The sequence below is a fragment of the Sparus aurata genome, chromosome 7, assembly GCF_900880675.1.
Source record: "Sparus aurata chromosome 7, fSpaAur1.1, whole genome shotgun sequence".
Lineage (NCBI taxonomy): Eukaryota > Metazoa > Chordata > Actinopteri > Spariformes > Sparidae > Sparus > Sparus aurata.
In genome coordinates this window covers 17,652,134-17,796,312 of record NC_044193.1, presented here as the reverse complement: position 1 = coordinate 17,796,312, position 144,179 = coordinate 17,652,134, and the positions used below count along the sequence as shown (strand labels likewise).

The window sequence follows — 144,179 nt, the reverse complement described above, 5'->3', positions numbered from 1 at the left end:
CATTGTTTGGTTGTGCTTTGCTTTATGACGCAGTTTATACAGCAGTGATGATTTTTTTGCTCCCCCCAGCGTGGCCTTCTGCTTTGTCTGCCTGGAATCAGGAACGGTAAATAAGTGGTAATGGGAGTGAATGGTAGGGGAAGTCAGCCAACATCTTTCTGTCATCACTTTAGAAGGTTGCGACCCTAAAGCACGGTGGCACAGAGCTGCTAAATTATTCAGGCTGTGTCTCAAGCCCCGATCTCTGGAGAAGACGGGCCTGTGATTGCTGGGAGCGGACTGACTGACATTTGCACATGAAAATCGCTTCTGTTTCCCCCAAACACCCGTTCTGCTAAAAGAAAACAGCAGAGGGACCCTGGTTCTGTGTGATGGGGACTGCGGAGAGAGTCGGTGGCACTGGAAGCATTGTTTTTTAGAGCAGAGAAACGTTCAGACGCGGAAAAGTTCGTGAGGTGAGGTTGCAGTTCAGTTTAAATGAATATCCTAAAAGTGTCAATACGATAAGCATTAACGCAGCTTGGAAAGTGGAGTGGCAGAATGGGACCTAGGGGACCGGCTGACTCATAAATCATCTTTCTGAGTGGGGTCAAGGGCCGTTTGACTGAGACATGAGCAGAAATGTGATTTTGGTTATGGGAATATTTTGTCACCAATAATGCAATAATACCGCGTGCATATCCCGGCATACATATTGATTTAATGTCAGCATCCTGTGTACATAGAAATTCCGGATGGGTGGGATTAATGCAACAAAAAAAAAAAGAAGAATCAATGTGTTCCAAAAGGCCACTGCATGCTATCATAGTGAACGGCTAAACATCTCTATGATGATGCATTACATTGTGAAAGGTTTACATGTGTTCAAGCATAACTATTCTGTAATTGCAAATCAATGTTTGTTTTATTCTAATTTACTGTCATAAATCTTCTTTAGATTGTTACCAAAACAGTCCACACAGTCTCAGTTGTTAAGTATTATTTGGCTAATTAAAGCTGGAGAGCTGTTGATTAATCAGACTGCTTCCAGAGTGCAGTTAAAGTGAGCGAGCAGGGGAGAGAGTGTGTGAGGGAGGAGAGCGAGAACATCCCTCTGTATGCTGGACCATGTCTCTGAGCTGAAGGCGAACGGTGCCGGGGTGAGGGGTGGGAGGAGGTGCAGAGGATAACTGGCCCTGCTGGGAGGGAGGGAGGGAGGAAGAGGAGGAGAAGGAGGAGGAGGAGGAGAACACAGCTAAAGATTGGTAGAGGGGGAGAAGGAGAGGGTGGAGCATCGGACAGATGACAAATTGTGATTAATAAACGTGGTTCAGGACAGCAGTGTGGAGGGTTGTTATTAATAGAGAGAATTAGAGTGGCTGTGCAACTCAATCTGCACACTGTCACTCTGCATCAGGCCCCATAATCAGAGCCTAATGAAACAGCACAGCACCAGGATGTAGACATATCCACACCAGTGCACTCTGCTTACAAATCTACACCGTACAGTAAACACACATGCTCAGGTAAGTCAGGAGAAAAATAATGCATACCATGTCAGAGTGCAGGAACAATATGCCACACGGGCTATTGAGCCTGAATAAACAAACTTCATTTTCATCTTTGAGTCATCTCGCCAAAAATGTGAAATATTCTCTGTGATACAAGACCTCCATTTCTTTTCCTGTTTACCGCATGAGATATCCGACAGCAGCCTTATTTTCAAGGGTCAAACCAAAAACAAGCATGGATGTATCACTGATTTACATTCGCATGATAATGTTCATTTCCAGACATGACTGTAAATGTAGCAGTGAGGATGTCTTCCTCCAGCATCTGTTTTGGTTTAAGACTTGCTCCAAATCACCTCTTTATATCCCTAATGACCTCCAAATTGATTTACAAGAGAGTAATCTACATGGAAAAGAATGGGAGCTTGATAGCTCGATTCCTGTCAGCATTAACTGTGGAAGACGTGAACAGCGGTCCCCGGGGAGTGACGGCCCTCCGGCTGCTACGTGCCTCTTGGGGACGATATGTCATCATCCCTCAAAGCTGATGCTCAGTAGGTTGTGTTGGTCACACTCCCTGCACTGGTGTGGATTGTGTGACGGTGCCACTATCTGAAAACAAAACACAATATGTCACATACAGAAGTATATGTTACGTGACAGATGTCACTGACTGAGATAGCAGAGGTTGTTCCACCAATTACTGCTCTGCTCGCAAGAAACACTTGGTTCCTGTGCTAGCGGTGTAAAAACCAACACTCCCAGCTGCTCGGCTAACTGAGCTAACAAGCAAACAGCAACAACAGCAGTTAGCAGATATTCTGGTGATATGTAGTACCTATTTATCGGGAGTATGAATTCAAGGTGGCAAATTCTTACATATTTCACCTTTAATAATGTAAAAGAAAATACATATACATTTATTTAAAGGGGCACTATGTGGTTTTGGAGATTGAATTTAAACTCAGAATTTTAATACTCACATTATGAATGAGGTTATAATACAAACTCAGAATTATGTATTTTTTCTACAGCTGAATTAACAAGCTGTTCTCAGAGAAAAATAAGGTCCCCAGAACACTGTTTTAAGCTAGGAAGGTGGCAGGGTCCGCCACATATAAACACAATTAAACTGTATGAAATTGTGTTATCTTTTAATGTCAGTTTGTTCATTTTGTTTGTTTTGGCATAAAAATAAAAAAAACAGTCACTGACGCTCTTTCATTTCTGATCAGAATTGTGTTCCCCCGAAACTACATAATGCACCTTTAAATTATGCTGTCAGTGGCTGAACTGGAGAATTAGTTTGTCTTTAAGAATCTATGCAGACCAACCAGCCACAGCGGAAGAGAAACATAACATGAGTAATGCAGCCATAAATAAGTTCCCGCTCCTCTCTCGCTTGTTTACACAGAACAGAGGAGGGAGAAGCTCGAGCTCGAATTATGCAGCTGTGTGCACAAAAGACAGAGATTTATTCTTGGTGTATCATAATATATGAAATTAATTATTAAACAAACTAATAACTCAAACAGCCCAGTACTCTCCTATGGTGACAGATTCTCCCGTGATTCACAGTGAAGTCAGAGCAAGTGACATGATAAAGCAATTATACTGAATAAAAAGACACAGTTCATCAACATAACGCACAAGAGTGGAGTTTAAGTTTAGTGTGAATACTAAGGGGAACAAATCAAGAGGATAATAGGGAGAGAGGGAGACAGACAGCTGAAAGACATGCGCATATTTCAATATTAATCACCTCAGTAATATTTTAACAGGCTTTAAAAATCCAATCCTGAGCATATTGCCTCTGACTGTTGGCAATGATTATCTGCCCCATGCTGCTCAGGACCTCTGAGGTCTGTTCTAGAGGGCCAGACAGACTGACCTGCAAACTGGGACTGACACAGCACTTAAACTCGTCTCCGCCCTGCTCAGCTGCACCAACATCTCCCAACGGAAATATCACAGGCCATCAGCCCCCCGAAACCTCACGCCTCAATTTCCCTCTAAATCCGAGCCATCCTTGGAAAACCACCTTAAAAACGCGGTGATTATCCGTCTCTTTCCGTGTCTGGTCGGACTCAGGTCGGATGATCCCTACATTGCCAGACGGTGGTCATCATATCTGAGGTAGAGAGAGGTCGAGGAGGTGGTGGTTGATGAAAAGAGAGTCATCAATAGTGAATGTAGACCTATTCCCCTTGTTCCCACTGCTTCGGCCATTAAAGTTTAAACACGGCCGATCTGCGATTGTGCCTGTCAGACAGGTGACTCAAAGGAAACGGTGATATGAGCTAAAGATGTTTCTGGAATGGAAGTACGAACGAGTGAATGGGACAGAAATCGGAGCATAATTGAAGCCAGCGTGGCATCACATTATTTCCCCTCTCTCGTTGTGACAGTGAGAGAAAGTTGATCGGAGAATACCAAACATGGCCTCCCATTACCGTGCAACAGCTCATTGTCTATGTACACCTGCATGTGTCTACGCCAGTGCCTGCATGCATGTGTGTAGACCAAGAGTTCAGATCTTGGATGTGTTTTCTGTGCGAGGTTTTTTTTAGGTGGAGGGAAAAAGAGCAAGCGCAATGTGTGGGGCAGGGTGTCTCGCTAATGAGGCTTTATAGCTGTGGGATGCGAGTCACACACACAGACAATGGTCAGGGGAACATTTAGTGTCTCCTCTCCATTCCTCACACATCATGCTGAGGCAGCTTTTACTTAGTCACTCTCCTCTGTCCTCCCTTTCCCCGGCACACAGCCCGAAGATGAAAACATCTGCCTTTCGCTCCGCGGCTCTTTATCAAACATTTTTTGCTTGCAAAGAGTTTGCCTCTAACAACAGGTGAATGTCAGGCTAACAAGACCCAGATGGGAGGCATCAGTGCAGTCTGGCCCTAATTTGTATCAGCTCACAGTGAAAAATGCATCTTCTATTTGATGTAGCTGACACATGTGATAGAATACAAAGTCAGGCGTGGATTTTAGGCTGTCACTGAGTATCAGAATCTATAAATTGAGCTTTGAACTGCAGTTTTTGTTTTTTTTCATTACAGCAAAATAACAGATTAAATAATGCTGGTGTGATGTAAAGGAGAGAGAGAGAGAGGGAGGGAGGGAGAGAGAGAGAGAGAGAGAGAGAGAGAGAGAGAGAGAGCTCTAACAGGTGTCGACTATAGGACTGCCCATGGACCAAACACTGCGCTCAGCGGTACAGTGGACACAGCCGCGCTGAATGGGAGCGTCAGACTGCCGCGCGTCCCTCATTTGGAAGTGCGTCAAAAAAGTGTTCCAGCAGGTATTTTACCAGGCTTCATTTCCTCTGAAGTAAGCGCCGTTCTGAACTCCATTTTCCACCTGGAGAGAGAAAAGAGTGGGGATTACGCGCTGTTTAAGAAAACTCTCATCACTTTTCCTGGCACCTCCCGCTCGCCCGTCGGCTCCCCGTCTCTCCGTTTGGCGCTCCGGCGGTCTAAAGTCCCTCTGTGGCTTTTGTTGGTGGGACGCGGACTGAGCCGATACAGAGAAGAATTTTATCCTCTCAAAAAAAAAAAAATTATTCGGATTAGAAAGAGCCGATGGTGAGTTTTTATTTCACTTTTTCTGTTTCTTGTAACGGATCTGATTTAAGCAGAAACACGCTTTGGGGCGCACTGTAGATACACGTTTTAAATAATTTGCGTGTGTCACCTGTAAAAAAATTTAAATAATTATTTATCTTATTTCTAGAAAAATAAATCATATTATTTATTCGTGTAAATGTTCGTTTGATATGTATCTTTATAATTTCAGTTCAATACATCCTCTTTACCATAACACTACGGTGACATTATGTATATAAGTGATAAATAAGCCAAATCAATAATTGAGTGCCTTGGTTCTCTTTGCTAATCTTTCCAGATATAAAGAGGTGGAGGAATCTATCAGAAGCACATCCAGGTTAACAAAAGTATTCCTGAAAACGGTTCATTTGTATTGTGGACGGTGGAAACAAGATAGAAGTGTGGAGTCATAACATGGTTGTGTCAGGAAAAGATCTCTGATGAACTTTTGTCACTTACAGTCATGGCATTGAGTGAGACGTCCACATGAAGTGAGATCCTGTGCTTCGAAGGGGGGGCGAGAATTTTTTTTTTTCCCTTTGAAAAAGCTGTAAATAACTCTACAAGCAAACAAACAACCCCTCCACTTCCTCCTCAATGAGCTGAATGTGACATCAGCCCTCATTCCAGCACACAGTCCTCTCAGCGCCAGTCATGGTTTCTGTCTGATGCTGAAAATTAAACTGACTGGAGTACAACAGAGGAAGTCGAAAAAGGTGAACTGAGTTTCATCAGATAGATGATGTTTTTTGTAGTGTGTTACCACATCCTTGACAAGGCCAGATTTTTGTGTTAATTTTCTTAAACGCTGTGGTGTGTAAAGGCCTCATTCTAAATCTAGCTCCCGGTCCGTTGGACATCTTTATTGTTTCTCTTGGATCCAGTTATTTCCCTCCTGGCTGCCTTACTGCCATTTTGCGCTCTATCTCATACTTAGCCCAGTGATACACTGTTTTCCCTCCACTCCTCCACACATCCCTCTTCACCTTTTCATACCATACTGGTTCTCTGAGAAGCTTCATCCTGGCCGGCACTATTCCAGCCAAGGGGGAAGAGGACTTCCTGACGCTGGCCGCCTCGCGGCTCAGCCGCAGGAAACGTGTCATTGGAGCTGCTGTAGGTGTGGCCATGGTTCTTATACTGTTGGTCGCCATTCCCCTGCTGGTCCACACAACCAAAGGGAGGAACACCGGAAATGCAGGGAGCCATTACGAAATGCTGGGAACCTGCAGGATGGTATGTGACCCCCACAGTACATCTCAGCCTGGGCAGGAGTTGACAGCTGTATCTCCACTGCCACAGGATCCTTCTGGGAAGAAGATAAAGTCTGGGCTACGTGGGCCTCAAGGGATCCCTGGCCCTCCAGGGGAACAGGGACCTCCTGGCAAACCAGGGCCACAGGGGCCCCCAGGTCCAGGTCCTGGTGGCTATTCTCCCTCGCTTTACACTCCCAAAATCGCCTTTTATGCGGGCCTACGTAAGCAGCACGAGGGAAGTGAAATACTAAAATTTGATGATGTGGTGACCAATGTAGGTAACTACTACGAGCCCAGCACTGGCAAATTCACCTGTCCTCTGCCTGGCATCTACTTCTTCACCTACCATGTTCTAATGAGAGGGGGTGATGGGACCAGCATGTGGGCAGACCTGAAGAAGAACGGACTGGTAAGTAAACGTATGTGTGAGTATGTGCATGCATGCGGGTGTGCTGACAGAGGAGGGTCTGTACTGTATGTATGTGTTTGTATGTATGCACACATTCTGTGCTGCCATTGACTCACACTCACCTCTGTTGCATTGAGCTCTTCAGATTCAGAGCACATTCCACTTAGCATGTGGCAACATGACAGCCAAAGAATGAAATAGCACTCTTTCTCCTCATTAAGGGGAATTCATGCTATACAGCCCAAAATCACAGCTACAGATATTTGCATTTCCACATGTGCTGTCGCTAAATGACAAGTGGCAGAATGCAGCCATCGCCGCAGCCGCCGACACTGCCAGTGCCAGTGCCACCAAAAGGAACAGTCTAATTAGTAAGTATCATACACAGAGCTTGATTATCGCCTAAACACAAGTGCAAAAGAGCACCGGAGAAATGTCTGTCAGTGCGCCGACCAGTCAGTTTACACCTCAGCTAAATAAATAATGAATGTAAAATTGACAGTCCACTCATCCACTCCCTCATTCCCCAGACACTAATTAAAGACAGAGGGGCTGATGGGGGGAAGAGGAAGAGGAGAGGTGGGATAATTCACAGGGATTTCATCAGAGGACTCCAAATTCAGGAAACATTCTTCAAGTTGCTTTTCGCATTCATTCATTCATCAAGGACCTTAAATGCAAATGCTCTCGTCTCAGACCTCACTCTCCAGACATGCAGTGCGCCAAGGACTGTCTAAACAAGTGCACACAGGCTGATGTAGGCTCAGACGCACTGTGCCGGTTCATCAACACGACTGCAAATACGGTTGATTCAGATGGCGAGTTTAGATGAAATGCTTAAAGTCGTCTGTCACTAATTATCATTTGATTGCATATGCCTGGTGAATATGTGTGCGAGGCTGCCAGCCTAATGTCCTATATTGTCATTCAAGTCATCTTAGTCTGCTTAATAATTTACGCACCTTAGATTAGATCCCTGAACACCCGCTTTACTTTCCTCTCCTAACCCCTCCCAAGCTTGTTCATTGATTCTCCATTAATTATCTTTTCACTCAACTCAATCATTTAACTTCACCCGGGTCCGTCTGACGCCTGTCAGGTGGCCCTCCTTAAAGTTGTGGTAGATAGAGCTCTCACCTCACAGGGACCTACCCAAACAGAGCTTATGTTAGATGAACGTGGAGTGTAAATGAAGTGCCGCAGAATGCCTGATCATGTTTGGAGTTATTGAAGCCCTGAGGCAGGTGGGTACTCGATCTGTCAGTCAGTGGCCGGAGTTTACTAAATGGGCAGTGTGTCGTACAAGTTGCATTCCTGATTGTAGAACCAAACGGCCTGTTTTTACCCTCGCTGTAGGTGCTGAGGCTTTATTGGAGGAGTTTCTCTGCCTGTTGGGTTTTTCTTAAGCCACCGCCACAAATTTGCCACTTTCTCTTTTACGCCCGTGTTGTAACTTTTACACCTCAACAGATAAGGTCATTTGTAACCTCGGTTTTGTTAGGCAGCCAGTCCAAAAAGATTCAGGACTCGCAGACAGATTCGGCGAGAATGAATGAAACACAAGAGACTCGACATGACAGGGGCATACCATGACGTCCACTTGGAGAGACGGTGAAAGTGGGGGAGCAAAACAAGACAAGTGAGTTGATGGGGAGATCAGGGGTGGAGCAGAGGAAGATGGATGACTTAATGGAGGTGTGGAGACAGTGGGCTGGTAGACGAGGCATCAGGGAGGCTGGTGGTGAAGGCCAGGATGAGATCAGGCGCGATGACCAATGGACACCTACTCAAAATGTCTCGGCTTGACAAGTGATCAAGGCTGGCCAGAAAGAGAGACAAAACTGGTTTATAGACTGCACCAAACTGCAGAGAGAAACGGTCCGAAAGCAGTAAATGAATTAATCGTGGACACCAGTTGATTTCCTCTGGGAGTTTCCGGTGTGTGAGTCCTTGTTAACACTGCATTGTCTTTTGGATTGTGACTGTGTCGTGTGACGAGTGTGGTGAAAGATCTCGGGAGGATGTGCTGACTGTGACAGGGCTTCCATGGGATTGCTATAGATCCGATACCTATTACCTCCACTAAATCCCCTGTCTGTAAAGCCTACCTGCTCACACCTCAATCTAACTATCACAAATCATTGCCGCATGACAGGGCTCCAGAATCGGGATTTGTGACTGAAGGGGGGTCACACTTCAGTTGCTTCCATGTTTGTAATAAGACTGTAATAGACTTACAGTACAATCACAATGGATGATGCGAATGATTGCTCAACGCTCTACGCCATTTTCTTGTTATGAAACACAAGGCACAGGTTGCCAGATTTGATAAAATTAAGAATCCATATTATATTCTAAAGATACTTAAAGACACAATATGTAATACATACTATGTATTATTATTGATCACGGGGCTTTCCCTCCAGAAACTGGGGCTTGGGTCCTGTTTGTGACCACCAGTGAAGAATAATTTGTTTTTTACTTGTATGTAACATAGGTAACTTACCTAACTGATGTCATAGGTGATGCCACATAACATATGGTACACCACCCTAGTGACCCATTAATCCAAACCAAATAGTTTATTTTGCCAAAGCCCCACCCAATAGTTTTTTCTTCTGCCTTTTGACAATGTAAATAACATTAACAAAGTTATGACATGTCATAATATGCAAACGGTTTTTCAGGACACTTTATATTAAAAGTCTAACCTGACGTTGTATATCATGGATCGTTGCTTACTTGACCACAGAGCTTTTATTTTGAAAGTCTCACTGGACATTGCATAAAAAGTATAAGTGCTTACTTGACCTCGGAGCTTGTCAGGTGCAAAACAGAAGCTCGAGGGGCAGGTCAGTGTCACAGTTTGACACTTGAGGCCGCTGACCAAGCTGCCGAATTTAAAAGTGAGAACATGTTGTTGCACGTTGTGTTTTGTCTCGTTCGCTGACGTTCTTTCTCACACTCTGACTCCCTCCCAGAAGTTAAAGCGAAGGCAACCTTGGGCGAAATAGCTGGCTCATTCTCGCTTTGAACACTGAACTGTGGTAATGTTTACAAATACACATTATAAATCTAAATACACAAGTCAAGAAAATAACAACAAAAGTAATTTTTTAGACATTCTAATGCAGAAATGTAGCATATTACATTGAATATTGATTTCCTTAATTATAAATGATTATAAATGCACTTCTCATCGGTGTCACTGCTCTTATAAATGTGTTTAATTACTCTATCCTTAATTTACTGTCGAGGATATATGAGCTGTGTCCTACTTAATATTCCAGCTTCAAATGTTAATAACACAGTCTGTTAATGGTGGCATGCTTTATGTGTTGAGGGGTGGTAATAAGTCATGCGTATACTCCCCACTGCCGAATTTCCCCCTTTACTCTCATTAAGTAGTATGTGAGCTGTTCACCTGCTCCAACAGTGCACCGCTGTATATGTATATATGTGATCTCAATACAGTGCAGGCAAATAAATCCTGGCTCAGCTCCCATTTCATCTGTCCCGTGTTTTTTCACCTGTCATAGACTATTTTAATAGCTAATTTAAAGGTCGAGCTCTTTCACACTGTAGTGTTAAAATGTCATCACTTGCTGTAATGACCAGTACCTGTATTAACTCCTCCAGTTTGGAGACATAGATATGCTACAGGTGAAATATAATTAGCCTCAGAGCGAGGGGAAAGAAAGAGCCGGATACATGGCAGAATGTGCTCGGTGGAGACGAGTCAAATGTTGTATTTTAAGTCTGTAGGAGATCTAAATAAGATATCATATTGCGGCCTGTGATGAACCAGAAATTAAAACAAGTTCATCCCTTTTGTACTGTGCACACATTTGACCATTACAGTGCCGCAGATGACAGACTGTAATACCAAATGGCAGGTAATAGCAATCTAAGGTACGGTTCAATGCTACAGCCGCTTGTCGCCATGTAATCCCTGGGCTCCCAGAGGAGAGGGGACAGCCTATTCAATAAATATTCTATTTTCACAACATCACCCCCACATCCCCCTCCACTGTCCCCAACCCTCCTGCCATGTGCCGGAGTCCCTTAGGTAAGTTTAACAGCTACTTTTCTATTGTCCCCGCTCTAAGAGGTCAGTATATCACAGTGAATGAATCCTGTCAGTTTTATTACCAGTGGAGCACAGCACCACAGATAAAAACAAGACTTCATATAGCACCACCACATCTCCCTGGTCTCACAAAATAGACTCGCTTGATCAGTCTGTGACTCTACCCCCCCACCCTCTGCTCCTTGTTTTTTTTCTCCCCCCTGCCTTCTCCCGTCTTTTGGTCCATCCTTGTCTGTCTCCTGCGCCGTGGCTCCACTTGTATAGAAAATGACACTGCAGCTGCTCCCCCCACTCTCCTCCGTCCTCCTCGCCTGTGGCCCCCTCTGCTCCCAGGCGTGTTTACTGGAGGCCCTATAATGAAAGGGCTAGGCGGAGACAGAGACAGCCACAGGCAAGCCCTGGGGGCCCCTGCCTCACGGCTCACAACCTCTCCAGCTCCAGGATCAGCACAGTGTGCTGCCTGGTTCACACGGATCAGGCTGTGTCCTTCAGCCGTATCCATCTCCTCTCTTGGCTTCCAGTCCTAATCCCACCACCACGACTCCCTCATGCCTCGCTGTCTGGTATATGTATTAATGGATGGCTTGCATTATACCTCAATGTACAGGAACATCAGCCAAAGCATCAATTCATATATCATACATTGGCAAAATGATCTGTGAGCTGAGTGATGAATATTATTCCGTTGTATAGAATTCCGCTGCGCTTGCATGCATTAAGTCATGAGAATCAGAGAGGGCCTGAGGGGGGAAGATCTCCCCACATCTCCCTCCGTTACACTGTTTGGCCAAAATAATGAGCCAGATGACATATGCCTTGTGTCAATAGGAAGCCACAAGAACAGCATCACTGTCAGCTGTAGCCAAAGATGCAAATGTGATATTGGCTGTCACTACACATGTCAAGCAGAACAACAATATAACCTTTACAGATGACAATGGATTGGTGCCGTTATTTGAGAGATGGTCTTATGAGGGCCTAAGAAAGGGTAAATTTAATTCAGTGTTTAATTACACTAATTGGGCAGTTTGGGTAACAGTGTTTGCAGAAATTGTTTTGGAAAAAAATGTAAAGGCCTGATTTTATAGCAAGGTGCTTAGATTTCTCTAAATGCTAAATATACATGTTGTACTTGCTTTTTTTTTCACTTACACATGTACTGATAACTATTAACATATCCAAGCACGAGCTGTATGGACTGTGGTAAGAGAAAATAATTTTTTCACTTATGAATTTAGATTTTGCCCTCCAGCACATAATATAACATGGATAGATATAATTATAAAGGATATCAAATTATATTAGAATATTTTGTATTAAATAATCTAACTGGTTACACTTGTGATATGTCTGACCCACAGGAAATCATAATATCGTATGGTGTACTGTCCACATCTTTTTAGCCAAATTAGATTTTAGTTTCAATCAAGTTTGTTTTCAAAACATACTTGATCTTGCAATTTTCTAGTGTATGAACATAATGTCTAGGAAATAGAAATGCAATGAGTGTTTCTACAGACACACTGGTTTTAGTCAGTAAAACCAGTGTTCTTTTGTTTGTTTATTGGTTGGTTTGCAGGCTTTTGGAGAAACGGAACACATATAATGGGATCATGGAATTAGGATACAACAAAAAGTAACTGTATACATGTAAAGTGACAGAAAAAAAGATGTAATTAGATTACAGATGTATTCACTACAATGGGGGATTACGGTCAAGATTTAAATAAAGAATGACATTCTAATCTGGTTTTAACTGACACCAAATTCACAGCTAATAAAATTAGATTATAGTTATTTTATTCTTTTCTAGTCTTTATTTGCATATATTTGGTTACGTTGTTACTTTATCAATCAATCAGTCAGTCTTCATTTGTATAGCGCCAGTTCATAACAAACATCATCTCATGACACTTTCCAAATTGAGCAGGTCAAGACCTTTAATATTGTGATACGTGGATTACATCACTGACGACTTAAAAAAAAAAAAAAAAAAAAGTGGTAATGAGTACATTTTAAACAAACATTAACATTTTCTTAAAAATGTTTCTTTTGACATTTTCATTAATTTCTCAGGTAATAATGCACAGATCTTGAAAGAAATCAAGCGTATTTGTGTGGAAGATTTTGAGTATAGTTTGAGCAAATCTTAAAGCTGTCATAGGTGGTTTAAAATTAAGAGTGATACAGGGCTATCAAGTCTGATATTGGATTAGCTTGATTGAATTAAAGGGGACTGTTGGGCTTTGGTGGAGGTATGCACTCTACTGAGAGCCATTCTGGTTCTTTATTGGTGCCTGGGGGGAAATTCACATCTTACAACCACTCGGACAGACAACGTGTACTACAAGAAAATCGATAAAGAACAGAAATCATAGAGGTGACATAAACAATCTAGATACAATATGTACTACACAATACCATATACAGGTGAATTATATACATTTATTCATGTAGTTTATTCATGTACAGTAGGGATGCACAAATTTACGGGCACATTGGCAATTCTAGCATTCAGGAGTTGGAAAGTATCGGCATTTCATATAACAGCTGAAAAAGAGACAATACTGTGCAACTGTAATTATACAGCTTTCTGGTTTCCTGTCCAGATTTTTCACTTCTCCACACTCTAGACAGGTATTACTGCACCTTACTTTTACTTACCTTACTTACCTCACCATTTCTTCCCTGCTGAGCGAGTTTTTTTATTTCTATTTTTGTTTAACCTCTCCTACATAATGTGGCCCATGTACCCTACGCTAAAACGAAAAAAGGCTCACCATCTTTGCTTTGAGAAATACAGCCATTTTAAAAACACCCCTGAGGACTACAGTATCTGAAATCTAATGAAACATGACTGTTGTAGTAGAGCAGCAATAGCTGTGCTCGGTTTCACTGTCTGCTTGTTGAGCTGCGAGGCCTCAGGAGATTTACCTCTCTGCTGCCTTAATCAGTTTGGTTTGGACTGGACAGGGACATGCATTTCACCGATCACAAACATACTGCACTTTGGATGCATCATCCATGACCTGCATTTCATTTAAGGAGACCTACAGATAGTGTCCTGGAAATTGAACACAACTCCAGGGTTGATAGATGGTAGACAATGTGCTCAGGCGGGGGCGGAATGGATCGGTGCAGGGGGAAAAGAGCATATTTCTTTAGTTACAGTAATTCAGGCTCTGTTGCTCGGCGATTGACTGTTTTCAAATTGATGCATGCTCATTGGGGAGAAAAGGGGCCCCAGTGATGGGACTGACATGATGGTAGTTGAGTTGCAGATCATATTCTGTGGCTGTCATGGAGATGTGCGTGGCTCGTCTGGCTGCTGACACAGATTGAGTGCTCCCAGCGTAGATGGACACTGAGCCAGACACAAGGCCACTGATGGCTGACATATGCCTGATGATTGGAGCGGCTACACCAGAATTATTGATATATCCTGCTCAGGAGATTTTTAGGAATGCAATCTAGTGTATGAATAAATTCTTCTGGAATTTTTTTTTGCATTTGATAAAAACATTTGAGACATTTTAATGACATTTAGACAATAATCTTAAACTGTGGGGTTTTCTATATTCTATTTATTATTTACGATAAATAGTTGAAAATAGCTGTTCAATCGCGCTATGTATTTAGGGCCTCTTGAGTCTCTTGTAAGACTGACATACTATCTAAGCCCTTTACATGCACAATCCAGTTTAAAGCCCCCATACTTAGACACTGTACCATCAAAATGATTTTGAAGCTGTTATTTTAAGCCAAATCAGTTGCATAATATTTCTTTAAACATTTTTGAATAAGGCAGTGATATACTGAATACTTTGTTTGTCGCCTCTTAGATTAAAAGCACAATGCACAGACAAATTCAGTTTCCTCCGCAACTGCAACTCAGCCCAGTGTATATATTTAAATGTCTACAATGAGTAAACCCAATTAAATGTGTTAACAAACAAGTAAAGATCCACTGCCGCTAGGTCAATAAGACCAAACTCACATGCGGCATGCAAATTTGAAACTGTCTGGCTTTGGCATAGCCACTCAATATCATGCATATTGAGCTGGGCTGGGATCATAAGCAACAGGTCAATAGCTGGTGGAGATAGTGATGCTGTTTCTCGGCTGAACCAGTTTCCCCATAGACAACCTGTTGTCCCCAGTGAGTCCGCTTATATCCACAACCCAATCAGATCTCCATCCTCGGCATCTTTGGCCTGAGCCACCGGCCACAGCTGATCAATAAAAGGCAGAGTGGCCGCTTTCTCAGTCCACCCCTGGGGTCACAGGTCACAGCCCCATCCATCTGTTTATCTGGCATGTATGTGGAGGTGATGTCGGTTAATAATTAATCAGGAGACATCCTGCAAAAAACGTCCAGCGTGTTAAAGGATATACTGAGATAGTTTTTGTTGCAAAGGGCTGCAGAGTGAGCTGTGGAGCAAGTGGCGCTGACATTTGTGAGTGTTTGTTCGGTTTTGTCCATGTTCTAATTGTCAATGCGTGTGTCCCCTGTGGGTGACAGGTAAGAGCCAGCGCCATCGCTCAGGATGCTGATCAGAATTACGACTACGCCTCCAACAGTGTGATCCTGCATTTGGACGTGGGCGATGAGGTGTGTGTGCAGCTGGACGGGGGGAAGGTCCACGGAGGGAACACAAACAAGTACAGCACCTTCTCCGGCTTCCTCATCTACCCAGACTGAATGCGAACCCCCCCCCCCCCCAGAGAACAGACACCGACACACACATAGGAAATACTCACAGTCATATGTACGTATGCAAATAAATGCGCACACACAGACATGCGTGCACACAATGTCTGCATGTGCACACACGAATATAAACACATACACACACATGCAGACACTCTGAGATTACAACAGCAAAAGTGAAGTGTGGATTGAGTGAAAATCAGAGATAAAGTGGAATTAGGTGGAGTTGTGTGATTTGGAGCCAAGCATCATGAGCAAACTGCATTTACTGGCGCCCTTTATGTGCAAATATGAATTCCAGAAGATGTACAGTATAGGTGCACATAACAATTGCACGTTGTGCTCTGAAATATCTAAAAAAAAATACTTTGATGTGTTCCATATTAACTGACATCGTGAGAATATAACAAACATCATCAGTCTAATTGTTTTTTATTTTTACCGCAATAATGGTGTTAAGGGTACCGTTAATCGAAGATGACTACGCTGAGGTGAACGCACACCTACCGTATTCCAATCTTATAAATCTCTGCTCTCCATTCCAGTGACTGCTGATCAAACGGCCTGCTGTCTATTTTGCAGATCATCATTGTAAAACATTATTATTTTTTTTGCCCTCAAGTGAATTCCGCCACCCTGCATTGGGGCTGATAAAAAAAAAGGCCATCTGAATAAACACAGATGTTTGACCTGTCGTTCCTGTCTCGTTCATGACGCAGGACATCACACAGCACGATACAACAAAACACAGTTGAATGACTCTTGTGTGTGATTAAGTTTTAATTGCCAAGTGCATTACTGACAACATGTTCTGCGTGTGTATGTGTGTGGGTATGTCAGTATGTGCGAGTGGGTACACTGTAAGATAATGAAGCAGCTGCAGTGTTTTATTTACACCAGATGTTGTATAATACCTTACAGGCACATTACTGTAATTACAATGCCATACCTACTTAGTACTTTATTTTTGAGAGATCCTGTCATATGTATAAAGACAGTGACCCCTGGATGGGCTATCTGATATGCTGAATAGGTTGATTAGACAGTTGCTATTAAAATACCCATACCTACCTTGTCTGTGTTCTTGTGTTGGGATGGCGAAGGTCTGCATTGATTCATGTAAGTACACATAAACACAGACTCTTCTTCAGTTTTAATTTGGAGTGAACACTCGCAGAATTGGATGTATGACATGGAAGCGTGGACCTAAAATCCGAGATCGAAGCAACAGTGGTGGACCACAGCCACTGCCTGCTACAACATGGATTTCCAATATGTCTGAAGACACTGTCGAAGACACAAACATTAATACGGCTGTATTGATCTGAGCTTATAATATACCCAGGATCTGCAAAATCCAGCCATTTTAAATGTAACAATATAGTGATCATTTGTACCAACAAACCAAATTGGTGCAGTGTTCGATAAGGCTCGACATTGTTTATCAGGGTTTTGAACCGAGATAATTTGTTGGAAAGCCCACATATAACAAGAACTACATAGTGGATTGGTTAGAATCTTGCATTAAATAATACTCGTACATGTCTCTTAATTTATTGATAATCTTACAGGGATTTTAGTGAAGCCATGCTGTGCTCCAGCCTACATCTCTGAATACATTCTGCATATTTACAGTGCTAAGTGAAATAGAATACCAAAAATAACCATCTCCTTTATTTATCCTTTGATTAGGGCAGCCACTGATGAATATTTTCATTACCAATGCTTCTTAAGATTATTTTCATGACTAATCAACAAATTGTTTGCTCTGTAAAATGTCTGAAAACAGTTAAACCTGGCCTATCGATTTCTCAGGGACCGAGAGGACTTTAAATGCTTTGTTCTGAATAACTAACAGCCTGTAAACCCAAAGGCTTTCAGTTAAAAGGGGCACTACGTAGTGTGGAAAAATAAATTCAGATAGTCAGAAAGGTAGTATCTACAATATTGATAATAAAAACTCAGAAATGTTCAATATCATTTACATAACTGCATGAATAACCTTTCCTCAGAGGAAAATACGGTCTGAAGCTAAAAAGGTGGCAGGGTCCGCAAAATACAAACTAAGTAATGCAGTATGAAATTGTGTTGAAATGAAAACAAGTTTATTTATTTACAGCTTCTTCCAAAAACCTACATAGTGCACCTTTAATACCATACAAGATGAATGAAAGAAGCAGATGATTACATTTGAGAAGCTGTAACCTTTGGAATGGTTGCATATTTTTTGCATGAAATGAAACTTCTGAGTAATAACTCATCAACTATCAAATTTTTCTTTCTATTAATAATTTTCTGTAAATCAAACATACTAGGATGTTTATTTATCTGTGTGCTAATATCAAGTATAGTTAAATGGGGTAGGTGAATAACACTCGTATCAAATTCAAGTTTTCCAGTCAACTAGCTCACTGTTACCTTAAGAACAGAGACGTCTACTGTTTTTTTCTATTCTTTGCCATAAAGGTACTTTGGCATTTCCTAAACCAAAGAGAGACATCATCTCCATGTTAAAAAGAATGAATCTTAGATCACTGGCAAAAAGGGATAGTATCTAATTAAAGTAGAGAGCGGATGGCTTTCTAGACTTAAAGGATTTGGAGAATCTGTTGCTCCTGAGCGGAGAAAGAGGGATGTAGCTGCGCCATGCCTGGGCCCAGCCCCCGGCTCTCTCTCCTGGCAGATTCCAGTTGAAAGTTAATTGGACGGGGAGAGGTCTGAGACAGGCTGCGCTGAGGCCCATTAGTGATTCCCCTGACGAATGCAGAGCCACGAGGATCACAGACTCACAAATAGGAGGATTAAAATAATCAATAGCCTTGACTTCCATCGACCACACACATACACACACACACACCAAGTAATTAGTGGACAACCTATTCAGCAGTGGACTATGACACCCTCCTGAACCTTACCCCACACACACAAGCTCAACACTCCACTAGCTGTGGTGCCTAATGAGGGGAAATAGTTGTGGCTGCTTGTGAGGAAAATGAAGAAAAGGTCAGGAAGCCACCAAACAGCCTTCTACTGCTCATATCATGGTGCTTTGTCACAAAATAATTTCTTGGAAAATTGACCACATGAAGCCAAGTATAAAATATTTTTAGGCTAAAATTTTAGTTTGCAATCCATCAGGAGAAACCAAACATTGTCTTTAACAGCCAATAGTGGATTATTTTAGTGCCAAAACATAGACTTCTTCTTTGGCTCATGACAGCATGAAGAACAGCTCAAGATATTCCTCTTGCATTATACACTGCATATTTTGACAGTTTTAGTGGGCTTTTTAACACAGAAGATTCAAGCAGCAACACTGCCCTCTTGTGTACCAGGGAAAACAGACACTTTGTGTAGAACCCATTAAGACCACGACATTTTTTCAGGAAACACATTTATTTAGCAACAAAATTGGGGTGAATTAAAACAATGGGAACCCATTTGAAATGTCTCTTTCTACCTTATGACAGTATGGCTTTGAATATACTGCTTATCTGCAGAATCTGAGGAGGAACAAGTTCCTCAGTCAAAGCAAGTCTTAGCCAATGATACAGTAAGTCGCTGACAGATTTTACGTATATATATATTAATGTCCCATCAAACTTTAATACATTGGTATTAATAGTTACAGTAGTTCATTATCAATTTATGTCATCTTAAGTGCTGCATCTTGGAATGTTATTGCAAACAATGCGAGCACAATGTAAGACTCCTGAATGCATACAAGTTGGTCATATGTGTGAATGGACCTGACAGCAATAGCCAGAACCGTTTGTGTTTCTTTTAGGAATGTAAAGGCACTTATTAAATTAAAGGTGGAACTAATCCATGGAAAAGGCTGAAGGGGGACTGTAGAAGCTAACTGCAAAAAGAGGGTATGTGTGACAGGATAAAAAAAACAGCGGGATGCACTTGGTCTTCACCCGTTCATCACCATCCTGACGAGTTCTGTAAAAGAGGTGAGAAAGAAACAGATGTTAGAGTCATGGTTGAGATCTTGGCAGAGACCCCCTCCAACTGCAGCATGTGGCATCCAGCTTTGGTAAGGCTGGGTGGGAGGCGCTGCATTTGGAGGCAGATCCCCTATATTCTGCTCATCCATAGGAAAAAGAAGGATTTAGGAGGGTATGAGAGAAAGAGGTGAGGCAATCATCTCTATCTCCTATTACGCCAAAGCATTTGACCATTTCTACAATCCAAGAAGAGCTGGTTAGAGAAGCCATCCTCGCTGTTTGCTTTCCTCTAGTTGAGAAGCAGAGAAAAAGGGAGAAGATCAAGGGGAGCTACAGTCCAGTCAGTGTGGCTAGCTGAAAATTCAGCTTCCACCAGTACAGAAGAAAAAAAAAATCAGCACAAGAGCAACTCATTGCAATTCTCTGGTTAGTAGAAAAAGAGACTGGTCCACTCTCCCAAAGCTGGTGGCTGTACTTGAATGTAAAACATGTCTACAATGTAAGAAACTGTTTTATCTGTCTATGAAAAGAGCAACACCTCTAACACCAACAGAGGAAAAAAGCTTATTTTAATAGCACCAATGACATGCAAATGAGATTAGAAGAGCCGGCTTGTGACCTCCACACCCATCAGATAATTCAGTGGCCACCAGACTTTCTCTGAATGAGACCAGTCACTTCCCTGTGTGTCCACCATATCCCCTCATAAACTGAGGGGAGTCTCAGACACATGCAGAGGGGCATGCTGCAGCCAGGGGCCAAGACAGAGGGCTGCAGGAGAGAGACAGAACAGCAGGGAGGCTAAACATGGGTCAAAGCCTCAGGACTAAAGATGAGAGGAACCGCTAGGCTTTCCCACAGGCACCTACGGGTCAAATCTACTTTGCAACAGCACATTGATCCTGTTTGCCAATTAGAAGGGCACCACTACAGTTGATTAGTGTTAGGGTGGCCTAATGGGAGTGGATTATTTCACAACTAAAATCAGGAAAGCCTGGAGGTGCCATCTCATTGTATACCCAATGCCCGTACCGGCCCTCAGCCCGACATGATGTGGCGGACAAATGCTGCGGAGGAAGAACAGTTAACACACTGTCAGCAGTTGACATTTATACATGGCCTCTTAAAGCAGTCCACAAGTGTAAAGAACACATAATAGACAGACAGTAACGTAAATAGATACCCATCTCATTGCAATACTTAATGAAGTTTAGCAGTTAAGGGGGGCTTTCAATAATTGCCTTTAGATAACCGACTTTAGGGGTGCAACGATTCTCCAAATCCAAGGGTTTTTTGAAACCCTTAGGGTTTATTTTCCTTTGCATGAATTAACTTGACAAATCAAATTAGAAAACAAAATAAATAAAAGACCTAAAACTGGTCTACATTTTAACTTATGCAGCAAAAAGTCTTTGAAAAGTGGGACGTGAATGGGATTGTTTGTACTTTTACAAGCAGCCACTAAATGCACCATGTAGCATGCAGTCAGGCGACAAAAACAGACAGACTGACAGACAAATCTCGACGAGGAGCAGGTTAGTTTGAGGGGAGAAGTGTCTTTTTTCACAGTATTTGCACGACCACAACTTGAGAACTTGGACATTTGTTTTCCTGCTTCAATCTCAGTTTCAGATTTGTCACACCCCTAAAGAACTGAACTCTACACACATAAATAAAAACAGAACACATAAAGTGTAATTCATGACCACGGTTTCCTGGGTATGGTGGTTAAATTGAATACATTGCAGGTTTATGGCAACAACATTGTCACACACCATCAGCCTTATAAAAGCAAGTATCCCATTTTGTTCTTTTTTCTTCTTTGCTCTCACCTTCATAATTGATGCAGCCATTTGCATCTTCGTGGCCTGCCAAGAGCGTCTCCACTTCCTCCTCTGTCATTTTCTCACCTGTGAATGGTACATTTTCACATTACATGGGTGACTTTACCATTATCTTTTGAAGGAAAGGCAAAAAATAGGATTTCACACATACAGAAAAATGAATAATACAGGAAATTCTGATAATCATAAAATAGATATCTCCCAGTGCCGAATGAATTTACAAAACATGCACATCAAGTTTTCAGTAAATTAGTTTAGCACTGATAGTGTCCATTGTGGTGATTACAGTACTCTGCTGGCAGTGAAAAATATAAATGGTGTGTATAAAAGAAACCAACCCAAAAATAGTCCACCTATCCAGATATGTTCATTCACGGGTGATAAAAATGGAACTTGCCTAATGTGGTGAGGACGTGACGAAGCTCTGCTCCCATTACTGTGCCGTTGCCCTCCTTGTCGAAGACACGCAATCCCTCCACAAAATCCTCCATGGAGCCCTGATCTTTATTTTTAGCGATGGCCTGGAACATGGGCAGGAACTGCTCAAAGTCTAGCATCTTGTGGTTCATCTCTGCAAAACGATAAGAAAAACAAATTATATGAGGCAAGTCTGTGGGCAGTACAACATTATCACTGAAAGATTAGGAGATAAAAGTTAGTTTTTTTCAGCACAATTACATGTTTTGTGCAAATAAAAGACATATCTCCCAGTTCTGCTCTCACCCTCAGCCTTGGGGTTGCCCAGGACTTTGAGCACCTCAGCGTTGACAGGGTTCTGTCCCAGGGCCCGCATGACATCCCCACACTGGCTGAAGCTGATCTTCCCATCTCCTGTCCTGTCGAACAGCAGGAATGCCTCCTTAAACTCTGCAGGGTACACAAACACATGACGAATTATAGAACCGGTATAAATTATAGCAGAGGTGAAGAGACAAGCAGACATGTATGGAGGAATGATATGGAGATAAGAAGCGGAATGACAAAAGATGAAACAATAGAGCTAGACAGATGGGAAAGAAAATGAGAACAGACTACAGAAGGCACAGATCAGGACAAGTGATTAAGCGGTTATCTGAGCAGGCAGAGCACAAAGCACCAGAATGACGAACCCAGGTAGATCTTAAAAGCCACTCTATGTGAAGCTGAAAGGCAAATTTTGTAAATCAATGTCATTACTATTTACAATTTAGGGGTTGGTTGGCTGCCGGTTTTGCTGATCTGGACATGTGTATGACCTGTCAACCTGTTTGCCTAAACGGACTGAACTGACATTTTTAGCTGTAAGATGTTGTGGAAAAATACAAATTAATTTTTCACAGTGGGACATAATGAGAGGAAGCCACTGAGTCATGTGCAACACCGATGGGTAAATCTAGTACTAGTGGTTCAAACATGAATTGACTCGATACCAAAATGGTTTGAATTTTTTACATCGGCCCAACCTTAATACATTTGCATGGTAGAGTGGACACACTAAAAACAGTTTGCTCTCTGTACTCTGTGGTTAACATTGCAAACATCCTGCTAAGTTCCCCAATTCAGCAAATACTTTATTTGTGTGAGTCATCTGGTTAGTCTTAGACTTTTTCCACAACAAATCAACACAAACATGGTTAAAAACCTCAGTGCAACACTACATGCTCTGTCATCCTTGTTGTAGTTTGAACATGCAAACACTTATGGATTAAGTTTCCAAAAGTATCAAATAGTGTTGTCATGACCGTGGAACTTCTAATTTTGTTACAAAACATAAAAAGTAGTGATACTCTTACCATGTTTAACCCCACAGGGGGGCACAATATGAGGACATACAATTTAGATTTCTATTTAAAGATAAATCTAACAAGGTGTGTGTACTGTGTGTTTAGTATGACGTGAACAACAGTATCTAAATGAATTTGCTACTGAGCATAGTCAGAAGAGTGGAAGGAGGCAGAACTATGCGGCCACTGCAGCAGTGCATGTGTCAACTTGCTATGGGAGAGAAGAGAGAGCAAGAAAAGCTCAGCTGGTACAGGCCTATTGATACTTTGGAAAATGAGTATTAAAACTTTTTCAAATGTTCAGAATCGATATGTAATGATATTTTGATAGTTCTGACAACACTAGTATCAAATATATTGGAACTACAGGTAAAGGCGTTTAAGTGTAGTAGTAACTATGCATGCCACAGCACAAATAAAGCTTTAGAACAACCAGATATGGATAAAGTAAGTTTTAAAGAATGTTTTTAAAACTCTGAAGATAAGGATAAAGAGATGTGTTATCTTAAAGAAAATGGGACCATCCTAAGGCTGTATGTCTAAACAGAAGTAATCAGATTTTCTACTGAACATCAACAACAGATAAAAATCTTTAAATAGTCAACAGAGGCACTCACTAAAGTGACCTAAAAGTCAACAAGATAAGTTTATTTACAGTTAACTTGTATTTAAAACAATTACATTACAGTAGTGGGGGTATTTTTGACCCTCAAACTATTCCAAAGTTGCCCTCGGTGTTGATGCTTGGAAAACCAAATCGTGAGTGAAATGCCACAACCAGCAAAATGTTCGGTAATTGCACTTGATAAACACCACAAAACGTAACGAATCAAATATTTTTTTCTTTGCTACTGCAACTGTCAGGAAGGCTTTAAACTGAGAAAACTCAAAAACAGGTAATTACTATTATATTGAGATATGATATTCAGTCCATTGCCTGCCAAAGCATAAAAAAAAAGAGACAAAAAAAATCAAATTTGACTTGATTTATACTGTTGTGTGACTTGTCTGTAACAGGTTAATGTCACCTCTAACATAATAACTTCAAACTCATTTCATGATTGCAAACAAAAGATTAGTGTGTCAGAAGATCACCTGGATTAAGTTGATAGTTTTACCAGATTTAGCATCTGGTAGAGTCTATCTGGCAGACTGGTCTTGCAGTAAGCTTGAAAAATGTGCTTTAAAAAACTTAAAAATGCTTAATCTGACATCCCTACGGATTGCCAACACCGCTTTGACATCAATATTTTACAGCACAGCTGAAAAGTCAATAGCTACCTGGGCTTTCTAAGGCACTCACATTACCATATATTGAGTATTGAGGCTTCATCAACTGTCAGCAATGATGCAAGCTTGTCATTGATCAAAAAGTTGATTAATGTAGCTTTGATCTAATGTAAACCATTGTAGTTGTTAGGAACAACAGCCAAACAAAAAAGCTTAGCTAAGACCTTGTTATCAGGGTTGAGTTGGGTTACACAATATCCGGGCAGTGGTCTGTTCCCAATGTTGTGGGACAAGGCTATTCCCAAAAAAGCTCAGGCACTGTTGTGGAGTTTTTCCTGTTCAGAGGAATGCGCCTCTTCCCTTGTAGCCTGTGAGCACTTTTTCCCCAACACCATATTTGGTATTAGAGGAGTGGAGGAAAGTAGGAGGAGAGTGAGAGTAGCTACAGCCTATTATGTCAACGACGATTAAACAAACCAGCCCTAGGACACAAACTATCCACAACTGTATCCAGCACCAAAAAAGGGCACACTCGTGGAGATGGACCGCTTGGAAGATAACAGGCAAAGTTTATGGCAAACGGACACATCCAGGAATGACCACTGTCTTATGAGAACGGGTAAGTACTGCTAATGCATGATTGACCACATAACGTTACAAGAACACTGAAACACACGGTCAAAGCTGGTAAGTACTATAACGTTGTATATGCAACATGTGACTGATTTGGACGTACCAAACAACAGTGCAAAGCGACTCTCATTCACATTTATTACAGTTTAGGTTACTCCAAAACCAACATGCAGATCACACCCTAAACACTCGGAGATAGCCATCAGTTTTTTGTGCTAAGGCGGTCCCCACTTCACTGACTTACCATGAATTTGATCCACGTTAAATTCAATCTGGAAAGGACAAGCAGTTGCAAGTGGAAAGTGGTGAAACAGTACGGAAATAAGGAAGGAAAACCTAGCCTACAACCACGACTGCTATGACAGGCGAGCACAGAGCAGGGTGATAGTGGAGATACAGGGCAAAGTGTCTTCTCAACCAAGCAAAAAGGAAAGCATGCACAACAAGCGAGATCTGGAAAATGTCACAACACAAAATCAAAACTCACCAAGGATTTGATCTTCCGTGAATTCAGACTGTTCAAAGAGAAATTAAGCGACATGAAAATGGTTCCCTTTGCAGCGCAGTGAAAAGCTAACTTGGGTTAACATCAAGCGCTTTAAAACACATTTGTCAGTTAATTAGATCAACTAAAGCCAGACATTACCCAACTACAGCACATACAGCAATTACTGGTGTACTCACAGGTACTATGGAATCATTAGTAAGGTTATATTGGGGTTAACTTTATCTTTCGTGTAAGCTAACGTTAGCTTCTTAAAAGTTGCACTTCCGCTAGCGACCACAGAGCCAATTCAGATATTAAACTCAATTTAACGTCCCTAGGAAGCTAAATGAGAATCTTGAAACAATAATTAGATCACACAAAAACGTGAACAGTGCTAGTTCAGTGGAGTGGAACAAAAAGAAAACCCACCATAGCTGTGTTGGCTGAGGTGTGTCCGAGGCGTCGGCAAGCCAAAGAATGTGTGACGGCTTTCAGAGAAGGGCAGGGTGAGAAAACCCGAGCGGGAGTGCGTCATGACGTCTAGCACGTACGACGTACAACGGCCACGCTCCATATATAGGAATGAGCATCCAGGCATGGTTTGTGATTTACACTACATGACTTATATGTCTTAAAAGTCCTTAAACTGTTTATTTTTTGTTTGATTTGACTGATACACGTAGTAAGTAACTTTAAGCTGAATTCAAGAGCCGAATTTGATTAACTTATTCTGACCAGCTTGCCCTCCTATCAATTATTAAGGGATTTAAATACTCAAAGCTCCTCCTAGAAGCTGTTCTTCTCGTGCTCACCTTAAATCTGAGTTTAAGGCATGTACCTACAAGCATGGTTTTATATCACAACAAGTGTCAGTAGGAAATTTGAAGCCTACAATACACATGCATAAGTTGACCAGAGTCTAGTTGGTATAGAGCAGGGCTGTCCAAAGTGAGGCATGTTGACCAAAGTTGACTCACATGGAGGTTCAATATGGCCTGCCAGTTGTTTCTAGCTTAAAAAAAAGGAAAAGAAAAAAAGAACAAGTATAAAATTATGATATGAAAAAATGTTATTTATTAATTTTGTTTTTTCACAATCTGAGCCAGGCAGACCTAGCAAAATGTTGCACAGGAAGTACAATACCCCAAATTAGTTAGGGATATTGTGATCTTTTCACGTTTCATTTCATTGTTTATTTTGTGACATGTCTACATTTTTATATTGTGAATATTTTTGGTCCCTGAAAATAATGTGACACATTTCATTTGACTTTTATTGCATATCAATATGCAGCCTATATCCTAATATTCCTAATGTAGTCTAAGTCAATTAAGTGAATTTGGAACCCAAGTAAGTTTAAACATCTTTACAATTCAATACCATATAATAGGTGCTTGCTCTTGGACTGTGGACCTCCATTAATCTTTCAGTTTTTGGCCCTCCGATCATAACAGTTTGAGCACCCCTGCTCTAGAGATTTGTAGCTGAAGCTTTACACATATTGTGTCAAGTAGTTCCATTTTTTAAAACTGGTAATATTTGCATTTTAATATATTTGACCTTTTCAACAAGGTATATGAAGGATTTTTCTGACATAAACTATTATTCCAAGCACAGGATTTTATGGCACAATGCATGTTCGGAGGGGGATCTTTAATATAAGATGCGTTTAAGCAGCCTGCACTTATAATGTAATCATCGAGTCGTTGGGTCCTACTGTATGTTAACTGATGTGTGTCATGATTAGGACACACATTTTAAGATGTTTAAAAGGATGTTTGTGTCTTTGTGCTGTGTGTTTGCCTTTGGTAATCTTGACTCCACTTGCATAAATAAACGCATGACTGCAGTGAATGACTTTGCTAGGCTTTGCATTAAGGATGTGTGTGTCTGGCCGTGCAGGAACGATGAATTAATACAGGCCTGTGAGAACATGGACTCATGCCATGTCTCTTAACAGCCTGGCTAAAGTGCTGTCTGCGCTCAGCGGGAGCTCTGGCCCCCCTGTCTTGTCTGTGGTCCCACTGTGAGCAGAAGCGGATATCTTAACATGGCCCACATATCTGTGCAAGCTAAATGGGACAGTCTCATTCTATAAAATCATGCAGGACACACAGTGTGACACTTAAGCACATGAGGATGGCAGCAAAGCTAAAGCAACAACAAAGCCAAAGCACGTTAGGACAAAGTCTAATGTGGGCATCAATGTAGTCATAAGTAATACATTTTTTCAACATTTCTTTACATTAAAGTGTTTTGTGTTATTAGCCTATGCCTGCCTTTGACACGAGAACACTGTAATGGAGTGGACTAATGTAATGTTAGCATGTTTCCATTGATCAAGGTACCTTCTGATTTCTTCTTTGTATCATTTTTGATTTTATTCTTTTCTTAATCTCTTTATTTCTGATTTTGCCTATTTTTATCACCATTATTCATTTTACTTGTATCATTCATATTAAAATGTTGTCGTTTGCATTGAGTGTTTTTGTCTTCTCCTTAGGCAAGGTGTCCTTTTCTAGCTTGAATGCTTATTTTTAAAGGCGCTACATAAATAAAACACATTGTTGTTACTTATCTTTTTTACTAAATAACTATAATAACTGATGTATTATATTTACTAATTGAATCAATTAAAACATTTTTTTATTTCAGTCGGTATTCAGGAAATCTCACATGAATGCCTGATCAGCGTTTGAAATTAGCTGTCTGACTTCTATAATTTCCATGAACATCTTCTATCCATATGATCCAATAGCGTTGACGAAATGGGGTGATTCGAAATCCAGTAGCATTATTTGTTCCTTTATATATATGTATAACAAAAGATGCAGACCAAATTTATTATTGAGCTCCGACAAAGACATGTGTCACAGGAGGCTGAAAAATGAAGCTATAATTCCGAATTCCAGACTCCGCAGCACCATCTACTCTGCCATAACATGCTACTTTCCATAAATACTTGATACAGAATATTGTTAATAATGGAGTACAGCATTTGCTGTTCGACAAGACTATAAAATAATCACACATTTTCCATAAAACCTCAAACTCTTGTTGCCTTAAACGTTTGATCTTTTATAAGCAGACAACATAAGACACAACCAAGACAAAGGTTGCTGTACTGTATCTGTTACATGATGAATCAACGGTGTGCCTCAGGTTTGTTACCTTATATTGAGTACTGAGGCTTAATCAGCTGTCGGCAGCGATGCAATCTTGTCATTGATCAAAAGCTTGATAAATGTAGCTTTGCTCTAACTTTTGTCTCACAAGCTGTCATCCAAATCATCAGACTCTGTGGAGGTCTATTCTCTGTGTAGCCAGTTTTTTGTTTTGAAAAATGGGTCAAGTCAAAGCTCTCTAAATTTTTTACAAGGTGGAAAAAGCTATGTCCTCTCTATGAGTTTTGACTTCGATTTTGTTATTTTTGCCTCTTGAAATGATCACACAATCTGTGTGTAGGTCAGAAGGAGATGAGTATTAATTTGTGGGACCTTCCTGATGAAAGAAATAGCACACGCTGTGACAAGAAACTTTGTCCCTAAGGAGACCACTGATTGACTGACAGCCTCACTTTCAGTGCCCCATTTCTTTCCTTTACATTGTGTTATATTCCAGATTGATGCTGATGTCTTATTAGCATCAAACACTTAGACAGCTACTCAGTAAATCACCAGCACGTTATAGTTTTATGGAACAAATTGTCAAAAACTATTCATGAAATAAGATAGATTAATAGAACAAGATTTGTAAACTTCGTCCTAATTTCTGAATGCCCCACATTAGCTTTGTCTTAAGAGGTAGTGACTCCACTCACCTCCAAAGTACTGGGGTCAAACGGTGTATCCGAGGGGCGCAGCATCCTCGGTTTCTGCTCCGGAGCCAATTTTGGAGCCACAGGAGTTGTAGGGAGGCAGGGGTATGGAGGACCCAGTCTGGGTTGACTCACTGGTGAAGGAGACTTCTTAATGGAGGGTTCTCTTTTAGGAGCCATTCGTGATGTCCTGGACAGCCAGAAGTTAGTGTCAGACGTCTGAGAACAGCTGCCGCTGTGGCTGCTGAGAGGAGATACCAAGTAAAGTGTCTCAGCTGTGCGTAGCCTGTGGAGGTGGGGGTTGCGGGGAGAAGCAGGTTGATGAAGCTGATGATGCTCAGGGACCGGCAGGTGGATGAGGCAGAGGTGGATGTAGGTATGGAGAAGCTTGTGAGTGAATTTGTGAAGCAAGGCGTAGGAGGAGCTGAGATGAAAAGTGGAGTGTGGAATAACAGGGGGGGGGGGGATGGATATAGAAAGAAGCAGGCGCCTCTGTATGACTCCAAGCACATGATTTTATTTGGGTCAGACGTGCATGTGTGTGTGTATGTGGGCGAGCGAAGCAGAAATGTGAAGGGTTCCTTTGTCAAGCACAATAGACAGATTCTAGCCCAAATTACATCATCTTGTGTTTGTGAAGATGTGTTATAAGATGTGTCATAAATACTGTGCCTCATTCATAACCTGCAGTCTCATGCTGCAGCTAATAATAGGCTGTTCTAAAATAAAGAAATGTTCTCTTTGTCTCTGCCCACCAGATATTCTCCTCCTGATTCCTGTGGAGGCGCTGACACTGATACTAAACGCTAAGAACCAGAGGACAGGGAGGACACAATGTGTGAAACAGTTCACTAGGATTAGAGTCAATTTAGACCCTGTACTGTATGTTTTACTGTGTGAAGACTTGACTGTCATTGATTCATACAGAATACATTGCTTGAACGGTGAGCCCATATATGTGCATACATTGATATTGTGTGCAGCAATGTTTTTGTGTTTATCTTATTTTAATCCACATCACATACCATCACCAGAAGTTGTACTGGCCAATAGCCATAAGCAAAGGTTACCACTGGCCACTTGTAATAACTCATAAGAATGGATCAAGATGTTGCAATTTGAAACTTCTAAAGAATACAAATACAAATGATTTAGCTTACTCCATTTGTTATCATTTTGTTTTCACATGTCCATATCCATGAGTCTGCTGACACAAACTATAGACTGGCTTTCAATACAAAACAGAAGTTCCCCAAAACCACTTTAATTAAACCAAATATTTTGATTTTATGCTATAGTTCTACTTCCCTACATTTCAGAGGTAAATCACACGTTTTACTCATTCATTTGTCATTTTTAGTTGCAGATTAAGATTAGAATACAGTCTATGATCATTTTATAAAATAGGATTTATAAAGTCCAACTTTACAAAGAAACATTACAATGCTGTTTACACTGTAATGCATTTATTAACTAGTTGAATAATACTAATACAACATTGAGAGGGCTCTCTCTGCTGCATGATTAGTACTTTTATATCATGCATTCAGTAGATTTTGCTCATGATATGAATGCTTAGCTAAACTTTTAAAATGTTTTTTTTTTTCACTTGTAGGTATTATTATATTCTAGTAATGTAACACATCACTTTTTATACACCAGTGGTGCAATGTGGGTATGTTTACTGAAGTGCTGTACTTAAGCACAATAATGTATCACAGTATCGTAGTTTGTTTCTCAGTTTCTCCATTTTATGTCATTCTATACATCTACTCCACTACATTTCAGAGGTAAATATATTTGTATTCAATTATATTTTTCTGAAAACTTGAGTTATGGATTATAATTTCTCATACCAATCCTAATCCTGTCTGATAAAAACCATGAATCTCCAAATATCTCCAGAGTTATATGGTTTTTTGGATGAACTGAAAGTTTAAGTGTTCCTTCATGGGTTGAGAAACTACTACTTCTCAAATAAAATAAACTATATTAACAAAACAACAACATTTGTTCAGATGGAATATGCATTGTAACAAAGAAAAATAGAAAAGTGGACAAAAACTTTACAAACATATGATGATTTTATAGGACATGATATGCATTGCTTATAGATTAAACTACCCAGCAGTTTATAAAGTGATTAAAAGATTACAACCTTGAAGACTTACAGCACCTGAATGCAATGCATGCAAGAAATGTATCCAAAAACGCCATGATAGTAAAACACTGATCTGACAATGGACCTTTTTTCCCATATGACGAGTCATGTAGCTGATAATACTCACATGCTTTAATTTATGCAACATGATAAACGTACTGTGTATCATGTCCTGTGTGCAGTACAGCTACACAACCAAATGGAGGAGATAGTTCCAAAGGGTGCCACCAGATGTCACTATTACATCACAGGAAGACATGACCCCATGAAGTTTGGGGCTTCAACTAGTTTCAACTCTAAAAAAAGAAAAAGAAAAGTCTTGGTCAGTGAACCTCTGACTTAAAAACAGAAGTGAAACTTTTGAAATAATAATAGCCTAATAATAATAATAATAATAATAATAATAATAATAATAATAATAATAATAATAATAATAATAATAATCCGTCTTTTAAATTATCTAGGTGTCAAATTTAAAATCACTGTGATTATCGGAAAAGATAAGGATTTACGACTCTTGGCGTCACCGTAGCCTCTCCTCCAATAATCAACTCGTTAGCGGATTTTGGGCCACAATCCATCGCGCGCTCAATGGGCCTTGAAATCACCGTTTATGTGGCTCGAGCGTCAAAACAATGGCGACATAAGACCCTCGCTGTGAGACCAACGGCACTTCTGGCGCTTTTTAATAGCGGATCGAACAGGCAGAATGGGGGGGGGGGGGGGGGAAGACCTCTCGACAAAGTCATCCGAGTATTAAACACAACAAAGGTCCGATGTAGAAAAGCTTTCTTACTATTTTATTTTGAAATGTTAATAGATTCTGTCAGTCTGCAGCCTATTCACTTGGCAGCTGATTGCTGATGAGTCTGCCGAGCAGACAGCTCAGTTTAAGAAGATTAGCAGCGCCTCACGTTTTCCCCATCGTTTTGCGACAATAATCCACTACAACAGGCTAATAATAACAACAGGAGTATCCTTTATGTCTGCCTTCAAATAGATTATACGGGATAGAATTAGGACAGTTGAAATACTATCCTCTCGTAATATTCAGGTGTCTGCATGGTTCCCGTCATGTCTGAAATTCATTTTTGAAAATTATGGGACACTTAATTTGAAAAATTACCAGCATGGAATAATTTCCCCTGTCTTTCATTTTGTGAGCAATGTTGTGAAAGCAAATTCAATTACTCCAACTTAAAGGAAATGTTTCAACAGATCCTCCGAGGTGCCCCAACTGACTAATGAAATTATGGCAGTTCTCCCACCTAATGCCATTCAAAGTCTCTCCCCCTGCTACAGCAAATCTCCAAACCACCTGATTTATTTTTAATGATATTACACCCCTCAGTCGGCTGTGTCATGGTAATAATCGGGGCTGCTCCAGCTGCCTCTAGATCACATTAGCCAGGCTTAATATTGACAGTGCCGGGCCCACTAAACAATGAGGCTATGGGGATCGGGAGCTTAGAGGCTGCCTAGCCAATGGGCATACTGCAGGAGGTAGAGGAGATGCAGGCCAGGATGCTCCAGTTCCCTATGCCCTGGAGGACTGGCACCATCATTAGGCAGCGTCTTCTATAGTCCTGCGGAGCTTTAAAGCCACCACTACCCGATCCAGACCCCACCCAGGCCCCAGACATCAAAACCATACTGACAAGGGACCATGAAACTAGTGGCAACTTGATTCCCCGCTATTCTTTCACCGGATGGGGAGACCTGCCGGGACAACGGCTCAGCAGCTGCACCTTGTGTAGGTTCCTGCTGTGCCAAAGTCTATGAAAGGCTCAGGGAAAACTGCTCAGCCAGGCTCACCTTGAAACGAGCTGTTTGAAGTTCATCTTTAAGGCAGATAAGCAGTAATTCCTGTTTTCTGTCTGCAAAAAAGTAAAAAGTGTACTGTCTACTTAAACACTCATGAAATAACCTTAGAATTTTACAAATATTTTTCTATTCCGGGTGATATACAACCAAAATGCAAGAAAACCCTCTTGCAATCTGATTTGATTAGAGAAGTGCTTTTATCCGTTAGACTAATTTATGTTGCAGGCTTGTCTAGTTGCCATATTTGCATAATGGTCACACTGGGAATCAGACTAGGCCACTTGTGGGACACTTGCACCTGATCACAGAGACACCATGGCTCCTTGCCAATCACACCTCCACAGTCGATTCTCCCAATTAAAAATCACCTGGATTTGTCCTTGGATTTGTCAGGTTGTCCAACATCACTTCGACGTCCCTGTACACTGAGGTTTTATCTTCTGTCCCAAATTGTTGTTTGGATCGGAGGGGATTTTGTACGGGGGCCCACAGATTACCGTCGTTGATTAGTGGTTGGGTGTAATCCTTTCAGCCCCCTCTCTCCAAAACACCCCTGGGATATGCCCGTCTCCCTGAGGACCGGCAGCGTGGCAGATGGATCCTCCTCCCCCTTCTTCTGCCCCCCTCTAACAGCACACCCAAAAACACTGTTGATGTCCTGGGACGGAGGTTGTAAAGTATCCTGAATATGAAACCACAGGCACCTTTGTTTAATGGCTCTCTCCCCACTTAGTGAGAATTGCCCTCAGGCCTGATTCCCATTCTGTAGCTACATTTCGGCAAGATTGGAATGTCTTCCAAATCCATTAGCCTAAAGGAAGACGAATAAGCTGCAAACAATCTGCTCATATTGCCTGGATGAAATGCTGCTAGATCTTATCAAAAAAACTCACTTTGTGAGCAGGAGAACCCAAAGCTGTTGACATCATAGTTTTATGGATATGGTGAACCATTTTCCAAAACATACATAAACTGGTTAGACGTCAAACATGGGATTATATTCCTACACAAGGAGGTAATTGTCCACTTGTCCTGGGGGCTTTAAATCACACACATGCCTTTTTCTTCTTTGAGTCTACAGCTATCATGTGTCTTGTGTGTTCATGCGCAAAGATGTAAGGTTCTGGCTGCAGGTGGCACAGTGGAAATTGGCAGTTTTTAACTTCCATTCAAGCAGTAATCTCCATGATTAATATAATTTGATTTACACATAGAAGCAGTGGCGATTCTAGACTCTGTTGGGACACATGGGAAAAGTTCAAAAGTGCCCCTCAAACCAGCGTTCATTGGCAATGTGCTATTAATAATCTGACACCAAATAAAAATAAACAAAACCCAAACTTTTTTATTTCCAATGTTTGAATAAGTAGATTTTTTTAAAATATATATAAGATTTTTTTTATCTTATATATAAACCTAAGTACAATTAAAACCTAAATTAATACCTAATACCTTCAACGTTGTCACAATGACAATAACCCATGTTACAAGGCCAGTGATCATCCACACATACAACAATGATTTTGAAGCAGCAGTGGTGCACAGTATAATACTTTTATAGGAGTTGTATAGTTTTCATTGAAATATATACCAATATGAAACCTTCCCCCTCATCAGGTTTCCACTGTTCCAAAATCTCACTTAAACTTGCTAAGATAAGACTTTTGTGTGCAATGGTAATGTGTAAACTCTGCATTTACACCCGGGTCAGCTTTCTCGTAAGACCTGGGTGAACACCCCAATTCCACCGCAAAAAGTGATGGTGCATTATCAACATCCGGTGGTGGTGCTTGAATAAGGAAGGAATTTGGGATGCATCTATCCAAGGATGTTTTATCACTGGACACAGCGTTGGAGGTGGAGCACTGTTCATCTATCTATAAATACAAGGAATCTCTGTCTATCTCTGTGTGTATGTGTCTGTTGGTCAAATATCTCTGCGGATCAGGATCACACTGACCTGAGACTTTCAACATGGCTGCTGCATGGTTCAGTGGTGTGCATCTAAGCATTTACTTGGACTGCAATGATACCGTGAATAAATTATTTCATAAATGCTTTACAAATTCCGCCGAGCATTGTCCACAGCAGCCACCACAGTCACGTGTGCACCAGAGCCAATCACTGCAGAGCTCAAGCCCACAACATACCTGAAGAAACAAGCGGATTTATACATGCAGCAGAACGAGCTGGACCGGGATTTTGCCGGCGGTTCGGTCCCGTTCTGTTCTGTTCTGTGCATCTAAACTGACTGTTGTGAATTAATGAGATTAAACGAGTCCGGACCGAATCTGTTCGGGTCTGAGGAGATCTGGAGATGCGCGGACAACAAAGTGGAATCGGAATCTGTGGATGTTTGTGTGTAGCTAGCCTGCTAGCTAGCCGCTAGCAGGCTAGCTATACGGCCCATGGACCGGACGCATCGACATGTCCAAAACCGGACCTTGGGTAAATAATGTCCGCCACGCTGTAGTTAGTGTGTTATGTAGTGTTTGGTGTAGTGTGTTTAGTGTGTGGTGGAGTCGTTTTTTTGTTTAATGAGTATGCACAAATTTAGTTAACAACAATTTATATTTGCATTATAAGTAAAAAAAAAAAGGTTTGTTGTAAATATGTTTATTTGTGGTTTTCACAGTAAAAAAAATAAACTTTTTCTACTCGGATTTTATGTTTTTTTTTGTGATTTTAGGTCCATTGTGTTAATACAGTTTGTCAAAATAAAAAAAATAACTGTACAGTCACACATGTGAGGTTGTGCTGAAAATAATGACACCAAGTAAATAGTTTTTAAGGTGAAATATAATGGCAAAATCAAAAATAGTCAAAAACAGCCAATTATACCCTGGAATATCGGATTTCACAACAACAACAAAAAAAGCTCCTTAACCTCCCACTTTTTTATAGGAATACACTTTTGTTACGGGCACTGCACTAGTTCCTATGAAAGCTGCTCAGTGGTGTTTTGAAGCCAAAAAGCTCGACTTCCCGGCTATGAAAATTCTCACTGACCGAGCCGGCTAACTTCTAGTTTAGCAACCAGCTGACTTTAATGGGGTTAAAATAATTGAATCGTGCCGCTCTTCTAGACTTTCACAATATTATTGGACCAAATGGCTCAAATTACGACAGTGAAACGAGTCATTTTGTGTTGTGATGCTCAAAAAAATGTATCCATCGTATTACAGCAATATTTCACAATGGTATTGTTGTTTTCTATTACAACTGTTCCCAGTGCAGTCATGACATGAAACGTGACGGACAATGAAAAAATTCAGATAAAAATCACAGATGGGCTGCCTTTCCTGTGGGAATTGTTAGCAGGTTTGTGCGCATTTTTAAAAAAAAGTTAATTTTCGTGAAAAAGTGGTATAGTAGCCATCAGGGGCCCATGTTCCCAATTTTTTGGGGGGGCCCCAAATATGTACCTGGTTTTCCCCTCCTGATGAAGCACCTATGCATAGAGGTCTGGTTTCTTTTGGCTTGAGGTTTGACTGCTTCAACATCTAAAATATCTTCTTTAAAAATGTTTTACAGTGAAAAATGAACCAAATGTGGAAGAGCCAGATATCATGAAGAGATTTGACTGAGGTAAGGGTTAAAAGTCCATGATTCACGACTATTTGTGTGCCCGTGTGTGTGATAGACCACTGATGTTCCCCAGTGTGCAGCAGAGTCAGTAGAGCTGTCAGTCTCTCCCTCAGGAAAGTCTGCTATGTAACCATATTCAGCCTCAGTGAGCAGCAAATGGAGAGAACTGAGCCCTGGGAGTTCCAAACACATAAAGCTGTAAAGCATGGCGATAAAATGGAAATCTCAGCTCAGATAAAGTGTACGTGCACAGGATAAACTTTTTAAACCCCTCAAATGTGCTACAGATAAAAATGTTATCTCCAAAAGGCTGACATAACCAAACTTGTATTTCCAGTCTCACCACCCTGTGCCACACCGCCCCCCACCTCCTCGCCACGCCAAGCCCCTTTCGCAAATCCGACCACGCTCCCTCCATCTTTTATGATCACTACAAGGGGCTCAGCTTTCAGGAGCGGTCCAGGGAGCATGTGTGTAGAGCTTTAATGCCTATTGTATTCGTGCAGTCTTGGTGTGCGTGAGTGTGTCTGTGTTTCAGCAAAAAGAGGGGAGAGGCAGATAGAGATGAAGAAAAAGACAGGAACAAGGACCCATCTGTCAGCACAGCGCACGAATCCCTCCCATTCCACTCCAAGTCCCAGGGGACACGAGCGAGAGACAACTCACTTGTGGCAGTGTTTTTTGTGAGGAAGGGGGTTACCCCCATTAATAACAACAACGACACTTAAATAGCTCATGTAAGACTGGTACTTTTTCTGGGTTTTTTTTGAGTAGCTTTAAACAAAATCTTGAAAAAGCTCACACCTGAGCTCAACATGCATCTTATTCATAAAAAGTAGCCACAAAAGTATCCTTTCCTTTTTCCCTTTAAATATAGTAGGGGGAGGACTCGTACGTCCGTAATGGATTCAATCATTATTTTAAAGGTGCACTGTGTGTTTTTGAGCAAGACATTTTAATCAGAAGAGTGATTTTTTTTTTTTTATGCCTCAACATACTATATAAATAAACTCTCTTCGTTTTCACGTCTGAATAAACTGAATAGAGAAACTGATTGTGTTTAGATGTGGCAGACCCTGCCATCTTTCTAGCTTCAAACAGTGTTCTGGGACTTAATTTCCTCTGAGAACAGCTTGTTTATTCAGTTACGGAGAAAAAGTAAACATTTCTGAGTTTGCGTCATTTCCTCATTAATATTGTAAAATATCAAAATTCAGAGTTTGAATTTCTTCTCCCAAACTACACAGTGCCTCTATAAAAAGTGCATTTTTGTTAAAATCATGCAAACTCATGAGACGTTGCCTCTGCTCACATGTATCCACTATGACCTCTTCCAGAAGGCTGGCTATCTATGTTACTGCTTCAACGGGAGCAGGACACAATTCCCTCTCCAGCAGTCAGTCAGTCAGTCATTTGGGAATCAGGGGGATTGTGGGAGACTGCCAGGCTCCAATTCCCCATGCAGGCTGCAGGTGTGGTGGAGGCCAAGCTCACACTCCTGGGACAGAGGAGTTGTGTGTTTGTGGGGTAGGGGTGCATGTACCTGGGGAGGCTTGGACCCATCACATTAGTCTAGAGTTGTTGCTGTACACACATACAATGTCTGGCTCGCATGGGGCCACACACACACACACACACACACACACATACGCTCACTCAAACACACAAAAGGCCCGACTCCTCTTTCTCTCTGTCCACATGCCTTTGTGGCCAGCACACTGACCAGGAGTGATTAGGGCCGTTAGCGAGGCGGATAAATGCTGTTTCAGCACGAGACATCATCTTGGCCAAGCGGTGACGCGTGAGCACCCAAGCAACAGATGCCCCCACCCCCAACGCTTCCTATATCCAGCCATCTGTTAGTGTTAGGGCCTGTTCAATAAATCGTTGGATAAGTGCCTGTTTCTAACGCGATGCTGCCGAGTAGCCACGTGACCAGATCTTATTTCCAACACTTGGAAATTTCGCCTGAACACTTGGAGCCCGCAGCGGAGTTGGCAAAGTTCAGTCTCCGCCAGTCTCCGGCACAGCTGTGCGCAATCGCGCGCTCAATGGGATCAATGCGGGGGCACGTGCGACTCGCGAGACCCCGGCTGTCAATGGCCAGTGATGACAATAGACCCCCGCAGAGCTGCGGCTCGCCACGCACGAGGACGGGCGGCCGTTTATTATGCCGTGGCATTTGTTGTCAAAACTGTTAATAACAACAATTAATAATAATCAAAGACCATATAGTCATGTCACGGCCTCCACGGGCTACGGGGAAAGGTCTTATGGTCACTGTCGGTGTTAATGTGCCTGTTACCTTAAAAATAAGTATTCAAACACAAACAAAAGCAACAACTACAAAAAAAATCATGACCTATGACAATGAAATCCTCATGCATTGGCAATTAGTGTTAAAAATACTGTAGGCCGATAGCATTTCCCATAAAGTACCTGTCTGCTCATCATTACACCAATCGATTCAATAATCGGATAGCCCTGGGGGGCGGAATATGACGCTAGAAGTGGACGAAAAACAACTGAATAACCGGGTGAACAACGCACACACCTGCTCTCCGCACACTAAGCTGTCAGAATCACTTACATACGCACACATGGAAGAGCGTCTCTTTACGCAGCGAGCACCGTTCCTACACTGTGTTTAATTAAGTGGAAAATTCCTAATCCAACCGACTAATGAAGAGATAGACAATCGATTAAGATGGTTAACACATGGCATTAAAACACAACAGTGAGATTTTTTTTTCTTTCGGGGGGCTACTCCCACATGTCAAAGTGTGAAGATGTGTAATGTGGCTTTGAGGAGGAACATATTATGCAGGAGTTAATTTCTGCCAGATCTGGACGCAACATGATCCCAGACTGTGACCGTTAGATTGTGTTCAGAGACACGCAGAGGGTCAGTAGATGATTGATGAGTTTATAATGTCAGGTGCTATGAAGAGTATGTAGATATTGATCACATTGTGTTACTGAAATTATAATGAAATATTTGTTAATCCGAAATATTGTGGTGAGGTGCAGCTGAGCATTCGGAGAATAATGAGGTCCCGTGGTTCTGAGCAGACATGCGTCTTTTGAGGCTCAGTCCTCAGACAGCTCCTCATCTCAACATCGTTGATGATTAGGATCGAAGTGTTTTCCATCTTCTGCCCTCCCCCGTCATTCTTTCACCCTCTGTCTGATTTGCAAAATAAAAGCGCTGTCGACACGCGCACCCGGGCGCGCGCACCTTCTGTCCCTCACTCATTTGTTGGCTGAAAAAACTTCTGGCCACGAGCCCGCCACGCGCGTTTGGATGTGGTGGGTGGGGCGCCCGAGGGAGGGGCTTACCCGGCTAAAGGCAAAAAACCCGAGCCAGGCCGTGCCAGTTGGAGATGAAAGTTGCACGCGTGCTGATGGCAATCTGAGGGAGCGGAAGAGTTTTGGACTGTGGATGATCTCTGGACTTTGGACTTATCACGCAGTTGACGAACTTTTTTTTTTTTTTTTTAAATTAGCCATTCTTTGTTATTTTGCGCAGAGCGAGAAGTGAATCCAAACAGGTGAGTTCAAACATTGGTTGATCACTACTGCCTTAACCTATAAAGAAAAACATCCACTATAGATTTAATTAGTGAACCACATTTGAGTTGCTTTATGGAGCGCTTGAGTTTCCTCTTAATGGACATACAAAACCAAAGCTCAAAGGTCTATTTTGATAAACTATTATTAAAGTTTTATATTTGCAATGCTCTTGTTAGTATGCCCCAGCTGCATCGTGTCACAGTTGCGTGTCTAAACTTCTGCATTCATAAATTACAGTAATCCGTCCCACTTTTACGCATTGGTGCACAATAATAAACTGGGACAGTTTTTCAAAACAATAGCAAAATTATCTGTAGGGGATCTGCGTGTCAATCAAAGAGTGTTGCATTAGCCCCTGTTAAAGTTCAGGTTATATGCATTTATTTGAAGATGTCCAATTTGAAATAAAAGAAAAAGAAGAAATCTAGTCGCCTGGAACGTTATAAACAGTATGTGGGCGGCTTGTCCACATGTGTGCTGAGTTGTATGTTGCCTATTTAATCTTTGAGCTTTATTTGCTGAGCAAATCCCGTCGTGTCCCAGATTGACAGCGTCTCTGTGGAGACAACAGCATAACAGCAGGAGACCAATCAGCCTCCTTGTTTAAAAAAAACAGCTACATATTCCTTAATATCAGAATATCCCAACACATGACGTTTTAACTAGCTACAGAGTTTCTTCCAGACAGTCAGGGCCACCAACTACGGAGTAAGATGAGTGAGCTGTCCACACTGTAGTGCTGAAATAAAATCACTCATTCTGTATTTCATGGGGCAAGAGTTGTAGTTTCTGCTCCTACACAAGAGGCAGAAGCATCATAGATTTACATTATCAGATATTTAACACTCAAGGTCTTATTTGTTGACTGACAATTTTTTTTTCCTGCTGTGTTCCTTCAGATAAAAAATGATGACCAAACCATATGGAAAGAGCGGCGATATGAGCGAGCTGGTGAGCTCCCTCGGCTGGCTGGAGGAGGAGGAGGACGGCAGCTCTCAGGATGGAGAGCAAAGCCCAGAGATGAGGGGGCACCACGGCCTCACCTTAGGGAGCCGAATCCACTCCTGCACAGAGCTGGGCAGTGAGGACATGGAGGAAGAGGAGGAGGAGGAGGGGGAGGGGGAGGGGGAGGAGGAGGAGGAGATTGGACCAAACGGAGAAAACGCTCCCAAGAGGAGAGGCCCCAAGAAGAAGAAAATGACCAAAGCAAGGCAGGAGAGGTTTCGCGCCCGGCGAGTCAAGGCCAATGCCAGAGAACGTTCACGCATGCACGGGCTGAACGATGCCCTGGAGAGTCTGCGCAGAGTGATGCCCTGCTACTCCAAGACACAGAAGCTGTCGAAGATTGAGACTCTACGGCTGGCCCGCAACTACATCTGGGCTCTGTCGGAGGTGCTTGAGAGCGGCCAGTCTCCAGAGAGCCATGGCTTTGTGGAGATGCTGTGTAAAGGCCTGTCTCAGCCCACCAGCAACCTCGTGGCCGGCTGCTTGCAGCTGGGACCCAGTCCAATGATGATCAACAAGCAAGAGGACAAGTGTGGGGCTCTGGGGGTCGGTGGTATGGGGGTTCAGGCTGGCCATCCCCTTAGCTACCCATCTCCAGGCCTTCCCAGCCCTCCCTATGGCTCCCTGGAGGCATCCCACCTCCTCCATATGAAGGGATACAAGGGGCCGGTGTACGACAACCCCTCCCCTAACGAGTGCAGCAGCGGCACCCCACCATATGACGGGCCCCTCACTCCCCCTCTGAGCATCAGTGGCAACTTTGCCCTGAAGCAAGAGCCTTCTCCGCATGACTCAGAGAGGAACTACACACCCCACCCCGGCCACCATGCCCACTACCTCTCGTCCCACCATTACCCCACTTCCACGACTGGCGGCCTAACAGGAGGGCCTCAGGGCCACCCACTGTTTCAGGCGTCACGCTATGAGCTTCCCCTGGATGTGGCCTTTGACTCCTTCGCTCACTCTCACCTGATCACCTCTCAGATGGGCACCCTCTGAACTATGATTTGCGGTTATTGAAACTATAAAACTGGCAGAAGAGAAGCACCACTCTTGAATGAACTGTAAAAAAATGATGGCCGTGGTTCTAACTGTATAGAAAAAAAAAAAACGATTTTGCATTTATGTTGTCTAGAACTCTGGGAGAGCACTGAATGCTCAGAGAGACTCAACACCTCAACTCAATCTACCTGATACAAACACGCACCCATAACTTTTGATATTTTATTTATTCTTTTTTTGTCATGACTTTATGTTGGTATTTGGATTATGATTTTTCTTAGTAAGCTGCCCCCTCAGTTGTAATGAAACAGCAAACTAAAGATTGTTTTGCCCAAATTGGTTATGCGTTGACATCACACAGACTTGTGTTTAAGATCGGTGACTGAACAAAAACACGATATAGTTTGTCAGAAGATCTGCATGTCTGCAAAAGAAATTCATTAGCCGACCTAAACGTAAAGCGTGCACTGAGGCCTACGACCAATGTCCCCCCTCGCCACAGGAAAAAGCAATGCATCTATTTATATCTGTATTTAATATTTATTTTGATAATGTCTCGTAGTTTTTTTTAATATTTTTCTCAGCACAGTTTATGTTTCACTGTCTTCTCGGTTTGTTGTCAGTCACTGGCAGCTGTACTGTATTTAATTTATTTATTTGAGGTCTTTCAGGTACTTGTTCATTCAGTGTCACATTTTTTTTTGTCATACTGTACTGTTGTAAATATTTTGCTGTTTCGCACTTAATTGAATAAATATTCTTATATTATATGCTATTTCCATAGTAACAGTATTTGCCATGTGTTTTCTTGAGCTCTGCTGCCATCCAGTGCTTCGGTCACTGTTCAAAAGGAGGTCTCCCAGTACAGCAGAGGGTACCTACGCTGTAGAATACGACAAGTGTGTATGCAGCCTTAACTCTTCGGTTCATGTTGATACCAACTGAATATGAATAATTTAATGAATTTTTGCTTAAAATACAGTTTTTTATGATCACATTGCACTTTCCCAGTTGTATGCTTAAAAATTTAAAAATTGAAGGTATTTTGATTAGTCCCTGCAATTTCACAACAAAATAGTCCAGGTTAAATAATAATTGTAATTATTTTTAAACAAGGGACCCGATGCCGACACTTACTCATTCCAAAGTTCTTTTTGCACACATTCAGCTTGAGGCATTTATTTGAATTAGTAGAAGGGCAGTGATAATGTGCAGGCTTCTAACATTTAGTGTTGGACACCTTGTCACTTTTGATATTAAGGCATTTTATTATTGTTAAAGGAAAAAAAATACCTCATTACACACAATAACAAGCTAAAATTGAATGTCAGACTAAAGTAATTTTATACTAAGTGATTCAGTGTCATGGGCAGACTGATATCAAACCCAAAGAAAATGTTTAAGACTAACTTGCTGGGTTAAAGGACTGTGTGGCCCAGCTAATTGAGATCTGTTGAAGGATGTGAGTGATTGTGTGTGTGCGTGCATGTGTGTTTGTGCGTCCTTCAGCGCCGGGGGTGTCTATCAGGTCAGGCAGGAGGCTGTTGTGGGCCATGGGAAAACAGCTCCGGGGAACAGGTGAATGTGTCACAGAGGCCTTTCTGAGTCTCTGCAATCCGCTTTCTCTTTCCCACATGTCCCATTTTCCCATGAAGCTCATGCCAAAACACCGTGGGGCGAGAGCTTATTTTAAAGAATCCATCCACATTAACCCAAAGCACCGGGCTTCTGTTCAGAGGTAGAGCATATGGATGGAAAACAATTAATCTAAAATTTAGTTCAGGATCATAATAAAACCTTTCTGAATTGATATTCCAGAATCAGTGTAATAGAAAGGGCAGTATTGTGGTATCAACTGGCTAGGTTCCTAACATTTATATCACTACGCTAATGACAAAAGTGTCGGTTTTGACTTTAACGATGTTGCTGAAGGACATGATGGCACTTGAATTTCACAAAGAAAGGGGGTGGCGGAGTGTAAAGATGAAGAGGTGCGACCAAGAGCTGGTGTGTTCGAGTGTGTTTATCATTGTGGCCCTTTAGGAAATTGTATGATGGGGAAGGTGCCTCAGAGGCTGTCGTCCAAGAGGACTTCCCCCCTCTTCAGCTACCTCTCCAAAAAGGTTTGTCTTTTCCAGTCCTGGCAACGTCGGAGAAAGGGTGAAGGAGAAAAAGGGAACGATTGTTTTACTGGGCGCCACTGGTCCATTGTGAACGCAGCCTGTTCTTTCTCTTGACCTGTGACCTGTATTGTTGTGGGGCTTCTCGTTCGGGGAGGGCGGACAGCTGGGGGAACTGCGGGAGGGCTGATGGACAGCTGGGCCAATTTGGGGAAGAGAGAGGGAGAGAAGAGAGTGAGGGCATGAGAGAGAGAGAGAGAGAGGGAGAGAGAGAGAGATGAGAGAGGGAGAGGGAAAGGGAAAAGAGAATTAGTGTGTCGGGGGAATGGGAGAAAAGGAAAGAGAAGGAGAGGGCAGGAGAGGTGACGAGGTCCTTGCTCCTCATTCACAGAGTTTGTCTTCTCTGCTCCTGCGTGTCAGCCTCGGCCGAGGAATGACACATTGCTTCACATGCAGGCAGACATTTGGCCTGTGAGAAAGTACTGGCAGAGTTTGCTGCCTGGCGCACACCCTCTTTGTGTCTTTGCTGTTTTGTTGCAAAAAAAAAATGGTGGGGGGCAGGGTATGTGGATTATCCTCCCTGAGTCCGAATACACGAATGAGTGGATATGAAAATAATCCACGTAAATTAACTCTGGATACAAGATTACAAAACACAGAGAAGCAGGACAGTATCTGGAGATTGGGGCATGGCGACGGAGGGGCAGCTTCATAGTTACATAGAACAATTCAGGAAGATCAAAGGACACCGACTCCTAAAGACCCAACTTCACCAGGCGTCCCAACAAAATGATTTGTTTGAAAAGTCTAGAAGAGATGCAAGATGAGTCATTTTTATCTTTTTGTCGGGCACTAAACTGGAAGTCTCTAGTGTGCACGCTCTACAGCCCGACAACGCAGTAATTATATGGCCAGAAAATCTAGCTTTTCTGGCTTCATGCGCCACTGAGCAGCTTTCATAGGAGTGAATGGGGCTCTGGCTCCAGGACTGGATCCAGGTTTTAATGTGACGTTCTTGTCCAGCTGGTTTGCATGCCAACTTCAGTAGATATCTCTTCAACACTATACACAGACATCTTTGACATTAGGTAAAACATTTTGTTTCTTTGGAGTCTGTTAAAATGTTAGTAAATGTTTGAATGTTTCGAGCCAAATTACGACATATTGGCCCCTTTAAGCAACACAAATCAGGGTAGCAAATTCAAGCAATCAAAATATCCCAAAGAAAATATAATATATGCAGTAAGGTTACACACTGATGAACATTTATCATGTATAGAATTATAAAAATACATAAAATAGCCCAAAATCCTGACTCAGCAGTACTCTCAGTCCAGGCTGCGAAGCCAGATTGAGTGTATCAAGTGGCTGTTATCTGTGATAACAGCATGAGGGTCTCCTAATGGGAAGGGAGCACATGCTCTGTAATGTCGCCTTGGCCAAGACGACCCGCAGCAGAGCGCGACCTGTAGCTCAATCCCTGGGGAGGGTGAGGTCATGTCAGACATCACCCCGCAGAGAATTAGTGGTGCTGCGCTCCAGCTCTTGATTCCTTAACTTCTGTGGACTGGATTTTATTTTTTAATTATGCAGATAATGGCAACAACATGATGGCATGATATGATTTTATGCCAACATAAAGTAAACTTAAAGTTAAGTCACTTTGGCAGAGGAACAAAAAGAAAAAACAAAACCTGAGCTGAAACAGTTTGCTTACTCTCCTTCCTTCTCACTCTCTTGCGCATATTTTTGAGTTTCTGCATGCAGCACACTTAATCCACTGGCCAAACAAGAGTGGCTCCAACTAAAATGAAAAGGTCCTGATCCATAGGAGCTAGATAGAGGGATAAAGCATTGTGATTAAGATTGTATTAATGGGGCCATAGGAGGCTGGAAGGCTTTAATCAGTGTCTGTGTGCCGGTAATCCCTCTGCCTTTAAGCTGGGGCGAACACAGTGATCCCCCCCGCCTCCTCTTGGGCCACAATGCGCATGCACACACATGCACACACACACGTCTCTGTGGGGAGCACGGGGAAACGAGTGCCCAGGTTGAGAGGTGGGGCACCCTGAAAAAGAGACGCCCTAGACTTAGAGGAGCAGCTGGTGGAAGAAAGAGCGAGGAGATGGATGGAGAGAGAGATGTGGGAAAAGACAGAGGAAAACAATGGAAGATGGCAAGGCCGGCGTTATGAGAAGATGTAGGGACCAAAGAGGAGGAGGAGGGGGAATTGAACATGACGATTGGGTTGGTCATGGTCAACATGGTGGAAGCGATTAAATAGAAATGAATGCAACTTTAAGTTTTTCCGACCCAAAGATTGATTCTCTATGTCGACAATTTAAGAATTCCTTCCTCTGCAACACATGTAAGGAAAGTTAATACTAATATAATGGCCAAAGAAAATGATAGTTTAAGTTGTTCCACCAATGCATGGGAGAAAGAAAAAAGGAGTTGTACATGGTAGGGGGAAGAAAGAGGGCAGTTGGGAACTCATTACCTATGGGAGTGGATGTAAAAGGTGACATTGTGCATGAGGACAAGGGGTGGGCCCTCTCCTCCCAGAGTTCTCCAAGAGTATTAGGGTGTAGGAGTTAAAGAGCTTCTAATGGGATCTGGATGCTGTCGTGTTTACCCTGCCCCCCCCCACCCTGCACGCCCACTGCATTGTGGAAGTTGCTGGGCTTTGGGACACCACAATGGGCTGAGTGTAGGGGACAGATGGAGGTCCCTTTGGAAGAGGGCACAAAAAAACAGCCAAGGTAGGAGGGCCGTGGTGTCAGAGAGCGAACGAGCAAGCAGCCAGCATGCCCTCCTGCCAGAGACGTGGGAGAACATTATAGAGGTGGAGGAGGGAGTGGAATAAAAGCTGAAAAGGGGGTTTTAGATTCTTCTTAATTATAATGCGAGGGAGAGTGTAACTCGGAGTGATCACGGATAGCTGTGCAGTGCAGGCCTCTTTGTGCACATGCCAGCCTTATAATCATTTATCCTGCTTTGTGCCTTCAGGAAGCCAAGAAGCCTTACAGCGAGAAAAAAAAAAAAAGACGTATGTTTTTTGAAACCTTGGTGCTCAGATGTGATATGACGTTCATTTAGCCTTTGTTTATCAAGGGGTTAAACCAGGTCAGGCGAGAGGCTAAATGCTGATGTCATTCGTGAGGGGAATATCAGGGGAGAGGTGATAGATGCTGATGAGGAGCAAGGAGGAGCATTGGAGGAGGGTAGAGGGAGGTACCGGGCGCAAGAGCAACAGATGGGGCCTGATGGAAGGCTCAGGTTGTAAACTTTCTGTTGGTAACATCTGTCTGTTTGTCCATCTGCTACACTCGCTGTTTACAGTTTGTTTAGCACAAACTCATTAATTAGAAAAACTGCAGCGGACGCCACCGGTGCACCCTTTGTCCCAGTATATTAATTGGATCAGCAGGAGAATCTAAGTGTAGTGGTGAAATGCGGGCTTCCTGTTAGCCTAATGACTCATTTTAAAACACATTTTAATAAGGTTATAGTTATTATAAATCTGGGGTGATGGGCTTGACATATGAAGCCAAAGCCCCTGCCTCAGCCGTGATCCAATCAAACCAACAGTTTTGCACCATTCCCACACAGATAAGCCCATCTCCCACATCTGTGCCGCTCAGGGACAGAAGTCACGCTATGCCATTCTCTTTGTTTTTTTTTCTGGAGCACACAGAAATAAGTGGATTTACACGGGATGTGGGTATAAACCCTGATTAGAGTTACATTAGCAATTACTGTAAACAGGCTCCTTATAATCTGTGTATTTATGCAAATATCAACCCCACTTACCAAAACTAACATCTCATTAGTGAAATGTGTTTTCAGCAGAGGTTCCTCTCCAGCCAAGAAAGCTACATGTACCTAAAAATAAACACTTTTAGCCATGAGAGCAAAATATAATGAAGATTAAGTGTCTTGGAGAGGCATCGATTTAAGACAAAAAACAAATAAACAAACAAACAAACAAAAAAACAGCCCTAAAATGGAAGAATAACAGTTTCCTTGGAAATGTTACATCACCTATGCACATATTACTCGTTTTTGGCTAAAAATATTCCCCCTTCAATTTGCTCTGCAGTGAGCGGATAAAGGAGAATTAAGCAGCTGATCTGGGCTCAGTGGCCAGAGTGTTACATTAGACATTAATCCAGAACAGTGGAAGGTTGGAGAAGGGATAGCATCTTTAATCCTGCACTCCATCCAGACAGGCCTCCCATCAGACAGACACAAACCCAGCACAGCATCCTGTTTCTGCTCATACAAGTCATTAAAAATCTCAAGGCTTCAGTTCAACTTATCATTATTACTGTTAAACCTTGGCTCTTGAGATGCTATAAAGGAGAGCAGTGAAGCATTACAGTGTGACAGAGCCTTTTTGGATTTTACTGCATGAGCACCTTTTGCACAATTTCCATTGTCTGCTGCAGCATCCTCCAGTGTTTCCTAAATCTCAGCTCTCCTTACAAGGTTGGGCAAGTGTCCTGGTGAGCCCTCTCAGTGGACACTGTCCCCCTATATGTAACAGATGTTACTGGGGCAACAGTTGGTATTGAAGGGGAGGGGCTTCAGGCCATCTGTCCAGGGTCAAGTTTTGAAAAGGGCTGGTAGGGATGGTGGCACGTTCAGGAAAATGGTAAGTATTTGGTTGAAAAGAGGGAATATAGCCCGCATTGTAATCCTGCTCAATGTGCGCTTTCATTTCAGATCGCCTTTTGTGAAGGATAGAGTGTTGAGACTGGAAAACTCCAGAAAAGTGGGTGACATGGGGGAACTGCACCTTTGGAGCAAAAGCACCATCTTGTGGTTAAAGACAATACTGCAAACAAACTGTCATTCCAAAAGACTTTATTGTTGTTTTTAAAAACAGCAAGCACAAAGATATATTGATAGGCCAAAGTCAAGAACATATGTATCATTCAGATAGATTCCAACCGAGATTTAAGGTGATCGAGCGTCTGGTCTATGTCATCCCGCAAACATGCCATCTTCTTATGACAAACCCTTCTCTAAGAAAAAAAAAGAAGCAGAATGTGGAACAATCCCTGCTTAAGTATTCCAGCCAAAGATCACTTAATTGCACACAATTTCAGCTGGCGGAGACACTTACATAAAAGACCTTGAGCCTTTCCTTTTCCATGAGATAAAATTCAGCCACGGTGAGCTCGGTGAAGTCTTTCTTCATGGTGAGGAACGCACAGTTAGGGGAGCGTTTCATATGTTCATGCCTGGGCAGAGAAAACACAGATGGGCGGACACAATAATGTATGCAACACTGTATAATCCAGCTCAATAAGGATAAAAAGTTATGTAAAATCAACATATAACAACAAAAGAGGTTTTAGCATTATGCTGTTTGAGATTAAGAAACAGATGTAGTGGTTACATCTAAGTGGAGTTTTGGTAATGAGATCAACTTGTGGCAGCCATGTTATCTTTTGGGTCCGTCCATTCCAAATCTGTAGTACCAGCTATGGTGAGGAGATGCCAAAAAAATACTTTACATCTAATCTAACTAAATACTCAACTCACAGCACATTTTCGCATGGCAAAAATATGCACTTCTACTTGCAACATCAAAAGTTATGCAATCCAAAACTCGTGTCATCATGAACAGCACAGTCAACTTTAACATAATTAAGAGTCATACACATATAACGGCTGGTTTTCACCACCCAAAGTAATTACTAATGTCCTTAAATGCACAGTATATCGAGCAATCAAAACTTTACAGTGGGATGTTTGCCTGTCATTGACTAAACCAAAACAGAAATCAATATTTAAAAAGGAAATGATTCTTATTCTTACAAATAAGATATTTATATTATATTTTAGGTTACTTTGCATAACATGGCTAATGTTTGATATTGGTGTTGAATGTAAAGTTTTCAACTGCGTGGACTATGTTTAATGTAGTTTTTTGTTTCCAGTGTGAAAATATACTCTATGTCCATGCACTGTAATGCATAATATGTTTTAAAACGCTATATGCATGTTTATTTCTTTGCAGTGTGTGAAACCTAGGAAGAGTAGCTGTGAATTGAGAGCATAGCTAATGTGGATAAAAACAAATGATAAGAGAAATCAAACTATAATAACTCAAAATGTCCACAATCATGTAAGAAAAAGAAACTATTATTAAATTCTGTTAAATTCATGAGACCTTGTTAAATCCTATGGCAAGTTTACCAAATATGTAGAAATTAGCCCTCAGAGCTAATTTTCAAGATTTTTGTGATTCTTTTTACATGTGTTCAAAGCCTCACCAACTGTTTTTGTACTGACATGTATTTATGTGAAATTGATATTGAACCCAAACAGTCAAAGGATAGTAGAATTCTAATCAACAACAACAACAAAAAAGAAACAATATCTATATTTGCGTTCGCATCTAGAAGAGTGCCGCAGGTCCTTCTAGATAGTCAAAATGTTTCAAGTTGTTTTGAGCTGAAACATCTGTCTCTCTTTATTCAACACCATTTTAATCACGAGCCAGCCATCAATGATTTGAGTTCAAATAAAATCAAATACAATAAATGATACAAATAAGCTTAGAGAGCCAAACTTCAAAAACAAAAAAATAAAAAATAGAAAAAATATTGCAGTGGCTAAAGGATCTTGCAAGGTCCCATTAATTTTCATGACATAAAGGGGGAGGTCCAAGGTGGCTGTTATGGAATGATCCTTTTCATTCTCTATGGTGAAGAACTATATATTAAAATGTATCCTGTAATGGGTATGAGTCACACTCAGTTTGAAGTAAAACAGACATTAAGAAACTAATCTCGGAAGCTCCTGTACCCACTTACACCACTGGCATAATACTTTTCAGTGGCTCAAAGCTTTATAGAGACTGGTGAGGAAAAGGCCTTAGGGGAGCTGCCTTGCTCTTCTTACCAGGGATCGTCATCTGGCTCCCAGCCCTCCAGCTCGATCAGACAGAAGAAACAGCAGGCAACATCTGGCTCGTTTTGACTAGGGCAGTGGACAAACCCGGCCTTGGCCATCTGTAAAAGACAAAATAAACAGCCACACATGCCGCAATGCCTTTTGTGTCGCTTTCCAACTACTGTAAATAAAAAATAAAAAAACTTGGTAACAAAGATGACAAGTGCAAATCAAGAACAACAGATGCCTCGCTGCGGGAGGATTAGTGTCACTGAAACCAGATGATGATCTCTTTGGGTGGTTTAAGAGTTTGTAACATGGCAGAGAGTGTTGCTCATTAAGTGAGGTGTCAGCAGCTCATCCATCATGACAGGATGAGGATGGGCATTGGACACCTGATGCAATGAAACTAAATCTGGCACCTGCTTAAGCACATCACGAGCTGTCAGAGCCTTGGATCAAAGCCTGTGGTATAAAATGGCTGTGCAAGGTACAAGGTGGAGTGCACTGATAATTATTTTTATTAGTACTAAGTACACAATGCAGCTAATAGTACTGCATTGTGTGAGTTATTGTAAAGTAGGCTGTATTTCTAAAAGGGCAAATGAGCTGTCTGACACATCCCACACGTCTGACTTCCTGCCAACCCCGTCTCACCCCTGTAAAAGTAGTTGGTACCTTTTTTGTCTTTAAGTATTTTACAATTCAAAAAGTGTTCCCAAGACTTTACAGCCTTCTCACCTTTTCTGGTGTGCAGTTACATTCCTCTCTGAATGGCCAGTCCACAAAGCTTTGTTCACGCGACTCCTGAAGGTACATTTTATCATATGAGTAAAACCTTGTTGTCAACACATCTAAGCTGGCCATCTCTTCGGCAAAACCGGGCTCAGTTCCATTTAATTCACAGTGGTGGTGTGTGCTGATGGCTCCTAGACAGCTCAACAGGTGTGTGTTCAATTTTGGCTGATTATGGTCTGCCTAGGTCCAAGGTGGGCGGGGCAATAGTGTGCTGTGTGGCAAAAGTGTGACAAATACAAGTCTATCTATCTATCTATCTATCTATCTATCTATCTATCTATCTATCTATCTATCTATCTATCTCAGTGCTGCTGTATGTTTTGCATGTAGGGAAACACACCTACAAGTTCTGTATGTACTGAAGCTTTCTTCTACAGGCTCTCAAACTAAAGTGAAACTCGCCAAAATGCAACCTAGGCTTTTTTTGTGAATGTATATGAGTCAACCCTTCGTATAAAAGCCTGATTACGACGAAAGAGGCACTTTTAAGATTTAACGTATTTTCGTTTTCGGGTCAAACTCATTTTGAATGGGAGTGCTAGGGGGTTTACTAAAAAGAGAGTTTTTGGACTACTCTTGTTAGCAGATGTTTCTTCTGCTCACCACCATCCTGCCAATGAGAAGTGTCGATTTCCGAATGCAACATAACCTGGAAAAGAGTTAAGGTGGACCGCTCCTAAGCTTAGTTCCATGTAAATGCACGGATGATACGTTGTTTTGTTGTTAGCGAAAAACAATATTGACCTCGAAGATGACAAAGGAGCCTTATATAAGAAGCAGTACTAAAATCAAAAGCCGGAAAGGTCGGGGACCACTGCATTATATCACCTCTAATGTGTTTTCTGCTTGTATGTTTCTGTTCTGATGCAGACTGACAGGAAAGATACAACACTAAAATAAAATTATACAACAGATATACACAAAAAATCTGTACTTTATAATAATGTTTCTAATCCTTATTTACTCTTATAGTCAGTATTCTTTATTGCATACTACCCTTTTAGAAACGTCTCAAGAATGCCATTCTCCCTGCATTTCACAGCTCAAATTGTGAGAATGAAACCTACATTTCTTTACTGAAAACCAAATCTGAGCTGAAGATAATATGAGGCTTCAACAGTCTCAGTCAGACAAATGAAGATGGTGTATTAGAAAGCTTGTCTCTGTTAGTACCATATTCTACTTAGTGCCTGTTTCCTGTTTGAGCTGCAGTGAAGGGACTGATACAAAAAGAGAAAATTGTGGATTTTCTTTCACATCTCCCACATCTGAATCTTGTTAGTTGGGTATCTTTTCCGAGAGAAAGCTACAGCTACTGAATACTCTTTCAAAGTGCATATGGACAGGTCAGTGTTGTTTTAAGACAGGCTTGATGAATGTGAACCTATTGACAATTCATCAATCCCCTGAAATATTGTGGTTAAATAAACTCATAAAGATATGTTGCATTTAAAAAAAAAAAAGATTAATTTGAAACTGCTTTGAGTCACATCAGTTCTCAAAAGACACCTTGGAAAGTGGAGGAACTTACCTCCCCCTGGTGGCTGATGAGAGAAATGTAAGGATACTCGTAGTAATGAGCACATCCTCATTTCTTCTCTGCTGGTTGCTATGTGATGAACCACTCATGAGGTTCTGTCAAAATCTGTGATGACTTCTTGATTTCTCGGAAACTACCTTTTTTCACGACATCTCAGAAACTGCGTTTTCAGTCAGTCACCAATTTTCGTCTGCCACAAAAATGACCGGGCATTCTTATTGTGAGTTTTCAGTTCTTAAATACAGTTTGCAGGTGAGATATTTTAAGCAAACAAAAACATAGTAGCTATGAAGTCAGCCGTCCAGTTTAATGGTTTTCACGATGTTAACTTGAGCAGCCTGTTTATTGCTGTGAGAGACGGTGACAGTCGCGGTGTGCAGTGTGTCCCTGTAACACTACCCCTCAGGCTCCTGGGTGCTGAAATGTGCTTACAACTGTAAACTGCTGTCCTCTCCCCCTTCTAACCTTATCTTCCAGCAGAGTGCCAGAGGGAGCGCTGAGACGCAGTGTGCCTGCTTATAAGGCTGAGACTGTGTGATTTTTATCCACTCTAATAGTTGGCAGCCCCTTTGAAAGGTGATGCTGTGTAAGGGCTTATTGAAGAGCAGGGCCCTGAGTGAATTGGACATCTGACTGTACATTGGATGTCTTGTCACTGTTGTTCCAACTGGGCTGTGTGGTGGGTGGCTGCTTACTGCAGACGGTGCAGAATAACGCCTGCCTCTGAATTTACACATGTGTGTGTTACTGTTGTCACTCGGCATTTCTCCACAGATTAAAATCTTTCGCTATATCTGTCGACTTTCGCTGTTTCTCTCAACAATACTGCAGCGTAGTAAGTGTACAGTTAATCAGTTTGCCCACCTTTACTCTGGGTTTTCTAGCATGAAGCACCAGTAACAATGTTGGTGCGGTTGGGAGAAAGACACATATTGGTTATTTACAGAGGTTTAAAATGTTGTATTTGTTACTTTCTCTCTGGTAATGGGTGATCCTTAAAGGGTAACTCCACTATTTTACACTTTAAAGTGTGTTTACAGGTGCTTGGGGAGTATGACTGCAGATGTGAAAACAGTATTATAAAGCCTTTTGTGGCTCCAGAGGAAGATGCATGTAATCTGATAAATTCCTCCAAAGATGTCACTCAGTGGCGAAGATGCATTGTGGGTAATGTAGGTGCCAGGTTTTGAAAAACAGGAGCTTATAGGTTTCACTCTAGTCTGTAATTCCACAGGGTCCGCTGTGTTGTGTAACTTCTTTGCGGCTCTGGTAGTGTGGACGCCTCTGTAGCAGATACACAAGGCTTCTATTTCAGTCGCTGGAGCATGGCGCAGTAATTCAGCATGGAGCAGACACAAAATCAAAACACCAAAACAAACACCATAACATTCAGATAATTTTAAAAATTAAACAATCTGTGTTGGCGTCAGCACATATATCTAAATAATCCAAGCTCTTCTTCTAATCCATGTGTTTTACACACTTGCATAGCTCTGGTCATGTGACTCTTTAATTATCGCAGGAAATCCTCGGTCTCGCAGCTCCAGCTGTCCGGCTGTAATGCGCCACACTGCACTCAAAACAGAGCTGGTGGGGGTTGCTGGACCACGGAGTACGGAGCAAAACCGTACTGGAGCCGTTCTTCAATGCACATGCATCCAGTGGAATTCCTGAGTAACACTGTTGGACAAAAGATCGAAAATCAGTACAGTAATACCAGCTGCCTTTTTTTTTTTATTCCACGCATTCATCCTTTTCAAAATCTGGTGCCTACAAAACCCACAATGCAACATATCCGCTTAGTGACATCACTGAAGGCAATTTATTAGATTACATGCGGCTTCCTCTAGAGCCAAAAAGAAAAGGGTTTTATACTACATTTTCCACATATGCACCAGCACTACCCAAGACGAGTAAACACTTTAAAATGAAAATAACAGGAGGTACCCTTTAATGAGAGTGAGTTTTGCTGTCTCACCGTGTTGACTGTTAGAGTTTGCCACACATTCATTGACATTTCTTCTCCCTCTGTGTGCTGTATCTCATCTTTACTTCTAGTGCCTTCGCTGACATTTGATTCTTCCTGCACTCGAAGCCTTCTTGACTTCAACTCTCCTGCCTCTGATACAACTCGCCCTTACTTATTAAAGTCTGCCATGATTAGCTGCTGGAATCTCCTGCCCTAGCTTTGTTTTCACACAGGGCTGAGAGTGGCAGAGAGAGGGTGGGAGGGAGGAGGAAGGATGTAGAGAGGTGAAGGGGAGGTGATAGAGCCAATGTGTTTGTGGTCTCAGGTCTCACATGTCCTTTGCGTTGCTGTCGTGGGCGTCAGGCTATATGTTGGAATCGTTTTTCGAATTGCAGTTGAGGATCTTTCCGGTTATTTTTCGTCCACCTGGAGAGCCCTGACCAGTTTCATGCTGGGAAGAATTTCGCAGGGGAAATTGTTGTTGCTCAGTGTGCCTGTATAGGTTTGGAGATTGACTCAGTGAGAGCAGCAGGAGGACCAGAGGTGCAATCAATGTGGAGCACAGGTAAGAAAGGAGCCCGTTACCATCTACTGCTGCTGTGTGTCCCTGCTCCCATTTAAAATGATGCAGCACTGTCTCTGTGGGGAGCAAGAAATATATCTGTTTTGTTCCCATCTAGTGTATATTCATTATTGTGTGTGTTTTGGGGCTATAAACATAATTGGAAGCAGCACAGAAATTACATCCAATGAGTGACTGGACAAACGTGTGTGTGTGTGTGTGTGTGTGTGTGTGTGTGTGTGTGTGTGTGTGTGTAAGCAATTGATTTTCGGACTGAGTCTTCATTCTTGGCTCGAATATATACAGTACATGTCCCTTTGGAGCTGACAAATGTCCTGACAGCTCCACCTGTCTTCTGCTGCCCTCACACCCGGACACATTAGGGTGAAGCTGATCTCGTCTTGTGTGTGTATGTGTGTGTAGGCTTCCATGCTATATGTGTGTGTGTGTGTTTGTGTGTGTGTGAGTGTGTGTGTGTGTGTTTTTATGCATGGCTAAGGAATAAGGAGTAGTTGCTATGTGTGTGAGCGTGTGTGCGATTTCTAGTTTGTCTCAGTACAAAATGCAACACAATCGCCAGAATAATAAATCTGGTTAGCTTGAGTCACAAAAACCACCAGGTTCTTTTCTGAGGAAAACATCTTGTTTAGCTTAAAATACCTCTTTTGTTTCACCACAAGGCTGGATATTTTGTGGTATATCAGTTCAAAATGTTGAAACACAGTCATGTACTTGGGGCACGGCCTTGGCAGCCTTGTCACCCAACTCCACCACCATTTCTTTCCCCTTCTGATATGAAAGTTAGGCTCTGAAATGTACTCAAAGTTACTAGCACAAAGATCTACTTAATCTACATGAGTACAGTAACATTTCTTACTTCCTCACTCCGTAAGATTTTTATGACCTTACTTTCTTGTGCAGTAGTACTTTTCACTGTTCCATAACATTTCCATCACTACCTTTATAATATCAGCTGCAATATGAATTTCTTCCACTATCCATCAGGTGCAATATTTCTGATATCATGCCAATATTACCTTTTATTATATGTAAACATATTGCTTTCCAATTGTTATTCTATTACTGATGTCATCTTATCTTATCTTGTCAAAATGTCAATATAGCACGTGACCCGCAACATAAACTGTCAACATTTTGTTCTGCCGACAGGGCTAGACATAAATTAGATGTGTAATGTGTGATGAGTGTGTGAAGGAGACTGAATTCTTCAGCAGGGATGTAGATGACCCTCGACTCCCGAGGAGATTTTTTTTCATCTGCCACATCACTCTCAGCTGAGGAATGTCTGAGCTTTAGAAATAGACTGCGAGCAAGATAATTACTTCAAATTGCTGTCTGCGCTGCGCAAGAACGACTTGGAATGTGTCAGCCCAAAGTATTTTGTCTAGTAAGGGCAGCATAACAGGAATTATTGTCGTGAAGTTTCAACAAGCACCGACTGGGGCCAAATGATCTGAATGTGGTTGGAAAAGAAAGACGTCCTGTTCTCTGGTGCTGGTGTAAAAATGTTAGGGGCGTGTGAGAGTGTGACAGTCAACATCAACATTCTCCATCTCTGTAGGCAGGCGGGGATCCACCGGACGGGCACACCCACCTGTGTACACACATACATGAATCCTTAAAAACCTACAGTGCCCTTCTCTCATGAAGCTCTGTTGGCATCGAAGTTTGACCAATAATAATGCTGCTAAAGCACACACACAAACATAGACACGTAACACATTTTGAGCTACAACTCATTAAATCTTTTCATGTCTCAGTTAAGCTGTTCATCTTTGTGTGAACAAAATGTCAGGATTGATTTTATCTTTTTGCAGTCTCACGTAGGCTCCTTTATTCTCGCTTTTAGATCCTATGCTTACTTATTTACTTATCTTTTTTAATATTCTATGACTCTTGTTTTTGTTTCTAATACGTTTTGAGGTGAGATTCCCAATTAAAGCCTCTGGGGGTTTTCCAAATCGCGGCCTGCACAATCCGCCACTTTTTCGTTGTTGTTGTGTTTCTGCTGCCCTGTTTTATTGTGCAAATAAATCAATAAGTAAATAAACAAAAGAAAAATGCTGGTCACACTATCCTGGAGCACAAGATGGCATTAAACGCGAAAAATTCATGAGGGAACATTTTTTGCTGTAACATTAAAAAAGAAAAAAAAAATCCTTACATAAAGGCAAGTTTAATATTTTCCTGTTAATTCAGGGATTCATATTTATCTATTTAATTTGTCGTTTGGACAGCCAGTTTTTAATTGTCATAAAACCGCCAATAGATAAGTTGATGAACTATGGAGTAAATGTTAATTGCATGATTTAATGGCTATAGTACAGTAACATCATCTGCATTTAGATTGGTTCTCTATAAACTGTTTCTCTCAGGAAAATGAAGGCTGACTAGTGATCCAGTCCACTCATACCTGCCTTCATGTCCACATTATAGACTGAATGACTTGCTGTCGGGTGCTGTTGGTCTTTGAGGAAAACAGAAAGCGATCCGTTTGTCTCTGTGACAGTTATACCTCTAAGAATTTGAGAGTATATATATATATATATATATATATATATATATATATATATATATATATATATATTTTTTTTTTTTTATTTAATTGTTGAAGTTGAAAGTGTCTTTGAACTAACTGAAAACATTATCTGAACTGACGCGCTCCCTATCACACATACAGTAGCTGTCAGTGTTTGGGCTGCAGTAACTAAAGGCTTGAAATGTCCTCAGTTGTTATAGAAGGCAACAATAATCCTGCTTCATTTCTTTGTCAGTAGACCATGTGTATTGATTTATTAAACTACTTTTTATTGTATTTGGGAGAAGAAATGAACGCACAGGAAACACATTGTACAGCTAGCTACATTTCCTGCACATATCCACACCTGATCAATAGTCTAAATTTAGTGGGATGATTATCCCTCACAGCTGCAAACTGATATGCTCAACAGTCAGACTTGCAGGCTCAGGCCCAGTTCAAGGGGAATGCAGAGGTCCTTTAGCTCATACAGAGCTGGCCTGCGATTGTGTGTGCTCATTTTTTTGAGAGAGAGATGACTAATTTCCTTCAAAATTACCTAGGACTTTATCATGTAATAATGATTTATTGCTGGGTAGTTTTAACTCATATCAAGAGGGGAAGTGAAAGTATGCAGATGCCTGGTGCATGCCTGGCCTCCTCACCTCTGACCTTCGTAGGCAGACTCTAAATTCACCACCGCAGTGCCAGGAGACACCCGAAGCATGATATACGAGCTAGGTGTGGACTCTGTACCAACAAAAATCCTTTTCATTACACCGTGCAAGCAAACACTAGAAGGAGTAAAAGGGCGAACTAACGTTTCTGGAAAGTCACACAGCGCCTGCAGGCCCGGCTCATGAAATATAACCACAATTTATGATCAACAGAAGCTGCATTTTGACACTGCGTTTGAGGTGATGCAACAAAGTGAGTTACAGTCTGTCTGGCAGATTTCAGTGAGCGCAGATTTACCATGGTTTTTCCTCTGTAAGAAAAGAATGAGGAAGACAGATCACAGCACTGTCTGAATGGAGTATTTTCATGTTCTCTCCCCTGGGTTTTTATATTTCCCTCACAGGCAGATAAGTCCTTATAAGTCCTTCACAGTCGGCAGTCATTCCTTCCACACTCAACCTGCTGCATTCAGCCACTGTGCACTAAATTCAACCACCCTTCCAGTAAAAACAGCTCCGGTAAGGTTACTGGTCCCAGCAGCTTTGTCAAGACAGTTGTATAGATAGTTTTCTGCTTGACAGAGGTATTTCTGATTCAGTCCGTCAGGCCATCAGTACTATACCAGCTGTGCCTCATGTCTGTTTGGTTCCCTTATCTACCCCCGTGTGTTGACATGACCTGAGGAACTTAGAGCTTCTCAGTTTACATGAGATCGTTTTTCGTTACAGGACTTTTCCAGACCACTGTCTCGTACCAGGGTCGCTAAAGCTGGAATACTTTGACAGATTCCTAAGGTCTGTTTACATGGAATTAAGCCTGAGTTGACAGGTTTACACCATTAGAGGGCAGCATAGGTTAACCACTGATCACCACCCAGGGTAAACTGTGTTGTCAAGAATATTGATTCCTGTCGCTCTCTTTATGTCATTTTATTATGTGTATGTACAGTATCTATGTGTGTGTGTGTGTGTGTGTGTCAGTGTGTAGACTAACAGAAGGTGGTCCTCACAGGCCATTTCTTTGAGGGTTTAGGTGTGTTTTCAGTTTCAAGATTAGAATTAGGTTAGGGTCAAAGGTGGGACAAAGGTCTGGCATATGGAACTTAAGGTCATGGCTGGGATTAGCTTCCAGGGGATAAGTGTTTGTTGATACAATGTCCTCACAAGCCACAACAACAAGTTGGTGTGTGTGAGCATGGGTGGGCAGGTGGAAAGGTGGCTGATGGGTAGCATAATGCTCCTGCTGCAAAGTGAGACGGTCATGTATGTTGATTGAATCCATGGATCTTCCTCAAGCTCACCATCATCTGGCCCCTGGGGTGCAAAACATAACAATACTGGACATAACACAACAACACTGCAGAAAATACTGAAACATTACAGAAAACACAAAAACATTACAGAAAATACTACATTTGAGAAAACACAGCACTTCACAAAAAACAACAGTATAGAAAACACATCAAAAAATAAAGCAACAATATTTCAGAAACAGATTTTAAAAAACAAACAAAAAACATTTCACACAACATTTTGGACAACACAGCAACAAAATATACCACATCAATATTTCAGAAAGCGCATCACAAAACAGAAAGCACGACTTTTAGAATTGATAGAGCAGAAGACACAACAAAAACAGAAAGCGTAATATTTCATATAACACATTTTAGAAAACGCAGCAATTCCCAAAAAACAACTTTTTTGAAAACACAACATTGTAAAACAGAAGAAACAACTGAACAGAAAACAGCATTACTGAAAACACAACAAAACAGAAAGCACAGCAGCATTTAGCAACAAGTGAATAAAAAAACATTACATAAACATAAATAGGACATGAACAAAGTATAAGTCCTGTACATTCTACCCGGAGACAATGTTTTAAGATTCCTAGTTGGCGCACTTTAACAGCTTGGACGGGCATTAAACTCTACTTCATTCAGTTTTGTTATGATGGTTTGTCCAGTGTTGTTGTCTTTTTCACCTCAGGGCCACTGTATATTTCTCATCATGTAGCTCTATTTGACACTCTTTCTCTTTCCTCACAGGAACCTGTCACTACGAAGTAGAATTCTTTCTTTTAGGTTAGTTTACTTATTTAAAATGAAAATAATGACGTAACTTGGTGCTTTTATAAGGAGAGACAAATTTTGAACACATTCACTTACTTTATTTCAATTAATTGCTATAGTAACCAGCAGAGTTTATGATCAGTGCACAGTAAGTCAGCTGAACACGCTAAAATGAAAAAAATCTGTCTCCATTAAGTGCACAATTCATGTATATTAATAATAATGAAAGAGGGAGTTATTCTTCCTTTTGCCTTTTTTCCATTTCCTACTACTAGTAGTACCAAATTAAATTACATAGTTCATAAAACTTTTCCTGGGAAGTGATTTGGAAATGATCGACATATATTCTACTTCTCCCATCTCTCTCTGAAGAGGCATTCGTGAGTGAAGTACTTCTAGCAACTCAAGTGAATAATGTCAGTTCATTACTCATTTAAAATATTCCACTTGTGGCCACTGAACATGTGTCCCATGGTGGAGGTGACAGAGGTCAGCACATCATCTTCACAATGATTGATCTGTGGCCAGTGGCAAATGAAGGGACCTAATAGCCCAATTTTCTCCCGTCTTTCCTTCGTTTTCCCTTCTTGTTCCTCCCCTGTCTCCCCCCTGCTCTCATACCTGTCCAATAATGCCATCTGTCGTCCCCCAGTGGCCTTCACCCAGTGTCTATCTCCTCACGCCTCCCCTTTGCCCTGTCCTCCCTCCCTCTTCTTACCTATGGATGATACAGGATCTCCATGCTCCGATTTCACCCTCTCATCATGACATCCATTAAAGTGGCGCTGGGCCCTGGGCCCCCGTTGGCCCGACAGCACATTAGCACTCGGCCCATTGAACGCCAACAAGGACCGGCTCTGAATTATTGATACCAACACAACTAATGAGGAAACCCTATCTCAGCTCTTTTACTGACACACACACACAAATGCTCATGTAAGGACTCGCTCGCATAGCTTTATCGATATAAACTATTGTTCCAGCTGCTGGTGTCCCACTTTCAAAAACTCATATTCTCAGCGCTCGGTCCATTTCCTGCAGACATGATGCGTGTTTACGCGTTTGATCCAAGGACCCACAGGCTCACATTCTTCTTTTTATGATAAAAGTTCATCCTTTTGCACCATAAATGTTTGTTCCACATCTGTAAGTGTGGGTGTAACTGCCTACATTCATTGCTGTTGCAGGTGTCACATCTCAGTGTCGACTGTGAAAGTGGGATTTTTATGCACCTTTTCTCGAGAGCTGCCATATGTTCGGTAATACCAGCAGCTTTTAGACGGCGGATGTTTGCCAAACTTACAATCTGTAAGAATTTGTGTGGGTGTTTGTGGCCCCTCGGTCTGCCAGTGTTTACATACAAAAGGCTTAAATGTGTGCAGTGAAGCTGCTGTGCAGAGAGGTACTGGAGGTGTCAGCCACCCTCCTTAGTATTCACTCCGACACCCCGTGACTCACAGCCTCAGCCTGAGAGCATGAGAGGGGGGGGGGGAAGTTAAAGATAGAAAGGGAAAAAGAGAAAGAGTGAGCAGGACAAGAGGAGGCACTATGAACATCAGGCAGAATTTTCTGTAGCCCCCGGCTCACGTGTTTGGGTCTGTGTGTTTGCAAGCATGCCTGCCCAAGGGGATTAATTTTTTGACAGCTTTGTTAAGCCTTCTCTTAAGCGCTGAGCTATTCAATAACATCGTGGCTGTGTGATTTTCAAAAAAGTCTCTCCCCAGTTACCCTGGATGAGAGAGAGGGACAGAGAGTGGTGCTTGGACATGAGACCAGACGTTGTTTGAGTGGCTTCTCGGTGAGAAGGAAGTGGACCATGAGAAGCTGGCTGCGAAGCGCCTCTTCAATTAGTGACTGCATTGCTGTGGTCCATACAGCTGAATTTTCCGCAGCCCTTCTCCTGTGTCTGACTGTCTGTCTTTGTCTGCGTTCCATCCTCCCGGTTGTCTCTCTTCTTGTCACTCCACATCTCCTCATCCCTCTGTCAGTTTGTATTTAGTTTAGTCGCTGCCCCTCCTTCTTCTGTTTCCTCCGCTCTGTCGCTTTCTATTTCATCTCCCCTTTTTGCTTTGCACCCCCCACCCCACGCCACCCCCCGTCTCCCAGTCTAAATTCCAACCTTTTGACGGAATCACAGAGGTTGATAAAAGGCGTAACCTTGCCTTGGCAGGTTAAGAGTTGGAGGGAAGGAAAGGCAGAGGGACAGAGCCACACAGCTAAAAGGTTAATCCTCTAACAAGTCCACATACACATGGAGTCAAAGGAGGGAGGGAGGAGGGAGGAGGGGTGATAAACGAGAAACACAATAAGGAGATCTGACAATCAAGCTCTCCGTGAGGGGGAGATGAGTGAGCGGAACATGGGAGATGAGAGGGAGAAACAGTAGTTGGGGGGGAGACGGCATTTTTTCTAGCCAAGCTCCGTCTCTCCTTCATGACTTCCACTCTGCATGATGACAGGCATCGGTGCTGCTGTTCCCATTGGCCGAGGCTGCCACCAATCGGAGCAGAGGCATGTAAGGTGCCTTTAGGTTATACCCAACCCCAAAAACAAGAAGCAGGGAGAGGGATAGAGAGCCAGAGTGTGGAAAGGAAGTGTTTGTTTTTACAGAGAGGGACCACAGCGGACACTGACCTTCACTTCAGTGCAGAGAAGACCTCCCTGTGACATGACACTGTTGAGAAGAAATTGCCCGTCAGCTGTTTTGTTGGAGACCACTGCAATTCCTCCTGGCTGCTGTGGAGAAGAAGATCTTGGCTGTGTAGCCCTCCCCCTGTGATTGGCTGTCACACTTTAGGCTCCCCCTCTCTCTCACTCCCCCTCTTCTCTCTCTGTCTCTCTCTCTCTCCCTCCATACTGTCCTCAGGCTTACCTGAGCCACAACTGCAGAAACGCTGGACCCCTCCTCCACTCACACACACAAACATATACACACACTCTCTCTCTCTCTCCCTCCCTCTCTGCCTCTCTCTCTCTCTATCTCAGACACACACACATACTCAGCTTTTCACCTGGAGAGGGCAGGCGCAAGGGACGGCATGTGCAGCAGCAGCAGCAGCAGCAACAGCAGCAGCAGCAGCAGTCTCTCCTCACATCTAGCGCTGCCTCTCTGACTTGCCTCTTTCTGGAGAGTGGAGAGGAACTCTGAAAAGAGATTTTTGGAGCCATTGTCTCCTGGCGAACGCAGGAGACACAGGGGGGGCAGTGAGGGAGCACTTGTCAAGCCAGGGATACACCAAAGGCAACACACAGCATGATTTTGGGTGAGTTGTCCCTTTTTTTTTTTTTGGTGCATGGGGATTTTTGGAGAGGTCAATCATGTTGTCTGGTCATTAATCCCTACTTGAAACTTGGCCACCAGCAGCTCTTCACTAGCGGTGCACTCTGCTCGGCTTCAACGCCACACAGACATCTGTCAGCATGGCGAGCTGTGGGATGACCCTTTAAATCATGGTTAGTGCTTGTGATTACGATAACAGCGTGCCATTAATGTGGCAGGTGTGAGTGATGACGACGAAGGTCAAAGTGTTTGGAGCCGGACTGTTTGGTCTGATGACCAGGCGCCAACCATTCCCCCGTCCTGCCGAGAGAGGTGAACTGACAAAGACAGGTTCACAGTGACCTCTTGACAACTGATGAAATGCAAATGTATACAAATATTCAGCAGATAATTACCACCTTGTTTCTTCTTCACCTCTCCTTATATCCAATAATGAGCGCATGGGTCATCACGCGTGCAAAACCAAGAAAAAACATTAAAGATTCAGTCCTCAGTTTTGCGGCACAGTGTAGCTTTTAGTCATCATTATAGGCTGTTCTGTTCTGTGTCAGCCAGTGCTTTCTGTTTTAGTATTCTGGTCTCATAGTGGCCACGTCTGAGAGAGAGGGGATTCTGTGTGGTCTCTGTGCTCTACATAGTCAGCTTCACACACAGGATGGGAGCTTGCCACTGTAAGTCCAGTGATGTGACTGATCATGACCCTGCTGCTGTCTCGATAGCATAGTAAGAACATGTGTGTGTGTGTGTGTGTGTGTGTGTGTGTGTGAGCTTGTGAAGGTGTTCTAGAGTCTTCTATTTTTCTGTATGGTCGCGTCTGTGTGAGGTCATTGTGCGTGCATGTATGTGTGTGTGTGTGTGTGTGTGTGTGTGTGTGTGTGTGTGTGTGTGTGCGATGTTCTCTGCCGGAGAGGCCACTTTGTTTTAACGCATGCCTGGGCTGATTCAGGCGCAGCTCTGCTTCTCTGCACTCCCGGCAGGCATGTTTTTTCGAGCAGACATCTCTAATGATTATAGGGAGTCGTGTAGTCTGAGGTGTGCGAGCTTGGAGTGTGCACATCGCAGAGAATTTATTCCTCCAAGCAAGTCTGTAAAGTTCACGTCCATGAGAATGAAACTTTCTCGCTCTCTTCAGTTTTTCATGGAGATTCGTGTCGTTTTATTTTTTATTTTTTGCATTTCTGGCTACATTTCCAGGTTCTGCTGCTGGTCAAATTGAGAGATTACCTGATTTACACCTCATTTAACATTGAGACAAGCACCATCTTGATCAGGTTGCAGGTGGTAGCAGCTCCCGTAAATGATTTTTTTGGGCCGGATGTTAACCTTCATCCACAGCTGTCTCGCTGAAACAAGCTGTCGGTAAACTCGCTCTTAAGAGAAGCGAAGGTAGCTATTACAGTGCGCCTATTTTAACTGTTTAGCACTACAGTTGTGGTGGCAGCAGTAATAAAACATGGAATGTGACTTCTGTTTGCTTTTGCGAGAAGACTGACTGCTCTCGGTGTCAGTGCAGTAGATTCTTACAGCAGAGCGAACAGCGTTTAAACAACGATAATGTACCAAATCTTTGCTTTTAGTCACACCAGTAATGGTATGTAAAATCTTCTCCCGTCACACCTGCCAAAAACGCAGACATCTCCCAATTAAGTCGTCCATCAGATAACTATATTCAATTATTTCCCGTCTGAGCGTCGAGATTTTCCAGTGTCTAACATTCTGCTCCATTTGCGTGATGATGTGGCTGCTGAGCGATTTGACATTTCTGGCTTTCCTCCTCTGAAAAGGGTAATGTCATTGTAATGACCTTTACAATTCTCGATGCTGGCTGATCTGGACCTCCAATCAGCAAATTTCCTGATTCGGCTCCTCGATATAAATCTGCAAGGTTGTGATAACATATCTCCAACAAATGGCAATACACATATCTCTTTTTTTTTTTTTTTTTTTTTTTAATGTGTGTGTAATGTGCACATTGTGTGTGTGTGAGTGTTAACCGCATGCATCCCCGGCTATGTCTGAGTGGGTCTGTTTCTATCCTGTGCATTTCTATGACCTTGAGCAAACAACCTTTCCCAGTACTGCTTTGTCCTTGACGTTGGATTCACAAGTCCATGATAACTATCGTCATAGGCAATCTAGGGCCTTGGCAGCAGAGGTCTTTGGCTGCTGTGATAGCGATGACAGTCCCGAAGCTGATAATGGCAGTGGACGTGTGGTTGTGCTGTACAGTCTGCTCTACGCAAAGCCAGCTTAGCTCTCTCCCTGACATGGGCTCTGCACCAAGTTAGGGGTACGGGGTTGCTGATGGTGCTGTGTGTGTTTGTGTATTAAAGTGCGTCTGTATTATCTTGGCAGAGAACAGAGCGAAGAGGCGGCGGAACAATAGCGAGCTAATAGAGAACATGATCACCGGGCTCCTGTTGACGTAGAGCCTCTCGATTGACTGTGGTGTCATTGTGATCAGCCGCCATGTTGTCTAAAAGAACCTCCTAAGCTTTCAGCCCGCCGGCGCCTGGAGGGAGCTCCTGGTATGGAATTTGCTTTTAGATAAGAAATTTCTATCACGTCCTCTTGCTGTCACCCAAAATGCTGCGCGAAGACTGTCTGACAAGTGTTCCTGGGACTTTCCTCTTTGTTAGCTTCAGCTAAAAAGTTTTTTTGGGGGGGAGGGAGCCTCAGTTCATGTTTGGATGTCGTTTTATGTCTCATCTGTCTTGTCTGTTTGAGTCAGAGCTGACCCCCCTGAGCTCAGGGCCACGCAGTCTATCTGTCTCTTTGTCTTTGTGTTTTGTGTGTCCACTCCGTCCTCATCTGTCTTCATAAAATCTGTCTCTCTCTGTTGACCTGTCTGCATAGCTATTGCTCATTCCATTCAGCCCCCCTACCTCTACCAGCCTGCACACACTCACCTGGTTGCAGAGTTCCACTCGAAGCGACACCAGAGGATACGTCTTTGAGCTGATCAGCAGTTTTTTCCACCCCATTTTCTCCATGACTGCTCCGCTCTCTTTGTTTATGTCAAAGTGACACAGTAATTATAACTCCTTAATGAGCCAGATATTTGGTATGCATAGCACAGTTTGTCCCTTTAGGCTTCTTTGCATACCCGAGATATAACTGGAACACTTCAGTGCAGCTGAAACTTGAGAATTCTGCAGCGAAACATGCACGACTACTTCTTAATGCCAAGATATAAGCACCTGTGAATACTGAATCTCACTAAATCACTCTGCAAACTCGCCGTTTAATTGGCCGCTCGGTTGTCTTAGTTAAAAGTCAATGTGCACTCTTTACCTTGTTTTGCAGAATATCCCGTTTCCTTTCAGTGGAAGGATGGCTGTGACATGGTGCTATGGGATGAAGAGTAGTCCACCGCACTTGACCCAGTTCACCTTTCAATAGCTCATCCATGTAGCGAGGCACTCATCAAGATGACTTATTCCCATAATGAGAATAGGCCACATATCTCAGGAGTTACCTAAGATGCGGGATTAATGTGACACTCGTCTGAAGGGTGACTGCGTTCTGTGAGTGGATGGATAGAAGTGGCAGCACTCTTGATCTTTCTCCTCTCAGTCTGGCCCCCTCCTGCTTTGTGGAGAGGACTCCTCAGTCAAAAAGCCACTATAACAGGTCTACTCCCTTCCTCCCCTCCCTCCCTCCCCTGCTCCTCTCTATTGCTCCATTTGTTTATGCTGGAGTGACTGTGTGTCAGCAGGTTGTCAATACTGTCTGTAAGAGACTCTAATGAATAGGCCTGTTATTGGACGGGTGGGAAGGCAACCCATTGTGTCTGTGAGTGCATCTGTGCGCGCGTTCGTGCGTGTGTGGCCGATCAGTGTGTGTAGCACTGCAGAGCAGAGGGAGGTGGAGGTGGAGGTGGAGGTGTCTGCTCCTCTGACTCCCACTGCTTCACTGGCCTCACTGCAGTGTCTCCTGACAAGGATCATTCACCAAGAGTAAAGGCCAGAACGCGGCAAAGGCATGCGTGGTTTCATTCTGTGAATTACGAGTTATGAGGTCGTTTTCTTTTTTTTTCTTTCCCTGACTTAATGTTAACATGATGCAGCTTTCCAGCACTTGCATGCTCTTGAATGAAACGCACGGTTCACAGCGACACACACCAGTGCGAGCACCTGCCAGCAGCAGCAGCAGCCGGGCACTGTTGCTCTGTGAAGCACAAAAATGCACCTGTGCGTGATTATGGTGTCACATTAGTGCATTCACCAAGGCAGCCCGGCTGACTACTTACTGGGAATCCTGGGGCTACGAGACACCTGGGAGCTGAAGCCTGGAAAATGTTCTGTATGCTTCAACAGACAGTCTGATCACAAAGTGGAAAGAGGCACAGATGATTCTCCACACTGCAGCTCTCCAGTGTCTACAAAGTGGCACTGCTGCCTTTATCATGTTGAACTTTTATTGTACTCTACTTTCCTCACGTCTTTACAATACTTTACTACACTTTAATTCTGATATATATTCTCGATATCTTGATCGCCTTTTGGTTTGATTAATATTCATGAGTTGTGACAAATTCACTTTGTTGAATTCATGTCAACCTTTTGTCCTGATTAATGTCTGGAAACCAATAGACTGGATTTAATGTTCGATGCTTACATTGTACTTCCTCTTACTGTGACAGAAAGGCATTTTAGAAAATTGGACAGTTAGGACAGTGTGGTGACAAAACTGTGTTATAAAATGGATTTGCGTGTGCTACTCCTACAATGCATGACACACTCACAATAAACTGTGTAACATGCAAACATTTGCATTAAAACACAAGAGAAGGCAAATGAAAATTCCTCTTCATTTAACCCCCTTTAGTCGCCGAATCACTGTATATTGTGTATACAGTAAGTATCAGTGTAACATGAGAAATGTAAATAAATGATAAAATAATCAGAAAAAATGGCCGGGGTGAATTTAATGTGTGGGACACAATACCATTCTTTGTACAAGTGGCAGATTTTCTGGGCGACTCTTTTACTTCTAATACAAACCATCATGAAGCACAGACTGTATCAAACAACCTCATTGTTAGTACAAGTACATTGTTCAGGCTTCTCGTAAAAAGTATTTGAATGCTCAGTAAAATTTAAAATCCTATAGTCCTGTCATTAAAACATGCCCGCACAGTGGTCTGTGGCTTGGCCTACAACTCCTGACATAAAAGTCAGCTCCAGTTAATGTAATATGAAATGACCACTGGTGGCCCCATGTTCAAAAGAACACAGCGGAAGTGTCCTCTTGGATGCCCCTATGGTGGACAATACGGGACAACCTTGCCCCTCAAACATCCTGAGTCTGCCACCTTGTATGCATACAAAATGGTCTTGCAGAAATGTAAAATGGCAACATTTTTCTTCTGGTTACTGGACTGAAATACCCTTCAGATCTTGACTCGATAATATATCGGAGACCACCAATGTGTGCTCATAAAATCAGGTTAAGTATTATACATGTTCTTGGGTTAACATTTTGAAAAACAAAACAACAATATTATAGCTTCAAAGCAGCCATGCAAGACCCCCTTTAAAAGTTTCACACTGTGATATTTTTTTCCAGTTGCATTTGACTTTTTTTTTTTTTTATTATTGCTGGAAACAGCAGAATGTTACACAAAGCCACATCACATTTATGAAATCAGAAGCGGTGCATGTTCGATCAAAGCCTAATCCAGCCCTCGTGTTTTCTTTTTTAACCAATCCCGCTCATCAAATGTAAAAAGTCAAACTGTTTTATAGATCCACTGATGTGATCATTTCAGCGGCGTCGTTGGAAGGTGCATGAATAACAATTTCCCAAACAGCAGCCAGGCATAAAAAGGTTGAGCAAAGCTATCGTTTGGCGGCGATAGATGTTGCATTAATCATGCCTGCTCTATTTCTGTGTGCTCAGAGGAGAAGAGGGGTAGAAGAGGAGGGGGGAGAGAGAGACAGAGAGCGAGAGAGAAAGGCATACAGATAAAATGGAGTGAAAAGTGTCCTCATGAAAGAGAATTAGCTCCATCCAGCTCTGGGGGGAAGAGGAAATTCCTCAGAGTGCTGTTGAGATAGGGTTTCACACAAAGACCAAAAGAGAAATCAATTCTCCTTGAGATGCGGCAAGGTCAATTCATGGGGGCATGGCTAGAGAAGGGGAAGCTAAAGGGGAGGTGGAGGATGAGGAGGAGGAGGAAGTTGATGAGGCAACCAAAGAATGGGACTGAGGAGAGAGATTTAAGGGAGCATCAGAGGGATAAAGGCAGAGAGGAAATGAGCTAACAGTGAAGATGAGAAGGACTGGATTTCGGGGTGGGGTGACAGTTTTTTTGGTTAAAGCTGGCCCACAGGGAGAAATAGATGCCGCCCTCCGACGACATGCACAGAGCTGTTGTCTCTCTGTATCATCTGACTCATGCTAAGATGAAATATGAGCAGTGTATCTGACACACTGTTGGGAATGTCATCCTACAGCCCTGCATGAACTTCACTCGTTGCCACAAGGACGTGTCCTCACTCTGTGACCTCATCTGTCTGCAACAGCTCACACTTCACTACCACGGGGGGTTAGCTGAGCACACAGACTGAATGAATAGTACTAGCTTTTCCTTCCAAGAGGCCTTGAGCTAGCTTTTAATCCTTAATGTTACATGAACGGCTCAAAATAGCCTAAATCTCCTCCACCCCTGACGCCTTCCCCCTGCCAAGTAAGTCTGCTCCAATGCGTTTTAATGGTAATGGGATGCAGATAGGTCTGGTGATAAAAGACGTAGCAATAGGTCTAGCTCAGACCTGCCCTCTGTGTGGCGTATTGCCCATTGACACCTACTGTGGCTACGGCTAGAGAGGCTAAGAAGACCTCTTTGGAGAAGGTTGGATGGGAGCCGGGGAAGCCTTTGCTCGCAGGTAGTTATGGGATCCGCGTGGCACAGGGCTTAGCGCTGGCGTCTGGTATGCACACCTGCCTCCACTTCCCCGAACAAGCGGCCCTACCCCTCAGAGAGAGGGAGAGGGAGAGGGAGGGGGAGAGAGGGGGAGGAGAGAGGACTCTGCCAGGACCTGCACCGTAGCTCCCTGCCCCTGCCTGAGGGGGTGAGGAGGGGAGGGAGGATCAAGAGGGTGCCAGAGGTGTGGGATTAGAAGGCTGAAAGGGACACACGGGTAATGTGGTGTCTGAGGTCATTCATTTCCAGTATGTTACAGTGTTTGTTTATCCCGCTGCCTCTGTTTGTTTCACTTTTACTAGAAAGATTTTTTTGCGCTTGAGGATCCAACCGCAGATATTTGCAGACTCTAGCCCTGGACGGAATCTCCTCATGCAGACAGTCTATTATGGGATCCACGGTTGGATGAGCCCCTGCTCGTATGTTTTGCCACAGCTCTCAGCTAACAGTGAAACTCAGACAGTGGCTGTTGTGGTTCAAAAGAGCACTGATAAAATGTAACAAATGGGAGTCAGAGAGGGAGGATGGAAACAAGCATTTCCATAAAATTAGCATAGTCGGGATCGGTGCAATCGGCCCAATGAGACAGGAGTAACAGCATAAACATGAGCGACTTCACATTGCATTCTTCACATCTGAATAATGTTGGTTAATGTCTGGGCTTGTAATGCTGATTAATTTAGCATCAGGGGTTTGACAGCGTGTCAGTGCACAGCAGTAGCCAGCCCATAGTACACTGTAACAGCAGCGTTTCTGCCTCCATCCCAAATTTTCTCATTTGTGCCTGTGATGGCTTGTGTAAATGTGAGAGATTGTATTTACAGTAGCACCCGAGATGGTTTTTGTGTCTGCGCTGGGCCAATAATCACCAGCTAGCCACTGCCACAAATCTTCATTAGGGGATTAGCAGGCAGGGAGACAGCTTGTGTTCTTTTGCTTTTATTGGTGGCCCTGCGTCCAGTGCTCTCAGCCTCAGCGTCTCCCCTTCCTGTCTCCTCTACTTAAACCTGTGAACATGGCCGCAGCTCACCTGAGAATCACACGAAACACACACACATACACATGAGCTCTTTCCTTGTTTCCTTGCCTCAGAATTCACCCTCCACTTCTTGCCGTCCCATTCCTCCTCTGTCTCTCTCCCACATATGCTCAAACCCCCATGTACATAATGCTCACACATACTGTCAGTTTGTACCCTTGAGGTGCATCAGCTGCCCACTGGGCACTCATACTCAAGACAGAACAAATTAAGGTCACAGTGGGGAGAGCCGAGCCAGCAAAGGACGACACGATCTGCCAAGTGTGTGTGTGTGTGTATGTGCGTGCTTACTTTTTTTTGTTTTTTGTCTCTCCCGACCTCTAAACAGTGGCACGACTCCAGAGAGAGCCGTTGTCAAATGGCTCCCGTCCCACTCAAAGGAAAACTGACCCTCATTGCACCATTTTTGTAGGACAAAAGGTGCGATCCCCTCCCTTTGAAATCAGGCAAGAAAACAGAGTGATGAATGCTCTTTTGGACGCTCTTTGATATTCCCTGACGAAGACTACGGGATTCGATTACCTCTAGTGCCTGCTGGGAGTGTTGTGACTCATCTAGGGCTGTTGTTGGTCCATCAATGCTTTTTCTGATACCTGAGGGTTTCTTTTCACACACTTTGGCGATGAGCGTACAGCAGCCACAGAGACAGACAGACAATGTTGTGAAGGTTGTTTTGAAATGTAGAAGCATACAGAATATGATTTACCCTATTCATTTTCCAAACAAAGTTTTTCAACTGCGCAACAAAACTTAATAAAACATTCAAATGCAGCAGCATACTGGCTGAGCACAAATAAAATATAGACCTAAATTACTTCTGAGCACAAGCAAATATCAATCAAATCATCCGATCATCAATGTGTAGACAAAACAAGCGAACCAATACAGAGCAATGCTAAATTTCAGTGCATACTGAACGGAACCTGTCTGGATGTAGAGATAGCTGCTTCTAAATGCTCTTTTATGGCTCAACATTGGATCCGCATATGGAGGTCAGCACTCTGTTCATTTGTTGGCATTGATGGTTACATCATTTGAAAAGTATGTTTCTATACGTAAATGAAGCATTTATGAGCCCTATGCTGTGCGACCCTTAATGGTGCTGGACTCAAATTTGCGCAACAGTTTTGCTGACCGATGTCATCCAGGTCCAAGTACACGTTACAACTTCTTAAAGTTTATTTATTTATTTACTCAGAATAGTATATATGGATGTTAATTGCATTTCTTTTTCAGTAACTCAGATTGTAACAGATTGCAACCAGAATAACACTTAACTTTAACTTTAATTTAATCAAGCCTAATCCAATATCAAATAACATTTTGAATCCGCTAGATGAAGATTATTATTTGGCTCATAGACACCAGCCAAAACACACCAGATCTTTTCATCAACATCCATGCCTTTTTCGCAGAGAAATTTACAAAAAGAATTTGAAAAATGTGCTATCTTGTAGCAATGTTAATGAAAGTAAAAACAAAAAAATAAGGATCCATCCCTTTATCTGTATGCCCATCAAAAGTTAATGGGGTCTACTCTGGCTCAAGACTCATCCTCCATCCAAGTTACATGGACATCTGTTTTCATGCGATCCTGATGACAAACCAACCAACATTTATTCTGTAGCTTAATTAAATGCAAGTGGTTACTCCCCGACACTGCATCCTTTTACATGTTTATGTGTCCCGTTTCTGTGCTCCTGCCGTCTACCTTTCAGCACCTGAATAGAGGTAGCTATGTTATCACATGGTGATCCCAGTGGGGTCCAGAAGTTCCAGAGGGCTTGTCTCTGGCAGCCCGAGCCTCAGACCTCCCCTCAAGGGCAATATCGTATTCTGCCTGACTGTGCGCGCCTGTGTAATCCATAGCTGCAGGGAGGGTGACCTTCACAGCAGGCAGCCTCACAGCAGGCTGCGACACGGGTACTCAGGGAAGGGGACAGGCTGGGCTAACAGGGGACTGGGGGCAGGGTACGGCAGTTTTTAATAATTACCCTTTCACATTTCTCTCTCTACACGAAGTTGCTCCCCCTGTCTCAGGCAACAGCTATGATGAATATGAAAGTGTTTTTTTTCCAAAATGCTAAGTTTTGATTTGAAAAAAAGAAAAAGAACATTATCTGCATCCATTTAATGCCTTTTCGTTCCCTTGAAAAGAACGCCACATCAATCCTTTTGTCCGTGCAATGACTCCTAATGGAGTGCGGCTCAATCCAGTCTCATCTAGGAAGGACATATGTCACCAACCACTCGATGTTAAAGCAGCTTCCTGCTGGTTGGGCTCTGTGTCTCGGAGGGGGAAAAAAAGCTATTTACCCCATAATGTTAGCCGTGCATCCAGTGCGCCCCGCTGCCTGAGTAAAGGTGAAGCCAGAGCCAGAAAAAAAGTTATTGACAGTTATGCGAGGAGATGACGCAGCCAAATAAGTCCCTGCTCATGAATGATGCATGTCCCCACCAGCCCTGATGGAGAAAGAGAGCGAAGCTGGATGACAGCTGGGGTGCTGTGTGTGCATGGTGCAGAACAAGGTGAGAGTCTTCGTGGTACAGCTCTCTCTCTCTCCTGCTCTCTCTCGTTTGCTTCTCCTTCCCCTCCTTTCGCACTCACTGACAAATATACACAAAATCAGGAGTTCTCAGTGGAGCTGTTACTCTCTACAAGTCCGTAGCCACACAGTGACCTTAAAAATGGCCCGCCCTAATGCTCTCCCTCTCTCTTTTTCTACCTTCCCTCCATTCTGTCCTTCATCTCCTGACTCCCACTCTCCTTCCCCGGCTCTCTCTTAGCGTCTCCCTCTCTCTGAGCCCCCCTCTATTTTCGTCAGAAACAATCACTGTATTTTCCGTCTCACTGCCCCGCGCTGCCGCAGTCTGAGACTCTGATAGCAGGACGGAGAAGAGAAGGGAGAAGGATGAGAGTAAGAGGGTGGGCGTGGAGACGTGTGCAGTACGCAGGGCAGAAACAGGAAAGGCTACATAATGGTTTTGTTGTTGGCGTCACTGTAGTGTCACATCTGTTCGTCCTCTTAGCAGCAGCGGAGCAGCAGCTAGCGCACACCGTCAGCATCATCCTCAAGGCTTCCTCCAAGGTGTAAGTGGCCTCACATGCACAAGAATAGTGACATGTGCAGGCATGCAAACTACATAACCCCTATACTGAGTTGGAGCCTAGTAGCCAGGATATGTATGTTAGCACACTAGATTCAAGGTTGACATGTCCAAGGTTGACATTTGTGCCAAACGCTGCATATCGCGTTCACATTATATGCTTATTACCTGGCTTTTTTATAATGGGAGATGAAGGGGACTGGATATTTTTAAGGACACCTGGGGATGTTTCCATCCATTTTTGTAGTTATTTTTCACAGGAAGCCAGACCATCTCCTTATGTGGCGACCCAAATCGGCACTTTAAGTCAAACTGTGATGTTTTTCTTTCCCTAACCAAGTGATTTTGGTGCCTGAACCCAAGCAGAGCATAAGCACAGTATCGTGACAAGAGATGAGTAGAAAATCCAACCTAAACAAACATAAAGTTGCAACATAAATGAATGCTCGGTTTTAACTCATTTGACCATTGGATTGCTTAGAGTTGCTGCTCCAGTGCCTTTGGTTATTTGGCTGCCACACATAGCCAGAATTAGAACATCAAGAGTAAAGTCAAAAGATATATATTTTATCCAGGCATGAACATATCTTTAACTCTGATGCCATAAAGCTGTGGTCAAATCCAAAATCCCTCCAAGAGCTTTAATTACAGGCTTTGGTATGTGCGTGACATTTTAGCACGGTACACATTTTCAAAAATAGAAGCAACTTGTGCAAAAGCTCGAGGGAGCGAAATGTAAATGATGATGGCACTCTGCCTGTTCAGCCTCCTTGTGGCTGCTTGGTTTGTTGACGATACAAAACCCCAGCTGATCGTCTTTGTCCTCATCTTTGGACACATTCACCAACAGGCGCACAAACAGATACATATGTCAACATTGGCTTAGGGGGCTGCATTGAATGTGAAACTCTGACTTGTCCCATTTTCTTGGTCTGAGACGGACAGGATGGGGGTATTGCTCAGAGGATAATTACTGGTGATGAACTACCTCTCCAGATGCGGATACATTGATTTGGACAGAGCGTTTGTGTAAGGGGAAGTAGCAGTGATAGATCTCAACACTTTACCAGCGGGGCCCAGCAAGCATTTGAATAAAACATTGTGCACGGGAACAGCATTGTTGGGGAAAGCCATTAAGTCTCAGATTAGTAGCAAGTGGCTAATGCAGTCAGTCAGTGTGTAGAGCTGCGTAGCCCCACACCACTGAAACAAACACATCAATCTGACTAACAGTGTGTGTCAACATGCTCCATGATTACCATGCTAATCCCCGAGCAGCACACTGGAGACCACAGGAGATCATTGCAATCAGAAAAAAAACTCAGATGTAGAATTAATTTTCAAACACACACACACGCTAAAAATTCACCATTGTACAGGCCATCGGTGAAATACATATTTTTCTACATTCAGCACAATGTAAATGCTCACAAAATGTTGTTCTTTGCTATCACATGCACACATCCATGCAAACAATGCATCTCTGCAGTCACTTTTCAGCTACCAATTGTATAGTACTTCAGCGGTAATGTCATGTAAATGTGTTGTGAGCGTTAGAGATTTCATGGTGTGTTAGTGGAGGAGGGAATGCCTGTAGGGTACAACTATCGTGCGAGTGTGTGTGCACATGAATGTGTGTTTGTGAGTGTGCTGGGCAGATAGTGCTTTTCAAAACTGTTATCATAATAGATGATGGTTATAGTGGATGCAAATATGAATGTGGGAAAAAGAGAAAGGAGAGATGCATGCTGGCTATTCTGCAGATGTTTGCAGGAATTTTTATGGAGCTGGTTTGAACTACAGTTTAATGTGGAATGGCAGTGTGCCCATGAAATAATGTGTTGCTGTACCTGGCTGCCATTCTACGTGATTGTGCAGAGGAAGGTCACTGTTCTCAATGAAGGGTGCTCCTGTATTCCTCCTGTGTGGGACAGATACTGATTGACTTGATATTCCACAATTAACCTAAATCAGTCAGGGAATGTGACTAATAAAGGTTAAAAGTGCAATTGGAAATAAAGCTACTAGTACCAGAAACAGATTGTGAAAAAATTACAATTTTGAAGTTGTGGTGTTCTGTGTTTAGACCATAATCACATGGCACAATCTGTCAGATTCCCTATGTTTATATGACTTTCAGCCCGGAAAACTGCAAAATAACATCATCATAACAAATCGAGCTTCCCACTCTGAGCGTGACATAAGGGAAAATGGCCGCCATGTGAAGATGGTCAATTGTGTTGCAGGGATATCTACTGAAATTGGCATGCTAACCATTTAGCAAAGCAAAGCTCCTGTGCTAGCAGTGTAAACAACAACTCTCCCCTGGTGCTCCGAGCTCCGAGTCCGAGCCACTAGATGAATGGCTTGCCAAGCTAACTAGCTATAGTGAGCTACAGTTAGCAGCAGTTAGCGGTCTGTTGGAATTATATTGAATGAAAACACTAAAAATAAAGAAATGGTTTCCATAATGGTCCGAAATGTCTTTATAACCAGGATTTTATCATCTCTCCCATGATAAAAGTGTTTCAAATGGTTGAATAAAAAATATATATATATATATATGCCTTTTCTTCTTGCTTTCTTGTTTGTGACCATTTCTGAGTAGGTAAGGTTTCTGGGGTTTACTGCATGAAGCACTTGGCTTCTGCACTTTTTAAATTAAACTCCCATATTTACTTTACTTTTATGATGCATGTCAGATGGATCTCTGGCACTTAAAGCGAGCAGACATTTTTAACTCCAAAGAAGAGAGAAGAACAAGTTACAGTAATTGAAAGTTTGTCTGTATGTGTGTCAGAGACTCTAAAATTACATAACTCTACATTCTCATGCAGAAAAATATCTGCGAGAGCGGTCGATGGTGAGGCTGTCTGTATTTAAGTAAACCGCGCTCTGATTCAAATAAATCTCTGATCGCAGCCTGTAGTTGATGGACTAAGCTGCTTTGTGTGACAGTAAGACCTGAAAGCATTAACCTGGCCAATAATTATGTCATTAGTAAATCTATCCCGTCTGTTTGAAGCAGACTTTGTGACATAATAGGCTTTGTGCATTGTCGTTTCTGATGTGGAAGCCCCATTACTCCCACATGTTTTATTCCGCTGCATGATACTACATTTTATTCAAATGAATTCCGATGAGACGTTAGACAACAAAAAATACCTGGACGTTAGATGCAGCACAAACTCTATGTGCTTGACATCCTTCACCTGGTCTCCTTTGGATTGGAAATTAGCTAGCGCTGCATATCCCCGTTTCCCACATAGACACAGGCACACACACACACACACTCGTGCTACCACTGGGCCATCCTCCAATGTTAATGCACGGGGCTGACGATGCTGTGGGATGGCACACATGTCACACTGTCACAGCAGAGCAGAGGAGTGCAGAGCAGAGTGAGAGAGCAGCAGGGGAGGGGGGCTAATTTTGGATGCATGGCATGTGGAGTTAGGATAACCATCTTTTTCTGCAGCTCTCCTCCACCACTACCACCACCACACTGTTTGTTCAATTACCATTTACTGCAGAGAGGGAGAGGAAGAGGGGAGGAGAGCGAGAGAAGGGGAATGGAGGAAGAGAAGAGCAATGGCGACGGGCGGGGGGGGGGATGCTCAGTGATGCAGGGGATGAGGAAGTAGATGTGAAAGAGTTGAGAGTGAGTATGAGAACAGGGGGAGGAAAGCAAAAACATTCTGTATACAGAGGAGGGAGCAGAGGACACGGGGTGAGATGTGGTGCAGAGCTGACAAGGAGGAGAGCAAACACGCACACCGTCACACAAAGGTGTCAGGTACAGTGTCATGTCCTCACAGAGCGTGACGAGCTCTGCTAAAGACAGAACAAAAAACACCAGTGGAACCTCACGCACGCCACGCTTAGGCTTAATAAACATAAAAACCTGAACAACATAAAAACATTATTTCCTGTATAACAGCTCTGTACATGCAGGGCATCTGTTATGAAACACCACCACTGTCTCTGCTTTGATAAGTGTCATAGACCTTACCCAAACTGACTATTCCCAGCTCCCCTGGACGGGGTCCCAACCGTACCAAATTGAGATATACAGAGATGCAGCTCGATCCACCAGCTCCTCTCGTCAGTTTTCCCCCTCTTTTCTCGTGTCCTCCCCCCTGTTTATAAATCCTTATCCCTCCCTCTGTATCTTTCTTCAACTCTCCCCTTCCTCTACAGTCGCTCTCTCAGTCTCTGGCTCCAGTATACAGAGCAATTACAGAGATGATATCCACTGTCAGTCAGCGGCTCACAGATGAAGCCTGGCCTCTTTAACATGCTAATGGAATGCCAGATTCAATCAGGCCTTTGTATGGCAGAGGGGAGGGCAGCGCTGCTCATTAAAAAATAAATCATAATAACAATGAGGCCCGGGCTGCAAAGGCAGGCAGCACCTAAGCCGCGGCCTCGAACGCTCTCTCTTTCCTCTCTGGTCTCTAACACTGCTGGTCCGCCGTCTCTCTCTCTTCTTCCCGTCCGCCCTTTTCCTTATGATGCAAACCTCAGTATACTGGCACTGGTGGTGGTGGTGGAGGAGGAGGAGGAGAGCAGGCAGGGTGAGTGAGGGTGCAGACTCCCTGAATTATCTGACAAACAAAAAGAGATTATGTCAAGTCAGCACTGTCCTTTTTCGCCTTTCTCAATCTTTGTCCCTCTGCTCTGACTCCCCAATGAGGCTTCTGTCCAACAGCCCTCCTCTGTAAACACACACAGTCTACATGGCTAATTCTCGCTCTTTACTCCTCCAATTAAAGCACAAGGTCATCTCAAGGTCTTACATAACTTCCAAATCATGATGCACTCCTGCGTAAGGATTTGGGGAATTTAATAGCAGGAATTTGTCTACCCACAGACAGACACTTACCGTAAAATACTGTATTTACTGTGAGTCTGTAAACTCTTAATCACAGGGTTTCCGAATCTCAGTGGTAGCCAGTTGTTCAAAGTTGAAAGAATAGTTTGGGAAATACGCATGAGAATAAGTTGAGAAGGTTGATAATACTTGCGTGCAGTCCAGCAGGGCACAGACAGCAGGTGGTTCGCTGAGCTTGGCACGAAGACTTAAAACTCGGGGAAATAGTTAGCCTAGCTTGGTCCACTAACACAAACATCAGCATCCTAAGAACTACCATTAGTGACAGAAACCATCTTTAGGAAAAACGTATTTGATGAGTCTTTAGTTACATGGAGGGTGCGGGTTTTATGACCTATACTGCAACCGTCCAACAGAGATCGATCGAGATGTTTCGAAGTTGTTATTGATCCCATTCAGTCACTAAATGTTGCATTTGATCTCCCTCTTCCATTGCATTCATGTTATAACACCGCTACTGTTTATAATCATGTGCCCTCTCAAGCGGTTGCCAGTTTGTGCACTCACCAACATTGCCAGTGCGAGCTAATGTTGCTAACGCTAGCTGGCCAACATTTGGACAGTAGAGTATGCCGGGCGCTCTTTCGTTTATTTCCACAAACTGGCAACTGCCACAAATGCTGATTGCTGACGAAACAGAAATACCACATAATACCAATGGTGCTAAACTATTGGCTCACAAATCTTGTTCAAAGCTGGCGCCATCCATCAGACTTCTTCAAAGCCCCTTAGGACCTGACAAACATTGTTCAATTATTGATTTACAATCATCATGTTGCCTTCATGGAAAAAATATACCTTAATTCACCTTTCTACTAGCTTTATAGATTTATTTTTTATGATTTGTCTACATAGAAATAACTTTTAACTTTTGGGGAGCTGTCATGTTATCCATCTTTGTAAACAGATGATGAATAATGCATTATATTTAATTTATCTTCAATCGGTAAACCCAACTGGAATCTCTGCTGATTACGACTCCAGTTGTTCCCCCTGTTTTCAGTCTTTGAGCTAAGCTGAGTGGCATCCTCTTTCTCATCAATCTCTCTGCCTTAGAGGAAATAAGCTCATTTTCCACTATGACATACTGTTGCTTTGAGTTCTATATCATGTTTAAAAAAGTGCATCTGTGATTTAGTGTTTCAATTCCACAATGTAGCGACTCGTGCCAGAGACTGATTAAAAAAGAATGGTCAGAATTGATGTAGCACAGGTGTACTGACTTTTACTTCTTAGTATGGGTCCAAAACCTATTTATCCTGTAATGCAAATGAATCATCCTTTCATTAGATCTCACCAGCCTGGTATGCACCCTTATCTTTCAAATACCCTGCTCCAGTCTCCAGTGCTAGACTTTTCTTTAAAATCCTCTCAACACCCTACATGACTTCTTCCAGAGCCACAGAAGACATTATGCAACTGTTTTCACAGGCTGTTTCAACTCTCTCTGGGGCTGTTTCACCCCTTGACCCTCCACTTGGGGACCATTGTTGCCCATCACCAGGTGTCCCTGTTCCCCTTTTTGTTAGGCTACAAGTGTAAACACTTCTGCCATGGCTGCAGTAAAGTTTCCTAAATGTCAGTTTGAACTGAGGAAATATTCAGCCATGGGACAGAATATTTGCTTCAGTAGTGTTTTGCTTCACAGGGGTGAACCTCTGATGTAATTCAGCTGTCACATTTAACAAGCATATTGCACCACGTTCAGCGTCTGATATCCTCATTACTCTCATTACCATGCTGCTTTGGATAGCTTTTCAAAAGCCCAGCGCTCCTTTCATCCATGCTATTCTTTGTTTAAGATCTCTCCACGGGAGTGTGATTCAGAGATGCTCACTTCCTCTTTATTCATCACGCATAAACACTGGAGAATGCAACTCTTGTGAGTGTGCGTAAGAAGTGTGTGCAGGTTTAAGTCCACGTGTCTAAAGACCAGAGATTTATTGCAGCCAAGATCAACCAGAGCTTGCTGAATAATGCATCACCTGCTATCATGGAAAAATATGCTGAATACGCCTCAGCTGATCTTGGAAGTGTTGGGGGTGGCATGAAAAAGCATAAAGCTCGCTCCCGAGCTCCTATGTATGAGAAAAGAGAGGGAAAGCACTGCTCTCTGCTTTGACAAATGAGCTCAAGCCTGGTTCAAGGAGGATTCCCTCTTCCATGTAATGAGCTATACCAGGGGAAGGGGTGGAGGGGAGTGGGGACTTTTTGATGGTGCACAATTTCAGCTCAGTGTTTTTTAAATTTCAGATGTTGCTTTAACCTTTACAAATTCCTGATGGCTTGCCCTAACTCTCTGAGTATGCACACCTCCCCAGCTGCCTGCAATCCTTTACAGTGGGGAGGTGATGGATGCTGATTTAAACAAAAGTGTCATTTCTGGTCACACCAATGACAAGTGACATTAGAGACGGGACCCCGCAGCACTTAAAGAGATTGGTGCTGTGGTTGGATTGCCCAGGGATGAACAGAGAGCAACGTGTTAGAGGACATGCTCGTTCGTTAGGCTACTCCATATTCATAGATGATACACTGCAGGGCTGAAATGAAAGCATTGGCTGTCAACCACATAAAGTCTCATCCCCCACTCTATTAGGCTGATAGCATACTGCCCTCTACCCTCCTTGGGGATTGGAAGTCAATGAAATGGACTTGCAAACATCAGGCAGGGGTATATTATGGTTGTTCAAAGAGCACAGGTATATCTGTTTTTTAAATCCTCACATCCCCCCTTTCACCACCCCACCATGCCCCTTCCTTTTCCCTCCTCTTTAAGCTGGGGGACTAATCTCAGAGAGAATCTGGTGCCTTTGTTGCCGTCCTCCGGAGTGTATTCGGGTTGATCTACCTGTATGTGGCTGAGTGATAGAATTCCATACCTGAGGGCACAGGCTTCTGGGAGGTGCATGGGAATAAAGTCACTGGCTATTGTTCCACCTGGGTGTGTGACCACCACTTCCCGAAACAAGGGAAGAAGGGGAGGAGATGGGAGAGAAAATGTGGCTTTGGGTGGGGGCTGGGTGACATGGAACAAGTGGGAGTGGATTTGAACAGGCTGCAAGGAGGAAAAACAACAGACAACAGAGGACAGATGGAGGAGAGCGGAGGCAGAGGCGGGACATGTTGCCTTTTCAGACTAAGAATGTCACCTTGTCCTCTTTCTTTCCCTCTCTCCCTCTTTTTTTTCCAGTTATCCCTCTGTCCCTGTTGCAGCACACTGATACACAGACAGCATTTTCCCTCCCCTTTCTACCAGTGCCATAAGTCTAATCTCCCTCTGCTGCAGTGGATCACTGTCTTTCAACAGACACAACAAAGCAGTGCTCGGGTTCTTCCTTCATAGCATTCCAACGGTCCATCCATCACTGACACAGACATTGCCCACAGCCAGAGACATTCAGACACATCTCCTCTGGACAACCCTGTGATCATCTTACAAACCTGACTGGCCCACAGCCAAGGGAGGAGCATTCATTACAGGGAAAATACATAAAAAGATAGAAACCTGAGAAAGAAAGAGAGCAGACAGCAGGGAATTTTAAAGAGGACATGGGAGATGGACGCAAGGCATACAGAGTCTGTGGTGAAGCCGCTGGATCATACAGTCAGTCAGTTTATTCCCTATTAAGGTGTGCTCACTGAAAACAGTTGCTAAACTTAACATAATTGAGATCGTTACAGTACACCAAATCACACCTGGATGTAACTGACTCGGTTCCATGTAATGTGTAAATGTACAGTCCTTTTGTGTGCAACATTTCTTAACCTCAGACATTCCTAGGTTGTCACAAGTGTGGACATACTCAGAAACTTAAGTTAACATGCCTCTGAAAATCTGTTGAGAATTGTTCCTTGTTCCTTTTCTGAGCTTATTTTGACATCTTAAATTCACATTACAGTGTATTCCAATAGTGACTAACGGCAAAAAGTATCAAATATCCAGCAGCATTTGCGGCGTGTCTTATCTAAAATTACATTTTAAATAAAAATGTTTTGCCGTTTTCTATCTCAGACCTCGTTTCTGTAAACATGATTTTTCAGTCGTCCTGTCATGCCTGTATCTGTGTTTAATATGAGGCTGCCTGTATCAATGACAACAGCTATCTCACTTCACTTGTCACTAGCTAGCTAGCTATAGTAGGGGAAAAGAGGACAGGCATTACATTTTAGCTTAAACAAGGCTTTAATCTTGTCATTTGATGAGAGGATATATTGCCTATCCATTATTACATGGTCTGGGAAATTTAAAGCTAAAAGGTTAAAGTCAGAGTTAGCTTCAACAACAGGCTGCCATTAATATAAGCTTCACCAATAGGCTAAAATCAGTGTAAGCTTCTGCAGCAGGCTTAAATTAAGCAATATTACCAGAGAGGGTGTGCTTTAACGTCATTTGAGCACGACAGTGATGCGGTCCGCAAGCAGCACTGAAGCACACCCTCGAGGGTAATATTGCAATTATACAACTAATACCAACAAAAATAAAATGTATAATCAAAATATATCCATGTTGATGGACAATTTGCTCTCAAATTTTAAAGGTATTTGTGAGTGTGCGTTGCGTTTCCATGGAAACACATGGGGTCTGACTAATAACTGAAACAAAATCAGTCACGTCAGTAGACTCATATGTGTAATGGAACGTAGTTTACCACTCCAGCAAATAATCCAACCCTTAGTAACGACCTAGCAACAGAAAGGATTTTCTAGTCCCAGATGAGTGAAGTCTGAGCTGACGTTCATGTTTTATCGCGGTCTCGGAATTTCCCAAACTAAATCAATACTGCACAGATAAACAGAAAATGCTTATTTTTATCACCCAAGTTATAACAAAGATGTTGATTTTTTTTTCTTTCATATTTTTTATAAATGTTTTCACCGCGGTCACAATAGTGTCTCTCACACTGAAGGGAAAATAAATAGCCGGGGCATTTATTTGTTTCAATCACTTAACAGACGAGGCGGCAATTTGGGACCAGGTGGCAATTTGGGACAGGCGTTTAATTCCTTCCTCACAAAAATCCGGGATGAAAATGTCACAAACTTCTCCAGCTTCTCTGTGAATTCTCTGGCATCCTTCTGGGCAATAGTTGTCTTCTGCAAGTGAAGTTGTTGCGGCAGAGGAAACGATTCAGCCAACCAGCACTCGCGGCAAACTCCTCATCTCTGCTGTCACTCATACATTTGTTTCCCCATCACCCTGATCATTTTACGGGACACTCTCTCGTGGCGTGCCCGTTTGCTGATAATTCATTCCCGCATGTTTATCTCAAGCTCCACGCACACTCCCAGCCTAGCCCTGTTGCTGTCCTCCTCGGACAGACGCTGAAGCAAATAAATCAAAATTAACAACAAACCGATCCTTTTGTAGCCTATTTTTCCGCCGTTTCCTACTCCAGCTCTTACAATGTTGCCATGGAGATGAATACATAGACTTGGCGGAGTAATATTTTGAGTAATGAGTCAGGCGTGCTGTCATGCTGATTTGAGCACTGTCAAAATTCCTTGTTGACCAATCAGATTGCTTGGTCGGAACTACTTGTTGTATAATCAATGTTAACGTCAACATCAGGCAAACATTAGTGTTAAGTAGACGCCTCATGGCGTGCTGGAACGTAATCCAGCATCGCTGCCATCTTGGTTGGGTCTCCTCACTCTAAGCTAGCACCAGAGTCAATCGGAATCAATGGAGAGTGAGCAATTATGCCCGTATTTTGTGCAGTTTACGGTTGCAATAACCGGCGCGGTATTGTTACCAGATCTCAGGGGATTACCTTTGACAAGTAAGATTTTTAAAAAAATGTTTTATATTTTTTGTGACAGCGCCCTGTATCATAACTAAATCTCTACCGTTTGTAACCGTGTGAAAATCCGGTAAAAAGTCGGGGAGTTATGATTATTGTAGTTGGGGATACACCTTCCTCAGTAGAAAAAAATGCAGGGGGGGTGCATTGGGGACCCATTCAAGATGGCGGCCGCGCTGATATGTCAGCTCAAATAGGCAGCGTCAGTCTATGAGGCGTCTACGTATATTATGTCTATGGTTAGGGTCATCAACAGGCTAACAGAAATGTTAGCCCCACCAGCAGGCTAACATTAGGTTGCCCAACAGTAAACATTTGAGAAGCCTTTCAATCATAATATTTCAGTGTTTATAATGTTCCCCATACTAATTATCCTTGCCATACAGAGCTAACAACATTATTAGTGCTTCTTTTGAATATAGAGGAGAGTCTATAATGTCCTAAATGCACTAAACTCCTAAACTGAGATAAGATAGACTGTCAGACACCAAGCTTCTGTAATGAGCCCACTGTTTTATAATAGAATTAAGATGACTTAAAGAATAGGTTTTGCTATTTAACCATGTGGGTTACATGGTTAGTGATTAGTGATAAGATAAGGGAATAGATGTAAGCCAGTGCTCTGACAAGGGTAACTGCACAGGGGTGTGTGTTTGTTTTGTGCTCTCATTGTGACCCTCTCTCTGTGTGAACACTGTAACAGCACTCTGTCACCACAGTCGGACTGCATTGAGCTGCGCTGTTCTCTCTGTGTTCCCATCATCCCTGGCTGTCCCCTCCCATTAGCCCTGACAGCTATTTGTCTGTCATTACTGACCTCAAAACAGCACAAACACTCTCCGTCACCACGCGCACACACACAGAATGCAGACTAGCTGAGCCTAGCGCTGCAAAATCATTTGGTGCCCGCACCATAGTTCAAATATAATTACATGCTTTCATCACATGAGGTGCTATAGAGATAAATATCACAATGGAATGTAATGTGACTGGGGCCAATCCAGACGTATTTTCATTAAGTCATTTAATCCTGTCCTGAATGGGTTTGAGCAAGTTGCAACACGAAGACCAACATGCGGCTACTCTCCCTAAGCAGCATCATTATCAGCGCTGTCATTGATTTAAGGTGGAACCAGAGACAAACAGGATATCAGTCATGTGGAAAGGAATAGAGATATATCATTTTACTGGCCCACCTTTACTGCCCTTGGATGGATAGATAATACAGATCCAGTGTAAAAAAAAAGACTAGATAGGGAAAATGACTGAGTCAAAGGATTTAACTTTGCAAAGCTGATCACAGAGCAGCATATCTACAGCATGAATCAGGAAGGTCGCAAACTACTCTGGAGAGATCTGCCTACGCGATCCTTGTGTGCATGTATGTGCAGGCCAGTGTGCGGGCGCGTCTCTGTGTTTGTGTGCTGTGCCGCCACGCAATCCCTTCAACCCCACAAGTAACAAAAGCAAACAGCCTCCAAACAGTTCAGTTGCTGCCGTACGAGGAGCCAGCAGGAGATTTATCTGAAGGATTAAAAGGGGCGTGCATCTGCTTCTGTGGCTCAAGCACGTGCACTGGTCCTGGTGTGTATCCTAGACACTGTGTATTGTGGAGTTGAGAGTTGACAGGCAAAGTAGGCAGGGGTTATCAGAGGTGGGCTGTCTGCACCCTCATTCCGTCCCATTATTTTTGCATCGTACCTCCTCCCTTAGCGCCCATCTTTCTTCTCTCCGTCTCTTGGAATCCCCAGTGAACTCCTCTGAGTCTACCAAAGAGGCAGACTGGCAATTAAATCCTCCCAGCCTTGATTCAGCTACTTAGGAGAGATCAAGGTAGGATCTTTTGGGGGGGCTTTTTGGGGCCTGCCAATGTCATATTATCTCACTAGGGTGTCATTACCACCCCTTCCACTCTGTCATTATGCACAATACTCCCCTCTGGGAGAGACTGGAGGTTTACCCGGCGTTATCTCTCCAGTGTGCACATGTGTCTCTGTGAAGAGCGGGTGTGTGTCTAGAGTTAGTTCTTACGTGTGATAATATTTTAGATGTGAAGCTGCTCTTCAAATGGCCTTGGTGAGGAATTAAGTACTCTGATCAGATTGCAAAGGGCAACAGATTGAGTTTCTGGTGTGTGTGTGTGTGTGTGTGTGTGTGTGTGTGTGTTATTGTGTTGTGAAGGGGTGGGAGGGGGAGGATGAACTCATGCTCTGTTGTCCTTTCACCTAAAAATGTAAACTATGCATGTGAGACGTGTCGTAAGTTTTGATCCCGCATTGGAAGCTGTTTTTCACTTGTTTCATCTTCCTGTTGTTGCTGTCCGGGCGTTTTGTTTTTCAGAGTGTGATACCACACATGCTGCAGTCTGTACTTTACCGGTACCTTACAGTACGATGAAATTAGCAAAATTGCTGTTCTCCAAATTGGTAGGTTGGGTAAAAATCTAAAAGCCCTACAATTAGAGGGGAAAGTTTAACACCCCCCCACCCACCCGACTGATGCAGAAAAATGTACACAGACACAAACACATTGCCTATCGTAAAACAAAGCCAGCAAAGCCATTTATATAACCCATCATACTTACTGGCACTGCATTATATAGGGTAGTTTGTAGTTTTTTGTGTGTGTGTGTTTTTTTGTGTGTGTTTCATGAGACTCACTGCAGTGCGTATATATTTGGATTAAGGACTGAGACATGTTCTGACTAATACTCAGCACTGTGCCGAACCCTTGAGTTTGCGGCCGCTGCATCATTTCACAGTAACTAAGCCCTCAAAACCTTACCCTAACTGTCACACGTACGAGCACACACGCACACACACACACACACACACGCACACACACACACACACACACACACACACACACAAATGCCTCACATGCAACACAAATGCACAATGAAGTCAACGCGCAAATGAAACAAGTTTGAGCTTCCCCAGCTTTCACCCCCTGCATAATCCTCCCATTAAAGCGTAGCATAACACCAGCAGTTCCAGGCAGCAAATCAAACAGATCTTTATCTGCATCCACCTACCTTGTGTGCATGTATTAACCTTCGCAGGAAGCTAGATATTAGCATACCATGATTAGAATAGATGGGGAAGATAAAGTTTGATAAGGGGATGTGTTTTTTTTTTTCCAACATTCATAATCGTTTTCAGCTGTTAAAATAAGAACTTGAAGTGGCTGCCTTGAAGTTGAGAGGGGCTCAGCAGCACACTCTTGTGGTCATTCTCAGTCATACCTGCTCGGGTTTTTTTGTTATTCTGGGGGTGGGGGGTGCACACTTGTCATGAAGGAAATCTTCGGCGTGTGTCTCCCAGCACTATGCGAGCCTTGTTGCACTCAGTGCTCTCTCTGTTGAAGCGCATCACTACCTGTGAGTCAGAGGCTGTGAGTACATAATTCATTCGTAGCTGAAGCTGAGGCAGCTATCTGGAGGAGGGCTGCTGCTGCCACAGCTGTCTGTGTGGGGAGCATCCAGGGAGGTAAGCAGCTCAGGATGCAGCCGCCAGACAAACACTCAGGGCTAATGACCTGCGCAGGCCTCCATGCTGCAGGATCTCGAGGTGACAGTTGAGGCTTCAGGCCGATCCTGTGCTTTAAATGAGCGCGAGGGAGTGTGCGTACGTGGATGTGAACTTAAAAACAGAGTCAGCTGCTCGGTGATGGGCACAGTTTTAAAGGCAGGGAGACGTGTGAGTCAGAGGAATTTTGCCTTCCATGGGCCTGGCTGGATAATCCCCCATATGTGTGAAAGTGGGTGCACTGATGTGTAAGTTTAAGTTAGAGAAAAAGTGAATTAAATCTTCTGGAACACCCTGTGTGTTTCTTTGATATGTGTGCTGTGTGCGAGTGCCCTTTTTTCTTTGTGCATTTGAGCGGGACGTTTGGCCGGGCCTGTGATTCTGTTGATTGCCCTTGTGGTCAGGTGAAAGGGAGGCACGCCGTCCTGCTGGGTCTGAGACTGGAAGGGAATACTGAGTGGAAGAGGGCCAAATTTTCCATTCTTTCTCTCCCTTTTGTACCCTGTGTGTGCGCGCTCTATCATGCTGCCTCCGCTGCTGAAATGAATTGGCTATTCCTGTCGGCCCGGGCACAGCTGTGTACAGCACAGAATACACACTGAGCTCATCATGAGGGAGGGAACGGCCGAATGAGAGTGACAGATGAGAGGGAGCGACGGTAAGAGAAGCGGGGACAGACAGACAGATGGCCGGCCATCCGCTTCACACTACGATCCATATGAAACAGTAGTCCAGTAGGGACATAACAGAAGAATCTAGCAGCTTCGCCTGACCACAAACACTGTAATAATAATAAGCCAGTCGTTCTGGGTCATGAGAACTCTCCTCCTCAGTTGTTATGAAATAATCTGGCAACCCCACTTTTTTATCTCCTCCACAAGTTAGTCAGCCACCATCCTCTGAACTGTCAGACCGGGTCTGAGGAGCTGCTAATGGTGTTTCTACGGTACAAGTCTGGTGTACTCAGTTCTGTGTGTGTGAGAGAGAGAGAGTAAAAAAAGAGGTTTGATGAGGGAGACTATGTTGGGGGTTATGTTTAGGAAGCTCCCAGTGCAGCCCCCGGTCTCTTTAAATCATCTCACTGACTCAGAGTTCTCTTAATAATGCATAAATAAGCCGAGGGCAGGTTTTCTCAAGATTAAGAGCCAGCAGTTAGTCTGAAGCCTCAATGTGCCGCACATACTGGGTCGATAAAGTAAATTATCAACGCTGTGCAGATAATCACTAAAGCTGCTGCGTGGCACAAAACTTTCAGATGCCAAAAAAATATTTCTCAGTTGTCACCGTGTTATGTTAATCCCAGACGGGTCCTGTTTTTTATCAAATGTAGCGGATCTCATTAGGGTTTCTGTTTGTAATATTCCTACATACCAACAGCACTGATTATAACTAAGAATGCAGTCCTAATGTCCCCCTCCTTTCTGGTCCATGTGGAGGACAGGTGCCCCGCTTCGTGGCCCCGGCAGAAAAGGGAAGTTGGCAGCCCAACTGTTACCACCTCCTTCTCCCTGCCTCCGCTGCCAAGGACCCTGGCACATCTGTGGCCGTCCAGCGTGCCCGGTGCCAGCTACCCTGCTCCCATTGTTCTCTCTTGAATGCACCCAACGCCCATGGGAACGAAGGCTGAACAAAGTGTGGCACAACCTACACAGCCTGTTAGATAATCTCAAGACATGAAAAGATTCTCTTAGCCTAGATTCTGGAAACAGCTCTTTGTCTTGCAGCAGAGATGAGGAAAACACCCGATGGTGATTTTTATAAGATTCTTCCTCCATCAGCTTCAGTTTCTAGACAGTCACTGGAATTAACATAATCCTTCATCCCCCAACCTGCACACAGTATTGATGAAATATATTTTTCAACATGCAACATAGCGTTTTGCTTTTAATATATATAAAAAAAATCATGTGAAACCCTTTCATACATCACATTTTCTGACTTTCATTGATTTTTGATTTATTCATTACGCGCTCGTCTCTTGTTTTGGAATAGTTGCCGTGCTTTTCTGTTCACCGTCGAGCATACATATTGCATGAGGTGGGGAAACACAAAATGCACGCAGTAACCATATGAAAACGCTACGATCCTCCATCTGTTATTTGCACTTCACTTCTGTTTTTTCCTCCACTTGTTTAAACCCAAACACAGTCACTCACACCCACAAACACGCACACACACACACACACACACACACACACACACACACACACTAAAGTGAAGGAATTAAAAGGACTCACATGAAGAAATAGACTTGGGAAGCATTAACCAGTGTGTGTGTGTTTACTGTATGTGTTTCCCCCAGTGGAGGTGGGGATGTGGCCAATAGCAGATTTATCAGGGCCGCGCAGGCTGGCGAATTATTCCAAATAGGAGAATCATCCGCTCTAGCCTTTGATCTGTCTTCTGCCTGTTCTCTAATTTTAACCCTCCTTCTTTTCCTCCCTTCTCTCTTTATATCCACCGTGTACTGCGCCACTTCCTATCTCTCACTCCGTCTCCTCTGCCTCCACCTGCACACAGCCTGTTTTGTCCCTTCGTCTCTCTTGCTGTCATCTTTGAGTGAGGGCAGTGTGGTCCTCTTACACACACACACATAAATACTTCTCTAAATGTTAGGGCTCTTATTAACATGCATTTCCTGGCCCTCAACGCAGACCATTACGACCAAATGTGTAACCCAAACCATTAGTCTAACCGTAATTTGAACCTCAATCAAAATTCTAACCCCAGGGTCCAAAAGCTCAAAGTGGTCCTCATCAAGATAGAACCGTTAAAGCGCCTGGCTGCGACACCCAAGCCCCCTGGCGGTGTCCCACAGGCCGTTTAAGAGCGCCGATTATGGCTTCCTGCAAGCCTGGTAGGATTCCTGGCGTGTCAGAGGGTTTAACAACATCCACATCACTGTCCGAGTCCTCTCAGCTCTTCCAGACTGGCCTGTCTGTCACTCTGCCTCACTCTGACATTCACACAGATCTGGCTCCAAAAGCCAGTAGGGAGAGCAGAGGGAGGGAATATGGCGACACATGTGACAGACACTCTACATGCACTATTCAGCTTGAGCTTATATATATTATATTATAGATTTTTTATCATTTCTGGCAGAAGATTTTGTAAATTAGCCATCACAATGAAATATTATATTCACCATCATATTAAAAATGAGAAAAGCAGCAAAGTCTCACATTTTCAAAGCTAAAACAAGGGAATAATTGGCATTTTACTTAATTGCTTGTCAAAATTAAGAATGGGTGGCTCGATCCCCAAAGTGTCGACGCTACTGATACCAAGTCTTGATTTGAGTATTGATAGTTCGAATTGATACCAAAACATAAATCCTTCATATGTTGACATCCTGGCCACATGAACTTTCTTCATACTGCTCTCTGCTGCTGCATGCGGAGTTATCATTCACATGATAAATATTTATTTATTTACCATTAAAAACTGTCTTTGTGTAAGCACGTGTCTAATTAAGTAATATATATAGAGAAAGCAGTATGTCAGATCAAAAATCTATTTTACGAAAGAGACCTCACCTGTCCAACATAGCAGTATATATATAATATATATATTATATATACAATATATATTAGAATATAAAATAAATCGAAATGTTAACATGATAAAGCACAATACAAAAGAACAGAAATGCTTCATGTTTGGCAAGTTATTCAAATCAATTTGGTGGTAATATTGGCAGCAGAACAGTAGTGAATTATGGAATATTTGGCTCCTTTAAATTATAGGACATCAGCTGCTTTTAACGATAAAAGTATCAATAGCTTTCTTGATATGTGCGAGTCACGCCCTGGTATTACATGGTATTTGAATAAATCTACTATTAATGATGACACCCAAACCTAATTAAAACTTAATTCTGTTACCTGTTTGATCAATAATTCCACTCAGCCTCAGTGTTACATCTGTATATGTAGTTTATGCACTGAATTGATGAAGTGTGAACACTGGCTGGGGTTGTATTGTGTCACGCTGTCTTGTTCTGTTGTTTAATAAGGAACACTCACAACTTATCTCTTAATTAGCTCTGGCTCTAATGCAAGATTTTGTCAGTGTGCACAGTGGAGCCTGGTGGGACGACGTTATAAGTGTTCCCTTGTGCACACACACTCCACAAACACACACACTGTATGCACAGAAACTTGCGCAGGTCGCAGGCACACTCCTGCGCCATATAGTGATTTGTTTGATTTACACTGTGAGGAGGTCCCAAAAGAGAGGTTAAAATTAATAAATGGGGTGATTATACAGTGACTCTGATTTATGCACACTGACAACACATGCCTATACACGCACACACACACACACACACACACCTACACACACAGACACTCACACACTCACACATATGCAGATAGTGTCCCTGGTGGATCAGGCTCTGTCTTTGCTCCAAGGACGGCTGCTCATCTCTTCGTTTTTTTGGTCCTCAGCTCTTCAGATTTCAGCTCCAACTGCTGCTGCTGCAGAGACACGTTCTGTTCCCAGGTCAGCCAATCCCTCTGTTTGTCTGCCTGCCAGAGGCTGGCTGACCGACTGCCAGAAACAGTCTTCATGTTCAAGTGCAGACTCACTGGGGAGCCGCAAACGTTACTACTGTGCAACTTCAGCTAACATTGTGTAGATCTTTCCAAGAGCAGCACGCACCCGCATACATGCATGCGCACAGAGCCACAGACACAAACGCAGGCCATGTATCAACATGCGGTATAGTGTCATGATAAATGCGTTCAAGATTCAGTGCATTCGTCACATTGTTACTGGCGCAGCCCCAGAGGAGGAGCTGCCTTCATCAGTCATGCAGGTAGATGTGGAGGAGAGAGCAGCTACAGGACCTCCCATCCTCTCTCATCACAACACGCAGCATCCAGGAGGAGCTCAGCTTAACGGACTGACTGAGGATGTTTGTATTTCTGAGGAATGTGTGATTGTGCATGCCTAGAAAGTGTGAGACTGAACAACACGCATCACTTTTCATTCTTTGGATTGAAACGTTGCAAAAATGTTTCTGTGTGTGTGCTGAGTCAGGCTGAGACAATCCACCAGCAAGAACACCAACAGGCCCGAGCTCACAAACACAGTAAGAATGTCATCCGCGTGTGAGCGATGAGTCTGCCTTCGTGCAAGTGTGTATATATATTTGTGGTTTGTTTGGCATAAGACACTTTCATGCCCAACTAGATGTAATGATGCAGTCCTCTCTACCTCGAGGCCCACAGATGCGAGGCAGAAGGCAGCTGGGCTTCAGCTGAGACAGCACTTTCACTCAGTCTGACAAAGTCAGTGCCTCTCTCTCTCTCTCTCTCTCTCTCTCTCTTTCCCTCCCTCCAGCTCCCTCTAATCCAAACTTTGGTGACTGCATCTGCTAACTCCATAGCCCCCCCCCCCGTAATGCGGCAGCCACATTATTTTGCCCTGATCACAGTCGGGTGACATAAAGCTTGATGAAAACGCGGAGGTGTCAAATAATGCACGAAAATTACCATGTGAAAGTGTGGAGGCAGGTAGAAACGAATGGCAGTAGGAAGCAGAGCGAGGGACAGCAAGTAACAGGGCGAGAGAGTGGCTTAGAGCAATCCCAAAAAGGAGAGCAGCGGAGCTTTAAGTCTCGGGGGAATTTGAAAGCCACAGAAATCCAGTTGCGGATATTAAGAGGCTTAATCTAAGAGCTTGCTGAGGCTGAGTTTTGCTGTGTGGGCCCCATCACTATCATCCTTGACAGAGGTTAAAGAGGAGAAGGGGGGGAATAAGAAGGAGAGGAGGAGAAGGCAGATGGGAGCAATGACGAGAATAGGGAGCCGTGTATCATTATGACAGCCTTGCATGCTTTTGTAGGAGAATTAAACATTTACATAGAGCACAGGTGCGTGCGTGCGTGCGTGTGTGTGTGTTTGTGTGTGTCTGTGTCTCTGTGTGAGGGTGCTCTTGCAGTGGTGTTCAGAAGTGACTGTGTTTATCAGCTCCTGTGGAAAATCCACTCAGACAGCGTGTTGGATACAGTCAAATACAGGGAGCATGTGTCAGACTCGAGCAGAGGAATCAAGAGTCTGTGATTCAGTCGCTAATTAGACACAAACAAGAGATCCCACTCTCACGCACGAGTCGGGACGACACAAAGGCAACACACGCTGAGATGAAACTCATTACCGTCAAGCTGCAGATATCTCCCGGGAGACAAGAAGAGAGGGGAGGGGAGGAGAGGAGACGGGCAGGTGGATAAGAGGAATCCCCCCCACCGCCTCCGTTGCATTCCTGCTTCATTTGATGTGAATGTTTTCAGTGTAATGAAACGCTCCGCTGACGTGAATTCTACAAAGCCCGCAAAAGCCTCAGTATCACACCATTTGTTCGCAGCAGTGCCGCTGCACTTTAGCGCTTCAGTCTTGTCAACATGTCAGGAGAAACCAGAGCGTCTGTCCGCAGCAATCATCAGTCGACGCGTCCTGAACGGCCCCCTCTTCCTCTCAGCTTGGAGATGGCGTGTTTCGCTGGGCTGCCACGTTGCTTTGCTCTGTCTTGCAGAGAAATAATTGCTTTGCAGCGCAATTATGGCTCATGGTGCTTGTTTGGAATTCAGTGGCACATTCCAAGAAACAACAGCACGCAATCAGTACCAAGCTGCACAATTCGTTCATCCTCTTTATCTCTCTGTGCTATACACTTCGTTCAAGTCCATTACCAGAAACATGCAATGGCAGCAATGACCTTAACTCTTATTTGAGACGCATGAGTTTACAAGAATATGGCATGTTCACTTATCTCCCTCTGTCTCTTTCTGTGTGCAGGAGGCATAAACCGGGCCGGAGCGGCGGTGCCGACGTTCTTGCGGACCCCCACCATGATCCAGCCCCACCTGGACATGAAGCCCTTCCTGCAGTTCCCCATAGAGACCCCCCCTCCTCCGCACAGCATGAACCTTTTCCACAACTTCAACACGGTGAGAGTCGATGCGGAAAACAAACACGTAGGCACACTGCAGTCTTTAGACTCACCTGGTGCAACAAGGGGAAGACACGAGAGGGAGATGACCGACTGGTGGAAGCCTGTGTATTTACCTCAGCGATGCTTTCACATGAAGTGTTAATTGCTGCCCTGTGTCACATAGATTTTATTAGATTCTAATACTTTAATTAGCCTTAAAGGAGACATAATATACACATTTTCAGGTTCGTAATTTCACTTTGGGTTACTACTCCGATGAGGTTACATGCTTCAGTGCTCGAAAAACACATCAGTTTTCTCATACTGTCCGTGCTGCAGCTCTGCATTCTCCCTTCTGTCTGAAACACTCTGTTGTAGCTACTGGCTCTTTAAAGCACCCCCTGAATACCCAGTGTGCTGCGATTGGTCAGCCCTCACACCCCTGAGCCCAGCACCGCTCACCATGTCTCCGGTTGGCTTGATCATGTTTTCAGCTTCCAGTTAGCTTAACTGAATACAGGCATAGATTATGTGAATGTGTGACATGGCGACTTAGTGTGATGTCAAGAAGTCACGGAATTGGAGGCTGGACTACTGATGAGGCATTTCAGGAGCAGTGTTTTCTGTGAGAGAGACATGGACAAGAACCAATATAACACACTGAAGGAAAGAAAAAACAAAGTGTGCCTTCAAGTAGCTGATGTGCTGCCAACCAAATCAAGCGTGTTGTGTTTGTCAGGCCTCACTATAAAAGGAAGAGACCGCGACCACTGAGACTGCATTGATTCATGTACACACACTCGGCCCCGCTCCTTAATTCAAAGCACAGTAATAAAGAGAAGCTCTCAGGCCATCTTTATAGCTGCGCACTTCAAACACCACAGTTTGTTTGATGTGATATTTATTTAAACGGAGTGGGATCTTCCTGCTTCCCCGGGCCCTGACGAACATCTTATCATTTAGATTAGACCGGAGAGACATTTAGCATTTTCACCAGCTCAGCATAACGTGCCGACTTGCTCCTCCAGACTCCATCAGGGAATGTCAACACACTTTCTCATCAGCAATATGTAAAATCAGTGAACTCTGCGTGTCCCGTATGTGGGACAGTGATATTCCCGGACCGCGTCTGCGACAGAGTTAATCTCTTCGGTGTGTCTGGCTGCGGTTTACAAAGGGTTGACACAGAGATCGCCTGCCACTAATTAGCTATCATCTGGCATGTGACTCAACGACGTATGGCACGGCAGCAGTAACAAGAGGCCAGACGCTGTTAAACACATTTTAATGATACAGTCATTTTAATCGCCCTCCACGGGCCATGACATAAGTGGAGGCATTCTCACTGATGTTATATCTGCAGTGCACCCAGCAGACATGGATTAATAGAGATGCTGAGATGATGCAGGCGCTCACTTTCCACCCTCGCGCCTGCTGCTGCACAGCCCTGAAATCACTCTCGCTTGCTCTCCCGTCCCTCTGTCTCTCCCTCTGAGTCTCTCTCTCTCTTACCCATTCTGTAACATCCCTCTGCCTCCCGTCCTCCTTCTTCAGAACGTTAACTATGTCTGCAGTTCCAGAGGGACACCGTGAATGTTAATAGCTGTTACCCGTTGATGACTGTGGACCAGCACTGAGCGGTGTTTTACAGCCCATTGGCCAGGAGATGGGGCCATAGGAGAGGCTTGGAGGTTATTCTGACCTTATAGCTCCACTGCATTCTGTCACATACATACATTTACATTAGAGCATTATATGGAAAAAATACCGACTGACACTTAATGACAGTACAGTTGATATTTGAATGAAGAGTCCAGGGGAAATGCCTGCAGAACACACTTTTTTAAAGCTGTAGCAATGCAAAAGAATAAAGATACAACATCGGTTGCTGCTAATGAAGGCTCTGTTGTTGTTGTTGATGTTTTCCTACGGAGGAAGTCGTGGCCCTCAGCTTTCCCAGAGATGTTTTTATGTTTAATTTAGTTTTAGTGTGCAGTTGAGTTTATTTATACAGGAAGACCAAGGGTAAGAGCGTAAGTGTTTGCATCTCTGTTTATATCACGGGCTATATTTTATGGCTTGTTGGGCAGAGGTGATGTTTAAACAATCAGCCAGCGACTCTGCTTGGGTCTCATCTCCTTCATTTAACTGTGTAACAATGGAGGATGAACAAGGTTTATTTCACGTAAGAGGTACCCTTCCTCATGTCTTAAATGCCTTCTGGTGTCTGTCTGCGCCGACACACTGATGTGCACAGTGCCTCGATGAAGACACAGCGTTATGGCAGCAATAACACTGAGAAATGTCCCTGCACTCAGCTGGCAGCTAGTTATTCTTTCGCTCTCTCTTAATAAGCGATCTGTGCTGAGTTTGTACAGTCTTAATGAGACTCGCATCAAGGGTTATTAGCTCCATAGTAGAGGAATGGCCTCTCCTAAAGCCATATACAGTCTTTAATGGTCCTCTGATGTGATTTGTCCTCTACCTGCCTGTCTCACCCGATGTGCCTCCAGACAGTGACGAGACTGAATTATTTATCTGCAGCAGCTGGTCTTGATATAGACACGTGCTCACACAAACACACACACACACACACACACACACACACACACACACTCCGAGTCATGCAGCCTGCCTGTCCCGACGTGGACTCGCTCAGGATGCACAGTCAGGGATTTTCGATGAAGGCGTTTAATCATGCAAAGCCGCACGCAGACTTGTTGGATCTCACCTGCTGTCTTCGCTCCTTTCATCTCTTCTGTCACTCCTGAACAACTCATTCTCCAGCAGGCTCCTTCACAACTCTGTTCTTCCAGCCCCAGATTAACTGACTGATGTTTCATCGCACCTGTTGCTGCTCGAGACTGATCAATCAAAAAAACAAAAGAAAAAAAGGAACCGTTAAGAACGTCTTCTGTCGAGGTCTTGGTCGTGGGGACTCATCAGACATTATGCGCACTGATGTCTGCCTGAAAGCAATCACACATTTCTTCAACTCACTGTAGCAATAAAACCAGTGACGTAATGCAACTGGGCTCATTTACTCAAGTGCTGCACTTTTGAGCAGTTTTGAGGTTAACTTTACACAAGTATTTCCATTTTCTGCTTCTTTATACGTCCACTCCGCTACATTTGGAGGCAAATGTTGAACATTCAGCTCAGAAATGAACAAAAATTATCAACAGAATATGAAGAAATATCAGTTTTGACGTCAAAGATGGAGGCTGCTGACCTCCTTTACTGCCAGTGGTGTAACACCAAGACTCCCCCACTGCTTCAACCTTCACTCGAGTCAAGGTAGGGCCACTAGCTGCACGGCTAATAGAGCTAACTAGTTAACGGCTGCTTGTAGCTGCGGCTATATATCAGAAAAGAGAGCAGTGAGTAGCAGTCAGTAACTCTGCTGATGAGCTGCTCTCTGATTTGTTTGAACTGACCTGCGACAGGTGGCAAGCTCTTACATGTTGCACCTTTAAAGGTCCTATTGACATCATTTTGATGTAGACAGATCTTTAAAAAAAAATGTGACAGCTTCTAACAAGGTCTGTTGATAGTACAACGCTGTTTGAATCATGTGGTATCGAGGATTTGTCAACATCAAAATGAGCTAGTGTTAAGTGTTGAGCTAAGTTTGCCTCAGCTAGCTACTGTTACATACATCATAACATGAGCTAGAATGAACTGGCAGCCTCTGGAGGGGTCAGATGATTTGAAAAACAGCGGTGAGAGGCCTCATTTAGTGTCTGAATGTTATCAATAACAACTTTAACATTATATGTATAATTCTCATTTGCTTTTACTATTGATATTTAAGTACATTTGTCGACAAAAAAAAAGACTGTTCATTATAGCACATTTAATATCAGCTGATTTAAGACTTACCCAAATAATATCTTCACACTAGATCTTTGCTTTGAATCAAGTATGACTTTTCGGTAGCAAGAAACCAGAGAGGAAGAGTTTTGTGTGGGTGTATGTGAGTTCATGTGTGGTTTGCTCTGGGGCGGGTGGGTCGGGCCAAAAAGCTCCAGTGGCTGATGATGACATTTGATAGATGGTGTGAACTTTGGGGAAGAGGGAGGGATGGAGGGGGGGGGGGGTTGAGAGGGACTAGCAGCTGGATGGTTGGAGGATGCATGAAGACGGGCGAGAGAGAGAGAGAGAGAGAGAGAGAGAGAGAGAGAGAGAGAGAGAGAGAGAAGGGGAGGAGAAAACTGGTGAGCAGAGTGAAGGAAACTCACTACAGGGAAGCGTGAAGCAGCGAGAGAGAAAAGCAGCCGAGAAGAGAGGAGAGGGAGGCTGAACTAAAGGGACAGGCACTTGTAAGGTGATGTGTCAGTGGAAAAAAAAAAAAAAGATAGACAGTGAGGCAGAGATCTGAGCAAAAAACCTTACAGCATACAGATACCTCTTCTCTTACAGCATATCAAAGGGAAGCAGAGAGTGTGCCAAATAAGAAGAAACAAAGACATCTTTGCTGGAAATGCATCACTAGGGATTTTTCAGGTGTGTGTGCGTGTGTGAGAGTTAGTTTGTATTCAGCATTGACAACGAGTGGAGAGGCTGAATGAGTGAGGAAGGTGCACCACACACTCTCAGTCTCGCACATGCTGAGAGCCAAACACACACCTCGGCCAGCAGCAGCACACACACTGGAGGACCAATGCAGCTCCAAGCTACTACAGACTCAGAGGAGAAGAAGGTGAGTACCTTAATGCTTGGAGCTTCTTCGCTTTTTTATTTTTTTATTTTTTTTTCCAAGCCAACCGTGTCTTAATCTGGGCACAGCTCAAAAGCACTGCAGAAGTTAGAGCTTCAAAGGCTGTTTTTTTTTTTTATCTGGCACAGTGCAGACTTTGCTGTGACTGCCAGCTGAGTGGTCCCAGCGAGTCACAGCGCAGTGCACTCCTCATTGCTGGAATTCAACCCCTTCCAAAGTTTTTGTGTTGCAGGGGATTGATCAAACGCTGTTAGAAAAAAAAAAAAGGAAACAAAGAAAAGGATGAAAGCCTGAAAGATAAAGAGTCGGGAGGAGGGAACACGAAAGAAAGACAAAGACAAAAGAGGATGTTTGGGTGCATGTGCCGCGAGATGCTTGCTTGTGCTCTGCGTTAATAAAAGGCATGAGGGGTGTTTGGTTCTTCAGGCCCTGAGGGGCTGTTGACATAACTGCTGAGTGATGGTGGTCTCTGTGGTTTAAGTCCGGCCAGAGCTGTCACCACACTGAAACAGCTCTAAACTGACATGAAAGTCTTCAAAAATCACTCATCATTTACTTAGCCGATTTAGGGATTGAAATTGATTTAATCATGAACTATGACTATATGTAATCGGTCCATGCGACTGAGCCCATTTTGGAAAATCCCTGTGCGGTTACATCACGGTGCTCTGCTCCTATTTCATGAGGACATGTTTTGGAGAGCGTTCATCAGAGGCCATGTGAGCCGCCGTCCAAAGAGGCTTGTTGGCAGCTGGACTGTGTTTTTAACAGCTGAAGCAACTGGATGGATCATAGCTGACCCACACCCAGAGCAGCGAGCTGACTGGCTGGGGACAAGCCCAGGATCCATTTGTACAGTTACTGCACCTGAGGTTGCCTGGCTCTTGTTAAACTTTCCTCAGAGGGGCGATGATAGGTCACGGCATGGACACCCACGTACAGTATTTAACGAGCAGTTCCTTACTCACGTCTGCTCGTAGTGTGGGAGTTGGGGTGCAATCGGACAGGAGTCAGTTGCCTTATTATCTTCAGATGGCTAATGCATAGTCACTGCTGAGCTATTCATCCACCAACGTCTTTGCTCAATATCAGCCCTGCCGCCCCATCCATCTGAATTCACAGAGGCAGCAGTGGGAGCGCCTACTTCAGGCTGTTTCTGGGGAGAGAAAAGGAGGGAGTCATGCATCGTGGAGTATGGGAATGAAAGCCAAATGAGATAAGAATGTGCGATGTGAGGATGTCCGGCCTGGGCCTCTTTCTCTCCCTTGCTCTTTCTGGGCTCTTTCCCGTGTCTCCCCCCCCTCTGCTCCGTCTATCTGTCCCGATTCATCTTCCTCTCCCTCTCCCTCACTCATTCGCCCCTCCAGATGGTGTGTTTCTGCGCCGTCCTGTCACCCAGCTAAATGTCTCAGGCCTCCTCCCCGTTTCTTTCTTTTCTCTGTTTACCCTGTTTCTTTGGAGTTGCCAAGTAACAAGAACTGTGCAGAATTCAAATTGCTCATGCTTGAGCTATGAGAATATGCATTTTAGCTCTCTCTCTCTCTCTTCTCTCTCTTTTTGTCTCTGCTCGGACCAGACACTTGAGCCATTTGTATATCAGATGTGGCTCTGGGTGCAAGATAGCTTGAGGGAAAGCTTGGTGATTAGCCACATTAATTGTAGTGACGAGCCAAATTGAGTAATTCAGAGTCTGTCAGGGCTCTCCAAACCAACAGGCTTGCATCAGACTTGGAGGAGTCGCTGGAACATTCCCTCTCCGGTGTGCAAATTCAAGGCATTATATCCAGTTTGTTCTTCAGGGCCAGCTCTTTTGTTTCTCTGCATTCCTCTCGAATACCCCCACAATGCCACATCATCATCTTATACATTATTCCCTGCGTTAGCTGTAGACAGAGTGCTGGTCAATTGCTAGGTGTGGAAATCCACACCGGTCATTGACTCTAGAGGTCAATTAACAAAGATCGCTAGATAAACTCAGCTGCAAACATAGACAAGTAATTGGAATGGAGCCCTTTCAGATCCGTACAGACGGGGTCTTTAGTGTCTGGAACAGTGTTTAAGAGGACGGCTTAGCAAAGAACACACTGGAGAGCCGCTAATAGATGATGGACGTCCCAGCTGAAACAATTAACACAGGGACGGCATGAAGCAGCAACCTGGTCGGCGTCAGAAGCCTGAGCTTTGGTAGGATGCAGCAGGTGTTTCGGTTGTAGCAACACACTGTCAGCACTGACCACAGTTTGCAGAACATACAGTAAACACAGACATGCAGTACAATAAACACGTCGCCAAAGATCCGCTCCATGTGGTCATCTGGATTTTTAGGTTAAGTCTTTGTAAGCAGAAAACCTGTTGCTCCTCTCTACTCCACCCACCATCCGAGGCAGAGGGCAAAGCATATTCACCGCTTACATCATGATGATGGACCGACCTGTCAACTTGTAGCACCGGGATGTCTGGAGCGCAGCGTAGTAGCTGAGTATGAATTATAGCTAACAGATTTCTGCTCTTCTATCTTCTCTCTCTCTCTCTCTCTCTCTCTCTCTCTATCTCTCTCTGTCATTTCTCCGTCAGATGGACCCAGTGCAGAAGGCTGTGATCAACCACACCTTTGGAGTACCGCTGATCAAGACCAAGCGGCCGGTCATCTCCTGTAACGTCTGCCAGATCCGCTTCAACTCAGAGGTACGGAACCATAAAAAACAAAAAAGAAGCAAAACAACACATACCGTGCTCTTTGCTCGCTCCATCTTTCACATTTCCCACGTGGCGTAACACATGCTGTTTATACACAAACACCTTTCACCTCATGCACCAATTTCTTTAGGAATGTGTTGGATGTTGGAAGGCTTTCTTTTCCTGTTTTCTCTCGCAAGAGCGGGTATTGACACAGAGGATGTGGTGCATTTGTTTGGGCTTTGTTTTGGCAGTTGCGGACCCCTTTGGAATTTAATTTGTTTCAGTTACAGTGTGGAGTTAGAAGAAACAACAATCACTGCAGCACAAGAGCTGCTGCAGAAACTGGATAGGAGGATATATATATGTTTTTGCTTCCATTTTCACACTTTCTCAGCACTGAAAACACTTAACATCTTGAACACGTCTAACGTTAATTTTACATCTGCTTGTCACAAAGTAAGAATCTGTTGTTTTTTTTTCATGCTTTTGTATAATTCCATCAATTATTTTCAACAGCAGTTTCATCTGCTTGTCCATATGGTGTAGTTTATAAAATCTCATAATGAGAGTTTAATGGCACGTTGCACCCACGGGCAACTTGCACACATGACTGATGACAAATGAACAAAAACAAAACAATATGGAGGTATTTTATGTGAGGCGGTGCCAACCCGTTCCCGGTCTTTTTCTCTTGTGGATGAACGGGATGGACACCTGACAACGCCAGCACCGAATGTCATGGGTGTAGTGTATAATTTGGCTGTGATTCTCCTTATTCAGTGGTGCGGACTTCAGGGCCAGGGCGCACATCCGTCCACGACACATAACATTAAGGAGAGGACCAGTGCTATATATACTCCTCAGGTCTACAATCATGGTTTCCATGTGGTCAGGCAGCTGCAGGCCTGTAATCTTGAGCCTGCTCTCTGCAGAGGCCTCTGCTGTATGTCTTCACAGGCGCAGGAAACAGTTAGACAAAGATGTTTATGTGATGAAATACTTTGAGCCCCTCTGCTAGCGTTTGAATAGAGGCCTCTTCAGTATAGACATGTCCTGTTGGATAAGTTGGGATATACAGTGAATCTGTGAAGAATTTAAAGAATTTAAATATTTAACTTAATGGTTAAAATGATGTTTTAATGGTAACGGCTAAAAATAAAAGGGATACAGTTACAGGCAGAGACAATCTGTCCAAAATATAACCAATATAAGCATAAATAAAATGTGCTGTCATGCAAGGCCGAGTAATTCTGACTGTGGGATTAATATTGTTTGTATGGGGAGTGATATCTGGCCAAAATTCCTTTTTACACAGAGATTTCACAATACCGCCCCAACGAAGGGCCTTCTTTACGCTGCCTTTGTTTATATGCACTGAACGAACAAAAGGCGGCATAATACCACCTCAGTGTTTGATTTTGGATGGCATGCCAGCGTTCCACAAACAGAAGACCCGTGACGTGTAACACAATGGGGTCTGCATTGAGCGTGATGTTTTGATGACACCTACAGTCACCCTGGCTTATGTCCTGGCTCCTAACAGATAAAAGACCTTGCACAATACCACCACAACCAAGACTGTTCTTTACGCTGCCTTTGTTTATTTGCACCGAACAAAACAACAGCGATGTAATGCCACCCCACAGCGTGACAATCTGGATAGCATGCCAGCGCTTCACAAACAGGAGACGCATGACGTGTAACATAACAGCGTTGGCATTTGGTGTGATGTTTTACACGTGCGCTCTCAGAACAATGCACAACATGACAATAACAATCACATACCGTGCCTTTTATATAGTGGTTGATCTCACCCTCTGCTCGGAGGGTAAGGAGCTCCCAGTCCTCTTTGTCTTCCCACTTTGCAGGCAGTTATAAAGGGGCTATAGTCTTACCCTGTCCTGGACAGATCGCATCTCCTCACAGTGCCTTCAACAGTATGAATAATTGAGCGGGTCAATTGAAAACAATACAAAAATGAAGACAAACAACATAAACTGCAAACCACAAATGAGCATATAAAAGGACTGCCTTTATGTTAACACTTTTCTCGTCTACCCACCGCTCTACAGCACATGCTACATTCACCCTTTCACTCACACATTCATACACTGATGACAGAGGCTGCCCTGCTAATCAAGAGCCATACAGCAACTCATATCCAAAGCACCCCATGATATTTCTGCGCTCAGCCATTCGCAGATGCACTCTTACACTGATGGAACAGCCATCAGGTTCAGTATCTTACCCAAGGACAATTCGACATGCCGGCAGAGCCGGAAAACCAACCACATGCCCTCCGAATAGAGGACAGCCGCTCTGCCTCCTGAGCCACAGCCACCCAATACAACACAATACATCCAGTTAACATGCAAAATCCATTTACTGTAGGATTCATAAAAAAGGTATGATTTTCCAAACTATCTAAAATAAAGCAATATAAAAGCATGAGAATTTTGAGAACATGTTTATTTGTGCGTGTGTGTGAGAGGAAGCAATAGTGACACCTAAAGCCATCATGGCTGATGTCCCGGCTCCAGACAGATAAAAGACATACATATACACACTTGGCTGTCGTTGTCACTTTCACCTCCGAGCGTGCACAAGAGAAAAAAAAGCACACGCCGCAGTACATCAGCAATGTCAAACTGTGTGTCGTTTGTGCTGTCCTACTAAGCTCGACTGGAGAAAAAAAAAACTGTCCTCCATTTTACCATAGGATGACTCCCCACCCACACCGTTCTTTACTACATAAGTCGTCAAGTCGGGATGAATATTTCATGGATACAAATTTTACAGTGGGAAACACTTCGAAGAATCTTTTGCTGCATTCTCTGCTTCATTTCGCCAGACCGCAGCTCTGTCTTGAGAATAACGAAGATTATTTTGCCCTTGATGCTGACATTTCTCCATCTTTATCTGCCATCTGTGAGCTGATTGGTCTTCCTTGGGTCAGAGAGAGCGTCTGGGGCTTACTATGTACTGTCATGATCAATGTACTTGTCTTCAAAGGATCCAGTTCTGCCTCCCTGCTCCCACCCGTGCTCCCCCATTTCACGCATCATTTTGCCATCATTCATTCGTCCCATTTGATCTCTCCCTCTGTGCATCTTGCTCTGTCTCTCTCTGCAACCTTCTCCCCCTTTTTTCTATCTGTCTCCCTCTCTCGTGCTGCATTATTTACAGTGTGGAAATGCCTAAAATTGCCTGCCACTACTTATTATAAGATGCATTCGTCAAGGGCATGGATTAGTGTCTGGCTCTGACAGCCCCGGTGCATCTTGGGAAAGAGGCAGAGAGGAAGGAGACTTGGAGGGGAAGAGGAAGAGGAGGGGGGAGGAGAGGATGGATTGGGGGGAGGGTTTGTGCCCTACTGTCCGTGTGCCGTGTGGTGGCGCGAGGTGTTAAGCGGTGGTTTATGCAGAATAACCTTGGTGTCGTGCTGCATTAGTGACATCACAGGCTCCGTCGCGCTGCATTGACCAGCGTCACAGCTGCTGCAGCAGGACCAGGCTGATATGCATCCGTTGTTCTCCTGCACCCTACTTCACCGCCTCACCGATACTTCACCGTTTCTTCGCCGTTTCCTGCTGGTTTGTTGTCCCAGTCTATCTGTTATTCCCTCTCATGTTAACTTCCTCTCCTTTTCTTCTTCCTCTTTGTCTCGTCTGGAGCTGCAGCTGCGGCTGTAACATCACAGCTTTCCCCTCAGAATGATAGTCATGCTGGAAAGCGCTTGCTCAGTTTGAACCCCCTGCATAATGAAACACAGACATCACAGGCTGATGTGCTGCAGCTTTTCATCTTTTATCATTCCCACTCTTGAGTCCAGCTCTGAACATCACCTCCCTTGTCTTGGGCACCGTTTCTCCTTCATCTTCCCTTCATTCTCTTTCCCGTCTCTCCATCCGCGACCTCACACCGCAGCTGCTGGGCTGTTGATCCCCTTGGCTTGGCGTTAGAGGATAAGTGAGCCTCTGTGGCTGCTTCGCCATGCACCACCATATACCTTACTATCTCCCCTCATTCCTCCTTTCATCTGAGAGATCACGTCTCTCTCAGCAGCCCGCCAGCCCACCCCCTTTTCTTCTCTCCTCCTTGATCTCCAGGCTTTGCTAAAGGAGCTCCTTAAGACCCCTTTGACAGGCTACAGTTACAGAACGGTCAGCTATATCTAGAGCGCAGTTTGTCATCATGATTTAAGAAACATGTGATCTTTTAAACCCCTACTGCCACCGCACCTGGTTTACGGTGCCAGCTTACGTCCTGGATGCCATCAGGCACGAAACACAGGCTCACAAACATTACTCATCACCCCCTGCCTCCTTCTCCAATCCAGTCTGTCCCCACGCCTGAGCCTGTGGTCACTGTGATGTCCTAAAGTGTCAGTCAAATCCTTCAAGCCTTTCAGCACCTGTGGCAGCTGTCAGCCGCTCTTCAGACCATGGCTCTCCCTGGCAACTAAATGTAATGCAGCCACTTCATAATCACCTTCATCATCACCCCCTTGATACGAATGTTGTTTGGCCGTGAAACATCTGCTCAGTCTGCGTGCTTGCGGAGATAGCAGGGAGCGATCTCATTATATGTCTGCATCAGCACAGAGCCTGTTTGTGTGTTTTTAATTGAGGGACACTTAAACCAACGATAGAGGGGCGATAAAGAGCAGGCGAACAGATGGCAAATAGGATGAATACCCCCCTGCCCACCTTTGGGCATGTCTGTGTACATGTGTGTGTTTTGTTTCTACAGCCGCCATGCTGTGAAGCTAGACCGCTGGCGACAGCTCAGTATAGCAACCCTGCATCTCATCTGCCATGTTGTCCCTGGCTCACATACCTCTGATCAGACACACACGGACTAGAGACAGACTCCCCTGATGTCCCAGTAGTCTCCTGGCGAATGACTCACCTCTGGTGTCTAGAGTCTGAACAAACCCATTAGCTAGTAGCTAGCCTTTCATCAGGAGATTAGCAACTCTAGCTTCTGTAATGGAATCTCTGCACCTTTTTTCCCTTCTACGGAATGCAGGATGATCTCCAGACTCAGAATCCACATCCCCATTTCATCTTTCTATAAGATATTACAGACAGGGGCTTTGCTGCCTGTAAGCATGTATATTTAGATTTTAGACCGCGCCACAGGCAAGCAATTAAGTCTGGGATTGTGCAAGAGCCAGAGTCTTTTCAGTGAGCAGCTGACAGAATTTATGTTGTAGAAACCCATTGATAACATGTACTGTAAAAATGTGCGTGCATGTGTTGTAGCAGCGAGGGTAGGACTTATGGGCCCTCCGGGCAGATATGTGGCTTCCAGTGACCCTGGGTTCAACTCCCTTTGGCATGTCTGTGAGCATGGCTGTATTAATGAACGCTGGAGCCAAGTACTGTCAGGGTGTATGTAGAGATTTAGACTGCAGGAGATGTATGTTAAAACAAACAGCTGATCCAGAAACAGATGAACTGTTAGTCAGAATGTAGCGCATGAAAACAAGATGGAGGGACAAAAGGGACCGACAGGTCTTTGTGTCCATCATTGCATCTTTTTGTTTCCTTGCTTGTAATCCATCTGTCTACCCACTGTAAACCTGCCTGCTCTCTACGGCTCCAGTCCCCAGAGTATATTGAATAACATGCTATCATAATGACATGCATGCATGTGACAGTTAACCTAATCCAACCTGCAATGTTTTATTCACCTGTTGGCTCTGGAGTGGCAACGTTAACATGTTGTTTTTCACTTCTTCTCCTCTAGAGCCAGGCAGAAGCCCATTACAAAGGAAACCGCCATGCCAGGAGAGTCAAAGGCATAGAGACCTCCAAGAGTCGTCCACAGGAGGGGGACAAGTCTCAAATGGTGCCCACCACCTCCTCCCCGTCTCCGCCCGGAGCCCCTGGTACTGCCCCTGACAGCGAGTCCAGCAAAGCAGGTGAGAGAGCAGAAAACATTAAGGAAGATCTATAATGCTTTTTCTTTTTTTCCTGTCTGTGTTTTATATAGGTTCTTGTGCATGCAAAACAGGGGCGGCACCTACAGAAGCTCCTCTCTCCCACAGAAAACAGTGGTCCTGAACGCCTCGTCAGTAGTCTCTCCTTTACAACTGAGACTTTGTGACATCATACTATATCACCATGTACACCTTTGCATAATGTATCCCTAGTGGTCAATTTGGCACATAAGAACTGATTAGTTAGATGGTGCTTGTTCAGGCATGTGTGAGCTGACCAATGAGAGCAGACTGGGTATTCAGGAGGGGGGCTTTAAAGAGACTGAAGCTAAAACAGACCCTTACAAACAGAGGGGGAATACAGCGCTGCAGCATGGACAGTATGAGAAAACTGACGTTTTTATTAAAACATGTGAACCTATTCTATTAGTAGCCCAAAATAAAAGTATGAACATTAAAATGAGCATAATGTGTCTCTTAACAAGAGTAGAAACAGAAAAAGTACTTGTGTGAGTTTATTGTAGCGATAATCATTTCAGTCTGTGTAGGTCGTTCAGAGGCTTATCATTTTGTTGAAAGAATTTAATGGAGAATATGCAAGAATAACATCTTATCACAGCAGCTTTGCAGTGTTTTGTTCCTCTTGTGAGCATCTCAGCTCTCTGTGTGGTCTGATGTGGCTGCAGCAGAGCTTACGGTCAGCAACACAGTCCCACAAACCTCAAGAAACTATGTGCAGTGACAGCTGTGTCTCACAGATTCACTCACATTCAGAGATTTTTCTTTCATGAAAGATAAGTAGCTGAATAAGTTTTTTTTTGCTGCCCAGACTTTAAATAGTTTAACAGTCTGCTTCATTTTGAGATAACTATTTTTAATGGCTGTTAAAGTGTATTTAAATTCTGAATACTGAGGAAGTTAGTTTTAAAAGTGGGACACAGATGAATAAGTTCCTTTCTGTGGCCCCGGACACGTTAAATTATATCAAGAAATTCAATTTAGCCTTAACTTCAAAGCAGGTCAGAGTGAATGCAGCTACAGTTAGTGAGTTCTGGCAAAGGCTCGATGCAAACAGCCGATCAGATGGAGGAAGGCAAGCGGGTTGATAGAAATTTAAGTGAAAAACTGAGGCAGTCTGGCCAGATTTTCCAAGAAGGCTGAGAAGCCTAAATTTGAAATCATAGCACAAACCTGACTGAGTGTATAATATTCAGTATGTTTATCAACTACATCAGCCAGTGACTGGACAAATAGATAAATTCTTATGCTCTTTCTTCATTAGTTTACATCACAGTTGGGCCGTAACTAATGTTTATTGTCACTGCCATAATTTTTAAATGTTTTAAAATGTCAAAATGTCAAATGTCTTGTTTTGTCCACAACCCAAAGATGTTTAGTGTCATAAAGGAGTAAAGAAGCCAGAAAATATTCACTTTTAGGAAGTTGGAATCGGATAATTTCAATTTATTTACCTTAAAAGAATGACTCTAACAGATTAATTGATTATTAGATCGGTTTATCAATTCGATTACAATAGATTGATCTTTGCAGCTCTTCTCCACTGGCCATTTCTTGTTTCATATTGGGATAAAAGAGTTTAGTGTTGCCCATGTGGCAAAAAGAGGAGTCGACTAACCAACACGTCTGGTTTCCTGCTTGAGTGACAGGCTGATCAAAGTAGAAGCATCATTACTGCGCCACAGACAATCTGCTGTATTAACCACAGCAATGCAAATCCAGTTTGGTGTCCATCCATTTAGACTGTGAGCAGGTGAGTTGGCAAACGCGCGGCAGTTTCTTGGCGTCTCGTCAGGGAGCCCCACTGTGGCGTGCGTGTGTGTTTGCCCGCTCCTGAGTGAGATATTGACGAGCAACAACATTTGCCACGGAGTTGAAATAGACCGTGCTGCCCACCCGAGCCCAGGGTGTCGGTAATAAGTGCTAAGACTGATTGAGAAAAAATAAAGATGACTCCATGGAAGAGTCTGACAGGGCAGGATCTAAAGCCAGTATCTGATGCGGAGCAGCTGATGTGACTTTAATGAAAATTAATTTACTGTTGGCAGATTTATTTTGTTAATTGGTGAGGTGTGGCAAGCTCTTTCTTTAGCTCTTTCTCTTTAGCTCTGTCTTTGTTGCCTCAGTCTTATTTTCGCTCTGTCTAGCTCATCTTCCTATTTCTAGCTATAATTCGGAGTCTGGGTGTTTCTTTGTGTGTCTCTGCCCTTCTCCTTCCTCCACCCAGAGTTTTCCATTCCCTCAGTGTCACCACTCTGTCCTTGGATCACACACGAGGCAACGAATATGTTTTGTTGACATTTCCGAAAGTTCCTGTAGCTCACTGTTTACCAGACATTTCCAGCTTATTGACGAGAGGGCACATGAGCAAACACGGTGAATTCAGGGCAGGTAAAGGCCAAAACAGCAGAGCAAATCCCTTTTTACTGTCTTTGACTTTTTATTTTATCCATTAAAATAACACTAAAGCTGAAATTCTTTCAGCTGATCCCAGAGTAGTAAGAGGGCCAGTCCTTTTCACTCCCCTTCCCTCATGGGGGATCTGAGATCAGCTCCAGGCCAGTTGCCATTAGCAAGACTCCAAGAGCTTGAGGAGCCAAAACAATCCTGCCATGATCGAGATCTGAAAGTAGCAACATGTGAAAGAATGCCTTTTTCCATCCAAGCCTCTGTCTCGTGACCCTGGAGCCTTGTCTCTTCCTGGCCTGCCTGCTTGCCTGCTTTCTTGTGAGTGTGTGGTTGTGTGTGGTTGTGTGTGTGTGTGTGTGTGTGTGTGTGTGTGTGTGTTTGTGTCCTCAGTGTGATCCTGTCCCTCTGCTCCGCGGTCCCCTGGGACAGATCTCTGGGAGCAGGCAGCTGTGCCTGGCTACGACTGGGAAAGCAGTCGGGAGGAACGGACACTGTGGTTCGGCCTGTGGAGACTTACTTGGGTCACTCTGGGGCAGTTAGACTGAAAACTGACACATAGATACATAGGCTATGCACATAATGCATGCACACACGTACATAAACAGTGTGGTCGGGCAACAGGAAGATTTCCCACAGTGCAGATCCCTTAAACACAGAGCAGCATTGGTTGTCGACGTTGGGAGATTTTCCTTCTCAGCGGTCTGTTTGTTGATCTACAATTTCACACAGTATCACGTTCCTCTGAGACATTCTGAGGTGATGAATTAGAAGTACTGTCCTGTCCAGCATTGTTGCGACCTTCTCTTTGATATGGCATCATTTCTCATTAACATATCAAATAAAGTCAACAGTGATGGCCATAAACAGGACCTTGCTCAAGGCTAAAACAACAAAAGGTCAGCACAGTTTGGACGCTGCCGGTTCCTTAACCCTTGCAGCCATCGGGGCAGGTCACGCATTTGTCAGTCCTCAAAGGGTTTGTGGTCAGAGCTGCCCCCAAAGAGGAGGCCCTTGGCTTTGGGGGATTTGGCCCAGTGAGCTGAGGGTTTGGCCGGGCCTGCGGGTTGATGCAGAGGCAGCTGTTTACTTGGAGACAAGCACCCCCCCTCTTTCTCTTTATCCCTCTGCTGTCTGACACTCCCACTCTAATGAAGGGCCCGCTTAAAACCACCCTGACATTATAGCACTCTATAGTCCACACAAGCGCGCACACACACACACACACACACACACACACACACACACACGCCCAAGGTCAATTAAACAGATGACTTTCACGTGTGGGCTAGGGTTGCGCGGCTATGAGGCGACTACAGTGTCGAGTTACACGGCGCTGATGCACTTTGCACGCTCTGTCTGTATCTGTTGTTGGTCTCGGAGTCGAAGTTTCAGGAAATTCGCCTGTTTGTTGACGTGTTTGATGAAATCTACCTGAAATAATAAACTAGAGGACTGACAAAAACACAATTTGCATGTCTGCAAATGTGTGTGGCAATGTGTTTATACGTGTGTGTGTGTGTGTGTGTGTGTGTGTGTGTGTCTCAGAGTTCGGATGCAAGCCAGACTGGGGAAAAAGCACCCAACTGCATTATGAATGTGGTCCGGCTCTCGTAGGGCCAGGGTCGGGTTTCGTAGCTTGTTAATCATTAAGAATGGGGGGCACTGCTGGTAGATGGAGTCATTCTCCCTGAGTTACTCTTATACCCACCTGCGAGCTATCATGTGCACATGGTCGGTCGGTCACTCCGGTGTTAAACCCGCTGGATTTGTTGCCGGGACGGTTTGTTGATGACTTGTAACCATCACCATAACGCAAGCCTCTGTAATCTCTTTACGCTGGTTTGAATTGGAGCACTTTCAATAAACAAAGCGAATCCATCACGGCAAGATGTTCCACCTACACACAGGATTGATTACAGCAATAACCCTGCTGCTCTGCCATCAACTTTAATGTCTTGTGAAAAAAACTAAAAGCCTACTCGTTGTGTGATGGGATCACTTACATTCCTTGTACAATAAGGAACATTTGCTCACACAGGCGCTCCTTATTATGATGCCTTCCACACTAATTCCACAATCAGATATTTCTTTCCTCCAAGAAGCACAACTCTTAAGGGATCGAGTTGAACTTTCACTCTTGCAGCAAACAACGGAAGTGCTTTCGGTCTGAATTTGAATAAATCTGTATTAAATCCCACGACTTTATCAACAAAACCTGCCCCCGTGGACTGCATACTATACATAGCTTTAATTTCCTGAAGTGGATTAGGGCGATGCAGACACACCGGGCTATAGTGTAAAGCATCTGGACCGAGTTATCTCCCTCTGCTGACCTCTTCCAGTGAATAATGCCTTCTTCTGTTTGGCTTTGAGGCCGGCGAGCTGGGAAGAAGGTCAGTTAGCAGCCTTATCAGTGTTTAATTAGACTTGCAGCGTATCCTCAGTTTCTGGAGAATCAAGAGCCTCTGAATTCTCAAGGAGAAAATACTGCAATTTGTCCGCTACGTTGCAGATCTTTCACACTTTTCATTTTGCTCAGTAAATATGACAAAAAGAAACAGTTTGCTGCTCCGTGAGATTTATAATTTTGGGTGGCTGAGGCAGACGGTGAATCACTGTGGCTACGAAGGCCCCGCGGGGTTTAGCCTCAAGCTGAACTTGTTCTGAGGGGGGATGAGTGTCCTGACGTTCACCGTGGTATGAGTCGGAACAGTGACTGGATGTGAGGGTTTTGGTAGGCAGACCTCCAGGCCATCATGGATCATGAAATCCCTCATTACTATTTGGCCAACCACCTCTGTTCCTCCGCACTTGATTTTAACTCAAACCACATGTTGCGGACGCAGTGATGGTGTGTTTTCTTAGTATTGCGGTGAAATCATGTGCATGTGTACGTGCCTGCCTGCGCATGGGCAAACAATTCAACAATGCCTGGAGAGAACTGTTTTAACTTCGCTGTCATTTTGGCCTCCTGCACTTGCAGGTACAGTAGAAGCTCTGCAATCAACTTAAGCAGCTCAGTCAGCACTGTGGTAGGAAAAGCACACTATGGGTCACAAAACATCACTGAAAAAGCTTTTAGCCTCACACTGCACTTTGATCCAGGCCGGGTTTATTGACTCCTCAATGCCACATAGAGTCAGAGTCAGAAATATTCAGGTTTTTTTTTTCTTTTTTCTTTTCAATGAAACATCTGTTTGACAAACGCTCTGTGCAGCCAGCAGCTCTGCAGCTGGAAACTTCCAATACGGAAAGACAGAGAATTTCGATCTTGGACAGCAGAGGAATGGAAAGCACTCACAATGGCATCTTCATCAGAGATGATGCAATGGTTATATATAGTAATATATATTATCATAGTCACATAAGAGTGACAGGATGGAATGAAGTCATGAATATATATTACAACCCCTATGGACTCGTTACGACATGACAAAGCACATGGGGATGCTTAAAAAGGAAATTGAGCAGTTAAAGTCAACATTTGTTTTTCTTGCCTGGAATACTACATGTTATCCCTTTAATACCTTTATCCATCGGGGCTTTTCCATTCCCTTCACTCGGTGCTACATCCTGTGGAGTTTGGAGAGTTTTGCCCGCTGATGGGGGGAGTTCTGAATACCCCACCCAAATTTAGGGGGTCTTTTTTCAGCCAACACCCACTGCTTAGTGAATACCAAAATGATTGCGTATGGGAGTGGCTGACCAGAACCATGTGTCTGGAAATGTACGTATAAACATGTTCTGTGATGGAAAAAGAAAAAAGAAAAAGAATAGTTTCACCCACACACGATCAAACACATTAAACCTACAGAGGGAGAGAGCAGAGGAGAGAGTGAGAGGACAGCTCACTTAATGTTATTTTCTTTGGACCTCATGTCTTCACCCTGTGACAAAGCAAGTACCATGTTGATTCAGCCTCTGCCAAAAACAACAGGTGTGCAGGAAAGAGTCAAAACATGCAAAGGCAGGGGTATCTGTTTCCCATTTCTCCCGACGGAAACGCTTCAATAAGATGAGACCACATCAGTGAGCGATCGGCTTGAAAGCTTCAAAAAGCCTCAAAATGTATTAAACACGTGCCCACCCCCTCTGGGTTCCACTTAAGATGTATCTTAAATTAAAAGGCACTTTTTAACCGATTACGACCTGTACAGTAGGAAATAAAAAAGCACTTCCGTCTGCAAGCGCTTTATGTTGGTTTGTCTGATCTACGCAGCAGACGCGAGCCGTCCACATTCTGGGAGTGGTTAGCGGTGTGGTTTGACATAGCAGAGTGTTTTTTTCATGGGAACTCTGCTTCACCGCAGAGTTTAAAGACAATGAAGTCAACAGTATAAGTCTTTATTGTTTGAGTTATGCACGTTTGGACTGCAAAATTAGTTATTTTTTATATTCCTCTGCATTGCTTTTGACATTTATTCCTCCTTTCTCTGCTTCTCTTTGTTTTTCTAGATGAACCACGGCCTCTGTCACAGTTAAATGGGGCCCTGCTGGCCCCGGGGCCCCTTCCCCCTCTCACCACCCCACCAACCCCACCCATGGACTCTCCGGTGCCCTCAGTGTGCCCCCTCCTGCCCACCACCACTCCTCCCCTGATCCCTCCTTCCTCCTCCTCCCCAGGCTGCGGTAATGGCAGCTCCAGCTCAGAGCAGCCCGGGTCCGGACCCCCAGTCTCAGGGGCTGTCGGCACCCCGGCCTCCAGCAGCCCGTCCAATCCAGAGACGGAGGAGGACAAGGCCAAGAAGCTGCTGTACTGCTCACTGTGCAAGGTCGCGGTCAATTCCTTGTCACAGCTGGAGGCCCACAACAAAGGTGAGTAAATCTGTGAGCTATGATACGCTGAAACTTTGCAGGAAGTAGCTGGTGTTGATACGTTTCTTGAGAAGGAAGGTTGGATTCCTCTCGGGTAACTCAAGCAGCACAGCTGTTGTTGTTGCAACAAACGGAATGTATCACAACCCATGAGTCAGAGGAATTTTACCAAGACAGACCCATTCAGCAACTTCTAAAGTTGTTGTTGTGACTCTTTAAATGTAGTGCGTACCTCCTCCAAGGCCCCTTTAATTCAGTCAAGCCTGATCCAGTATCAAATAAAACATATTTTCAGTTAGCTGTGTAGCCGTGCCAGCAGTCCAGACTGGGAGCTCGGAGCACCAGGAGACTGATGGTGTTTCCTGTTGGTGTGTGTACTAGGACAGGCTGGGGCTAGCTGATTAGCATGCTAACCTCAGTAGATAGCTCTGCAACAAAAAACATAGATGTCATAATGTTGATGTTTTTTTCTGTTGATAAGTTCATCTGAATGTTTCCAACTATAATCCTTACATATTGCATCTCTAGATAATATTTGTAAGGCAACATTTTCACATACATCATATATTTGCACATGTTTTATGACATTTTACAGTCCTTTTAATATTAATAGTGTCTGGCAATTAATGTGCACAGGGGATCACTGCTGAGTCTCAGACAATTTCAGAACATGATAGATTGAAAGGATAATTCATATTTTACAGTTATTACAGTTGTTACATCAAGTGTAACAAAAACAACACAATTTGATTTGTGGAGATTGAGTAATGTATGTTAACTATCATATATCACAGTTATATATTCATTCTTTTCCCCACAGTTTCTTTTTTCTTTTTTGTGCATCTCACAGTTGCGCAAAGACACACAAACTCACAAACAGTCTATCACTTGGCGTCCCTTACTGTAATTGCTACCATCTGAGTTGATGACTTGACTGTGACCCTGCAGAGGTTACTGAGAAGAACACTGATCAGCAGATAACTGATCTGTTGAACAGTGACAGGCTAGACCTGTGTAACCGAGCACTGATCTCTCAAGGTGCCTCTCCTATGTGCGGCTGTTCTCTCAGACAGCACTCTGCTAACAGACACTTTCTTCAGCCACACTTACTGAAGAGGAAAAAAAAAAAACTCTTCCCCAATCAAACATTCATGATCTGTCTTGTCATTTGCAGCATGCAGCATAAAAACAGTTTCCCCATAGCCTGAAGGCTTCCACTTTGAAAAAAAGGGTGCAGAGGAGGATGGTGAAGGCGGCTAACCACTGCAGGAGGGATTTAAGCAGGGAAATAGGAGAAAAATAGGTTGTTATGTGGGTGAGCTCACCACAGTACCAGCTTCATTCAGGCAGACAGCTTTCACACATTACGGCACATTCTCAGGGCTCCAAATACCCCTCAGGTGCCCGCTGCCTGCTTTAATCCTTCATGGCCTACCAACTTAGCTCTCCCTTTGACCTCGCTTCCCTCTGGGGACACTTTCTATGTGCTGACCTCTACTCTTTATTCTGGGGAGTTCTACACTCTCCTTCACATAAAGGAAAACTTCAGAGACACAACAGACAATGAGGCACAGTCTCCGTGTAACTGTATCCCCTAGCTTTGAGTAATGTTTGGTGCGGCCAGCTCAGCCATGAAAGCAGCCAATAAATACCTCTTAATGTTGGATAAAGTATTAATCAGTAAAGCTGCAATCACTGCCACCATTATGGTAAGATTAAGCTCCATAGGGCTTTCAGAATTCACGCGTTGATGAATTGTTTATCAGTGTAACGTCTACACAACAGTACATTTCTCTTACATGATACATGTCAGTATAAAAAGGGATCAATCACACTGAGGTCACAGCCTGCTGTCAGCTAGTTGGCTCCAAAGTTCAACCCCTGGATGACTAAGTTGAAACAGTTGAAACTCGAAGAGGGAAACGATCTGGAAGCAATCACTCTCAAATCAAAACTGTGCATATTAGCCTGGTTTGAAAATAAAAGCATATGTCTTGCAGACATGAGCAGCGTGCGTGGCAGCAGAAAAGAGAAGAATGAGAGAAAGTATGTTATGTACGTAATGTTATTTCCTGTCTACACAATGGCTATTTTTGTGTTCCCAAATGTGCCTTGTCTGCTTGTGTGTTGGTTCGCGCCATGAGTCAACCTTACAAAGACAACTAAATCCACTGGGCCATCCATTGTCAGACCAAAATAGCACAAAAGCACAAACAGACACCCCAAGAGCACATTTCTGGCCACGAGCGAAATCCGTCACCCCAGCCACTTCTTCCCCACTGGAGCCCACAGCCTGCATGTTCCCCACCAGCCACCCCGTCCCACTGATTTCAATCTCTTCTGTAACCTAAACGCTGTTCAAAGGTATTTTAGAGAGTGACTAGAAATTCAGAAAATAGTCAGAGCCAATGACAGTATGATGCTTTGCTTTGAGACCAGACAGGCATACATGTAGCAGTAAAGGAGGTGGTAGAGCGTTGATGGGGTCAAAAATAATCTGGCACAAGGAAAAAGGAAAAATATTGTTCAGGGCCTGGTAGCAGCATAAATGTAGCCTGATAAGCTCTGGTGTGAAAAAACTTTTTTTTTAGATTATAAGGCAGAAAAGGGTTAGAAAGGGGCAGAAAAAAACATGCTTTTGAATATTTATGTTTTTCAAGTTTACTGTTTCAGCACAATGGTGTCATTTTAGACAAGAAAGTTTATTGTTAATGTGTAAAATATCCTTCCCCAGTTACATATCTAGGTCACGAGTGTTTGATAGCTACTTTTGAGGGATCATTGCAAAGAATTTGTGTATATTGGCCAATATATCTCTATTTTTTACCTCCTAATATCAGTGTATCGGAAGAGCAACAGTGAAAAGTAATGTTGAGTATGTTTTCAGTTGTCTTTTAAAAAAGACATTCCATGGTTTGTTGCGAAGTCAGCAAACGCTGAGCTGCCGATTTTTGTATTATTTATTATTTATTTGGCAAATGAAAAAGAATTAGTATTGTCGGCCGGTCCCAAACCATTAAGAGCCTCATTAAAGATTGATAGAAATTTTAGAGGGAGACAGTGCAGGTTAACCAAATCTGGGGTGATATGCTGTGTCGTTCTTGTTAAGAGCCTGGCAGCAGAGCTCTGAGATCATTGTAGTCTATCTTAGAAATTGTTCTCCAACACCGGTAAATTAATGCTTATCTATTCTATAAACATGCATCCCCACAGCTTAAAATCTCTTGTGAATTCCTTTTAGATCTTGGACGTCTCTTATGGACAACAGAATTGCTGAATAATTGCGTTACTTGCTGAAATCATGATTGATAGACAGTGTGAGGTGAACTATAGGGGATCAGCCCAGTAGGAGACATTAGTACAAATGCAATGTATTACTTGGTATAAACACATCTACAGAATGATATTTTAATTTGTTCCCAGTACGGCGACGCACTAAGCTGTGCCCTCAAAAATAATGCTATTTGATCGCATAAATATTTAGTGAACCAGTAAAAAAGTACCAGTGTCATGACCAGCATAGCCAGTGTTCGACTGCAGATCAGTCCTAAGCCCACTCAAACCTGCTTCTCATAATAATCCGCCCATAAATTTTCAGACGTTGACATTTACAGTCAAAGTTATGGATCCTGACAGTGAGGGTTCAGTGGTCCACCACCGGCACATGTGGTGATATAATTTACTACAGGCCACACTGTGTGACCTCACCTCACATACTCCTTCTGAATCAAAAAGTGATCAACTTCTTATAAGTAGAGAGGGCTTTGAGTCCATCCTCCACATCACTATGTGTAGAGACGTCTGACTGCAGCCCTCTAGTGGTAAAACTTCAGCATTACAACGTCATCCACTGACAGATTCTGTGTGTTGTGCATACAGTATGTGATGATTTACTGGAGAATCATTATTTTTGTCACCGTCACTGTTTCTCCATCAGTGCTTTGAGTTGCTGTCTAGACTCATTTTACTTCAGATGGACGGAAACAGTATGACTCATATATTATAGAGATTGGATTCTATTAGCTTCTAAATATGTAATTTCATCTTGGTTAATGGCATTACTGACCTAAGTTTTTGCGTGTGTGTGTATGTGTCTGCCCGCAGGTACCAAACACAAAACTATTCTGGAGGCACGGAGCGGGCTGGGCCCCATAAAGGCGTATCCTCGCCTCGGCCCCAAGCCCAGCGGAGAGCAGGGAGGGGGGCCGGTGGACCCCAACACTCAGGAACGAACCTTCCACTGTGAGATCTGCAATGTGCGGGTCAACTCTGAACTGCAACTCAAACAGGTAGGCGGGAGAGGTCATGCTCTGTATGCAATTTTATCCATTATGCTCTTCAAAAGAAGAAAGTTTTCATTCATATGCATGCATTAACACTTTAAACTAAGAGTAACTGTGTTTTCATGACCTTGCAATTAGCCTTTTGTATCTACAGTGGCAGCAGGTGATCTTTCATGGACTCCACCATGTTTTTACTGTAGTACAGAATGGACAAACCAAATACAGACTCTCAAGAGTGTCTTGGTGGTTTTTTTTGTTTTTTGTTTTTTTTTTACATTTTTAGCAGCCACCGTAGTGGAGGGTGAAGGGTGTCCAGCCAGTTGCAATCTGCAGCCTCACCACTAGATGCTACTAAATCTTACACACTGGGCCTTTAATATACAACATAACATAGCTGTCTCTTTGGAAATAAGTCTTAAAATTTTTTGTGATGAAAATAATAAAAAATAATAAATATTAATTTAATAAAAATATAAATTAATAAAAATTTGCAATTAATAATGACTTGTGGGTCAGATTTTGTTTTCACGACAGCACGCTTTAGAATCAAGTTTCTCAAAAATAATAAGCGCCAAAAGTCTACATAACTCTGCTTTTTCACATGGATGTATTTCTTTGTCCATTTTTGTCTAACATGGGAAACATTTTAACTTAATGTGTTGCTGTCCTTCCTCTCAGCACATATCAAGTCGAAGGCACCGGGACGGCATGGCGGGCAAGCCTAACCCCCTCCTCAGCCGACACAAGAAGCACAGGGGAGCTGATCTGACGGTAACCTTCAAGTTTCACTGTTGAATTCTGATTCCTCCTGTGACACAGTCAGCAAACCTGAGCTCCACAGACATCAATGATTTAGATGAGGTCTGCAAGGCCTTGAAGTAGTTAGCGCGTGTTGATCTGATCCCTGCAAAAGCCTGCCAGTTGTTCAGTTTTTGGCTGTGTCCTCCTCCTGAAAATATTAACTCAATTGAACTGAAACATGTGAATGCAGTTTTGAGGTCTAAATCTGTTTCCCCTCCATGTGTTGACCTTCTGGAACTAATCTTTTTATCCCCCTCTCCTCTCTCTCTTGTGTCTGTTTGTGCACCCTATCTGCGTTTAGTCCTCTTTGACCTTCTCCAAGGATCTCACCAAAGCTTTGGGTGCAGGGCTCTTGCCCAGCCCCTTGGCTGTTGCTGCAGCAATGGCCGCTGCGGCATCCTCGAACCAGCTGGCACTCCGCGCAGCAGCTCCCGCACCCCACCCGCACCATCACCATCACCTATTGCAAGGCCCGCCTCTCAGCCACGCCATCCTGAGACCCGCCCCCGGGCCCATCCGCACCACCCACGGGCCAATCCTCTTCTCACCGTACTGACACATCACCGTCTGACTTCGGCCAGTCAGGAACAGCCACTCAAAAAGCACACTGTGAAGAAACAAACATGATCAACAAACAGCAATTGATAGTGGGAAAAAAAATCCAACCAATTTAGATATTGAACTGAGAGGACAGAAGGGAATGGAGCAGCTGAAAGAAGTAGAAGTATGTGTCTCTTTCTTCCCTTTACCTGAAACTCTCCCTTCATTTCAAAGACTCCTGAGTGATCCGCAGAGGAGCAGAGGAGAGATTTTCTCATTATTCATTGAACTCCCTTGTACATCTCTCACCTCCCCTGTTCCCTCTCCCTTGCACTGTGGCCCTGTCATGGCCGCCTCGATAGCTACAGAAGAAACAGACCTTTCTAGAAACATTAAACCACATGTAGTGTTACATAATTATTCTGGGCCAGGTTGGTTTTTCTCTTGTCATCACGGCTCAACGTGTTCTTCTCATCCTATGCACCTCAAAAACCAAGACAATAATGTTATGTCAGTAGGGTAGCTGCTTCCATCGGTCTTTGCTGTATGCGCCCACACGTTGCTGTGGCAGCCTCCGTGGTACTGTACATGTCCCCTTCTGCCGCCACAGGCCAGCAACTCTTCAGTTTGTGACACTAGGTCCTCGCTAGAAACAACATGACTTCGGCTGACACGCAGGTGGTAGCCACATCTGAACATGTTCTGATGGTTGTGGGGGGGTTATGAGAGCAGAAAAGTGACTTTGGGGGATTGTCATTTCCTGAGAGGGTGAGGTGAGAGGAGGGCTGGCACGGGTCAGTGGATGGATTGACCCCAGGCGGCATGCAGACACACACTGGCCCGAACAAATCTATGTTTTTAAAATAGACTGGACCGACAGAAATCGCTGCAAGGCACATCTGCCAACCTCCATAACAGTCAGACGAGGGCCTCACTAAAGGGGAGAGAGGGTGGGAGAAAACAAGCAGAAGTCACGTATCGGCACATACTGTACTGCTTTTATGTGATCCCCGTCTTTACCTTTGATTATGTGTGATGCAAGAACCTGCCCTCTGACTTACAGTAATGAGAAATACTGTAAAGTAGAGGACACAAGTCACATGTATGTGGTGCCATCACAAAGGTTTATCGACATCCTCGCATTGCCCTGGTCTTCGTAAGGGGGCTGATTCACCGTGTAGGTTGGTAGGTGTGACCTCAGTGTGACCCTATGTACTGATGTATTCACGTTGTTTCTGCATGCGGCCTCGCAATAAGATCCTTCAGGGTCTGGCTTCTGCATCACTGGGTTGAACTCCTCCATTCTTGCCTCACCCTCCTCCCCCCCCCCCCCAACCTCCAAAGGTTCACATGAGTCTATAGTGGAGGGCACATCAACACTGGCAACCAAAATGCTGAAAGAGAACAAATTATAGAGAGGAAGATGAAAGCCAAATACATCCTCGGAGAAATGATCTTGAGCTGGAGTGACAACCGAGCCGGAGGCCTACAGGGATGAGGTCGCCCAGAGCGGGAGCCGAGATGTCTAGCTCCAGGTATCCATCGATATTTCCTGTCTTATAACTGAAAGCCATGAAACGCACCATGATTTGTTTTCTTTAACAAACACTGGTGAGCACTTTGTTCTGTTTGATTTGGACTGTTGGTTTGCATTTGTATCAACCATTTAAAAAACGGCAAAATAGAAAAGACAATAAAAATATTTTTGTAGGTAGAAAATGTTAATAACTGCATCCATGGGGGGGGGGGGGGGAGACAAGAATGAGGCAGAACTACTGAATAGTGGTATTATATAAGTGTTGACTCAGACAGAGTGACATACAGGCAGCAGGGGAACTACAGAAGCTAGCTAAACAGCAGCAGCAGCAGCAGCAGACCTATCTTGCTCGACAGCTTGAAACTATCACCCTTTTCTGAACGAGATGTACACTGTGCCCTTTCATTGAGAAGCAATGAGCTCTAATGTCTTACCTTTGTCTGAATATTGCAATGCAATGAGCAATTTTTATCAGAGTGACTTGTTATCATTGTGACATGTTGTGACATGTTGTCTGGAGTCATGTGTAAACCGGGAGCACGCCAGCTGACGGACTTTTCTGTTCTTCCATGTGGAGTACAAGCCCTTGAAGGGATTGAGACCGGGACAGAGAAAGACTGAGGTGTAGCTGGGCTTAGGGACCGACCCTTCATATTAAAGGGCCTTTTTACTATGGTAATCTCTGCTTGGGGAACAGGGTACAACGCCAGGTATCAAGGGATTAAAGCTAGATTTGTTCAACAGGCTTATTTTTTAGTTGGACTTACTGAGTTGCGTTATTTTTTTTTTTCTGTGTGTGAGAGTTTAAGTGAGGAACATTTTTAATGCCATTACTTAAAGAAGAAGCTGGCTCGGTGTCGGCTTCCACCGTCGTGCTCTTTTTGTTGCAGAACGAAAAAAAAACTTCTTGGCAGAAGTATATTTTGTGAGTGAGATACTATTCCAGGATCCCTGCTCTTCCTGTTGGTGTGTGTACCATATGTATTCGAGTGTGTATTGGGACCCGCTCTCTCTCCCCACTTTCCACCAATTGGAGACAGACGCAACCTGGAGCTATAATGTGGCCTAACACAGTAATAATGGAGACAAAAGCCTGCACGCGTTTGGTGTAGGAAGATTGATCAGGCACCCTGGATTCTTTCAGGAACTTGATCAATGACCAACCTCATCAAAGTACTGCAATATTGTCCCCTGGTAGGTCAGCCAAGTAGCAGCACCACAGATATGTTCATATTGTCTTCCATGTGTTCATACTGTGGTAATCCCCACTGATTCATCCTCATTATTCACACATATGGGAAATAAATGTTAGATTCCTATTTTCTGGGCAGGTATTTCATTTTAGCTGTGTTTAGGCTACTAGCCTTAGCCTTATTCTGCCCTCAGCCTCTCCTGGAGCAGAGAGAGAGACGGAGAGGCTATGGTGTAATTTTGTCTTGCCAATAAAGTTATTTTTGAATTTCATTGTCTGACGGGGACAACGAGTTTGTATGGCGAATTGTAGCAATACCTGACTCATTCTGGCTACTCTTGTTTATTGCAATAAGAAGATTAAACAATAAATGTGTATGTGAGTAAAACATTATAAATGTAATTTAAATGAAAAAGAAACTTTATGGTAAATGCTATTGGTATCAAGAGAAACCATGGTGGGGAAAAAAGTAAATGTCAATAAATCATTAAATGCAACAAAAAAAAATAAAAATGTCTTCAGAGTTTTTATTTTGAAAATAGTTGCAAAACACATTGTATCATATGTCATAACCCTGTGAAGAAAACTACTGGAAATATCTCGTGTAATATCTCTCTGTGCGTCACAGTCCTAGTATACGGTACGTGTGACATTAATACATCATGTTTCCAGACATAATCTACCTGGAAAATGATTTTTATTATGTGAATCCACGTCAGACAAACACACAAAGTGCTTCGAAAGAAAACAGATGTTGCCAGTTGAGAATAATTGCATCGAGTCCATTGACAGAAAAAATGGTGACTGACTGTTGACTCAGAGTTTTATGTCAGATGCAAAAAGAGTTTACAATACTGTCAGTGCAGGATTTTCACAGGCGAATAACAGAAAAACAGTCAGAGTAAGTTGTCATTGCGTTCGCATAAATAAGGAGTTGCTGTTATTAACTCTCCGTGAGGAAGCCCCAGGATCTTTCTCAAGATAACAACATCGATACAATCTGTTCTGTGTGTCTTTCGAACACAGAAGAGACTTATTCACATTCTTCCAAAAGATACACAACTTACTATTGTAATATGATTTCAGTGTAAATCCAGAAATTGCGTCATGTTAATGTCATCACCGACGAGGTTCGTTTGTCCTGAGCTCATTTAATTTTCCTTAAAGCAGTAGTTCTTCACCTGGGGGTAGAGGAGCTAGGGATTCACACTATACATCAGTATGCTAAATCAGTCTTTTGTTGGTATCGGCCAATAAGGCCAATAAATAAAACGGATAATGTAAAGCCAAATTTCTCAGAGCACAGCATCTACACCCTCAGATAGAGCAGGTGGAGGTGTGCCCTTTTAAAGTTGGTTTGCAATCTGCCAATAAACACAATGGAGACAAAGAACAGAAGAAGGCTGTTGGTCACACATACACAAAATCAACAGATGAAATATTTGCCTCTGGTTCTCTTCTCTTTTATGCAAGTGAGGGGCAGATGAAACATTTTGCATCCAGTGGAGTCAACTCGCAGCTTGGCTTCGTGTGGGGATCAACTCTGACGAGCAAAGTCGCAGCAATCACAGCGCATACCTCGGCCAAGGAGTCCCCTTTAGTTCATTAGAGCCTAATACAACATCATACTAGATAACCATGTATCGCTCACACATAATTCAAACTCACTAGATTGAATCTGCATCAAATTGTGCTCACTCATAGATACCAGCCATCTAAACACATCTGATGTTTTTCATTTCATTTCAAGAGTCATGAATTATTCCCATGAGAAATTAACCAAAATATCAAACAAACTATATAACTCCCCATTTCCAATCACGTGAAAGAAGAAGAAAAAATCCTGCATCTGTCCCTTTATCTGGAGCCACACCAGAAATAAATGGGGTCTATTCTGGGTCAGTCATCCTCCGTCCAAGTCTAGTGAAAAACGTGTTATTTGTTATAAGTAGACTCTATTGTGTAGCTAATACAGCCTACACTTTTAACGTTTATTTGGTATCTGGGAAAACTTTGGGCTCTTAACTACATGAAAACCTCTTTTATGAGTTTGAACAATTGAGAATTTGTTACTTGTACTTGCCCAACTGATGTCAGCGACTTTTATACACTGCTGAATCTCTTTCGTGGGCAGCAGACACAGCTAGTAGAAGTAGTAGCTGACTGGGGCAGCATTGTACTGTCTGATGAAGAGCCGCATTCTTCTGGCTGGAGAGTGTTGCTGATTTCCTGTGACAGACGGCCATTGTGTCGTCCCTCTGACTTTTTCAAGCATTCCTAAACAGTGACAGCTTGCCGGCATCCTGCATCCTGTGACAATATACAGCTCAGCCACTAGATGGTCCTACTGCCATGACTACCTAGGAAGCAGGATTACTTGAAACAATGCAGTGTCCCTGTAGTGAGCCGTTTCATTCTCCCTGGCACAATCAGTAAAATGTATTCACACACACACACACACACACACACACACACACACACACACACACACACACACACACACACACACACACACACAAGCCTTGGGCGTAATAATAATGACTGACGATCCAGGACACTCAGTATTGATAGGACTATGCATAAGGACCTATTGTGCTGAATATGTCAGTACGTTATTTCAAGCTTCCCTTTCAGCTCTGAGAATATATTAGCAATAGCAAATTAGACAGATGGTTGTTATGTTTTACTTTCTTTATGGTCACACTCATCAAAGACGTCATAAAACTAAATTACCCATAGGACTTGAAGAAGAAAAAAAACACGTCACGACACAGACATTACAGGTGCAGTTGAAGAGCTGCAGTTTCAGGTATTTAGAAACGTCAACAACGTGCGCCTCCTCTGTTTTACCTTTCTTTCAAGCATTTATTTCTTTGCTTGCCATGTTTGGGATTGGCACTGTACTTGGTAGCTTACCCTCTCAGTTGCCCATGCAAGCCTGGGGAGATGGGTGCTTGTTAGGGGTTGGCCACAGTCAGTCACAAGCATCCCTGCAGACCACTTGGAGGTTGGGCCCAGCACAGCTCCGGCATCACTCCGGAGCAGGACCATCGCTGGCGCAGATTGGCTTAACTCAGCACAGTAAAACTGGTGATGGAGAACCAAATCGGCATGACTCGGTTTGACTCAGCGCGGCCAAAAACACTGGTGCCAGTGACATCACTGGCGGAAATGTATCAAATTACCTGCAGCTTCCTCTGGAGCCACAAAAGGCTTTGTACGTCTTTTTCATATATGTAGTAGTGCTACCCAAGATCTGTAAACACAATTTAATGTGTAAAATTGATGGAGTTACCCTTTAAGTACAATGCTTAATTATATGTAACTAGTTACAGTACATTGTATTCCACTGCAATGTACAGCAGTTGACATAATGAACTATCCAACTACAGTAAGATAATTATCAGGTCATTTTGTCAACCATGCTAGTGTACAAATATTGATGTTGAACTCCACAATGGCAAATTTTCTAGTTATTGATTAATTGATTAATTCACTTTCTTTTGAATAAGAGACAGGCAGCGACCCCACCTGAGCACAACTTCTGTCTTTTGATTCTACAGATTTCGATTCCTGAGAGCAAATCTTTACAGCATGGGCTTAGTTTAGCACCAGACAGCTGTAAGAGCAGGAGCTCTTTACTTGAGAGCTCCATGCGTTGAGATGTGGCAATAACACAATGAGATGGTCAGACAGGGATCTCCAAATGGAATCTGAAGAGGTAGCTGAGGTGCCTGTACTTTTCTCTAAATGGAAGTCTACACCTGAGAGGAGAGGGCATGTTCTTTGGTCGGCCTTTCTTTCTTCCTCACTAGCTGCCTCTCTCTTTGCAGCGTCGTGTGCAGAGGGAAGATACGAGACAGATCTTTGGCATTGACGTGAAGCAAAGAACGTCTTTTTCTGCTTGTTGAAATAAGAAAAGCTTTCGCATGTTGTTTGCCAACTGGATTCAGACAAATTAATTTAGGCATTTTTGTAGCCACAAGAAAAAGAACGTGATTAAACAGTCCGGATGAATGTCGTGCATGACACAAATGTTATAATTTCATGCAGTGATGCAAATCTAATTTAGATGAATTATCAGAAAATAAGAGCTTGGAGACATTTGCATTAGAATTACAATCAAGCTGTCAGAGTAGATGAGAGTTTCTTCATGTTTCCCACAAATTTCTACACTGTTGAATCACCAAATGTGAATTTTGAATATCTAAAATAAAACGTCTTAATATAAAGCTCTAACTGAACCCATGTTCAGAATAATTTTTCAGCTATTGAAAGAGCTTGACGTTGACAATACAAAACCTCGTCTCCAAGAGGAATTATGGTCTATTATCTAAATGCAGACGATGACAGCGGGGCCAATGTTCTAATGGAAGAGGTGAGTTGTACTCTTCAAACTACATTAGTTTTAGCAAAAAAGAAAAAAAAAGTTTTAAAAGGTTTTATGGATCAGGGAAAAAGTCATGATAGCCTCTATTTTTTACGAGATGTCTTCCGATCAAACAGATGTCACAGAGCGAAAGTGTGTTCACACACTGTGTGCTGCATTTCAACTACAAAGTGAACACTCTCAGGCATGTGATCACAATGCAAATTGCCAGGACCCGCAGATGAAACCGTATCGGATGCAGAGCGAGATGGAAAACAGATCTCTCTCAGTGTTGCAGCTCAGGTCAATTGAGGCATGTGCTCTCCTGTCTGTCTCCGAGGACGAGATGACAGGTTCAGGTGCATCGGTGAGGAGATAATTACACCGGTCTCCACAGACAGTCTGGGAGGAGAGGGGGGAGACACAGCGGAGCAAATGAGCCTGTAATCTCATTTCCTTAACTCCTGGCAAAATTGTGTTGAGACCACCTGTAGCGTTTGTTCTTTTCATATCAGCTTGTTCTTTTTTTCTCAAATGTTGGGTGTCATTATTAATGTTTGTGCATCTACTCGGGGTGCTACACCTGCTTCTATTCTCCAAAATTACACAACAGTGTCTCAGAAGAAAAACAATTGTCCGAAGTGTCATTCAGTCTCTGTCTCTGTCTGTCCAACTGAATCACGCCTGTTGAATCTACCTGTTTTATTCATGTTCTTTGTTCTATCTATATTCTTATTATTTGGACCAAAGGCAACATCCTGCCGGGACAAACATTTATCAATCCTCCCTTGACTGTAGCATCTCTGCAGAAACCTCAAAACACCGCACAAGCACCTGAAGAAAGCCAGAGATGGCGGGATCAGTCCTCCGACTAATATCTCGTCCTCTTCTGGGAAATTAAGTCAATTCTCAGCAATCCACGCAATAACTCCCACGCAGGGTCACACAAAACAGCCACATCCCCTCAAGTAATCACTGGATCCAAGGGCAACATTCATTTAGGTGTGGGGAAGAAAAAACCTTGAGCCTACTAAGCTTGTCATTAAGTGCTCTAATGTGACGGTTGCCCAATATGTCGCTCTCACAAGGCAGCAGTTTGAGGGCTGAGCTGAAAGCAGCTGGGTGGCTCAGTTGAGTTGGCATGGCAGCAGCTCAAGACAAAAGGCACAGTTGTGAGAGAATGCTCTAGAGTTCTTCATAATGGAGTAGACGGTCAAGGCAAACCGCCCATTCTGCGGTGACGCAGCCCTCGCCGTGGTAGGAGAGAATCTAATTAACTGTTTTCGAACAGTGAATGAAGACCCATCAAAAAACGTGCGGTGCATGAACATGTATATAGTTTGCTTACAAAGATATCCGTCCTTGATTGAGAACATGGCTACAGAGAAAGACTGGAATGTACTGTGAATGAGTATGTTTCTGGTAAATGTCAGACTACTGTATATACAGTAAATGCTATCATAAACATTTCCGGCAAACCTGAATGCATTTCATTCATTCAAGTGTGTCACATCCAGAAACACGTTTGGAACAAAAGTTCAAACCAAGCAGAAACATAAACAAACATATCATCTGTCCTTGATTCGCCTCACTGAAAATACTGCAACGTTATCCATCATACAAGGTAACTGTGTGATGGTTGCATATAGGCTTACCAAACACAGACGAAGTGAGGGACAGAAAATCAGAAATTAAAACTTTAAAAATACATTAAACAAGGTACAAGGGTGGTCATGCATTTTGTTAAATTTGGCTGCTTCATTTCAGGTTTAGTCTCAGTTCTGAGAACAAATGTCCACTGTTAGTGACATTCAGGCGAGCTTATCCTTTTTACTGTCAGTCAGTTTTTAGTGGAACTTCTGCAGCTGTGGTGTTCACCTAGCTCCAGACTTTAGGGCTGTTGGCGGTCAATCTTGCTGTGCAGAGTCACGGAAATGTGATTTGGACATACAGGAAGAGAAATTGGAGCAATCCAATGACAAGAAGGAGATTTGTAATTTGTCTCCTCTTTTTTCATCAGCGTATTTTATGGACATTTAGTCACAGTTTTTTGTGATGAAGTCAGTTTCGGCAGTGTCCTGTCCTTGTCAAGGAAGCTGTCCTTGTCCAGTCGCCAGGATAAAATGCCGGCAGTTTATATTTCTGCAAGCCAAGTGTTGAAATTTGGATGGATCATAGGCTATGTACCGTATTGACATTTCCACAAAACTTGTCATCAGCTTGACACTAGTGGATATTTTTAGGGAGACCTCAGGACAAATTCTAACCGGCAAAGTGGTTTTATAGGGAGCGTAAGCGCAGCATTGTGACAAGAAAAAAATGTACATACTGAACCTGAAGAAAGGTAAAGTTGCAATACAAAGAGTAAAGTGATGTTGCAGAAACACACTTTTTACTCTTGTGATCCTGTTAGGAAAAAATGTTGTGAATGAATATCCAGTATGTCTTCGCAAACAAACAAAATAAAAGGAGATCAATATTGATTATTGATATGCACAACAGCAGAGACACAGGAGTTGCTCAGTAAATATACATACATACATACTTATACCCTTCTCAAGGCAGACATGTTGATGTTTCAGTATAAGCACAGGTGTGACCAGTAAGATTAACAATGGCTCAGCTCTATGGAGCGTCCCAGTAAATCACATCAGTGAGTGAGTATGCACAATACCAGAGCCCTGGAACAGCTCACCTTATGAAATGTGGGTGTCATTACTGTAATTAGTTCCTCCTGTGCAAAATGTGTGCTGTGGGAAGGATTCATGATAACATGCGGGACTGCCTCCAGTCACCTCAGTGTACAAAATGAACACTAGCTTTGATCATGGTTAGCTAGTTAGTTTTCAGGGTTACGGAAAGAAACAACCATGATTTACCTGAACTTGAAAAAACACAGCAGGTTTTCACAAAGTAAGGGACTCATGTTTATCAGTTCTAAAGTCGTCACTGGGACACCGTAGAGTATAAGCAAAGATACCAAGACAAAACAGGTGTGGAGGCATGTGACAGATCAGGTGATAAGAAGGGGTGAGATGGCTTTTCACCATCTTCAGTCCGTGTGATCTATAGTGGCAGGTTTAAAACAAATGCAGGGCAAATGCAGCAGAGCAGCAGGCGAGACTCTTATAGTTCAATCTTCTTTATTTCTGTTTTGAAATGCGAGAAATTCTAACCTATAACTTTCAAAAACATTATGGGTAAGTATCACTTTTACACACTTACCATCGTACCCAGCTGATCTTATACTGTCCATACTGTACAGCTTCTTGCTCTGCGTGCATGTGCGCGTATGTGTGTGTTTGTCCGTGTGTCGGCATGGTTACCCAAAAGGCACAGTGAGACACAGATGTCCTCCCAGGAATGTTTCTATTTAAATCTTCCCGTAAACCCTGGAGCATGAGCCAGCCCTGAAATGGTGGAGACGAAACAGACAGCAGGGCAAGTGGGGGAACATTGTCACTGAAGCTTGATGGTCAGACACTGGATGCAATGTGAAAGATAGGGTGCCACCTTTAATTAGATGATGAGTTACTGGCAGAAGGAAACAAATAATGCTGTCATTCAACGGTATCCTGTTTTGACAGCCACTCACTAATTATCTTTTTGTCCTCTGATGCCTTTGTGTCCCTTTCCCTAGGTCCAAAGCAGTAACTCTCTTTCACACGGCTGTAAACAAATATCACACTAAATGTGATAACTGAGGCAATAACGGAGTCCTGGTTAATTCAAAATATGAGAAAATGATATTTACATTTTGCTGATACCGAGGTACTTAGCTTCAAGTCAAGTAAAATTCCCTATTGCGCTTTTTAGCCACAGTACATGAAGCTGAAATATATTCTATGTAATCAGTGTTTTATATTTAAATGTGGAATGACCGGAAAAGCAACAATCATTACTATGTTCACCAGTTCACAGATTTATCTTTGACTGTAATCATTTTATATTTCCTACTTACCTTTGTTCCATTCAGTTCATCCAACACACCCACGTAGGTGTTTTCAGTTATTCTGGCAGATTGGATCTCTGTTCGGGCTGAAGTCGGGCAGAGCTACGCTGGGAAGTGACCTTTTTCACTGCAATTTTGTCTTTTCAAAGAAGGAAAATGACACTTAATGGATCTGAGCTTTCATTATCAATGATGCATGTTCCATTAAGTACCCTAGGGGGCCAGTGTGCAGAACACCAGCACCCTCTGAAATGAATGCTATTAATTGCACCTGTGTTTTTCCTGCACACCACACGCAAACTCTGAGGAGGTTCAGGGTATGTAATGAGTTCACACTGAAAAAGTGGCGAAATGACATGTATTACAAATGTTTTTTTAACTGTTGATGAAACAGTCTCAATTTAATACTGATGCCTCCTTATGACCATCAAGATCATTTGAGATAAAATTGATGGTTTGATATATCATGAAAATTACACTTTTCTTTATAGTGGGAAGCTGAGGATGAATTGAGGGGTCTCAGCCTGAGAGAACACAAGTGGCCCTAACGACTCTGAAACTCAGAGCTCACAGTGTCCTTAACGACCTGTGAGGACACTCCCACACAGAGTTTAAAAGCCTGCAACTCCCCTCCCCTCATGTAAACATATTCCAGAAACAGAAACATGGCCTGTTGCCTACGACACAGCACTTAAAAGTACAGCACTAAAACAAACCTTGTGTCACCATTGTCATTTTACAGTTATTAATCTTACATAGCCACATCTAGCCTCTAGATCTAGACACGATGCAGTGGTGCTCACACCACATTTGTCCAGGGGCTGCCAGAATAATTTAAAAAAAACAGAACATTTCTTGAAACTGCCTTAAGTACTCAATAAAATCAGAATGTTTTTGAGCGGCCCCTTGATGTGTATAGGACTCATAAATTCTCTTATTAAAAAACAGATTTTTAAACGGTCTTTAGCATATGCTATTTTGGGCAATGCAATGGGGGGATCGTGACAAGGTCAGAGAGGTCAATTTCAGCAGAAATAATATAATACAATACAACAATACCATCATCAGAGATATTTCAAAAACACTCCACATAAAATGCACAACAACATTAAGCACACAAGAAACATTAACAATAATAGTAACAGTTCTCCTGCACACGGTGTAGGCTGTTTCTAAGCCTTAGTACAGTGTATTGTACAAGTATTGTGGGTTCTGGGTTCAGATTTTGTCATAATTTTGCACAAGAACCAGCTGCAGCTAGTCTCAATTGCATGTGCTGATGAAGTACAACGAGTACTCATTTGTTAGTTAACATTTCTCTGTGAAAGCAATTTTTCCAGAACCTTTTGGAAAATTATGTTTTTAAAAAGCGATGGGGACAAAATCAGCTATCTTAAAAAGTCCCCAGTGTAAATGGCACCTATGGAGTAAGTACCTTCAATTATGTAAAACAACACCAATTAGTATGAGGTATAGAACTGTGAAACAATAAGAATGATTAAGGTGAACAGATGACCACAAACAGAGTATACTGAGAAGAGGTCTTATCAATCAAAATAAGTGAAATCACCTGCCGCTGTAACAAGTGTGTCGAAGTTTTAAGGGGCTTTATTTTTATTCAACAGACATTTGGACTTGTGATCGCAGGGAAAGCTCAGGTGTTGCCAATAATGTTCCCTAATTACACCTGTGCCTTTCCTGCCATGATAAGTCAAATATACTGTGATATTTTGCCACTTTTGTCCAAAAGGATTGGTCAGTTTCAGAGAGTCCAGTAGCCTTTCACCCTGCATTTTCAAGATTCTGCCTTTATCAAAAGCAAATCACAGCACATTCGTTATAATCAGGACGTGGCACTGTCAGATAAAAATCTCATTACACAGCCGTGCCAGATTCATAATGAATTTTAATGCATTATATTATCAGATAGTGATGCATAACAGGTTTATAATGTGCTCCCCATGCTTACAATAGACTTTAAGTGTCCTCCTCCCGGTATCTTATCAGCTTTTATCGTACTTGGCCGTCTCTGACATCCCCTGACTCAGACAGTCACAGCTTCTACAGTAAGTGAGGTGGAATAAAGGTGTAGTCCATCCATCTGTCATGTCAACGTGCTCTTAAGACAATCCTAAAATGCAATCCATAATTTTTACATGGACTGAGCAATTTGCCCTCGTGTCTAGCGTGACAGACGTGGTGCCAGCTGTGTTTACCAGGACACCGCGTGTTATGAACGTAATCACTTTACCAGCCCCTGCCTGTCTGTTATGGATGGCACTTGTCATTTACAGAGGGGAGCCCAGGGCCATCAGTCATCTGTATTTGCAAGTGTGTTTCTGTGTGTGTGTGTGTTGAGGGGCCGAGGTTTGATGTGGCTTTTATTGGTCCGACTGTGGCTTCATGGAAGATAGCACTGTAAAAGCTCTTCATGCATAATCACTGAAGAGAAAAAAAAAAGAAAAAGAAAATGCTGTACTCAGAGCACGCACAATTACCCAGACAAGCACATGCGAACAAACAATTACATATAAAACACACACGCAATAGTTGTCAGCTGTGACTGGCTGCAGAGCGTTCTTGCAAAATTATCTCTTTTTTTTCCTTGCTGTTCATTTAAGTATGAATGAAAATCCACTCTCATAATGTACACTATAGACATATAGATGCCCCATTGAGCAGTGGACCGTACGTCGATGTCGCCGCCATATTGGAAGTGGCAGCTCTGCCCCCTGAACTAATACAAATCAATGGAGTGAACTTTATAAAACTCCTTCTACAAAGTGCTATAAGTTAAAGTGAAACTCTCGCAAAAAGCAACCAAGGCTTTATTTGTGATTGAATATGAGTCAAACCTTCGTGTAAATGCATAATTAGGACGAAAGAGGCACTTTTAAGAATTACCGTAGTTTCGTTTTCGGGCAAGCTAATTTTCAATGGGGTGCAGGGGCACTTTCACGCTAGCATCAAAATCACTATTTTTAAAACACTAAGAAGGAACGACACAACATGAAACTTTGCTCGTAGCATCACCAGGTTTCTTCTTTTTAGTAAACTCTGCGTACACAAACGTGTTCTCAATGCTCGTGTTCATGTGTAGAGACCCTGGTGATACTACGAGCAAAGTTTCATGCTGTGTCGAGCCTTCTTAGTGTTTTAAAAATAGCAATTTCGACGCTAGTGTAAAAGTGCCCCTGCACCCCATTGAAAATTTGCTTGCCCGAAAACGAAACTACGGTAAATCTTAAAAGTGCCTCTTTCGTCATAATTATGCATTTACACGAAGGTTTGACTCATATTCAATCACAAATAAAGCCTTGGTTGCTTTTTGGCGAGAGTTTCACTTTAATGCCTCTCATTTACACATTCACACACATACGAATATATTCAGGAAACAGATAGGAACCAAAAACAACGTCTATAACGTTCTCTGATCATTATAAAAGTTAACTACTCCGTATATGTTTAGTATACAGGTCGACACCAAACTACAGGATGTATTTTTAGAATGTTTTTATGAGTGTTTACAGCTGCCAATGTATGTAACGCTGTTACTGTGATGATAAATGACAGTTAAATATTAAATCTGTGTCTATAATAACCCGATCCTGACATGTATGTAAATGTGACATGTTTAGTTGACTTGCATTAGTTCCGGGGCTGAGTTGCCACCTCCAATATGGTGGCGACGTCGACGTATCACAGCAGCGAGCCAACCCACTCAATGAGGCATCTATGTCGATATGTCTATGATGTACACCATGACAATAAAAGGTCATGATAGATAACCTTAGATATATCTGTTTCTTAATACAAATGACATCACACATAGCCATTTGATTAATTATTAATAAAACAGTGCAACAGCTTTAAGTCCCTTTATAAGTGTGTCTGCACCTTGTATATCTCTCATTCATTAGAACTTCTATAAGGAAGTCCATCATTTGCTGAGGATCTGCTGCTTCCTCAGAACAAACCTGAAAACCTGAAGCTACTCTCACGTCAGTCCAGGGAGAAAAGACTATTTGTGCTTCACCTACATCACGAGCCGGCGCTGTCAATAGACGCTGTAGCTAATAGTAACATTCAAAAGAAACTGTCTTGATGTGTCAGAAGTAATCAATGGCTGACCCCTCATACCATGAAAGTAATAACAGCCGCTTCCAGAAGGTGATGTGACCAGCAAATTACGCGAGTGCTCCATGAATAATGTGTTTCATTGACTTGGTCTCCTGTGAAAAGAGACAAAGTGGCGTGCAAAAATGCCAGCGGTCATTCACAGCTCCGTTTTTTATTGGCTTTGAAAATTACCTTTATGGAGGACTCACCTTTGGTCCAGGCTTATTATTTCAGCAATAAATACTATGTATCTTCTTTTGCAATTCAGCCAGTCGTGAGCATATGCTGGACATCAGCCAGTAGATCATACACTGAAACCTCTTAAAGCTCATTATGTATCTATCATTGTATGTACCATATCAGTAAATAAAGAATAAAGTACTCCAGTAATCCAAGCCCCTCAGGAAATGACTGCGCTTAATGACATACAAAGAGCTTGGATCAATGTGGCCTTTTGTATTTCCAGCACTGTCATGGGAAATTTTCCACATCGTCCCATGCGTATCTGTCACATCACAGCTGAATAAAACATGTGCAGTTTGTTTGATGTTGGTGTGTTTATGTGTGTCGCTTTTAAATTTTCGTGCTGGACTTAACGCACCTATATGTGCATACATACACACACACACACACACACGCATGCAGAAACAGAAAAATGCGCACACAGCAGGAAGTGACAAATCACAAAATTCCTTGCATCAAATGTTCAAATTCAATCAGAACGGGTGACCGTGAAGAGCTCTGCCATTTCCCAATTTCGGTCTCAGTCTCTATGTTGCATACTTTGATCTTATGATTCTGTAATTTCCCTTGACACCATTTTATGAGCAGGCAGGACAGAAAGAAATAAGCAGCAGAGAGAGGTCACATCCGGGCACAATCAGTCAGTCTAATATCCAGGTGTGACTGAAGCTCATCGCAATATTGCCGGCTCTTATTCACACCACAGCAATGAGCTATGAAGATGTTTTACATATCAATTATCTGAACAGAATTCCAACATGGATCCAACTCAAAATACCAACTGAGAACCTGTGGCCTCATTACAGAAAAATGTCCTGACTGCTCGCCCTTTCTTTACTCATGCAAAATCCTGTCGTCCTAACACAGAAGCAATTCCAAAACCACAGCCCTGTTCTATCCAATCTCAGACCTCGTTACTTCTCTATCTAGCTACAATTGTAAACTCTATTCCTTAATTTGCACTCGTCCTGTTATGCCCGCATTTGTGTTTAGAATGTACATGAGACTGCCTGTATCAATAGCAACTGTGATATACTCAGTTTTCTTGTCAGTAACTTCTTGTAATGGAGAAGAAAATATGGTAATTTAATTATACCTTTGGTGAGTCAGAAGTATTAATCATTTCAGAGGAGGCGAGGATAAACCACGTGATAGCCCTTCACGGCCCATGAAATCTAAAGCTAACAGGTTCTCGTCATGCAGTGTTAGCTTCTCCAAAAGGGTAACAATTGTTATCTTCTCCAACGGGCTAACATCAAATTTCAGCTTCTCTAAGGGGCTAACATCTGTTAGCTTCTCCAATGGTCTGACATTGATATTAGCTTCTCTAAGTAGCTAACATCAATGTTAGCCTCTCCAATGGGCAAACGTTGATGTTAGCTTCTCCAGCGGTCTACCATCATTGTTAGTTTATCCAACAGTTAAAAAATTGATGTTAGACCCTAACCCTGTTAAGCTAAATGGTACACTGATGCATGTTTATAAGAAATGTATAGTTTAAAACTTTCAATAGTGAACAAAAATCATCCACAGAATTTGCAGACAAGCTAACAAGCTAACTTCAGTTCGCAGCAGTTGGTGGTTACTCCACCCTGTATTTGGAGTATAAATTGGACAGGCGGTCAATTCTTACATGTTGAAGTTTTAAAATAAGTTGACAGATGTGGTTAAATCAGTCTTGTTGTGTCATACACAAGTAATACATCTACATTGTGTTCCCTTATTTGGGCCCTTGAGCTAACCACTTGCACATGGCAGAAAATATTACAGGAAAATGAGGGGTTAAATACCAACAGACAGTGTTCAAACTGAATGTAAAAACAAAGCTGTGAGTGGTTACAGTGGTAGCCAAAATGTTTGGGAAACTGGCAGCAGAGTAATGGCAAATGGCAGAGGAAATAAATTCAGCATGAAGGGCTCATCACATCTCACTGTAGTGGAGAAATGGCAACATTCAACATGCCTCTCACAGTGAAAAATCGACACATCTTGGAGGACATGATCAAATGAAAAAGCCAAACCAAGTCATCACAGCCAGGTTTGTATGATTTATAGTACTTCACTGTTTCAGGACAGAAAACCCATTTCTAGGGTTGAAAACAAAACTCAAGCATCTGATTGCAGTCATTTTATCAACTACAGTGCAAATAAAAGGATGCATACGGGACACAGTGATTGCCTCTGTGATGAACAGGATAATAACGTATCTTCTAAAAGATTCTCACTCTATCATGAGGAGAAAATAGGCAATACTGTTGGAAGGACGACCCCAACAGTCGACTAATCTAGAACAAAGAGAGATTCAAGAGCCAAAACAGATTCAGAGAGTCTTATTTTCTCCAATAGGCCTCAGCACCAACCACTGTCAGTGAGAGAAGATTAAAGTGGTCGAAAGCCTTCTGACAAAACCTGAGCAGAAAAACACTCTCAGGGGCTCTTTGCAGAACACAGAAAAAAAGCGAATGTTGTCTGGTTTAGCGACATTTGTTTCTCACAGTTTTCCATAGCCAACATGGTCTAATGCAAATAGACTCTCAGAGTATATCAGCATCCATGCCAGTCTTAAAGAAACAGCCTTCAAATTAACATTTAGATGGAAGTGACGCGTCAGGACCTCGCAATGTCAGGGATCAGGGAGGAGTGGGTGGAATAAAAAAAACGCATCCATCAAAGTCATTTTACACGCCCCGAGGAGAAGTATAAAGCAGACTCCAAGTTAAAGTCCCTTCATTGGATTAGAGCCCATTAACTCAATTATTGACAGGTGGGTCTTGCGTTCCACCGTGGAGAGGCCTGGAATCATCTAGATCCTCTTATTTTAGTCTCCACGTCGCCACGAGCAAGAGCGAACAGCAGGGACGTCCACTGAGTGTGTGAAGGACTGTTTTTCCTATTACTGTGTTCACACATGCAGAATCCCCTTTGGACTTATTGGCCTAGAGATTTACCAAGCTGTGCGTCCAACCCTGGCATGTATATATACAAATATAGTTCAATCTACACCCCGCAATTTCTCGCACGTCTCATCCTTGACATCTCCCTCTCTCTCCCTCTTTCATAACACCTCTCCCATATAAGGGCTTTGTCACGTCACTGTCCCCTCTCAACTCCAGGGCGGAACTTACTTTATCTTCTTCCTCTTAGGCCATGAAAGCCCGCACGAATGGATGATTGGCAGCTCCATTAGAGACAGGGGGGAGAATAACAGTGTGACTGCACTCCAGGCTCTATCTGCTGCTCCCCTCAACAACACAACTTCACACAGTAATGAATCTGTTATTTCCAAGTCCTGACGTGGGCCTCCAAACAAAATGAACTGCCATGCTGTAGTTGCGGGCTTGTATAGTCATTTTTTATGCCTTCTACGGTCGTGTGAGCGAGTCTTTTTTAGTCTTTTCAGAATATTCTGTATATCCCTCTTTATGTGTGTTCCGCAGCAAGGTTATCGCAATCTATTCAGCCTGTTAATATAATATGCAGGTGCATAAAGAGAGGATCATATGTGTGACATTATGAGACATTATTGTTGAAACCAGTTGATATTTTATATTTTAAAAGATGCTGAAATTCAGACAGCTCACTTTTTACACATTTGCTGAAGAATATCGGAATCAGAGAAGAACGAAGCCATACAACATTTTCCAGAAGCAAACTGCCTGATCGTGTTTTTCATGCATAGATAATATAAATCTTAAAGGTTCACTCAAAGATCCTTTTAGGAAAGACATTTTAATCAGAAGAGAACGATCTTCATTGACTGATTTCTTTATGCCTGAACAAACAACATAAACAAACTCCCTCTGATTTCATGACTGGATAAACAAACTGACCATAAAAGACAACACACCTTCATATTGTTTTACTTTGTTTACATGTGGCGGACCCTGCCACCTTTCTTGCTACAAACACTGTTCTGGGGACCTTACTTAACTCTGAGTACAGCTTGTTTATTATGGAAAAAATATTAAAGATAAGATTAAAGTTAAGTTTAAATATATTTTTTTTCCACAGCTACACAGTGTCCCTTTAACACTGGGCTGAACTGTGTCTTATTATGTGTGTCTTCTCTCATTCTAGTCTACTTATTGCCACCGTGTGCTACCTGCTGTTAGTGAACCAACCGTGAACATCCCGCTGACCTGTCAGGACGAGAGACCGTCCAATCACCTTCACAGCTGTCTGCCGCTCTGATCAGAGCTCATACATCACAAGAACGCATTTTTTTTTCATTGAGTCAGGTACCGGGAATAATTGACGTCTGAATGCAATAGAGCGGAGGGTGCATGTGACCACGTTCATGTGATGTATAGCTGGAAGTCCATCCAGCACTGCAGCACATGGGAACCTAATAACCATTAGCCTTTCGGTTGGATGAGAAACTTGTCCTGCCTTTGCATGTTGTGGATAAACAGCCCCTAGCACTCCTTCTCTGTGCTCTCTGTTATTCCACAAACCGGGTCGCTTTGATTACCAAGGGGGATAAAAGAAACCCTCATCAATAATGTAAAAATTCAACTAATGACTTCCCCCACTTCTGTCAGATCTCCCATCCCCGACCCCTGCACTGCTGCGATCCCCTCTCCTCACCCCCGCGCTACTACGTGAAGAGGACAAATATGGAAATGGGAAATCATTACTAAAAACACAGCAGTGTTAACCTTTTGTGAAACGCACTATTTGCCCGGTGCTTTGTTGTTAGTGTCGCCTATATGAGGCCTCAGTCCCCGAGGACCACAGCCACTGATCTCTGCAGCAGCTACCACTGCATGCCTCTTTTCAAAGCTATGATCTCAAACTTTCCTTTGCTGAAAAATTAATGCTTGTTTGCATTCCGAATGCGCGCACAAACGCCAACACAAGTGTAATTGCTTGTGTAATTGCAAGAAAAAATGATAGGTCTATGTGCACTAATTATGAGTCGTTTTCAGCTGCTTATGGTGTAGCGAAAAGACATTTTAATAAAGATCTTCCATTAATACTGAGGTGTTACGACATTAATTTGGAGCTGAATTAATAGCAATTGTTAAAAGTGTCTTCACTACAATAACAGAGCAACTAAAGCATGTATTACTGCTTACAGCTGTCACACAATCTGTGCTTATATAAGTTACAAGACAGACATTTCATCTCAGCACCTGTCAGAGCAGTTTAAGAGAGAGCATAGCAGCCATGGAAAGTGACTGTCTGAATCACATGTTGCTTGTTGTGTCACAACTGGTATGAGGACGTGTCTGTCCACACAAACACATGTCTGGATTTGAGTCAGATCAATGGCTGCACTGATAATATTCACTTTTTTGATTTGGATTCTCAGCTAATAGCGCGGAATTCAACTGTGTGCGCAACAAAAACACTGGGCGTTAAAGGTGCACTATGTAGTTCTGTAGAAGAAATTGTCTCAGG

At 43.2% G+C, this 144,179-nt stretch overlaps 5 protein-coding genes across 14 annotated transcripts; 3 read left to right on the top strand and 2 right to left on the bottom strand.

Annotated features, from left to right (window-relative positions):
* Positions 1-4,654: 4,654 nt before the first annotated feature.
* Positions 4,655-16,634, top strand: c1ql4a (complement component 1, q subcomponent-like 4). Its single transcript, XM_030421796.1, has 3 exons — positions 4,655-5,077; positions 5,397-6,763; positions 15,376-16,634. The coding sequence occupies exons 2-3, from the start codon at positions 6,227-6,229 to the stop codon at positions 15,553-15,555; spliced, it is 717 nt and encodes a 238-aa protein (XP_030277656.1). The 5' UTR covers positions 4,655-5,077; positions 5,397-6,226; the 3' UTR covers positions 15,556-16,634.
* Positions 16,635-18,941: 2,307 nt separating this feature from the next.
* zgc:153867 (myosin light polypeptide 6) lies at positions 18,942-29,647 on the bottom strand. Of its 6 annotated transcripts, none has more exons than XM_030423048.1 (7): positions 29,295-29,647; positions 25,232-25,259; positions 22,085-22,228; positions 21,759-21,932; positions 21,350-21,427; positions 20,537-20,584; positions 18,942-19,512 (listed from the first exon to the last, which is right to left on the bottom strand). In XM_030423048.1, exons 1-6 carry the CDS (start codon positions 29,469-29,471, stop codon positions 20,556-20,558), a joined length of 630 nt encoding a protein of 209 aa, XP_030278908.1. In that variant the 5' UTR covers positions 29,472-29,647; the 3' UTR covers positions 18,942-19,512; positions 20,537-20,555. The 6 variants fall into 6 exon arrangements, with proteins under 6 accessions (XP_030278908.1, XP_030278907.1, XP_030278910.1 ...); XM_030423047.1 differs by having other exon boundaries at positions 20,550-20,584; positions 29,295-29,646; XM_030423050.1 differs by lacking the exons at positions 25,232-25,259; positions 29,295-29,647 and adding exons at positions 25,475-25,502; positions 25,904-26,032 and having other exon boundaries at positions 20,550-20,584.
* Positions 29,648-40,232: 10,585 nt separating this feature from the next.
* On the top strand, positions 40,233-43,231 carry neurod4 (neuronal differentiation 4). The gene is made up of 2 exons (XM_030421975.1): positions 40,233-40,415; positions 41,337-43,231. The coding sequence occupies exon 2, from the start codon at positions 41,344-41,346 to the stop codon at positions 42,439-42,441; it is 1,098 nt and encodes a 365-aa protein (XP_030277835.1). The 5' UTR covers positions 40,233-40,415; positions 41,337-41,343; the 3' UTR covers positions 42,442-43,231.
* Positions 43,232-49,416: 6,185 nt separating this feature from the next.
* Positions 49,417-52,427, bottom strand: birc5b (baculoviral IAP repeat containing 5b). The gene is made up of 4 exons (XM_030423724.1): positions 52,215-52,427; positions 51,483-51,592; positions 49,696-49,813; positions 49,417-49,594 (listed from the first exon to the last, which is right to left on the bottom strand). The coding sequence occupies exons 1-4, from the start codon at positions 52,338-52,340 to the stop codon at positions 49,505-49,507; spliced, it is 444 nt and encodes a 147-aa protein (XP_030279584.1). The 5' UTR covers positions 52,341-52,427; the 3' UTR covers positions 49,417-49,504.
* Positions 52,428-56,123: 3,696 nt separating this feature from the next.
* znf385a (zinc finger protein 385A) lies at positions 56,124-126,606 on the top strand. 5 transcript variants are annotated; one of them, XM_030423550.1, is made up of 8 exons: positions 56,124-56,345; positions 97,017-97,168; positions 104,447-104,557; positions 110,306-110,480; positions 117,381-117,740; positions 121,845-122,029; positions 122,702-122,794; positions 123,126-126,606. In XM_030423550.1, the coding sequence occupies exons 1-8, from the start codon at positions 56,333-56,335 to the stop codon at positions 123,378-123,380; spliced, it is 1,344 nt and encodes a 447-aa protein (XP_030279410.1). In that variant the 5' UTR covers positions 56,124-56,332; the 3' UTR covers positions 123,381-126,606. The 5 variants fall into 5 exon arrangements, with proteins under 5 accessions (XP_030279410.1, XP_030279411.1, XP_030279414.1 ...); XM_030423551.1 differs by lacking the exon at positions 56,124-56,345 and adding an exon at positions 64,165-64,896; XM_030423554.1 differs by lacking the exon at positions 56,124-56,345 and adding an exon at positions 65,512-65,584.
* Positions 126,607-144,179: the final 17,573 nt, after the last annotated feature.

Bases quoted from the DNA above. Each gene is read 5' to 3' on its own strand.
- znf385a (XM_030423550.1), top strand. The intron at 110,481-117,380 runs GTGAGAGAGCAG...TTGTTTTTCTAG, and splicing joins CAGCGAGTCCAGCAAAGCAG to ATGAACCACGGCCTCTGTCA. The intron at 122,795-123,125 runs GTAACCTTCAAG...ATCTGCGTTTAG, and splicing joins ACAGGGGAGCTGATCTGACG to TCCTCTTTGACCTTCTCCAA.
- birc5b (XM_030423724.1), bottom strand. From the start codon at position 52,340: ATGGCCAGCTTAGATGTGTTGACAACAAGGTTTTACTCATATGATAAA. The intron at 51,593-52,214 runs GTGAGAAGGCTG...TGTCTTTTACAG, and splicing joins GTAACTGCACACCAGAAAAG to ATGGCCAAGGCCGGGTTTGT. The intron at 49,595-49,695 runs GTAAGTGTCTCC...TTTTTTTCTTAG, and splicing joins AAAGGCTCAAGGTCTTTTAT to AGAAGGGTTTGTCATAAGAA.
- neurod4 (XM_030421975.1), top strand. From the start codon at position 41,344: ATGATGACCAAACCATATGGAAAGAGCGGCGATATGAGCGAGCTGGTG.
- c1ql4a (XM_030421796.1), top strand. From the start codon at position 6,227: ATGGTTCTTATACTGTTGGTCGCCATTCCCCTGCTGGTCCACACAACC. The intron at 6,764-15,375 runs GTAAGTAAACGT...TGTGGGTGACAG, and splicing joins ACCTGAAGAAGAACGGACTG to GTAAGAGCCAGCGCCATCGC.
- zgc:153867 (XM_030423048.1), bottom strand. From the start codon at position 29,471: ATGGCTCCTAAAAGAGAACCCTCCATTAAGAAGTCTCCTTCACCAGTG. The intron at 21,428-21,758 runs GCAAGTTCCATT...TACCATTCACAG, and splicing joins TCACGTCCTCACCACATTAG to GTGAGAAAATGACAGAGGAG. The intron at 20,585-21,349 runs GTGAGAGCAAAG...CTTCCTCCGCAG, and splicing joins TGGCTGCATCAATTATGAAG to CATTTGTCCGCCACATCATG.